Source organism: Sceloporus occidentalis, unplaced genomic scaffold, assembly GCF_023333645.1.
Source record: "Sceloporus occidentalis isolate IW3139 unplaced genomic scaffold, rSceOcc1.0.p SCAF_2, whole genome shotgun sequence".
NCBI classification, from domain to species: Eukaryota; Metazoa; Chordata; class Lepidosauria; order Squamata; family Phrynosomatidae; genus Sceloporus; species Sceloporus occidentalis.
Genome location: NW_028316982.1, coordinates 226,193,339 through 226,337,517, shown reverse-complemented (window position 1 = coordinate 226,337,517; position 144,179 = coordinate 226,193,339). Strand labels below are relative to the sequence as shown.

Below are 144,179 nucleotides of genomic sequence, written 5' to 3'. Positions count from 1 at the left end.
TTTATCACACGGGAGGAATTTCTCTTAATTTCAAATGAAAAGAAAGTGGGGCCAGAATGCATTCATGTGAATTCACTAGTTCAGCGAATTTACGTGAATTTGAATTGCGTTCGAACTGACTTCTCATTGCCCGAAAATAGCTTGCCTTTGCCCAAAGTTACATGTGGTAGTCTATCACGCAATAACGTTAAACCCAATGATTGTGTTTGGATTGCCATTGTATTATACTTCCAATTTCCCTTGTCTGATAAACTCCATACACTCTCATCAGCATGGCTCTTCCGTACAGTCTGTAAATAAAAGAGATTTATTTTATACCTATTATAAACCTATTTTATGCCTATTATAAAAGTACTTTGAATGAATACTTGTACTACTGTCTCTTTCAAAGGAAGCTGGGAATGATTTTTTTCCCCCCAAATGAAACTTACTTGTTTTATAAATGAAGAGGATTATTGAATTTCTTATGCCTGTAGTTACATACCCAGCACAGACAATTCTTGGTAAGATAAATTTTACTTTTGGTCTTTGCAGGACTGCCAAACCATTCTGTGAATTTTCTCTTTCAGATGAACTTGGTATATACCAAATCTGCTTTCTCCAAATTTTATAAGCAGTCCATTGTCTCAGATGTCAGGTGGGACATGTTTCTTTTTACTTTTTCCAGCTGGGTTTCTTAGAGAGAGAAAAATAGTCAACCATTTTGCAGTCTCTGCTACCTGTGTGTAAAGAGTTATTTTTGTCAAATATGTGAACTATGCCAACACAGAATTACTTTCATGCTCAGCAAAGAATCTTATCCTCCAAACACTTTTGGTACATTGCTAAAACAATAGGAGAATCTTAAGATTTGTAGGGATCCACTATGGATCCTCTAAGGATCTAAGAAATACTATGACACTTCTGCTTTTATATTTGATTTCAGTAATAACAACAATGGGGGACTACTTGTGCATTTCTGGATTGTGTTTGTGGTGCCACAGGCTAAAGGTCAAGTCTTTTGTGAAGATTGTGTAGCAGCGATTTTGAAGGACTCAATTCAGACAAGCATCACAAATCGAACTTCAATAGGGAGTCTTCAAGGTCTTGCTGTTGATATGGACTCCATTGTGCTTAGCGGTTGGTATTTCTGCTTAATTTAAAATGTTTCACATCCTACAGGTTGCTTCCCAAAAATAAGCTCCCCTTTCCCCAGAGAACAGTAGCTTCTGGGGAAAAATATATACTTTTGTCACATGGGAATAACAGTTTGCAACAGTGCAATTCCATAGCTAAGGAGAAGATTCTTAAAATGAGTTATAAAAGGCATTATTATGTTCTGCTACTTCTGTATTATTGACCCGGTACAAACGGGTGCTTTGTGGCACTCTGGAGCCAAAATTAGGGCTTGGGAGTGCAGAATATCCACATGCTCCTAAGCCCTAGCATGCAGCTAGGGGGGCTGCCGTGATGATGCAAGTGCAGTGCAGCATCTGCACGTAAGGGCGCTGCGCTTGCCTCACCAATGTGGCCACATGCACCAAGAAGAATCTGCTTTTTTGGTGCAGAGGGAACCTGTGCGGTTTGGTTGCTTTGGGTTCCCTCAGGAACAAAAACGGGTGGCTACAGCCCGCCCTTTCAGGGCAGACTGTCGAGCCCCATTTTTAACCTTTTCTGAATGGCCTTTCAAAATCATTTTGCCTTTACGATGGGCTCAGTTCATTGCAGAGACTTCAGGAAGTCAAGAACTTTTTAAGAAAACACCAGCTCTCATTATCTAAGGGCATGCTTGTGAAATGACACATGGAAACACAGGAAGTTGCTTCTGCTTGCTAAGAATATTTGCACATGATTGTCTGTTTTTACAGGCTGAAACTCATCAGGCCCTTCAGCATATGTCTTTCACATCATCTGCTGGCTGATCTGTGTGGAGTTTGGGCAGAACCTGGAAAAGTTATATCCTTGGACTACAGTTCCCAAAAACCTTCCAGCCAGTTGACTGGAAAATTCTGGTGGTTGTAATAATAATAATAATAATAATAATAATAATAATAATAATAATAATAAACTTTTCCAAGCTCTTTATAAGACTATATGGCATGACTCCCTTCCCTTCTCTGAGGTGTGCTCAAATCTTTTTTTAAAAATCAAATTATGGTGAGTTCATAAATTCACATGAATTGGATTTCATTCTCAGGCTGTGATATAAAAGCTTTAAAACAGTGGAGCATTATTTCATGTACAGCATCTGCTGACCATTTCTTGCAATAGTTGTTTAAACAAGGGGAGAATCATTTGTATCTCTTCTCCAATGCAGTTGGGCTCCGGTCAGATTACTCTTCTACAACAGGAACAGGTAAATTGCTATCTATAATGAATGTTCTGACTGACTCCATTTTTTCCAGGAGGTGTATATTGTCTGACATGCATTGAATTAAATTCTGAGACTGGGTTAAAAATAGTATTTGTCTGATTGGTTAATTGAATAATAATATTTGCAGTGTTGCTTTTGTGTATTTAGAGTACTTTACAAGGTGGTCTCCATGAGAGATGCCAATTTTTAGTAACAACATCACTTATAATTTGCTTCCATTAGAGGAGAGAGCATTAGAGTGTTTGCCAAAAACATTTCATGAGTTAATAGTTTAAATGTGAACAGCACATATTCATGTTTTATCAATGACTTGAGATGAAAAAATTCACTCCTCTTTGTGTAAAGCTTGATTTCCTGCCTTTTCTACAAGTATAATAATCTCAGCAGCACTGGCCTTTAATGCCTGATGTGTGCTATTTTTTTGCAGGTACAAACTGCATATATGACCTGCATGCAGACCGGCTGCATCAGCATTTTCCACTGGACATTTCAGCAAAATCAGGAAGAATGATCTGCTATTTCAAATTGATTGCATTGGTTGGCTACTTAATTCGCCTTTCCATAGCATCCATTCAGCTTGAAGCTGATAACTGCATCACAGATTCATTGACCATTTACGACTCTCTGATGCCAATCAAAAGTAAGATACTATATCGGTAGGTGTGCCTTTTCAGCAATATTTATTTGAAAATGTTACAGCAGAGAAATGTGTTGGGGGAGGGATTTTTTTTGTCACATGTACAATTATTCAGAAATGTAATCCCTTCTCAGTACAATTCTGTAGGTTCATTGAAAAGATTTATTGACTATTTTTAACATTTATCAAAATGTTAAGTGGGAGAGGAATCTAATAATCAAGTTCTGTGACTGCCTTTTAACTAAACAGGTTCAGAGTTAATATACAAGAGGATTGCAGAAACAATAGGAAAGTGTTATTGCTAATATGTCCTGGTTAAACACAACTGACCCTAGAACTATAGAATGAAATCAACACAAAATTTCAAGGTTTGCCTCCACTCCCCCCTCCCTGAAAATTATGCCAATACACAGTACTAAAAGAGCATCTGGAGAATTGGAACACAACCAGACCAAAGTCTGGCATAAGTGTAACCATAAAAAGAGAGAAAAATAATTCTAACCAGTGATGAAAATGTCATTCAGTGCCCAAATTTCTAGCATTGCAGAGAATGAGTCACTGAAAATTGTTCACACATGGAGGTCTTATACACTGTGTTAGCATGCCAATGGAAACTTTGCCTGCCCCTTGTCCTTTGATGCCTAAGCTGTATTTCTACATGCTGAACTGTAGTTTTACATTTCTGCAATGATAGAAATTTGAGGACTGAAGGAAAATTTCACTGGGGCACTATTCTTACTTGGGAGGCAACAACTTCATCCCTCCCCCCCCCCCCCCCCCACACACACACTTTTAGCTACACCCCTGGCCTTGGTTTGGTTAAGGCTAAATATCTAGAATCTAATAAATCAGTCATTAGTAATCCTGTCTTTCCTGCAGTAGGCTCATGGTGGCATACATGGCTCCCCTCTTCCATTATTTTATCTTCACAACAACTCTGTGAGGTAGTTCAGACTGTCATTCTTAAAATGTGTGTTTTTTTTTTTAAATGTATTAGTGCAACTGTTGTTGCTCACACAACTAGAAGCACAATTGCTTAGTTAACTGGCTAACTAAGAAAAGAGCCAAGCCAACTAAGGGGATTATTATATTAATGAACTGTATACTATGTATATATGAAACAAAATCCATTTGTTTCAGAATCTGTGAACCAACCGATTCATTCCTGTCTTTCGTTTCTACTAATAATATGATGTTGATTACACTGAAGTCTGCACAAGTGAGGAAAGTAAAAGAATTTCATGGCTATTTTGAGGTCATAGCACAAGAGAGTAAGTGCTTTTTTTTACACATGAAACTACATGATAAAAAAATCAAGGTGCTGTTAGATTGACCTGCCTTTTCATTTTTTAAAAAATGTAGAAGCTGTAGTCATATTGTATAGCTTCACCCTAATTTAAGTAATGTTCTGCCTTTGAAAATATGACCCATCCTTCCTCAAATAAGGCATGCCAATCTGATTTTTTAACTTTTTCATTACTGTTTTACCATTTGTTCATCTTTTTTATTGTCCTGTTGTCTACCTGTACCTAGTCCTAGGTCTTTCTCTTTCTTGGCTGGTCCAGCTGCACAAGTCATTCCTGCAACTGAAACAATATCCAAGAAGGCCTACATTCTGAGACATATAAAAAAAAGTATCCACTTCTCCTCTTTTATTTGATTTGTTAAGAGTTATAATGCTCTAGTGCATCAATGAAATGCCAGTGTTGCGCTATAGCACTATGAGCCTTATGACACAAGAAAAGAAAGTAGAAACAGAGCTGGAGAGTAGCAGCGTTCTCCATGCCTTACTGCATGGCATCATAGCATTTAAGTAAGTTCTCTTCTCATGGGAGACTGTGTTAAAAGCATGTCTTTTGTCTAATTGGAAAAATCCATTTGACAAAAAATACTCTTTTACAACCGTCTCTCACAGGAAGGAGATTACCACACCCAAGTTGACTGTGGTTAAAACGCCGGTAAAACACTCCAGAAGCTTGAAGGTGTAATAGCTGATCACGCTTATGAAGCATCACTGAAGCATCCCCTCGCCTCTCCCATCCTCAAAGGAGTTCCCCTTATTAAAGAAATGGCTGTTCCACGAAGGCTGTGAGGACAGGAGAGGCGAGGAGATGCCTCAATGACGAATCAGAAGCATGACCAGCTATCACACCTTCATGTTTCAGGAGCATTTTGCCAGCATTTAACCCATGGTAAGCCTCCCGTGTGATAATCCCTGAAGAGAACTGAAGCACTGCAGTGTCATGCAGTTAGGCACAGAAAAAGCTGCTATTTTCTGGCTATATTTCCACTTTCTTTTGTCATGTGATGAAACTCTATAACTCTAAGAATCTTTTTAAAAATATAGGGAGGAGAAAACTGACCCTTCCGGCTATACAACCATTTCAGAAAAACATGCTCCAGATCATTTTTGGAAGAGCCCTAAACAGTTCATTGTGATATAAGGAATTGCTACATGTAATTGCTACAAACAGCCTCACAAAAAGTAGAATGAGTGGATGCAGATGTGATAACAACTGGCAAAAATCCAATGAGCCAGGGTGCAAAAACCCATATTCCTTTAGACCAATCTGGAAGATCGCTGGTAGCATTTTATGGCCATAACTTCTAAAACTCTATACTTTATAAGTATTCAAAGGGATTAGTATTAGTGTCTTGGAATCTTGTAGCACCTTTGAGTTTAACAGTCTCAAAGATCCCTTTGCATATTGGTATTTCAGACCAACATAGTCTGAATTTTATACTCTATTGTACCAGTAGATGGAGTAGTTGTCATACACAGTATAGAAAACACCCACTATATTTTAAAAACTGGATTTTTATTTTCTTCAGCTTTCTAATGGTGATTTCCAGAATCCTGACAAGTTGTTGTTGTCTTTGTTGTTATTGTTAGTTTGGTCTACACCTCATTCATGTATGTGGGAGAGTGTGTAAAACAAACAAACCAACCATCTTTCTGACCTCTGGTCATTTCCTGATAATTGCTATGCATGCTGGTGGGGGATATGGAAAATAATGGAGATAATATATTTGTTTGTTTGTTTGTTTACTTTATTTATACCCCACCCTTCAGCTCTAAAGGCTCTCAGAGTGGCTTACAATTATTATTTTAATTAGATGGTTCCCTGCCCTCAGGCTTACAATCTAAAAAGACATGACACAAAAGGAGAAGGGAATGGTGGTGGGGAAGGTGATCAGGTCCAGCGGTTCTTCTCTCCCTCGGAGGCCTTGACCAAGGCAGATGGACTGCAGGGAGGACTCTTCTTCTTAATCGAGACCGGGCCCGATGGCGTTGGGTCTGTCCTTTCACTCCCTCCCAGGCCAGAAGATGACAGTTATTTTATTTGGGACAATTTTTCCAGATCCTGGTCAGGGTATCTTTTATGGGACTTGCATCTCTAACTCCAACTTTATTCCTTTCCCCAGTATTTCATTTACAAACTGAATTATGGAATAATATATCTGACACAGAATAGTGTATGTGACATTCAGGTTAAAATCTGTTCCAAGGTGGCTCATGTAAATCTCTGAACAGTTCACAGTCTAGTGAAGAGAGGTTTTTCCCCTTCAGGCCTGCCTGTTGAAGTAAACTGAATGTTCAGAAAAATTTAATTGGGCGTGGGAGGTCTGGGGTGGAAAAATTCCCCCTCCACTCCCTGCTTTATGGGAAACACCCCTCTTTGTGGTGGTAGGTTTAGGCAAAATACTGACCAACATAAAGGACAGAGCTTTGTTTTTTTTATCAGCTCCCCCCCATATCATTTTATTTCAGCTTCTCCTTGTAAGCACTGAACTTTATTTTTCCTTCTCCCCTCCCATTACATATACCTTATGTGACATGCCTTAAATTTAGATTGTAAACCTAAAGGCAGAGACTGTCATATTACTTATTAGTTGCTCTGTCAGCTTTTTGGGCTAATGTGCAAAGAATATTTGCTTTAAATATTTGTTTTTCAAAAGCAAGCAAGCAAGCAAAATCTGGAATTCACTCCCTTGGCATATGTGTCTGATGCTTTTACGCATGAGGAAAAGCCTATTTAAGATTTTAAATGGAATTTCCCTTTTCCTTTAAGAATATCTGACAAACATCCCTGCATCATTTCTTTCAAGTTCTCTTGCTCTTGGCATCTTTTTATTGATTTTGTATGGCTTGCTGCTCTTTCATGAGCCAGTTGCTTATTGCAATGTTTTCTTATTTTGCTTGGTTTGTATCAATAAAAATAACTATCTTTTTTGCTTTCTTTTTGAGCGAACTTGAAACCTGTGTAACAAAAGGAGGATATACAGTCAGCCCCACACATTTGCAGATTTAAGGTCCATGGATCTGATTATTCGCAAGTTTGCCACCACTCTTCTGAAGCTTCCGACCCCACAAGCCTGAGACCACCATGAATGTGGAGGGATGATTGTAAATGCTTAAATATATAAATGAATGAGTGAATGAATGAAGTATAGACTGCACTCCTACACACATTTACCTAGGAGTATGTCCCACTGAACTTAGTGAGATTTACTTCTGTTTGATTTGTATCACCTGCAGTATATGAAATGACCAAACAGTTCTTTTTAATGATATAAAATAAAACAAAAACAAAACTCCCGGTGCTTTTTTCCTAGATCGTGTAACAATAAATATTGTTTCTCTCTCTTTCTCTCTCTCTCTCTCTCTTAATCAGAATGTGGACAAGCTATGGTAGCATTAGGAAGTACTGGCTTTGAAGGAAGAATCATGAGTCCATATTACCCAAGCCACTACCCACCAAAATGCATTTGTACTTGGACTTTTCAGGTAATTTTAAACCTCACTGTGCAGGACTTTTGCAATTTCACTTCACTGTATTTGCTGTTGATTAGAAAACAGGGCTTCCAGTCTTCCACTCTCTTTGATGAGATGAAGTTGCAGGATTCTAAGCTCTTTGATCTTAGTACAAAGCCTGAATCTCTCTCTGTCTCTTTTTTTCTTTTTTGGTCAAGTAGCTATAGTGGGAGATGAAAGGTGTCCTTGTGAGAAGGTGGAAAGCTGCACCTGCTCTTTGCCTCTGCCAGCCTGCCCTCTCTATCCAAGGCTCTCATGCTCTGGCTGGCAGTTAAACTGTGGCAACCACTGTCACTTATAATCCAGCATACCGAAATCAAAAACTACAACTGAGTGGAGTACCCGCTTGTCAGTTTTGAACCAGGAGGAAGGAGGAAATTTGTTAAGCAGCTTACAGATCCAGAAGCCCATCTTTTCAGTCACAGCTAGAGTCTGGAAGCGATATGTTACAAGTAATAATGATATTGCCTGTAATATGTTACCAGAGGATCCTACAGATGGATAGCCTTGTTGCTTGTTTGGAAGAGTGATAGCAAGTAATGTTTACTCATTATTCCTAAAACATGGCTATTCATGAGTCACTGAGACGGATTTAGGCCATTTTTGTATTGTGCTTTTAAAAAAATACTAAAGTAATTTAAAAAAATCTTGTTGGTCATGAACAAGATTAGGCCTGGCACAGACTGGTGCTATGCTCCAGCCTGGGGCCAAAAGTAGGGCTCGGGAGAGTGGAGCATCTACATGCTCCCAAGCTCTACCATGCTCCACAGACACCATGTCGTTCGTGACGCTGATGTGCTTCATGCGTCATGTCCAAACTGTGTAGTGCATGAAGGACGTCACAGCGCTGCTCCAGGACGCTTATGGTGTCTCGGCAGCGGCAGAGAAAGAGCCGCATTTCATATCTCCTTTTTCCAGGTGTATCATTGCCGCGCCATTTGGTCGGCATGGCCACAATCCTGGGGAGAAAGGGGCAGCCTCTGTCTGCCCCTTTCTCCTCATCTGTACACCCCCTCCTTAGTTACTTTTTATAATGAGCAACGAGTAAGAGCAACTACCTATCTTCCAAAATCAGCAAGTCATATTATTATTATTACTATTATTATTTAAAAAGAACATTCCAGTTGTGTTGAAACTGAATATGGATACTCTCTGAGGGAGTCAGGGAGTCTGCACAATAGATGAGGGAGAAATTCAGTTTACATTTGAATACAGACTGACCTATTTCACCCTGCCCATGCCTAGGTGTGAACTAAAACAGTCATCTTTCAGTATTCATAATTCTTAAAAACTGAATGAAGTTTACCAGTCCACAAAAAATGCAAACAAAATTCTGCATTTGGGGGAAAAGTACAGACAAATATATCAGCATTTACATAAGTATAAATTATGTATAAAACTATTTTGCTATTTTGTATAAAGCCAGGAAAAATCTGATCTTAGAAAGTTACTTTACAAAAGTAATTCATTATGTAACTCAGTTGAAATTTCCCCAGCATAATTTGTTGGGATATCATGTGTTAATTACTTTTTAACTAATTTTCTATTACTTAAAAAAAATCTCCCAATTTTAATATTGATGGTAATGGCATACAACATGAAAAATTTCACCACAATAGCCCCTTGAAATTCTGCTTAAAATGTCCTTGAAAGGTAACAAGAATCATTAGTCATTACACAAAAAGTATTATTGTTCCCTATGAAGTAATTTTGTTGTGCGACAAGTACATGAATGAATGAATGAATGAAGTTACTCAGGTAAGTTATGCATAATTTCTTCCTTCCAAACACCAGTTTATAGAAAACTGTATACAAAATTGTGTACATTATTAGAAATTGCACAAAAATGCCTCTGAAATGTTGTGTCCTTTAAAACAACATTCAAAAACTTATGTAGAAATGTGACAGAGCAAACGTATGACTGGAAAAACAAGAAACTAAAAAAATGGAGCCTGCCCAAGCCTTGAGATCTGCAGGAGAGGCCCTTCTGTCTGTCCCATAATGGTCTGGCTAGCCTCTCTTCCTCTATTTTGCCCCTTTGTCACAAGTTGTTACCTTCTAGATGTGGAAGTTACTTTAGGAAGTTAAGAATCTCTTGTATTCATGGAAGGTTATCTAATAGATTGTCTCCCTGCTTTTCAAGGATTTAAAATTTCATGGAGATCCTCCTCAGATACAGGAAAGAGGGCAATCATAATGTAATGAGGTGGAGCTAGAATCTAGCAATTTTCCTGTCTATTCAGATGTGTATGTGTATCTGAACTGGTGTATGCATACCTCAACATGGCTTCAGAGAAACCAAAGTTGACAGATTCATCCATCCCTAGTCTGTGTCTATTCGATGTTGCTTTCCTTCCAAAGCAAATTGCAGCTATGTTGGGATGATGGTGGTGTATGTGCAAACATATGTGTACATGGTTTTTGCTAGGACCCTAACAAGAGAGGGAAAAATTAACTACCTACCAGTTTTCCCAACAGCTTTATTTGCACTGGCATCTAAAATTTATTCTAATCGGCTCCCCCAGCCTAGATAAAACCCTGGCATGCATATATACACACATATATGTAAGTCTACACAGATATGACATAATTAAATTTTTCCAGCTGAATTTTCCTCACATAACATTAATGTCAAATGTAATTACTCTTTCTCAAAAACAGATTCCCCAGAAGGACTTTGGTATAGCACTGAAATTTCATAACTATACTATACGTGAAAAAAGCATTAAAGGCTGTGAGCATGGATGGTGGAAAATTAATGAGCATATGTAAGTATATCAATGTAGGCTATTCATCTGTACAGATAACTAGCACTGCTTCTCTCAAGGGAGTAGTACATTAACAAGGAAGCAAATATAGGAACTTTTGGCTGCAATGATAAGGAGACTGATGGTAGATAGGATTAACTGCATTAAAACAAACATGTCAATGTACAAAATGTCCTCAACCAATTCACATATGTCCTTCAGATGTATTTGCATACAACATATGCTGTCTGGACCAGAGCTTGGAAAAGTTGGGAGGTTTTGTAATACAATTCACAAAATTCCCAGCCAGCATAACCAGTGGTCATAATGCCTGGAGCATTCTAGAAGTTGCCAAAGAAGCAACTTGTCCAAGCTTTGCCTGCACAGTGTAATTTCACATGTTTACATTTCTATTCAGCATGGCAACTAAGCACAACGGTGCAGCATAGAACTGGGGAGGTGGTAGATAGAAATGAGAACATTTATAGGAAGGAGAAAGAGAGAGAATCTGATGTAGAATGTATACTAGCATCCTAAAATATGAGCCCTTAGAAACACACTGAACCTTAGCAGTATAGGAAGTTACACTGTACCAGGTCAGCCTTTTCCCATTTAGCTCTGTATTGTTTGACTGACAATGGCCGTCTAGGACATGAGTTAGAAAGCTTGTTCTCATAATTTTTTATATGTGGTTATGCCAGCAATCGAATCTGAGATCTTATGAATGCAAAATATGTGTGCTGTAATTGAGCTATAGTCTACATTTATGTCAAACAAGCACACAGCCTTGTATAAAATCAGGCATTAAGCAAGAATCATGTGGTCTTCCAGCCTTTTTAGACTGCAAGTCCCAAGAGACTTGGCCAAACATAGTACTTGCATTCCAACAATATCTGTAGGGCTGCATAACCCTCATCTCATCTAAGAGTACTAAAATGTGCTCCATACTACAAGTTAACACATATTCATCTTCTAGGTACTGTGGCTATTACATTGACCATCCAACAATATTTCGTGTTGCAAGCTTTGGGGTCAACATTGAATTTCAATGTAGTTCCAAGCTTTCAGAGCAGCCGCTCCTTGTGGAATATGGGCTGTACAACATCAGTCAACGTAAGACTTACTTTAATTTCCTTTGAGTCATATGAAAAACTGTCTGAATGAAAACACACTAGAAATAATCACTGACATATGGGATAATACCATATTTTGTATATGGCAGCAACTGGTTTCTATTCATCAGCTATGAGGGTTGATCCAGATTTTGGTGTATGCACCTGGGATGGTGGAAGAGACTAAGGAGCTTATCACATGGGGCTGCAGGAACGCAGCTAGCATGGAATGAAAGGGAGCATGATGGGAACGGAACGGGGAAAGGATGCATTTTACTGCACGCTGGAATTCCAAAGATGCCACCGGAACTCTGCATTCCGTTCCCCATCCATTCCCCATCCATCCCAGAGGAGGCGATTTTCAAGAACTGTTCAGAACAGTTCTTGAAAATCACCTCCTCTGGGATGGATGGGGAATGGAACGTGGGCTTCCGGTGGCATCGGTGGCATTCTGGCATGCAGTAAAATGCATCCTTTCCCCATTCTGTTCCCATCATGCCCCCTTTCATTCCATGCGTTCCTGCAGCCCCATGCGATAAGCTCCTATATTACATCCTCATTACTACAGTGGCCCCTCTCACCTTCTGAAAATATTTCAGAGGGTTTGGGGGGATGTTGTTGAATGGGGTGAGCCATGGTTTGAGGTGTAGGTGAGCAAGGCTACAACAAGGAATTGTGTCAGGGGTCCAGTTTGTGATTATCAATCTTGCTCACTCACTGGTTGAAGGGAGGAAGAATATCCTCCTCCTGTGTCCTAATCAGACTTCCATATATAGGTGTGGCTATTGCCTGGTAAATTAGGTTAGGAAGGGCAAATGACTGTAACAGCAGTGCCACAGTTGTGAGTGACTATGGCCTGTTACAGACTGCCAAAATAAAGCTGCTTCGGGTTTCTTTGGAGGTATGCTACTTAAATAATGCATGGGTCCTAAGAGTCCGGAGGTTGCGCCAAAGCCACACTCCATTCCTAAGCACCAGAGTGCAGCTTTTGGTGCAGCTTCCGGATTCTTAGGATGCATGCATCATTTAAATAGAATAGCTCCAAAGAGACCCGAAGCAGCTTTATTTTGGCAGTCTGTAACAGGCCTATGTAGTGTTAGTGAATATAGAGCAGTTACAGATCTGTAACTCCAGGTTATCAGTCTGTAACTACGGATTATACCTTCCAGTTACTACCAGAATATTCTCTTGATAAATCAAGGTGGGCAGTTGAAGAGTGGTTGGGGGCCAGTTTTTACTCCTATATACCTAATGGGCTGCACTGTTGCACCCCAAATCTCTGAAATATTTCCAGGGATTTTTTTTCCACCTGAAATGCCCCCAAATGGCTCAGAATCACTTTTGCTGCTCCATAACCCAAGACACTAATCTACATTGAAAACCTACCAGAAGCCAAAGTGGCAGCAAATTGGCCAAAAGAGAAACAGGATGTCAGCGACATCAGGTCTGGTTTCTATTTCAGCCAATTTTCTCTTATTGGGGGGGGGGGGGGGGAGGGAGGGAGGGCAGCTTTGGTTTTTTTTTAAAGGTGTGTGAGAAGGTGGGAGTAGATGGGGGGCAAAACCATTACATTTTTGGGTGGGTTTTTCCGGCTATGTGGCCATGTTCTAGAAGAGTTTATTCCTGACGTTTCACCTGCATCTGTGGCTGGCATCTTCAGATAATACTGGCATGGAAGAGAGTTAGATCAGGAATAAACTCTTCTAGAACACGGCCACATATCCCGAAAAACCCACAAAAAACTATGGATTCTGGCCATGAAAGCCTTCAATTTCACAAAACCATTACAGGATGGATGAATTTGCACCCAGGAATTTTTAATTGAGGAGTCAGGAGACTTGGGGGAGAGGGGGGATCAGGAATTCCCAGAGCCACATGCAACCCACAGGCTGGAGTTTGCCCATCCTTGTGATAAACTGTATGTGTGTATGTGTGTTTTAAAAAAAAATTAAATTCTAAAATAAGAATTTAAAGGGATTTTATTAAAAGGAAGAATCTGCCAGGAAGTTTTCCTACCCTTGGAAATGAGTGATGTCCATTTGGGAATGGGACAACTTATTCTTTTGTAATAGAAATGTTAATATTCAAACCAGAATCTATAATGATAGGTGTTCTCTCTCTTGACTTTAGCCTGTCCATTGGGATCTTTTGAATGCCACACTGGTTTATGTATCCAAAGATATCGGCGTTGTGATGGGATCAATGACTGTTTTGATGAAAGCGATGAACTCTTCTGTGGTAAAGTACCTATAGCATATAATTGAAAATAGAGTGATGGTCCTTTATGGCTGTCCTTTGGCATAGTTTCTCCTTATGATTTTGTGATTTTCTTCTCTTCATTTTAGATACATCCAAACAAAACTGTAGCACCAGCTTCTTAATGCAACACCATTCCATTTTCTGTGATGGAATAAATGACTGTGAAGATGGCCAAGATGAACAACATTGCACTGAAAGTGAGTCTCACCCAGAACTTTGAAGTAAATAGTTATAAATAATTAGTAATGTTTAATTAAATCTTTTTTGTAATAATTAAGACATGCCTAAGTGATATTGTAATTGTATCTTAGCAAGGGATAACATCATTTCTTTTATGGCAAAACTGTAACTTTTAAAAGTTACTTTCATAGTTACAGAGGTATCGCTCTGTATAGTTGCAGAGGTATTCACTCAATGGTGGAAGAAGAATATAAAATGGTTTAAATGCTGGGCCATGCTGCCGCTGCTGCCACTACTGCTGCTGCGTATTCTGTTTTGGATGTTTGCAATGAGAGTAGATTAAATGAAACAACATGATTTACACAACTGTTGATTCAATGTTGCTGTTATGTGCCTTCAAGGCCACTCCAACCTATGGCAACCCTATTCTAGGGTTTTCTTGGCAAGATTTATTCAGAGGAGGTTTGCCATTACCTTCCTACAAAGTTGAAAGAGTGTGATTTTTCCAAGGTCACCTGGCAAGTTTCCATGACTAAGCAGGGATCTGAACCATGATTTCCCAGAGCCAGAGGCCTCATCTGCACTGCAAAAGTGATGCAGTTTGACAATGCTGTGGGATTCTGAGATTTGTAGTGTGTTGTGGCACCAGAGCTCTCTGATGGGTAAGGCTAAATATCTCACAAAACTACAAATTTCAGAATTCCAGAACATTGAACCATGACAGCTAAAGCAGTGACAAACTTCATTATTTCTGCAATGCATATTAGTCCAGCATTTAGACCATTAAATCATGCTGGTTCTCAGATTTTGATTTACCATTCAGCAATTGAGTTAATGGATCTGCTATAGCAGGGACTAATAATTGGATTTAGGACAACATCTTTAATTAACATCTTAAATTTCTTGTCCTGTCTCATAAACATAAACATGGCTAGCTGCAGTGATCCTACTCAATAGAAACCAAGGATATAAAACTTTAAGCTTGAGTGACTTTGCTTTGAATTTTGTCTTAGCCATGAGTTCATTGTATAGTTCAGCAACTCTCTCAGAATCAGTCCCTGTCTGGAAACTGATAAAATAATATTGTTAGAGCATTTATTTTGCATTTGGTTGTTCTCTTTCAGACATTCCATGTACCAACAATACCTATAAATGTAGCAACAATGTTTGCTTCAGGAAACAAAATGCAAGATGTGATGGAATCATAGATTGCCTTGATCGAAGTGATGAAAGGAATTGTAGTAAGTCTGCCTAAAGTTGTACTCCCCAGAAATACAAGAAAGTTAAGCCCATTTATATTCTGTATGTTCAATACATACAAAAGATTATGTAATTTTATCCCACCTTCATCATTTTCCTATAACTAATACAGTGCAATATCCATCAATTACCAATGCATTCATATTTATAATGAGTAAGTGTGTTCATCAACCTAATATGTTTAGGCAAAATATAATGTCCCTCTGAAGACAGTGAACTTTATCACACCATGGGCTCCAGGCAGGGACGGGAACAGAACGGATGGGGCCAGGAATGAGTGTGGAATGAGTGGGGGGGATGCATTTTACTGCAAACAAAGTCCCTCACTCATTCCATTCTATTCCCCAGCAGTTCCCCATCTGTTCCAGAGGGGGTAATTTTTGAGAACTGTTCAAAACAGTTCTCAAAAATCTCCTCCTCTGGGGACAGATTGGGAATGCAAGGACAGGGAACGGAACGAGTGAGGGACTACCTTGTGGGCAGTAAAATGCATCCCCCCACTCGTTCTGTTCCCTTCCAGGCTCCTTTTGTCCCATTTTTGCCCCGTTCTTGTCCCTACCTGGAGCCCTGTGCAATAAAGTTCAGTGTTTGAATCTTGCTTTTCATGACATCCTGCCTAGGTCCCCACACCAATTTAGTCAATGCCCAATTGGAAAATGCGAGCACCACCCATCCATTCTTTATGACTATAACCCACAAGTCATTTGGCTAACTCAATCAGAAGATAAGCTTCTTTTTTTAACCCCACAGCTTTGCCAATATCTCTTCCAAGCCAAATACAGTCGGCCCTTCTTATACACGGATTTTTTATACACGGATTCAAGCATCCACGGTTTGAAAATGTTCAAAAAAAGTATAAATTTCAAATATCAAATCTTGATTTTCCATTTTTTTTATAAGGGACACCATTTTGCTATGTCATTATATTTAATGGGACTTGAGCATCCACGGATTTTGTTATCCACGGGGGATCTTGGAACCAAACCCCAGCGTATAACAAGGGTCCACTGTATAAGGACAGACAGAAGAAAACTAGTTAGAATGCCATGAGTGGGGCTGTTGTAAGAATCACCCAGGTGCCTCCTGGGCAGCTAGATCTCGGGCTGCTTATGAGTCTCTGTATTGGGATGGTTATATTTTGATTACTGAAGATTGGAATAACCTGTCTGTAGCCTTTGGCAAGACCTGAATGTGTATGCTGTAATCACTTCGGTGAAACAAATCACATCTAAGACTGATATCCTGCACCAGGACATATATCACACATTTACAACTATGAACATCTCCCATCCAACCCAATGCAATCCAACTCAACCCACATTTTCTTTGCTACACCTCCCTCAGCATGGCCATCTCCTGGCTGGTGGTGAACAGGAGGAACACAGAGAAGCTTCAAGTTACTGTCCCCATGGCTGGCTGAATAGCAGTAACATTATCCTCAGGAATCCCCATAAGACCTCTGAGATTCCAGAGGATAGCCATTGTCATAATCCAGGTATAGGTAAATACCTGGATGCTCCTTTGCCACTCTCTGCCAAGCATAAAATTAAAGTGTGTGTGTGTGTGGGGGGGTGGGGGGTGGAGGGAGAATGCACCAGAGGAAAAGTAGATGGGGTGTGGGGGTCAATGCATATTTGGTAAATTCTCATCTGCAATGACCTAAAAGTGAGTTATGATAGTGTAAATTGGACTCACAGCATTGTAAAACAGGATTGGACCTGGGGTCCTTCCTTGATAAGTAGTGTGCCCATTATCCTCCTGAGCTGGTCTGTCTGGCTGCGACTGATGGACATTGGAGTCCAATAAAATTTTAAATTGTTTGATTGAATTGGGCATTCTACTTTTATGTACACAGCTCTGAAATTCTCTTTGGATTGAAGGCATTTTTTTTAAAAAAAGAAATTATAAATATTCTGCCTCCATGATAGTGGAAAGGTTAGATATAAATATATTAAGAAAATAAATGATAGATAAAACATTAACTAGATAATTATCCTGCTATTGGTTTAAAGCATTAGTAATTTAAATTTATATTACTTGAAAAAATCTGTATTTTGTTATTGTTGCTAAAAAGTTTGAATCATATTCTTTTAAGGCTGTGGCAGCACTAAATACACCAATGCACATCTCCGGATTGTAGGAGGTTCAGATGCACAGGATGGTGAATGGCCGTGGCAAGTCAGCCTCCAATTTGCTGGAGTTGCTTATTGTGGAGCCTCAGTTATATCCAAAGAATGGCTTCTGTCAGCTGCTCATTGTTTTCAGGGGAACAGGTAAGTAGTTAAAAGTCAGTTCCTTTAGAGTTTTTCCTTTAATAATGCTAAAGTGGCATGCATATAGTATAGGTGAGCACAATGAATTTGTTGTTCTTCCATTAATTTGTAATGGTCAGTCATGGATTTCCAATAACCAGTTAGAAAAATAACCTGAGAACCTTTACATGTGCTAAGGCCCAATAAACAAAGACGTCCTGTTCTTGGCATGCCAAAGATGACCTCTTCCTCATTTACCCAAAGCGCTATCTTCATGGGTCATTTAGCTTGTTCAGAACAAAGTGGAGCTGATATTTTGGATACCCCAGCTCTTCCCACATCCCACACACAGCTGATAACAATGGAGGAAAATGAATTGGACACCACAGTTCCAACATGGAGCTGTCATGTGCATTAGTTCTAAGAAGCTTTTACTTGAGGGTTTTTAAAGAAGCCTATCTTATGGAGGTCCTTGAAGCTGTTAGAGTCACTAACAATTAAAGATGGGGGGTGCTAGCTAGATCTAGTTGTCACTCTATTCTCTCACACATTGTTTGATGGTCACTTTAGTCTTTTCATATACCATGCTAAGCAAAAGATCTGAGAAAAAGTCAGTGAAGAAATTTTAGTCACCATTTGTTACTACATAGACAGGAAATCATGAGTCAAGATAAGTGGAGCAAGGCTGGTGGGAAAGAAGAAAGTTTATCGCACAGACCCTTGGTATGGGCCTGGCACATTACAAAAGGGGGCATGATGGGAATTTAAGGTGGCAGAAGATGCAGTTTGCTGCACAGGAGAACACAGCCGCCACCGGCAGAAGTTCCCATCATGTTCCAAATGCGTCCCAGAGGAGGTGATTTTCAGGAACACTTCTAAAGAGTTCCTGAAAATCGCCTCCTGGGGGACGCATCCGGAATGCAATGGGAACTTCTGGCGTTGTCATCGTCATTCTCCTGTGTGATAAACTGTGTCCTATGCTACCTTCCGTTCCCATCACGGCCCCTTTTGTAGCACGCCAGGCCCATTCCAGGAGCCTGCGCGAAAAAGCCCAAGGATAGTTTGAGCCAGTAGCTGAGGATAGTCACCCACACTCTGGCATCCATTTTCATAAAGTCTGACTCCAGTCTCAGAATTGCATTAGAGACATATTTTGGAGCTTGGAATGCTGATCTTAGAAATTTGGATTGCATAAGTTCTAATGGTGCAGAGTTGAGGAGGGGTCTCAGCTGGGATCCATAAAGCAGTTGTGCAACCAATTTGGCTTCGAAGACTTTGTGTGCCGCTGGGATATTTATTTTATTTTATTTATATACCGCTATTCCAAAGATCATAGCGGTGAACAGCAAGTAAGCTAATTAGCAGTAAGCTAATTTGCCCCCAACCGCCTGGGTACTCATTTTAGTGACCTCGGAAGGATGCATGCCTGAGTCGAGCTTGGGCCCTTTTGCTGGTCTTGAACTCGCAACCTTGTGGTTTTGAGTGAATGGCTGCAGTACAGGCATTTAACCACTGTGCCACCAGTTATAAAAAAATTGAGGATGACTGTTGCGCTCCTCTGCACATTACTTGAAGCATAGTCTCCCTGTGATTTCCTATTACCAGTAGCGTAAAAGATTACCCCCAGATATTTGAAGCAGGAGACCTGTTCGCTCTTGTGACTATCTATAATCCAGTTTCGGTTCTTGGGCCTTTAAGCAAATGCCATGATTTTAGTTTTTTGATAATTAAGTTATGGCTGATCCTGTTTGCAATACAGTACTTTGTTACTGTTCCTAATGCTCTTTTTAGACCAATAGGTGTTCTTGAAATTACTGCTGCATGATCTGCATAAAGCAGAGGAGAGATATGCCTTTCCTCTAGCTTCAGAGGATGAGCATTTGTGCTGTCAAGAGGATCCAACATGTCATTGATGTAAACGTTGAACAGGAGAGGAGCTAGAATGCAGCCTTGCTTGACACATTTCACAGTGGCAACGGCATCAGTGAGATTATCCTGGGAGTTCCAACTTATTTTGAGTGAGGTCTCTTCATGCAGCATACAAATTAGATATAGTAGAGGTTGGTCAATCGAGGAAGCCTCAATTTTTTCCATAGTTTTTGGTTCAAGATACTGAGTCAAAAGCTGTTTTAAAGTCCATAAAGGCAACATAGACAGAGACTGTGTTGAAGTTGGCATACTTTTCGATGAGGTGTTGGAATACGAAGCACTGGTCTATGGTGGATCAGCCTTTCCTCAAACCAGCTTGTTCCTCTAAAAGTATGTTTTCTTGTTCCATCCAATCTTTTAGTTTCCACTACAAGTGCTTTGCATACAGCTTGCTGATAATGTTGAGGAGACTAATTGGTCTATAGTTGCCAAGTTCATTCTTCTTTCCTTTTTCATATATGGGAACAATGATAGCATGCCCCCAGTCCTTAGGTGCTCTACCGTAGTTGTCAGTGCAGGTAAAGAGAGCTTTTGGTGATGGGGAATACAATGGATTGGATGATCCTCACTTTAGTGTTTAGAGTTATGTCTTTACATTTTATTATCTTCTCCAGTTCTTTCATAGCTGCCCTTCCCAATCCTAGCCTTCTTCTGATTTCTTGGTTTGATACCATCATAAACAAATCTATATTGCTCACACACTCGGTTTATTTGTTGGCTATACGACAGTTTATGAAGCAAAGCTTCCCTAGCAATCTTTGAAAGTTCTCAGTGCTTAGGTGGCTGTGAGTTTTGCCAAATGATTAAGTCAACATTCTCACCTACATAGTGTTTAGCTGTCAGAGATCTTTTAAAGCAAATCCAGTGCCTGCCTTGTCTGATAACACAAATAACATTGATAAAATTACTAGAATAATTTACTCTGATCTAGTTGCTGTTGAAATCAATCATGTTTAGATCACATCAGTTGCCCTACTGATTTTAGTAAGTCTTTCTTTAAATAACAGCCTAACTGAGGACAGGAGTAAGGATCATATAGCTTTCTACATCACAAATAGTTAAATACAGTGAGTCCAGGGGCTGCTTTTCTTTTTGCTCTTGAGGCCCCTCAGAGGCCACATGTAATGCCAAAGAAGAAGCAATCCATAAGTGATCAGAAGTTTACTAACGGTTTTGAAAAATAGATTTGTTTTTTTTTGTCTGTGGAGGGAGCTAAATAGTATGGGGCAGTGTGCAAAAACTGTTTAAAAGGTGAATTTCCATTCTTGGAGAGTTCCACATGAGTGAATTGACCTTTTTGCAGGAAGCAGCCAAAGGTCAATCAGGAGTCGAGGATCACAGAAAAGCTTTGGAGGGACACATATGGCCCCAGGATCACCCTTTGTCCACTCCTCCTCTATATGCTGGAGTGCAACTTTCACTGGCCTTACCTAACATAGTCAATATCATGGTACTTTCAATGAAACAACATATGGTGAACCACCTGTTCCCTAGCTGTGATTTATGAATTATTATTACTGCATGATCCTTTATATATTTACTCAGAAGTCAGTCCAACTGTGCTAAATAATGCTTGAGTAAATTAAAGCCTTAAATTACATCCATGATTACAGTAAATTACAGCCTTAAAAGAAGACATTGCTATGAATCCTCTTGGATTGCAGGTAAATTCTTCAGTTGATTAGAAACAACAACAACAACAACAACAACAACTACTACTACTACTAATAATAATAATAGGTTTTATTTATATTGTCCTGCCTCTCCCGACGGATCGAGGCAGGATTACAATAAAATTATACAAACACAATAATACTAATAACAATTATTTAAAATCACAATATAAAACCATATCCCATCTAAAAACAATTAGTACAATATAAAAATTTATCACAGCCTGAGGTAGACTCCTGATCGGGAGGTAGCAAACTTGTTGAGTCTATAAAAGATCAGGAGGGTATGCTTACCAGAAGAGGTATGTTTTCAGCGTCTTTTTGAAGGCGTCAAAGGTGGGAACTGGTTGTTGTTTTTTAAACAGAACCTATCTCTCCATGTTCCAGCAATTCAATCACTATGTTTGTTATTTAAATCATTTTCATTAGGTTATCAGACCCTAGAATCTGGACAGCACATATGGGAATGCGTATCCAAGGAAAAGCCAAATTTGTTTCTACTCTGAGACGAATCATCATCCATGAATACTATAACAGCCAAAATTATGACTATGACATTGCCCTGCTGCAGCTAAGCACACCATGGGCTGACACCATGAGATCTTTAATTCAGCCAATATGTCTACCTCCTGCCACTTTCAGAGTGTACCCTGGGGAAAAATGCTGGGTAACAGGCTGGGGGCAGAAACAAGAAACAGGTAAACACCTCTCCCCTATGCTATATATATATATATTTTTTTTTGGACAAGTGAGCCAGCATGCTGGTTAGAGTGCTGGAATGGGAATTGTGAGATATGAGCTCTAATCCCTGCTTTACCATGGAACTCTGCGACCCTGAAGCTGGCATTTTTTTCTCAGACTGATTACATCATAAGGTTATTGTGAGAATGATGTGCAGACCCACATATGTAGCCAATAATGTGCAGACTGACATATGTAACCAGAGGAAGAGACAGGATGTAAATGCAACTAAAAGCTCCCTTCTGATGGGCTAATAGTTCCATTAAATGTTTCAAGATTTCACACATTGGAACAGTGTAGTAGTCTGAGTGTTGGACGAGGCACCAGGTTCAAATCCTCACTTGGCCATGGAAACTCACTGGGTAACTTTGGGCAAATCACACTCTCTCACTCCCAGTATTCCCTCTCTGAACAAATCTTGCAAAAACAACAACAAAAAACATCTCTGATAGCTTCACCACAGGTCAGAAATGACTTGAAGGATCACAACAACAACAGTGGCTATTTCCCATCCCACACCCAGTCCTGCCCTAAATAAACCACGGTTTCATCAGTTCTTTTTGCCATGTTTGAGCTTAGCTGTGAGGTGAGTAAGGCTTCCCACCCTTCCAACTATCTTCTCCATGAACTCAACACCTCCCCTCATGCTCCCTCCCCCAGTACACATGTTCCCTGTATTGTACATTTATTCCACTCCCCAAAATAGTAATTGAAGTGCTGTACCACTTTAACACTATAACTGTGAAATAAAGGTGGTGGCAGGGGTGGGTGATAGGTTCAGCCTGGTAACTGGAAATGCAATGAGCGAAAGAAATATATAGAGAAAAATCCTGTTAAGCGTAGCACACTCATTCAAGATATATGAACAGCAGGACAACATAGATGAAAGGCAATGATACAGTAGATCCCATCTTTACTGGAAATTTCCAGGAGGGAAAGAAAAGAGCACTGCCTAACTCAAGATTAAAAAGTTTGCAGCAAGTCCTGGAAATTCGCTAGAAATGGAATGTATTAGGAGCAAGGTTATAAGGATATTAAAAAAAAATCTCAGTAAGCACAGGTACAACTCCTGCCAAGGCCCAATGTTTTTGTCCAGTTTCTATGGAACTTAATAAATAAAATAATAAATGTGCACTGCTTTTGGATCATAACTCTGGAGACCAGGGTCTGATTTCCAGCTTGGTCATGAAACCTACTGGGTGATCTTGGGCAAGTCACATGCTGTCAGAATCGATGACAAACTTCCTCTGAACAAATCTTGCCAAGAAAATCCTATGATAGGTTTGCCTTAGGGTTGCCATAAATCAGAAATGACTTGGAGGTAGCCAACAACAATAAACTGAGGCGGGTTACAGACCGCCAAAAAATACGTATGGAATACGTATTAGGGTTAGGAAGGGGCGGTGCTTCCGCACCCCCCTAACCCTAGTACGTATTCCGTACGTACAACATTTTGGAGCTCCTTTTTTGCTCTGCGCGGGAGCCGCGCGGTGTGGCTGCTGCGGCTCCCACACGGAGCAAATGGCGGCGGCGGCAGACCGCCTCAAAGCGGCGGTCTATAACCCACCTGAGTTTTACTTATTTTGCTACAGAGTTTTACACTTTTTAATTCCCAGTTCAGAGACAGGTCCTGTAACATTGATCATATATCATAAAAATTCTTGAAACAGTTAATTGGTCTATCTGCTAAAAGAAAGGTATAGGAAGACTGGTTTAATCCAATTCTGAAAAACCAATCTTAACTGAAGTACCATAAAATAGACGATATTGCTCACTTTAATCAGTATGTGACTGCTGATAAAGAGAGCACAGTTACTTGTTTTTGCTTTCTTCCTTTGGATACTATATGAATGCCAGAATTAGTTTTCTTCTCTCTTTTGTAGCCTGACCAGAACAATTGGTGAATCAGGAAATTCCAGATGTGGCTTTAAGCTAGCTATTCTGTCTCAGCCTCAGCCTCAGCCTCAGCCTCAGCCTCAGCCTCAGCCTCAGCCTCAGCCTCAGCCTCAGCCTCAGCCCCATCTGCTATTATTATTTTGACTTTTCTGGGACATGGATTATTGAGACTGCTTTGATTCATAATCTTTCCGCATTAAGCTTTGTATCTTTTTTTCAGATGATGAAGCACCAGCAGTTCTACAAAAAGCAGAGGTAGAAATTGTGGATCAAACATTGTGCCATTCAACGTATGGGCTTATTACAGCCCGCATGCTATGTGCTGGGATGATGTCAGGCAAAAGGGATAGCTGCAAGGTAAATATATCTTCCCAGCAATCTTTCCATCTCATACACAGACTCACTTACTATTTTGTGCTTGAAGTTCATGTCTGTGCTAAGAAATCTAATAACAATAGTGTCATCAATCCTAACCACAGTTAGCATGATTGATATACACTGATGGGTTACTTTGATTTTGTACACTGGTTTCTGGGGTGGAGGTGGGGAACCTGTTGGTCCTGAATATATGGCAATTTTCTTTTCTCGCTGTTATCTCATACTTTAAGGTTTAAATAGTGTCATTCTTTGGCATCAATTAAAAACACTTGGCATCCATTGAAATGTTTTAAAATATTAAAAGCTTTATCGTTTGAAAACAATATGTTTCAGGGAGATTCTGGAGGACCTCTGTCCTGTCGAAGCAAAGGTGATGGAAAATGGCTTCTCATAGGAATCGTTAGCTGGGGGTATGGCTGCGGAAGACCTAATTTCCCTGGAGTATACACAAGGGTGTCAAATTTTGCTACATGGATACACAAATATGTGCCTTCTGTTTTTTAACTGAAAAGCGATTGTGCTTCATGCATCATCATTTGTTCAATTATGTCCTCATTCAAGTGATAGTACTTGAAACATCTTCATTAAAACCCTGTTTAATAATAAATGATTTGTTGTGTTTTCAATTTATTGTTGTGCACACCCCACTAAATCTTCAAAATGAATGTCATAGCCATGTTCTCATTGTGAAAAGTATATTTAATCCAGGCCTGGTCTTAAACAGTGTTAGATAGGTTTAAATCTCTAGATTAGGTACAGGTAATGCCATAGTTAGGATTAGCCTGCATGGAGAATTAATATCAGAGTGAAATGAAGATATGTTAAAGATCAGGGGGATGCTGTGGATCTAGTACCTCTTGATTTCAGTAATCTATCTACACTGCACAGAAGCCAGGTGTGTGTGAGAAATCTAGGATGTTCCTTAACCACAATTATATGAAAGCACAATACTGCATTCCTTACATGTGTTTAGATTTTAAAACAACAGTAACAGGGAACTGCATAAATACTCATGAAAAATCACTTCCTTTCTGATCTTGGAAGCAAGGCAGAGGAGACCTTGGGGCTTACTGCATGAACTTTAAAAGCATTTCAAGCTTCCTAGGCTGGAGCCGGGACACGGGATGGAGGCGGAGATTATTGCATGCTAAATCATCACCTAATTGCTGCCTGCCATCAGCCCAGGTCCAAGCCAGGTCCCAGCTGTACTCCGCCAGCATTTTTTCGAAGTCAGAAGCTTTCCGGTTTTTAAAAGGGGCTGGCAGAGTGTGACTGGGACCTGGGCTGATGGTGGGTAGCAATTAGGTGTTGATTTAGCATACAATAATCCCTGCCTCCATCTCATATCCTGGCTCCAGCCCGGGAGGCTTGAAACATTTTTAAAGTTCATGTGATAAGCTCTCTTGTTAGTTTTTGAATGGGGAACACCAAGGAATATCATGTGCTTTATGATATATTTTAGAGGCAGGCAATGGCAAACCACCTCTGAAATTCCTTACTTAAGAAAATCACACCATAGGTCAACAAGAGACTTGGAAAAAAGCAAGAGAACACTTATGACTCCCAACCTTTGAACATAATGTCATCAATGAGTTCCTGGGTAAGAAATATGAAAAAGATGGGGAACATATGAGCAGAGAATACAGAGCTATCATTTTATGATTTCTTTTCTTCCCCCTGTTCACTTGGAACAGAAGTCACACAAAGTACACCAGGGCAAGTGTGTGGATCATGGCCACATAGCGTGGCAGAGGTATCAGGATTTTCCAAGGTAAGTACCCAATAGTGTGCTCTTATAGGATTTTACTAGAACAGTGCCTGTGCTTGGGAGAGAAATCTAGGGCAGGGGAAAGCAGAATGAATATTGGATTAGTCTTGAAATATATTACTTCAGCATCCTGAAAATTCTTCATAAAATCAGTATTGATAAGCTAGATCTGACTGTCACAAAACTGGATTGCCCCCTCCTGCTTATTTCCCACTAAGGTTCTCCTCTCCCTTATCTGAAGAACTGAAGAAAAACCATGTCAGTATTTAGCCATAGAAGCCAGAATCTTCTTGGTACTTTACACCGTTGATGTCTTGGTCTGTTACACAGGAGTGATGCACTCTTTGAGGTTTAGCAGCAGTGAGGGAAGAAGCAAAGAAAGTCATTCCTGTATTTCTATTACCAGAGAAAGCTGGGGCAACCAAAATGCACCTTATTCACCTTCATCCGGCAAAGATGTTTAAAATGATGATGCTAGTCATAACCCTGCATATGGTCAAGGTGTTGTGGTTGTTGTCTTCAGTTTGAATGGCATAGAAGGATATTCATGCAGGTGGGCACCTCCTCCTGGCCATGTGGGCACTGGAAGATTCAGTCCAGGAAATAAACTTTACATATCAGTTGCAAGACCAAAAGTTACTGCCTTTGAGATCCAATTTGTCTTGAATCATTTATAAGGCTAGAAGCCCCTTTGTTAGGAGAAAGCTGAACTTCTCAGGAAGCCTCCATGCTTTTGCATCGGGTAAACTTTTAGGTGTTGTTAAGGTGAAACATGTAAATGCAGTCCCAATTTGAAAGAAAAAAATGTTTTGCCTTTGTTCAAGGTAGAACCCTTGAAGAGTAAAATTCCAGTCCATTGACTCTCTCTTTAGGATTCACATAATAATAATAATAATAATAATAATAATAATAATAATGTATTTATAGCCTTCCCAATCACAAGGAATCAGGGCGGGTTACAACAATAAAGAAAGTACAAAGCAAATAAACAATAACAATAAAATAACGAAGCAATTCACAATAGCAATTAATAGCAAAAAATAAATAGCAATTCACAGCAGCAATAAAATTAATAAAGCAAATTACATACCAATAAACTAACAAAACCATTAAAACAGAAAATAATCTCCATTCTCAATCCCTCATCTAACTATAGTATCGGACATAAAATAATATAACCCAGGGTTAAGAAATGTGATTGTCAAGGAGTTGCTGGACTGAAACCCCCAGCGTTCCTTGTCAATAGCTATGCTGGATAGGCTGATGGGAGTAACATTCCAACAGGATCTGGAGGGTATCCCCTTTGAGGAAGCCCAGGGTAAACTCCCCACTTTTTCAGCCAGGAAAGCTGGATGGAAAAGCTGCCATGACATTCTGTTGAACAGCGTATACATTTGAACAGAAATATACATTTCTGACATGTGTGTGTCCATTATAGCTGGTGGGTCCAAACTGTTGGATTTGAATGCATAGCTTTATATTAAAAATAAAAATCGTAACCTAATATTTAATAAATCTCACTTATAAATATAAACTGAAGCATGCATAGAGACATGTTCTGAATGGTTCAGAACACAAAAAATTGACTATATATGCATATCCTGCAACATTTCACAGATGAAAACTGTGACAAGCAACATAAGCCTGTGGTCAAGATGGCAAATGAGGAAGGAGCCACAGGCTAGGAGAGGCTGGAGTAGATTTATTTTACCCCATCCTTCTGGGAAGTGCAAGATCCCACCTGTTCTTCTCCTCCTCTCCCCCCTGCTAACTGAGTGCAAACTACCTTTGTCACTTTGCAATAATCTGAGGACAAAGGGGGAAAGAGAGAGAAACTAGGACATTTTAACAGGTGGGATGACAGAGAATTAATCATGACTATCCCTGCCAAATTGGGATAGTTGGAGGGTATGCATATGAAACACCATACAACATTAGCCACATAGTTTTGATCTAACTCAGGCGGGATACAAACCGCCATATAGTACGTATTGTATACGTACTAGGGTTAGGAAGGGGTGGTGCTTCTGCACCCCCCTAACCCTAGTACGTATACAATACGTACAAGATGGCAGCGCCCCTTCCACATGGGCGCCGCCATCTTTACGTACTGGACGCATAGCGTCCAGACATGTCACGGCGCTAATGACACCACGAATGCGCCCTTAGCGCTTCACAACATCATCAGTGCGCCGCGGAAAGAAGCTCCGAAATGGAGCTTCTTTTTTGCTCTGCGCGGGAGCCGCGCGGTTTGGCTGCTGCAGCTCCCGCGCGGAGCAAATGGCGCCGGCGGGGGAATGCCGCAAAGCGGCGGTTTGTATCCCGCCTCAGTTTATTATGTTTTCATTTTGAAACCGTTCCCAGAAATGGCCTCCCTGGAACACATTGGGAACACATTTGGAACACATTTGGAACGCCTGACGGCGACGGCGGCGTTCCCCTGTGCGGTAAACTAGCGTTCTGGCCCTCATCACTTTCCAGGCTCGCGCCCGTGAGAACGCATTGGGGAACACTTTTACCCTAGTGCGGTAATCTCCTTAGTTATAATTTTTATTAGCATCAGTACAACTCCTTACAATGTACCTTATCACTAAACACATAACTTGTATCCAGCTCAAACATGACAACCATACATAACATATATAACAAAATTACAACAAACAATATTTCTTACTTTTAAAAAAACACAACACACAAATTCATTTCCTTCATAGATTATGTTTTCATTTTTCTGTGAGGATGTCATTGCTAAAGTCAGTTTCGGAAAATCTGTGTTATTTCAGAATCCCAAAATGCCACAAAGGATCTTAAAAATTTCTTTTAAAGGACAAAGCATGTCCAAGGCTTCTCACTTTTAAAATACATTCTGGAGACATAACCTTGATGTAACAAACTCTTTCTGCAACATAAGCATTTTAAAGGGTTATAAAGTTATATTGGCTTTACATTCTCACTGCCTTTTTAATGAACAGTATACCACACGCTATAAAAGCATAACTAAAATTTGACATTTCTAGATTGTTAAACATGCTTAGTGATGAGTTTGTCTCATTCATGCATGTTTAAAGGAGAAGCTGTCCTTTTCTGTCACTACCTGATCTGTCCTGTCCTGTTTGGTAAAGAAAGAGTTACTGTAAGGATGACTTATATTCCTCCCCACCTGCTCCAGGACTGCTGATAGGCAGAAGGCTGTTGAGCTTTATAGTAAAAAGGAATCAAGACAACAATAGGGGGTAGATAGCCTTTGAAGTGATGTTACTAAGAGAGGAATCCAGCTTCCTTTCAGGATTTTGAAATTTTAGAATTTTTCAGAGAAAACCAAGGAGGTGTCGTGATGCGATCGTTTCCCTCCAGGCGTGTCTCTATTATATACAGCATTCCTACACCTAGTGAATCATACTTTCCTTCTCGACTGGTAAGAAAGCACAATTCAGTTTCCCTCTGCACATGTACTTATTTAGAAATTGCTTGTGTATAATACAATAATTATGCTGTCTGCAGAGCCATTGTGTCACTCTGTTTGGCAAATCTGATCCCATCCCTTCTCTTGTTCTTTCACAGGCTCCATCTCTCCTCCACAGCCAGACTTTACAAGGAAACATTAAAAGTCTAAAACATCCTTTTGGCAGAAGAACAAGTGTGCATTTCTGGAAAAGATGCCTTCTAAAAACTTTTCCTACAATTGCCTTGATTGTTACTGTAATTCTTTTGTTTCTGTACTATACATTATGTAAGTGACATTACTCAGAATGACTTTACCTGGATGTTGATGCATATGTAAAGCTATGCATTCATTTCTTTCAGGTGGATTAAATGTAAAGGTTTTTTTAAATGGCTGTGGACACGATTTGAAGTTCTAGGATTCTAATAATGTACAATGTTTCTAGGTAAATATTTATAACAGGGTCCAAAGTTTTGTCTTTGGACAAATGAAGCTCATATCCAAACATCATTACAAATTTCAGTTTAAACTCATCAGATAATGGAAAGCGGTTTCAATCCTGCAAAAAGCTGCTGGACTACTTTCTCTTTTGTGAAAACTCACTGTCTATGGGTGTCGATGTGTGAGAGCAAAGGAGTGGGGATTTCATACAGTCTTAAAATAAGGAAGATCTTACATGAATTCTGTGCGTTGCTTATTAGTTTTTTCCTTAAAAATAAAAAAAAAATAGTTTTCAGAATACATAAAGACAAAATGAAGTAATTTTAAGAAATTAAACCTTTTATATACAGAGGAAACAGTTATATTAACTCCTTCATCGCTAGAGAATATTTACTCTAGTGAGTAGAGAAGCAAACCTGATGAATTCCCTTCATTGGCAACTGTTGAAAGTGAATTTTGAAAAAAGATTAGAACAGTAAATATAGCTACCCATCATAACATGTTTTGAACAGAATCTTATTTTGATCGTGAACATGAGGAATGTCTTTTTTAAAAAAGGAAATATGTATTTGGGTGTTTAGTTATTCTTCTTTTTAAAAAGTAACTGCTTTTCACCACTAATAACATGCTTTTGTTTGCCTACTTGCTAATGTGGGATCTCCCTCTTTCAGCTCCCTCATTTTCTTTCTTCTACATTGGTGGAAGTGTTGAAATTTCTAACCTGTCCTACTCAAGTGACCTATTGCATCCTGAGTCACATACGTTTGTACTACAAGCTGAAGTAATCCAAAATTATGTAAGTTTGCCTATGAAACATATAAAAGAATTTCATTTAATAGTTCCTTTAGCTGGGATATGCTTTTGGGAGGTGTTAGAATGCTGAGAATTTGCTGAAAAATAATTTCTTTTTATTACTTTCAACATTTATTTTCAACATTATTATTCTTGATAATAAACAATCTTTCCAAGAGTGGAATGTTGGCTTGGTGAAAACTGAAAACATCCTTTGGGAGAGTTAAAGGCTAGTTCTCTCATTAGTGACTGAGCCTCCTTCAGCCTGAAAATGATGGTCATAAAATAGGATATTATTTATATTTTAGTGGGCTGACATACGCACTTGATTTCTTCTCTAGAAACCATGTCACAAACACACCATCACCGTAGCCATGTGCATTTATAAAGCAACCATTTTAGGGTAAATTTTCATGCATCTGATGAAGTGGACTCTTCCCCACAAAAGCCTATGCCATATCCTTAATATGACAGAAGACTCGTTGTTATCAATAAATCAGCTACACTCTACAAAAGACTTTGACCTGTATTAAATAAGAACATTGCTTGATTCCATGTACTATTAAAATTGAGAAATTTCTTCTACTTTACATAGTAGAAGGTTTGCACTTCTTTTTGTTTTGTGGTATTTTGGCTAAGCGGTGACATGGTAGCAATGTTTAAATATTTGAATGGATCTCATATTGAGGATGAAATAAGCTTGTTTGCTGTTGATCCAGAGACTAGGACATGGAACAATGGATGCAAACTATAGGAAAAGAGAGTCCACCTAAACATTAGGAAGAACCTCTGACAGTAAGCTGTTTGACAGTGGAACACACTGCCTCAGAAAGAAGTGGAATCTACTTCTTCGGAGGTTTTTAAACAAAGGCTCGGATGGTCATCTGTTGACAGTGTTTGACTGTGGTTTCTAAGTGGCATGGTTGGACTGGCTAGACCTTTTGGTTTCTTCCAACTCTATGATTCTACACTTTTTCTTGTGCAGATTTTTGCATTATCCGTTTATATTTAAATCAAAGTCACTTTTTTTTTATTCCTCCATGTAGTACAACAATGCTTGCTTTCTTGCACTTCTCTCCCAAGTTTACTCTGGTTGTGAGATCAATACACTTTTCTGGGTCTGTGCTAACAGAAGGTTGAAAAAACAAAGCATCCCTCTGTTAGCCTGCATTTCCCACCTGAATTAGTCATGGATCTCAAAGCTGCTTTGTGCATGGATTACATGAGTTGCCTATGACCTGAGAAGAAGCCAGAAATGACAAGAGTGTTAAGTGCCCTAAAATCATATTGATGTGTGGCTTTCAGCAACCTCTTCTTGGTGAAATGTCCATATTTATGTTGCCTTTTAATAAACTTAACAAAGTAAACTGAAACATGAAATTTATGTAACCCTTTATCAATTCCAAAGACTTTCAATGCTATGCATAAAACAATAATAGAACACTTTTGTTCTGGGATAACATTTCAAAACTGATATATTTACTGATGTAATAGATTTTTTTCCTTTATATTCAGCTTTCTAATTGTTTATCAGTTTGCAGAACTCTATGGCTCTTCTGCCTTAGGAAATTATTATTTAAAATCCATTATAACTGCATTTAGGTAAGTCGTTTTCTATTATGTATCATCATTTCATAAATAAATGACTGTCTTATCACTTTTGGAGACTTTTCTATTCACGTTTGAAAGAATAATAATATAAGAAAGCAGAGAAGAGTAGATGAGCCTATCAGAGCTTGGTTTTGTTTCAGTACAGGCTAGATACTAATTGCAACTTGCAATTGTAAATGCATACCTGAATCAAGTGTGTAGCGATGAGAAGGACAAAATGTGTTTGTGCATATATTTTCGATTCTATAGATAGTTAGTCACATTTTAAGATGTTAATGTTGTTTTGTGTGTACTTTATTTTTCCAAAATGGCCTGTAAACCCCATACATGTACAAATTCTTGAGGTAAGGTCTGTTTCTGTTTGCCATGAATCTTGGGAAGTGGGGGGAAAGGCTACTTTTTGAAACTTTCCTATTCCGAACAATTATTTTCATTCATAATCAAAATTTTCAATGTATAATGTAAGATACTTTCCATAATTTAGTGCTGTGACAGAGCATTATGTCTTTTCCAAAATATGAATTAATAATCTGGGGTGATCTGGAGTGAATCATCGTATATGAATACTTAGCATTTTGGTGCACTTAAAACAATTCAGAACAGCCACAATATATTATCTTATTAGTCCTTGCAATGGCTTGTAGGGGAGGATTCATATTAAAAAATATACCCACAGTCAGAATGAGGCTGAGAGACACCGATTCCCAATGAATATAGGACTGAGGCTGTGCCCAAACTGCAGAAATAATTCAGGCTATAACCACTTTAAAAGCCTTGGCTCAATGCTATGGAATTCTGAGAATTGTAGTTTGTTGTGACACCAAAGCTCTCTGACAGAGAAGACTAAATGTCTCACAAAACTACACTTCTCAGAATTCCATAGCACTGAGTCATGGCAGTTAAAGTGGGGTCAACCTGAATTATTTCTGCAGTGCAGATACAGCTTGAGATATACGTGTATGAGGCAGTTCATTACCAGTTAATCAGTACAGTGCACCACACTATGGAGGATCAGATGTATATGATCATACTGTCAGAGGTTGCCTTTCTGCCCATTTTCATTCCTAGGTTAGAATCCACTTTCTAAACATGATGATTAAGAGGAAGTCTTCTCTGCATGAACCAGGTATTGCTCTGGGATAAAAGAATGGAAGCCATCCCTGTGAGAAAGGACCTTGTTTGCAGTGACTGGTTAATGCATATGATCTGAATGAGCAAGCATATTCAAATAAGCCAGTTTGACACCACTTTAAGTGCCATGGCTCAGAGCTATGGGCCTCTGTAATTGTAGTTTGTGGTAGCATCAGAGCTATCTGATAGAGAAGGTTAAATGTCTCACAAAACTATAGTTTCCAGAATTCCATGATATTGAACCATGGCAGTTATAGTGGTGTCAACTTGGATAATTTCTGCAGTGGAGATGCAGCATAAATCACAAAACTCTCTGTATGCTACAATTCTTTTATGACAGTCATTTATACCAGGCCTTCCCATCCTGGAACCCTTCCATTTTTTTCAACTACTGCATTCATCATCCCCAACCAATATGGCCTATGGTCAAGCTGACTGGAGATGATAAGAACTGCTGTCCAACACATCTGGAGGGGGGCAGCTGGGGAAGGTTGACTTGTGTGCACAGGTATACACAGGGATGTAGCCAAGGGGGGTATCTGTGGGGTCCACCCCCTTCCATTAGATACAATGAATGGCGCGTGCTGCCGCACCGCTGTGCCCAAGGCCCCTTATAATGGTGGCACTTAGTCTGGAGCCCCCCCCCCCCTTCCCAAAATCCTGGCTACGTCCCTGTTATACAGATACAGGTGTTTACTGGTATAATTTAATAACAATCCCACCATGCAGATTTACCTAGTCCACATGACCCCCTTGCTACAACAGTTCCACTGGCTAACAGTATGTCTCTGGGCAAAATTCAAAGCGTTGGTGATCAGCTATTAAGTCCTCCATGGTTTAGTTCCAGGCTATCTAGCAGATCATGGACCTTACCACACAGGGGCTCCCCAGAATGGAATGAGAACGGAATGGAAGGGGCTGGGAAGAAGTGGGGGAATGCATTTTACTGCACACAGAAGTCCCTCACTCGTTCTGTTCCCTTTCCTTCAGAACAGTTCTCAAAAATCGTCTCCTCTGGGATGGATTGGGAACAGAAGGGAAGGGAATGGAACAAGGGAGGGACTTCTGTGTGCAGTAAAACACGTCCCCCACTCGTTCTGTGCCCTTACTGGCCCCTTCCATTCCGTTCTCATTCCGTTCTGGGGAGCCTGTGCAGTAAGGTCCCATATCTCCCCATATGAGGCTATCCAGGCCTTAAGATCCTCAGGAGAGACCCTTCTCTCAGTCTCACCATTTCCACAGGCAAATCTTGTGGGGATGTGAGATAGGATATTCTCAGTGGCTGCCCCTAAGATCCCAAATTCCCATCCTAGGGAGGCAATAGCAAGCAATATCAAGTACATTTCTATGCTACTTACCATTGTACTAGGTGGTTTACAAAGTGCAAGCTAATTGCCTCCAACAAACTGGGTACTCATTTTACTGACCTACAGAAGGATGCCAGGCTAAGTCGACCCCTGGCTGACATTGAACTTACAACCTCACAAAATGGTCTCCTTGCTGTTCTTCCACTGGCAGGCAAGCCTTTTTATTCCAATAAGCTTTTGAGAACTGAATGTTTTTAAGAAAATGGCTTTCAATAGGTGCTCTACTATTTTAAACTGCACTGTTTTAAAGTGCTTTTTATTATTTTAAGCATTATGTTTTAAGTTGATTTAATGTCAGTAGTCTAATTCTGTTTTAAAGTGAATGGTCTGTATGTTTTAATTATATAATATTTTGTTTGTTTTAGTTCAGAAGCTGCCCTGGGTCTCAGTTTTAGGAAAAGGAAATAGATGATGATGATGATGATGATGATGATGATGGCAATAGTAATACACTTGAATCTAATCTTGTCATCTTCCTCCAGTGAAGGAAAGAATGGCCTTCGAGCTTATTATTGGAGCACTTTTTGGGTCCCAAAAGATGTTGTCCTCTCTATCAAAAATACATCTTTGGTGAAGCAAAAGCAAATCATTAGTAAAAGGACACCTCCAGCCACTAATACTACTGCTGATACATTTTCTTTAGAAGACGATTTTGATATTGTTACCCTGGAGCTTTTTGGTAATGTGACATTGTATATTCCTCAGAATTTCTTTTAAAATATCTGCATGTATATAGTCCTCATTTTTGACAAACATTAATCATTTTAGTTTCAGACTCTGTGGATTATGATGTGACACAGAAATCAGGTAAGAGTTACTGCCTCTGCCCCTCATTCTCTCATTTGTGCATTATTATACAATTACAAGTATTTGATATTTTAAATCCCACTTAGAAAAAAGGACAGCAAGGAAAGATATGAAGTACATGACACATGCAAAACTATGCATAATGTAGACAAAGTGAATAGAGTTGTCTTTCTTTTTCTCACAACAATAAAGCCCAGAAGCAACTCTCTGTCTTTTCAAGTTGCCTGTTAACTTATGGTAACCCCATGAATTTCATAGGGTTTTATTTTTTAGGTGAGGAATATTCTGTTTAGCCAGTTCTTCCCTCTAAAATATAGCCTGCAAGTCTCCCATCCAAGTAATAACCAGGGCTGACCCTGCTTAGCTTCCAAGATCAGACAGGGTCTGGTGCCTTTACAGCATTTAGGCCACATTAGAAGCAATTACTGAAATGCAATGGTGGGAGACTGGGACCAGATAAAGTGTTTCTTCACGTGCAACATACAGTTAAGCTATGTAGTCTTCTGTCATATAATGCTTAGATGGTTACCTTCCTGTTGTTTCCAATTTATAGTGACCCTAAGGTGGGGGTTTTCTTGCCATGATTTGTTTAGAGGGGATTATCATTGTCTTTCTCTGATGCTGACAGAATGTGAATTGCCCAAGGCCACACAGTGGGTTTCATGGCTGAGGGAGATTAGAACTCTGTTCTCTAGAGCTATACTCCAATGCTCAAACCCTACATCCTACTGGCTCTCACTAGCATCTTACAAGGCTTTGAAAGGGAAATCGGCAGATTCATAATTACTAACCATGAATTATTATGGCTGCTCATTACTAGTGGCGTCACTAGGCTTGGTGTCACCCGGTAAGGTAACGCATGGTGTCACCCCCCCTCCCCAATTGACCTCCTCCCATTTCATATCATACAGAATCCATAGTAATGCTTTTTTGTACTAATATTACTTGCAAATTGTAGTTCTCATATACCACTGAATGTAATGCTAATAGTTTTGACATAAACAACTAGCAGAATTAAAATTATACCTTCAAATGGCAATGTCATACACACAACCTAAATGTATTTACATATACATAGTGAAGATTTGGTGAAAATGAGATGTTTTTAAAGAAAAATTTAAAAGAATATTTTTTTTAAAAAAAAATCAATTTCAATTTTTTTTAAAATTTAATTTTTGAAATTTTAATATTAAAAAGTCCTCTTCTTTCTTCACTCCACTCCCAATATCTCTTAAAGCATTGTAAAGGGGGAGAAGATGAATGCCACATCTCATTTCTGCCCAAAGGTAGGTGTTTGGGGAGCAGTGGTTTCACCCTGCCCTTAGGGTGACACCTGGTGCAGTCCACACTTCCCGCATCCCTCTGGTGATCCCATGCTCATTACCACTGGGATTAGATGCACTGTGAGTCTGAGTATCAGCCATTAGGAAGCACTGATTTGCGGGCTTTCTAAGGCATAAACTGGCCACTATGGAGAACAGAATGCTGGATTTCATAGGCCTTAGGTCTTATCCACTAAAGCTCTTCATAAATTCTTATGTTGATTTACCAAATTTTACTCTGGAACAACCCTGATTCATTTTATTAGAGTGTGCTCTGGAAAATAGAATGAACCAGAGAAAATAAATCATTGAAATGAATATGACTGTACACCTTAGGCAGGTTTACTCTTATCTATTTATTGTTTGTATGTACAGCGCTGTGCAAATCTACAGTGCTAAATAAATAAATAAATAAATAAATAATATGAGGTTCTTAAAATGATCTTTGCACTCATATGCCTTTCTTTTTCATTTCAAAGGTACAGTACAGAGATGCTTTGTACTATATCAGGCTCTAAGAAAATTGCATACTTTGCCAGCTAGTGATGAGCACTGATAAATACTGGCACAAGTTATCTAAGCCTTTTGAATCTATCACTTTCCTAATCTTCTAAATCTGGGGTTATTACCAACACAATATTTTTGGTAGTTAATTCTATATAGTAATATCAAACTTAATTCTGCCGTGTCAGTTCTTATCCAACTGAACCTCTGAACTTAATCAAAATAGTCTAGTGTAGTCTGAGCATTTCCAGTGTGGATAGAAAGCTGATTGGGGGAGGGGATGAGAAATTGTGAGGTGAGTGAAATTAGGTATGGCACAGTAAGAATCGTGCAGTTCTCCAGGTGTTAAATGGCTGTATCTCCCAGCATACTGGATTATGCGGATTAGAGCTGCAATGACTTGTAGTCCAAGAGATCGCTGCATGATCCCCACCCCTGCAATGAAGTGTCCTGCATTACTGGCTGGATTGATCCCTGTACAGGAGAACTTTTTCCTGCAACAACTGTTGAAGTTTCCACATGCCATTTGCTATTGAATCTATCCAAATCAGTGTTATGCTCTGCCAGAATATGAGGTATTTTTATTTCTTCTTAGAAAAAATTACCAATAGCATTGACTCCATTACCCAAAGAAATAGACATGCTGCTCATTACCAAGAAATCTCTAGGTACAGAGTATTGTTTTGCAACTTCTTTTCAGCAATTTATATAATTACTGATTTTGATAGGTTCATTAATGCTTTCGATTTTATCAGTGCAGCTGTTTTGGAGCTAACGAAATGCTTGGTAGCCTGGCTTGCTGATTGTCAGAAGTGGTTGGTAGCGCCCATCTCAATGGAGAGATGAATCCACTCCAGGTTGATAGTTTGTATTTTAAAGGTGTTGTCCAAAATGCTGAATCTTTTCCTATAAAGTTCAGACAAAAATATAGAGTGGATTCACTGCCTCACTGATATGAGAGATTATCACTGCTTTCTCCCATATCCTGAAATGATGAATAGAGCTTACAAACATTTGTACACTGGCTTTGTTTATAGCTTCATGGATGTGGATGTGGATTGTTGAGCCAGCAGACACAATCTGGTTCCCTCTCTGCATGTATCGATATCCCTTCAGATATTATCTGCGTAGATACGGTAGCTTTGTTTTCAGCTCCAACCCTTCATCACAGATAAGAAGAAGAATCTCCTTCTATTTTAGGGAATTACTGCTGTGCCTTGAGGCATGTCGTCAAAAGATTATGGCATGATAACAGCAGGTCTTTTCTGTGAGCTGTTTTGTCCTTTCAAGGTTAAGGAAATAAATGAGATGATATATGAGAAAATTAATTATTTAATGCTACAGACTGAGCACACTATGATCTTGGCCTTTGGGTGAAATAAAAAAAATAGATAGTTTATGATGACATGGTTCAGAAAGTTTTGGCTTGTTGAACTTGGAATTATACTTAGCCTGGCAGACTTAGATATATCAGTCTTGATTCCACGTGGGTATAAAACTCATACTAACTGTTTTGAAACCAAGACTTGGGAACATAAGAAACTGAGTCAGTCCATTTGTTCATGTAGCTCAGTACTGTCAACTCTGATTGAAAGAGGCTCTCTAGGGTTTCAAGGAGAATTCTTTTCTAGTCCCTTGGTATTCCCTGGTTGTCTCCCATCCAAGTACTAACCAGGCCCAGACCTCCTTATCTTCAAAAATGAGAAGCGATCAGACATGTTAAAAGTAGCATGGTGGCAGAGGGATGAATGGAATATAAGAGATTATGAAAAGTTAGAGAGTATCAAAATAGAAATTGTGATGGATCATAAATGAAATAGTTGATTCTGTCAGTTATTGTAAACTAGTATTGCTAAGGCCAGCTGCTCTGAACAACTATGTTGTAAAAAAGATTAATGGCTGCAAACTGCAAGGTATTGTTTACACAATAAACATTGTTTAAACTAATGTCTTTCACTTGCTTTCTTCATTTGCTCAGGCACTTAGAGTGGCTTTGCTTTGCACTTGAATCTGCTGGTGAAAGATGCTGGCTTAAAACACCTAGAAATTCAAGTTTCCTAGCCACAAATCAGGTGTCTGAAGGAGATCCTTTTTCAGAGCCTTTGTGTTTTAACTTTGTCCCAAGGGAGGACAACTTCACATGGTGAGAACACAGCACAGAGCTCTCTCACAACATATCCAGCCCTTCTCCAGTGAGATGGGCAAACCTGCCTTTTGTAGCACAGAGACATCAGCTTTTGGGGATCTGGGTTGATGGGACTGGGATGAATTTCTCTTTTAATTCTTCTCCTTACTACTTTTCAGCCACTGATCTGTTTTGGTTTTATCTAGCAGTGGCCTTTGACCTCTATGCAAAGCCTGGTAATAATAGGACGTTAACACTGATGAATCCTAAGAAATCTTTTTATCAGTGGAGGCTGCGGGTTCCATCAGACTATGTTGTGAGGCTAGTCATTGTTACCTGGCATGGGGTGCCTCCTGGGAGCTGTGCCTCTCACAGGTTGTCTGCGTATGATTTCCTTCTCCCTCTCCAGAACAAGATCATCACAAGGTAAGAGGATAAAGAAATGTTGATTCCTCCAGGTGCAAAAGAAACCCAGATCCTGAAATAGTGGTCCAGGTAGAGATGTAAAGACCTAGAAGTGGAGGAGGGTTGGAATGAAAATAATTTTTTCCCCTGGGGAAAATTGAAAAAAATGAATTCTGGATCTTTTTTTTAAAGAATGGTGAATAAATATTGATGACAAAGGTGTTTACATATTTATTGCCCAAAAATCAGTTCTAAAAGATATGCAAGAAGAAGACTTTGACTGTACAGTATGAGATCATGGTAGTTCCTGGGCTTCCTTTCCTTTTCTGTTTCCTTAAATGGAAATGTGTGTGCTATGTTTGCGTGACACTAATTAGTTGAGACAAAATAATTTTCTGTATTTACTAATTTTGATACTTTTTTCTGTTTTATTGGGTTCCCCCCTCTTCTCCTCAAACTGGCAATACCAAAGAAGTGTCTTGTAGTTCAGGTGCAACTTTGTAGCATCATGTGAAAAATTTTTGTTAAATAAGTTCAATTTATAATTATATTCTGAATAAACGGTCCTTTAATATCTGATAATTTTATGCCAAAGTTGCATATAATGGACTGTATGTTCCTTAAGCAACAAAATGACTTTTCAATTGGTAGGGTGTGTGTGTATGTGTGTTGCATTTTTTCACGGCTTTCAAAATTTCTGTCCCCGCCACCGCCCCCGAAAAACGAAAACAAATCACTTTCCTCCCATGGATTTAACATTTCTGGAAATTTTACATCTCTGTCTAGCTAGCAGAATAGATTTGGCATGCCAAAGTTTACAAGTTGAAATGTCAAATAGGATTTTAGGTAGCAAATTCTAAGAGGTGGAGGACAGTCTTTTGCTTCAGAGCCTGGAGAGTTTGTCAGTCAGCACTAAACTATATCACACCAGCCCTGCTGTTAGGTTGACTACGATGACTACCTCAGGCATCAGAGATTGCATTTCTCAAAAGGAGAGTAATTTGTTTGTTATTTAATTTATTATGACAGGATGTTTATTGTCAAGAAGGGAAGAGGTGCTTGTGAGATTTGCCCCAGAGCATTATGTACCTTGATTTTGAGAAGCAACTTTTGATGCTGTGCCTAAGACAGGAAAAGTCTTAAGCACAGCATAATTTTGGGCCAGCCTTGAATTTGGTGGATTAATGGCATGATTCAGTAAAGGCACAAGTGGCCAGAATCTGGAGCTACTGGTTTTTAAAGATTTCTGACTTCCAAGTGTTTAATAATTGTTATTTTGTGCCTTCAAATCACCTTTGACTTATAGCAACCCAAAAGCTAGCCTATCATGGGGGGGGGGGGGGGGGGGGGGGTTGACAGAATTTGTTCAGAGGGGGTCTGCCCTTGCCTTAGTAGCAAGAAGATAACACTATAAAAATTATAGTGTATAAATTAAGTGAAGTACAGTGCGCCCATGTTATACGTGGGTGCGCCTTACGCAGCTTCCAGCATAAGCCAGAAAAAACCCTCACGTGCCCCAGAAGAAGTAATGGGGCACGTGCCCATGGTGCGTGCACCGCGCCGCAGGTACGAGCCCCATTACTTCTAATGGGACTCAAGTATACACGTTTTTTCCCTTATGCGAGTGTGTCCGGAACAGATCCCCCGCGCAAGGGAAGGGTCCACTGTATTTGTTATTGTTAATTGTCTTCAAGTTAACTTCAACTCATGGCAACCCTGTAGCTGAGACCTCTCGAAGTCCCTCTGTCCTCCACTGCTCTGCACAGGTCCTGCAGGTTCAGGCCTGTGGCCTCTTTGACTGAGCCTAACCATCTGGCATGTGGGCTCCCTCTCTTTCTAATGCCCTCTACCTTTCCTGGCATCACTGTCTCTTTCAATTATTCAATCCTTCTCATGATGTCTCCAAAGTACAATAGCCTCAATTTAGTCATCCTGGCTTCCAGGGAAAGTTTGGACTTGATCTGTTCTAGAACCCTTTTTGTCTTCTTGGTCATCCACGGTATCTTCACCACTCTTCTCCAGCACCACATCTCAAAAGGAAGTATTAGTACCATTGTATTCTGCTTTGGTCAGACCAAACATAGAACATTGTGTCCTGTTCTAGGTTCCACATCTGAAGAAATGTATTGAAAAGCTGAAAGATGTCTGGAGAAGGGAGACCACAATGGAAAGGGTTTAGGAAAAAAGCTATATGAGAAGTGTTTACAGGAACTGGGTATATTTATCTTAGAATACTGGGTCTGCAGTAGCCAACATTCCTTTTCAGTTTTCTTCAGTTAAACTCCTGTACTCCTGTCTGTACCTGGCTCCACCATCAGCATCTGAAGAAGTAGACTAAAGTCTGCAAAAGCTCATGCCGCAAACTTCTTCTTCTTTTCCAGTTAGTCTCAAAGGTGCTACAAAATCTTACACATATTAATTCTACAGACTAACACAGCTGTATCTTTTTAAATCATAGCTAATGTTAAAGGATGATGCGAAGTTGCAGTCTAACACCTGGAGGGGCCACATGTCTGTTCTATCTGAGTCATCATCATTCTATACTTTTGATATTTCCCCACACCCTCTATGGCCTCACAATATATCTCACCATGTGTATATATTCTGGAAACTTGATAATAGAACTGCATTAGGGTTGCCGGGTCAGAACTATACCAGGACTTCAAATTTCAGAGCCAAACCCTGAGACCTAGGAATGATTCCATTGTGACATCACAGGGGGCAGGCCCTGAGGAGTGGGCATTTGGAGAGAGATTGGATGCCCACTTCTTAGGGGTACTTTAGTGGTGGATTTCTGTACTGGTAAGAGGACAAACTAGATGGCCCTAAGGGGTCCTTTCCAAATCCATGAGTCTATGATTCTGTTTTCAAGGTAATATTATAAGGGGAAGCTGCTGCTGATGTCACTAAGCAAGAAACATTGGGCACAAATCACAGGGTCACAGAGTATGTAAATCAAATACAAATATCTGACTCTAACAAATAAGGAAAATGTATACACAAACATTTTTCCAGGTGGACCTCTTACCCTGAGATTCCTTCCCCTTATCCTGAATTGCAGAGAAGAGGGGACAGGTCCTGGATTCTGGAACACTACATTTCATGCATCTAATTAAATGGGTTCTAGTCCTTGAAAGCCGATGGCAGAATATATTTGGACTAGAAATCTACATAGCAATGCAACATGTTACAGTTTCATCATTCTATCAGTTAATGGCAATATGTTACTTTCCGAACAGTAAAATGAGTTACAGGAATTAATTACTTTTTAAAATAATTTCCAAGCTCTAACTGGAATTAATTCACACGCTGTTAATTAACTTGAATATATTTCAGGTGGTGTGGAATATCTGGAGCATGGACTCCCCCAGTTATACGTGTAACTTCATCAAGTAATGTCATGTTGGTCACGTTCTCCCTGGATCGAAGAAAAGAGAGCAATATATTGAGAGCATACTTCCAAGCAGTTCCTAAAATTGGTATGTGGTTACCAAATTCCAAAATAGGTTGGACAAGTACTGGTGATCTGTTTGGAACATTTCTCTGAAATGAAATGGAGACTAAGTCCTAGATAATCTGCAGAGATTAGTTGTGCAATCTAATGTATGCAATCACAGAATTACATCTGGGTGAAGAAGAAAGAGTCAAAATAATGCATGTATAACTTTGTGGCACACCAGAAATAGCCTAAAGAAATATTTATAATTCATTTATTATTGTTCTGGAAACTGAGGGCTTGTCTAGGGAGCAGGGGAAAATGTCAAACTAATGCTGAAGCAGTTCTCACAACGAATGTCAACTTCTGGGAAGATACCACAGTTTTTGGCATGTGAACAGCTGGATCAGGCCTTATTTGGCACAATCCCTTGTCCACATGTCAAGTGCTGTGTCTTCCTTCTTGCCTGCACTGAGCAGCACAGGGGAAGGGGATGGCCTAATTTGAGAGCCACTGCCAGCACTTCCTCCCAGGCATCAGCTCTATGTAAAGCCTGCCCAGCATGCTGTCACTTCTTCTGAGGTCAGAGTAGAGTGCTCCTGGGATCAACAAGGAGGGGATAGAGCAACCTCCTCCTTGTTGATCACCTGGTAGCATGCCCATTCTGACTTCAGTAGAAGCAACAGCATGCCACCTGCCCCAGGCAGTCACTTGGAGGAAGCTGCTTGGCTGGTGAGGCTGCAGCGGCAACAATGTGATGGAACCAAGGAGGATAGGCCAGCAGGGCTAATGCTGCATCGTGTGCAGAATGATGCGACGTCACATCAGTTTCAGTCCAGTGCATGTGAACACCATTGTAGTCGATCCAGGGCTAATCCTGGGCATAATGTTCCAGACTGGCCCCAGGTTAAGTGGCCAGTACAAATGTCACCTAAATCTTATTGTTAGTCCCAACTGGAGCAGACTTATTTATTCAATTGCTGAATGATCAATAAAAAAATGTAAATTCCATTAATTCAATGGTTTTACTAAAGCTGGCACTAGCAACTGGGTCTAGGCCAATGTCTCTACCAAAGTTTAAATGAATTATCATACCTGAGCAACTTTTCCCCAAACAGCTCATTCTTTATATGTAAATGTAATAGTATGCATTATGCAGTTTATATTGTATCCCAAAAATATGCAGAAGAATGGCATTAAAAGGGATGGAATAAGCATTATTCCATGATTTGCAAAACAACAGTTCTGTCTCTTTTTTCCCTATTAGCATGTGGAGGCTGGTACAGTTCTTGGAATGGGACAGTAATTTCTCCTTATTATCCAAGTTACTATCCTCCAAATATTGACTGCCACTGGATAATCAGGGTATGTATTCTCAAGGGAACAGGTGTAAGCTTTTCAAATCATCATCATCATCATCATCATCTGAAAAACAGGCAACTTTCTTCTAAAACAAGAAGATCTGAAGAGAACAAAGCAAAACAAGGACAGGCATATTAGTTTTAGGTGCAATTAAAGATACTTGCTTATACAAACATGATTTGTCATCTGTATGAGCCTAACATAAATTTTGGATTACATTTTATTACATTTTAGTATTCTTCCTTCATCTTACTCAGGGTAGCATATATGGCCATGCTTCTACTAACTTCACAGTCTCAGTCTAGGCTAGGTTAGTGATGGCCCAAATTCACTTTGATCTTCTTCACACTATGCAGTTATAGGACTTTGCTACCTTTTGTTTCACTTTAAATGCCTATAATTTGAATTTTGGTGAGGCACTAGCATTCTATGGCAGAGAATCCTAAATACGTCATGAAACTCTAATCCAATTATTTCATAGGATGGACCTGTCACACTTCCACTGGTATCAAAGTGCTATAACTTTAGTGTGAAACCAACCTTACTTTTACAGCTGAACAACTGTGTGAACAGAGGTTTCACAGGGCAAAGTCCAACTCCTTCTCCACATTGCATCACATTCACATGCTTACTAAATAATTCCCAATTATAGTTGGCCCTTTGTTTTTGCAGGGGATCCGTTTTGGACCCACCCACTCAACCACCCTGTGAAAATGGAGGCTTATGAATATTGAAGCTGCATAGGCTTGAATGGGGCACTTCTATATGTGTGGCCCATGCGTTGTGCGTGCATGCCATTGAAAATAGTGGAGGTCACTCCCCTACGGATATTCAAGGGTGTGGATCTCAGATCTGCCAGTTAGGATGGGTGATTGTATATAGTAAAATGCGAAGTACATAGTGACAGGATTTTAAATGAGATAGGCCCCATCAATGAGTATGAATAATATTGCAAAGGCCCAGATGAGAAAAGGTACTACGATGCCAAGAGTGCTTGCCATCTTTGATTCAGTCCACATGCACATACCAGTAAAGATAAAGCAAAGGGCAAACTATATGGAGCATTACTTCATGCTTAAACTGACTGCTTTTATGGCAGGGAACTGTTATGGAACGCTAATCTCATGCTTGTTCTGGATTGGGGCCCACACCATTGCTTCCTTCAGTGTCTTTGCCAACCAAAGTACTATTTACTGAAAAGAGCATCTTTGGGGTAATTAGTAGAAAAGCAAAGGACAATTTTCAGAAGAAAACCTATATAGCTCCCCAGTTCAAATTCAGACTGCATACTGAACTGGGGCTCATGCTTTTTCTCCAAAATATAAACTGCCACGTTTAACACATTTGTTTAAACATGTAATATCAGCTGATGTTTCAGCTTCACTGAGCAAAATAGGACTGATTTATGAGTAAACATGGATCCTTTCATATTACACAATCATAAAGTTATAGTTCATCCATGGCAATATCTCATGGAATCCTGGGATATTTAGTTTGATGAGGAACTACAGCTCTCTAGTGGAGAATTCAAAATACCCCTCCCTAATCACAGGATGCCAGAGAATGTTGGCACATCAGTTAAAGTGGAACCATAGCTCTATAAAGAGTTCAATGTACAGGACTGTGCTGTACCAATGCACTATATCACAGGGTAGGCAAGACAATAAATGCTCCCCCCCTTTCCTTTTATCTTTTAAAAACCTATTCTTAAAATCTTAGGCACCACTACCAGGATATCGATTGCTATTGAAAATTCTTGTAATACAAGTGCAAGAACAATCTCCAGGATCCAAAAAATGTGACAGGGACTGGCTGGAAATTGATGGACTTAGGTGAGCTGTATACTCATCTGCTACTTATCAAAGTTTTGTTTGCTTAGGTTTTTTTAAAACATGTTTAGCATAATAGTAAATGAAATTAAAAAGAAGGGTGATGAAAGTAAAATGTGAGCATTTGAAAAGAAGATTTTTTTTTGTTGGACTTGTACTTTCTTTTTGAAGAAGAAAGGAGGCTACTGTGAAATAAAGACAGTCATGTTAAAGTCATGTGTCTCTGTGGAATGACAGAAAATCCACTCTTTCACTTTTCCACAGTTAACTGGGAAGAAAGAAAAAGGTTTACTTTTTTTAAAAAATGAATGCTTCTTGCACTGGGAAGTGTGGCCAAGCATCATCTTTTATAGAGGACATTTTTTGATTTGATACTGCCCTGTGTTGGAAGAGCAGCCCATGAGACTTTGGAGTGCTAGTGAGGTTCTTACAGTAGAAGTGGGAATGCAGTCCTCCCTTTCCCAATTTATACTCCCTGAAAAAGGCACTTTTCTTTGACAAATACAAATGCCAGCCCGGGTTAGAATTGTTAGAGTTAGCAACCTTGGCATGCCGATACTTTGTTAGCTTGCATTATGATGACTACTGTTTGCTTGTTTTACCACACCTGCACCTTTCCTGCATCATTCTAAACTCCCTCCATAAATGCAGCAAAGAAAAAAAAAAAAAGAAAAAGAAAAAAGTAGCAATTGGTTAGCTTTGTTGAAATTATATTATGCTATGGCTGTAATGTTTCTTCTGTGTCATCCTTATCAGATATTGCAAGCCTATCATGGAAAGCAACAGGGTCAAGGAATATGGCAATTCAGTTGCAATCAGCTTCCATTCAGATGAACTGGTCACAAACAAGGGTTTTTATATTGAATTCAGAGCATTCAGCCACACAGACTGTAAGTGGACACAGGTATTAAAGGTGTTAGTTTCCCTTCCAATTAGCTTTTGGATATTGAGATTGAAAGCAGTGTGAAATTAAGGCATGCCGAGGCTGCATGAGCATACCTGTACTTTGCAATGATTTGATATTATTATACTTGCTATGCTCCATCCAACCAAGTCTTGGCAGAGTAAGATGTAGCCTCCAGGAACATATTTGGAGCTACAAATAGTTTATGGGGGTATAATTTGGTTGAGAAGTGTGCTGAGGATTCAGAGGACAGCCAAAAAGACAAACAAGTGAGTCCTAGAGCAGATCAAGCAAAAAATCTCCTTGGAAGCCAAGATGACAAAATTGAGACTGTCATACTTCAGACACATCACGAGAAGGCTTGACTCATTGGAAAGAACAATAATGCTATGAAAGATGGAGGGAAGTAGAAATAGAGGAAGGCTGCATGCTAGATGGATGGATCCTATTAGAGAGGTCACAGATATGAGTTTGTAGGAGCTAAGCAGAACAGTGGAGGACAGGGAGTCTTGGAGATGTCTCATCCACAGGGTTGCCATGGGATGAGATTGACTGGAGGGCAGTTAACTAGTTATTTTCTAGAAAAGTGTCTTGTGTTTCCCACTATATAAACTGGAGAACAGCGGGGACTCACTCGCATATAAGAGGTTGTGGCCAATGGGATCCTTTTTATTGTATATTTAACTGAAGTCATACTGAGGGAGGGTAGGACTCTGTTAAAGAGTATATGGGTATGGGCTTGCAGGAATTAAGCAGAGCAATGAAGAATAGGGGGTCTTGGAGATGTCTCATCCATAGGGTCACCATGTATCAAAATTAACTTGTGGGCAGTTAACAACAACAACAACAACAAAGTGCCGATCTGACCCAACAATGTAGGAGGGAGAAGAATTTCCTATTACTTGTTTCAGAAAGAAATGGGAAACACACGTTAGACTGAGTATTTTGCTTTGAGGGGAAGGAGGGTGTTAACAGGCTCCAACTGGGAATCCCATAGGGTTGTGGGCTTCTTCTAGCAATCCAGATTTCAGGAGTAGTGTTGAAATATCCGGAATCTTGAAGAAGGAAAAATGAAAAGTTACTTCAATGTTCTTTCTATCTTCCCTTTTGCAGTTATAACTAAAAGCTATTATTACAGCAGTACTATCTTTGTGTTATGCTTGCTATGAGAAATAGATTTGCTTGCACTGTTATCCAGTATCACCACAACTATACTAATTTGAAATATTGTGCCCTTTAGCTTGTCCTATGCAATTTAAATGTTCAGACAGAACATGCATCCCTTTAAACAGTAAATGTGATGGATGGAAAGACTGCACAGATGGAAGTGATGAGGTAGACTGTGGTAAGTTGATTGTTAAATTAATTCCTTTGATATTTATAATGCACAGTAAGGGACGCGCTGGGAAGGGGATATGTTTTTTAAAATATGACAATAACATTTCAAGTTAATTAGAATCTTAACTAGTCTAGACTCTTTGGGTAACCATTCATTTCTCAAAACTAAAATAATTTATAATGTTTGGTCTTGTCAAATGTTTAATAAATCAATCAAAAATTGATCTTGCCTTCTCATATAAAGAGATTTGGAGAAAAACAAGCAAAACTGTGTTCAATAAAGTAAAAAATTTTGGTCTACCGCAAGCAGTTACTGAGAAGTTAAAAAGCTTGTTTAAACACATGGAACAGTCAGGATACATTTTCACTACATCCATAAACCAGTTTAATAGTAATTCTCACTTCCTAGAGAATCCTGGGCTTTGTACTCCAGTTACTGTCTTGGGCTGTGACTGGAGTTTTCTAACAAAATTCTTAGGATAACACCAAACGACAGTTTGCAGTGCTCCTTAAAGGAAATCATGATAGTAAGAGTAATACAAAATCAATCATGGCTGTACTGTGGATAAACTTTCTGCGATTGTGTATAATGCTACAATCTTGACTATGCAGGTTTTCCCTAGGTGGCAATCATGTTAAGTGTGATAATGGGAAATGTAAAAGCTGATCTGAGCCTTGTGATGAAGATAACAGTTGTGAAAATGAAAGTGGTGAGGAAGAGAAGAAGAAGGGGAGGAGGAAGAATACAGTTGCTGTAAGCTTGCCTAGGAGGGTCGCCGCCACAATAATACCAAGATCCACATATGGAGGAAAGGCCACAACTATATTAAACAAACAGCAAACAAAGTAGGGTTGGCCCAAAGCATGAGGTTTGGATCTGTAACACTGTACAACTCCCCAGTTGTTCGATGAACTGAAATGACTGCTTCCGGCCAGGCTTCAGGACGACATAGGGGCTATGCAAACGCCATCTTGCAGACACGCAACCAGCCAATTACATGTTATCAGTCAAGCCCTTAGTCAGTGGGAGGCGCTGGCATGATGTGGCCCCCACAATGGCCACAACACATGCCCTCAGCACTCCTGGGTCCCAAAGACTCCCAATCCAGTGCTACACAGCTGTGAAAACCACGCCCACCAGATCCATGACCTATGCTGCTGCCCCTGAAGTTGTGACAGGAAAAAACCACAAACCGGAGGGAGGGAGGGTGGGAGAACTGAGCTGAAATGGCGTGGCAGAGGAGCGCTGAAGAGGAGGAAGAGCCGGGAGGGAGGGAGCCCTGCCTCCAGGCCAGCCGACCAATCAGCTGCCTGGAGGACCAGGGCACCAAAGAGAGGGACCTCCCACCTCCTAGAGAGGGCCGATGGGAGGTGGAAGTCGCTCCTCTCTCCCCCCCCCCCCGACAAGCCAATCACGGGCCTGCCCGCCCCAGCAAGGCATGCTGGGTCGCAGCCGGGCCTGCCACAGGACAGTGCACAGTGCAGGCCCCCGGTGGCAACCCGGCCAGTCCGGGTGAGTTGGACGCCACATTTGTGCTAAACTAATTTTAACCTGGAAATGGGATTTGGGCATCTTGAGAGTTCTTGTTTTATTTTCTGGTATGCACTTTCCATATAAACCTTGGTCAGAGCTTGGAAGACTTGATTTTTTTGGATTACAATCTTCCAGCCATTCTTCTGAGAACTGTAGCCCCACCCCCCACCCCAAATAATAATAATAGAATCACAGAATCATAGAGTTTGAGGAGACCACAAGCACCATCCAGTCCAATCCCCTGCCATGCAGGAACACAGAATCAAAGCAGCCCCAACAGATGGCCATCCAGCCTCTGTTTAAAGACCCTCAAAGAAGGAGACTTCACTACACTCCAAGGAAGTGTGTTCCACTGTCAAACAGCTGTTACCATCAGGAAGCTCCTCCTAATGTTGAGGTGGAATCTCTTTTCTGTAGCTTGGATCCATTGTTCCAAGTCCTATTCTCTGGAGCAGCAGGAAACAAGCTTGCTCCATCCTCAATATGACATCCCTTCAAATGCTTAACCAGGGCCATCATATCTCCTCTTAACCATCTCTACTCCAGGCCAATCAGGGCCATCATATCACCTCTTGTTGTTGTTGTATTTATTTATATCCCACCCGTTTCTCAAAACTGGGACTCAAAGCAGCTTACAAGATTAAAACAGTACAATTAAAAACAGATAAAAGTATTACATTAAAACAGAAATAAATTATGTCAATATTAAAACAGATAGCATATAAAAGAGTAAAATATATATTTTAAAAATGGGATTTGACACGAAGAATGTAGGAAGCCACATCTTTTCTAAGCTAAACATAGGCCCTCTCCAGACGGGCCTTTTAGCACATAAGGAATACGTGCTAGGGTTGCCTCGGGGCGTCCTTTATAGACACTCCCTAACCCTAGCACGTACTCTGTACGTCAAAATGGTAGCGCCCTGTACAGATGGGTGCCGCCATTTTGACATGATGGTCGTCCTGCGTCCAAACGGCGCGGTGCAGCCATGATGTGCTCGCACTGCTACAGATCGCATAGGGCACCCTATTTGCGGTGCCGGAAGGAGCTCCTTCCTAGGGAGCGCCTCGTTCCTGCAGCTACAAAATGGCTGTGGTAACGAAGCTGGGGGGAAAGGGTCTGAACAGCCCCTTTCTTTCTTGGCATTGGCTCCCTGGGGCATGAAGCCCCAAGGACACCCCTTTCCAGGCCGGGGGGAAGCAGTGTTTTGCCGCTGCTCCAAGGCCTAGAAACGTGGCGGATTGGGGCCTCCGGGGATGCCGCTGCCAAAGGAGTGGTCTGTATCCTGCCATACTCATCTCCCCAAGTCTATCCTCATAAGACATTTTGGTGTTTTTCAGGACTGGTAGCCCAACTTTGCTCACTTTAAAGGTTTCTTCTTTCCTGTTGATGTTATCTAGGTGTTTGTGGATTTCAATGGCTTCCTTCTACATTCTGATCTGATAGTTGTTGGCCTGGTCCAGAATTTCAGTGTTTTTTAACAGCATTTTATGCCTAGGATGGTTTATAATGTGTTCTGCCACAGCTGATTTTTCTAGCTGACTCAGTCTGCAGTGTCTCTCATGTTCCTTGATTCATGTTTGAACACTGCATTTGGTGGTCCCTATGTAGACTTGTATGCAGCTGCATGGTATATAGTAAACTCCTGTGGCCACAAGAGTGTCTCTCCTGTCTTTTGCTGAGTGAAGCATTTGCTGGATTTTCTCAGTCAGTTTGTAAACCCACAGAAACTATGGATGCCAGCCATGAAAGCCTCCGACTTCACATTGTAAATGATCTCTTTCATACATAATCTTAGTAATATAGTTGCTAATTTCTATAGTATGCAGCTATTCCAGTATCAAAGTGTAGCTTTCAATTTTCTTTGCCTTGTTCAGTCTATTGCCAAGATAACTATGAAATGATGCTATTAAAATGTATTGCAAAATCCCTTGTGTTCATTATGCAGCATGACCAATATGACAGTACCATTCAATACACTAATATCTTCTTATGTCTCATGATGTCCTTTCAGCATATAGAAGTTGTTCACAGCATGCTTATGAATGTCTAAATGGAAAGTGTCCCATTAAGCCAAACCCAGAATGTGATGGCATACGTGACTGTGCCGATGGATCTGATGAAATGAACTGTGGTATGTAATTAATGAGTACATTATTGAGGTGAATCAAACACTGTCTCTGTACTTCAGCAGCCATATCAAGACTGCAAATCAAAATTTTGTACATGGTAGGCCCTGTGTCATGAAAAATAGAAAACTGTTGTTAGTTTATTTTTAGTCAAGATAGGAAAATAGACTTTTCTGTATCATGTAATAAGACATCTCAACCACACTTGGATATGCTATAGCAGGATGTGGTACATGGCCAGGCCATGCTGGTTGGTACATTATGGTTGTAAGGTTTTGGGAGTATTAGTCCAAAATTAACTTTTTGTAGCTTTTCCAACCATGTTGATTTGGGGTGAAGGTGGAAATTCTGATTTATATTAGATTTGTTTAGTCAATTGAACGTATGTATCTAGTAACTTACCAGATTCTCGTTGATTCTGTCAATTTACTCCAGTTGGGACTAAGAACTGGATTTAAGCCAGAATACCACCTTCACTCCACACCGAGACCTTCATTTAGGCTTTCCTTTGCTGCTTGATCTCAGATATTAATATTCTAGGCCTGTCTGGTTTATTGTAACTATGATGTGTGCATGGAAGACATCCCAGAATCCTGACTTCAGTGCTGAACTGACAGGGTTGTATGACATGCACACCCTGATAGGGAGCTGTGCAGGCTCAAGGGAATGTGTATATCTTAATACATGGAATAATCCCAGAGTTTGGAAATATACAATAGCTCCCAGAATGCCCTGGCTGGTTGATTATGAGAGTTGGTCCATAAAAATAATGTTTCTAAGAGTTGGTCCACTAAGGTTGGTGTCACCCAGTGTGGGGTGGTGGTGGCAGTAGTAGTGGACTGCCTTGCATGACCACATGGCTAGACCCAGAAAGACATGAACAACTGGATGGGAAGGTGAGCAAAGCAGAAAACTGCTTAACCCTCCCTTCTTTCCTGCTACTCTGCTTGCCCATGTGGCCAGACTCAGAAAGGTGAGGCAGGGTGAGGGGAGGCGGGGGGGGCAGTGCTTTGCAACATTCCCCCCCCCCCATACAAATGGAACAAAAAAGCAAAAGCAGATGGGAAGAGAAATGGCTTGATCCAGTGATGTGTTGAGGTCTGGTCAGGATGTATGTGTGCCATTTCATTTCCCCCATTCCTAAACTGACTGGGAGAGCCAACAAACATGTGAAATTTTTGAGAACACTGCAAGAGACACATGGGATAGTTTTTTGTGGGTTTTTCGGGCTATGTGGCCATGTTCTAGCAGAGTTTCTTCCTGACGTTTCGCCAGCATCTGTGGCTGGCATCTTCAGAGAATTCTCTGAAGATGCCAGCCACAGATGCTGGCGAAACGTCAGGAAGAAACTCTGCTAGAACATGGCCTCATAGTCCGAAAAACCCACAAAAATCTATGGATGCCGACCATGAAAGCCTTCGACTTTACAGACACACGGGACTTTGCATTATATCTTAGACTCTCCAAAGTGAGAACCTAAACACTTTATATCAAAAGTAGCCAAAATGAGGCTGCATATAGCCCTCAGGCTCCTAATTTGCAGGCCCTAAATCTTCCAAAGCATCCAGACCTAAAAAAAGTTCCATTTTTTTGCATAGAACCTTACCCAAACAGAGTTAAAAAATAGTGTAAAATAGAGCAGTTTTGCCCTTCTCTAATTCCTCAAACCTGACATGGCAAAATTTATTAATGAGCAAGATCAGACAACTAGGAGAGGATGCAGCAGTTTAGTTTCGCCTGAGCCTACCAGGAAGTGCAAGAATCTGCCTCCTCTCCTGCCATACAGTTAACTGAATGGAAACACAATTTTCAGTAGCTGAAGTAAGCAGAGGACAAAGGGGAAACATGAGAGGAGGGAGGAGAAACGGGAACATTTGAAAAGCTGCAGAAAAAGTGGGATGACAGAGAATTAATCAGGACTGTTGCTGCCAAATTGGAACAGTTGGAGAATTGCTCTGCATAACTGGATGTTTTCAGATAAGTAATCTCTCTGCGTATATATATTTTTTGCATTAGCTTGTGGAAGGAGTCACCTAAAAAGGCCCAGAATTGTTGGTGGTGAAGATGCAAGGTCTGGAAAGTGGCCTTGGCAAGTAAGCTTGCAACTGGGTACATATGGCCATATATGTGGTGCGTCTATTATTTCCAATAGGTGGTTGGTATCTGCTGCCCATTGCTTTCAGGACTCTGATTCTATAAGGTATGTGCCATGTGACATAACAAATTAATTGCTAACAACTGACCAGTGCTGGCTGGTAACGTTAGTTTAGAGTTCAGCATATCATATACATATTAATATAGTACTATCAAACTGAAGTATTTGGAGTAAATAGTACTTGGCAAAATAAATAAATGTTCTACTCCCACCTAGTGGAAATTAGTTTTATTGAACACATTGAACTCAGTAGGAATTACCTGTGACTTGAGAGGGGCAGAATTGCTGGGTTAATTGTGTTTTTATCAGATGTCTTAATTGACAGCATATCAAAGATCAAAATTGATCCAGCACCCTTGGTGGGGATGCTGTCTACAATAAACTCCCAGCAGTTGCCTTGTAGAAATGCACTGGGGAGCGGGGGAGGCAATACCTCTGATTCCCATATGTGACACATTGTGTCACCTCAGCCACAGTTTCCCATAATTAGGAAGGAACATTCCCATCACTTTCAGATATTGGAGTGCCCCTTGCAAGATGTAAAACCATATTCCCAAAGGTTCATTCCACCAAAAATCAAATTTGGGACCAAAATATATATTTTGGGGGGCTCCAAGTGGGCCACACTATTAAGTATGTAGGTTATGCAGTGCGTGATGCCCATTCCTTTTACAGTTTAAATTCATGATTTCTTTTATGCTAATTCATAGAACATAATGGCCAGTATTCTATTCCACCTACTTAATTACGTATGCTCATCTGTAACTGTTTTGTTTTCACAATCATTACTTACTCACAATTATGACACCGTTGCCATAATTGTAACTGCCCGCATCTTCTTTACCAGGCATCAACTGACAGGGAGAAGGAGGGCCATTTTGCTAGTAACTGGAGCATGGATGAATGGCATTTCTGTCAGATTTGGGGTTGAGCAGGTGGGCCAGGATAGGTTACTAAGTTAAGTATACTTATAGTTAACTAAGGCTGCATGTGCACTGCAGAATTAATCCAGTTTGACACTGCTATAACTGCCATGGCTCAGTTCTATGGAATTCTATAGTTTGTTGCTGCACCAGAGCTCTCTGACAGAGAAGACTAAATTTCTCATAAAAATACAGTTCCCAGAATTCTATTGCATTGAGCCATGGCAGTTAAAGTGGTGTCAAACTGGATTATTTCTGCAGTGTAGATGCAGGACCCTATCACATGGGGTTAAAACCCCATCTTACCTTTCCCAAATTCAGTGCTAGTTTGGGAGGCAGCCCGGTCCTGTCTCATAGAAATTGTGCTGAATCGCTTCCCTGGTCTGTGTGGGATGCAGCCCAGGTCCTGTAAGTGCTTCCACATTCCCTTTTCAAAAACTGGAGCTTCCGACTTAAAAAATGGCTGCCGAAGTAGCTTCCAGAACCTGGGCTGCATCTGAGATAGACCCGAATAGCAATTTGGCAGTGATTTCTGTGTGATAGGACCATCTGCCTCCTGCATTAGCACTGAATTCAGGAAAGGTAAGACAAGGTTTTATCCCCATGCGATAGGGTTCCTAGTCTAAGTAGCTGTTGTAGAATATTGGTCAATATTTCAATGTGTGACTCAGTTGGTGCTCTTGGACCTCTCAGCGGCCTTCGATACCATCGACCATGGTATCCTGGAATGCCTGAGAGAGTTGGGAATTGGGAGCACTGCACTCCAGTGGTTCAGATCCTATCTCTCAGGTAGATTCCAGATGGTGATGCTTGGAGACAGTTGCTCCTCTAAGAGGGAGCTTAAATCTGGGTGCCATTCTGTCTCCAATGCTATTTAACATTTACATGAAGACGCTGGGTGAGATCATCCGGAGACATGGGGCGGAGTGTTATAAGTATGCTGATGACACCCAGACATATCTCTCCATCTCCCGAACTGCTGCAGTAACTTAGGATGGCATCTCTCATCTGAATGAATGTCTTAGGACGGTAATGGACTGGATGAGGAAAAACAGACTAAAATTGAATCCAGATAAGACGAGGTACTTGCTGCAGGGACCACAAATGGAGATTTGTCAACTGGTCCTGGATGGGGTAACACTTCCCCTAAAAGACTGTGTCCACAGCTTGGGGTACTCCTCGACTTGTCCCTCCAGTTGTCAGCTCAGATAGATGCGACAGCCAGGAGTACTTGTTATTAGCTTTGGCTGATACGCCAGCTGCAGCCCTTCCTGAAACTGGGGGACCAAGAAATGGTAATACATTTATTGGTAACCTCTCAACTTGATTTCTGCAATACGCTCTACCTAGTTCGGAAACTTCAACTGGTTCATAATATGGCAGCCAGATTGGTCACCAGAAAACCTAGAGGCAACCACATAACACCTATATTAAATACAGTTCATTGGCTGCCAATCAGTTTCTGGGCATAATACAAGGTGTTGGTTATAACATTTAAAGCCCTTCATGGCTTGGGTCCAGCTTACTTAAGGGAGCGCCTCCTTCCACACAATCCACCCTGCATACTTAGGCCTTCTGATATGTGTTTACTGCAGCCAAGAAAGACCAGGTTGGCTGCGATTACCCAGAGGACCTTCTTGGCTGCTGCTCCTAAACTATGGAATGACCTGCCAGAGGAGATCCATCATATTACCATTCTTGACACCTTTAAGAAGGCCATCAAGATGGATATCTTCTGGAAGGCCTTCCCTGATTGATCCTCCCCCTCATTGATGCAGATTGTCCTTTGCATCAATTGCCTCAAATACCCCTCCCCCAATGCCTGCCTATTTTTAAATTTCAACTCTGTTTATTTTAATCTTATTTATTTTAGAGGTTTAATTAATTTAAATTATACTTTGATGATTGCATTTTAGTTAAGGGATAAGGGAGGGAATTTTAGTCTGTATGTGCTATGTATTTGTTTGTATAATTTTGTAAACTGCCTTGATCTTTCGCAAAGGCGGTATATAAATATATTATTATTATTATTCAGTCAACTACTGATGTTGTGTATTGCCAGAAAAAAGTGGAATTACTGATCTGAATTTCTCCTGCTTTATTATTCATTTCATGGGATTTATACACTTTGGGAGAAGGACACACCATCCCTGGGATCAACCGTTCCTACAGTTAATGGGATCTGTATAAAAACAGGGTCCAAAAGATTGTTTTCTTTGCCTTTTTCAGATACTCAGTAGCATCTGGCTGGACAGCATATATGGGTATAAGGATCATCAACAAAAACAACGATTATGTAGCAATGAGATCGATCAAAAGGATTATTGTCCATCCACATTATGACCAATATATCTCAGACTATGATATTGCCCTGTTGGAAATGGAGGCACCAGTATTCTTCACTGAGCTGGTACAGCCCATATGTTTACCAAGCACTCCTAGAGTATTTATTTATGGAAGTGTCTGCTATGTAACTGGCTGGGGAGCCATAAAAGAAAATAGTATGTTCATTTCTGGATATGTTTATTGCAAACTGCAAATATCCCTAATATACTGTATCTGTTATATGGACTGTAACGATAAGCTACTGTAAGAGTTTACTTTAAAATCTTTGCTTTAAAAAAGATGTTATAAATGCAATAAACTTTAGAAGAACAAGACAATGAAGATATGGCCTAATCAGATATTAGTTATGACTATTCTAAATACATATATCCTCAGTGATCAATGGTGACTTAAATTTTGATGTGTTCTTAATTTTATAATTTTATAAGCCATTGGGAAAGTAATGTCTCTAAGGTTTATAGAATGTTAAATTATAATTACATTCAATACATTCAATTTAGATAGTCCTGTGAATATCATGTGCACATAATCAAAGCAAAGTGAAAAGGTCTAGAATGGATCAGAACAGTTTTTCATTTTCATTTTCAGTATTTACAATCTGAAGTGTTATCTTTGACGTATTCAGTGTTTCTTCAACCCTTCTGTTGTTCCAGGCCAGCTTGCAAAAACACTACAAGAAGCCAAAGTGAAAATAATTAACCAAAGTGTTTGTAGCAAGGTTTATGATGACCTGATTACTTCTCGAATGCTGTGTGCTGGGAGCCTTAATGGTGGCATTGATGCATGCCAGGTAAAGCTGAAAGTAAAATTCTGAAAAGGAACAATGATTTGCATAACAGTTGTTTCAGATTAAGATTTTGATACCTATTTCCCCCCCAAAAAAGATGTCTAATCACAAATTTTCCAGCAACGTTTGCATAAAAAGGTACTTTGGGGATAGGAGCCCAGGGTAGACTGTCATTGGCATATTACTCTTTATCTACTGTGCTTGTCTTTGACATTCTGTAAAATGCCAAGAACATATAAAACCACAAGGCATTAGTATATGCCATACCCACTCACCTGCTCCTCTCGACCTGGGAGAACAAAGCCCCCTTTTATCCCTTTATAGCAGGAGAGGTCAACATGCAGATATTGCAGTATGCTCTCCTCCAGATCCTCAATGTATCCCCTCTGCCCCCTCAATAATTCTCTTTACTTCCCTATACTCTCTAAGTACCATGGATAAAATTTGCCATTGGAGCAGCTGTTTTAGGTTGTGAAGACTTTTTGGGGGCCTACAACAGGTCATTTTTTATTGTTGTGTGCCTTCAAGTCATTTCTGACATATGGTGACCCTATCATAGGGTTTTCTTGGTAGGTTTCTTCAGAGGGGAATTTCCATTGCCATTCTCAGAGGCTAAGAGATTAACAGACCATACAAGACCCCAAATGTGCCCAATGTGAAGAAATACTGCTATAGGTTAACACGTGGACCTAAATCTTATTATTAGTCCTGACTAGAGTAGAACCATTGAATCAATTGGAATTACCTATGGGCTGACTCACAATTCATCAATCAGTTCAGTGGGCCGACTTTAGTTGGGACTAGCCACCAGGATTCCACCCACAAGGATGTAGTTGTGCCTTTAAAAAAAAAAAACATACATGGCTTTGTAAGTATTTTGTACTTACCCCAAAATGCATTGAAAGCATCAGAAGTATATGAATTTCTGAGGCAATGTGTGCTTTGTCTTGTTGTCAGGCTCAGGAGGTTAGAGATAGATAGTTTCACAATGTAATGCAAAACCACCTCATTTATTTCCCATCTGTAGTTACAATTAGAATCAGTTTATAACAGTGTATTTAACTTCCATCAGTAAATCAACCTTGATTTGGGAGTGAAATGAAATGTAGTCCAGAATCCTATGATTACACTGTATTGGTATCTAAGCATGGAGGCTTAGATATTGGCAACAGAGGCAGGGAAACCAGCAATGGCAAAGGCTATGAAAAAAGAAAGTCATTCGAGAAATAGATTGGCATCCTGTTATTGACATATACAGGTATAAATTGAGCTAAGCATCCAGAGTGGGTTTTTAGACAATGTGCAACTGTCATATCTGAATGCTGGTGGTGTAAGCAGAGGTACGTACATGGAACTATTGTGCATGCAGTAGCACATTGTACTGCACAAAGCAGTGTGTCAATGCACATTACCACTGTGCATTACCTCTGAGCACGGCAGGTTGTCAGCCATGCACAATGACCATTGATCTACTAATTTATAGTCCCCTCCGCCTCCTCGCCGGACACCGCTGCCAGAGCCGCGTTTCTGCCGGGCGGCCTCCTCCCGGGGTGTCGGAGGTGCGCAGCTGCACACCGCCCCGGGAGTGCCGCCCACGGACTGCAGAGGGGACCGCTGCGGGACTCTGTTTTTATCTTCGGCTGGCCTTGGGGTTTTGCGGCAGCCGGGGAAGGGCTCTTTAAGGGACATCTGGGGGGAAGGCAAGGAGGAGGCTCACCAGGTGAGAGCGGTGAGCATAAAGCCGGGCGTCCGGACCTTCCTGCCATGCCCCCTCCGCCTCCTTGCCGGACACCGCTGCCAGAGCCGCGTTTCTGCCGGGCGGCCTCCTCCCAGGGTGTCGGAGGTGCGCAGCTGCGCACCGCCCCGGGAGTGCCGCCCACGGACTGCAGAGGGGACCGCTGCGGGACTCTGCAGTGCTACCACCGCGCAGCTGCGCAGCTGCGTAGTTGCGCAGCTTTTATCGGGCGTAGGGAGGTTGTGGGTTAGCCTTAGAGCAGAGGATGCCTGAGGTGGCTAACCTCTGCTCTCTCAATTGCTCGGGACGGGTGGGGGGAGGTTATGGATGTGGGGGATGCAGGGGCTGGGGAGGAAGGGGATAACATCGTCACGAGTGGAGCTCCTATTGAGGTAGTGTGGGGCAGGGGAAGGTATGGCGGTGGGAGAAGGGACTTGCGTTCCAGAGGAAGGCGAGATCGATGCGTCATATCTATCTCTCCTTCCTGTCCCCCTCCCAACCTAAGGGACCTGAGGGTCACTCCAACCGTGCCACAAACCCTGTCGCTGCTCCTGTGCAATGCCAGATCAATTAACAACAAGTCCCACATCCTCCACGACTTGCTGGAGGACCAAAATTGTGATCTGGCTTGCATTACCGAGACCTGGCTTGGGTCTGAAGGGGATGCTGTGTGGGCTCAGGCCCTGCCTGCTGGGTTCTCGGTGAAGGACCAGCCCAGGTTAGGTGGGCGGGGTGTGTGTGGCCTTGATACATAGGAACACCGTGTCCCTCACCAGGAACCACATCCGACAGACGTCCTACATCGAGTGTATTTACCTGACCCTAAAAGCGAGGGACAGTCTAGGGATTCTGTTGGTGTATCGGCCACCCCGTGCGCTAACGGACTCCCTTAACGAGCTGACACAGCTGGTCGCTGAACTGATGCTGGAGACGCCCAGGCTACTTGTCCTGGGCGACTTCAACATCTCCCTCACGGCCAGCTATGTTCCACCCGGTGCGGCTCGCGAATTCATGGATACCATGGCGGCCATGGGCCTGTCCCAGCTGATTTCGGGTCCTACGCATTGCGCGGGTAATATGCTTGATTTGGTCTTCTGTTCGGATGCGGATAATCCGTGGGCGGAAATAACTAATATTTCCCCCCTGCCATGGACGGATCATTTCCTGGTAGAGGCTACAATCAAGGTCTCTACCCAGATCCCCCCCCGGGGGTGGTGGACCTATTAGGATGGTCCACCCTCGAAGGCTGATGGAACCCAAAAGGTTCCAGGAAGCCCTAGAGGGATACATGGTTGGTAGTGACGGCGACTCTGTTGACGCCCTGACTGGTATCTGGAATACAGGTCTCTCTAGGGCTATACACAGTATCACTCCCAAGCGCCCTCTCAGACCCGCTTCCAAGTGCAAGCCCTGGTATACGGAAGATCTCCGGGCAAGGAAGCGGGAACTGCGACGGCTAGAGTACCGTTGGCGGAAACACCTTCGCTTAGACGACAAGGCTCTCCTAGACCAACTGTTAGAGGACTACGGAGAGGCGATACGAGCAGCAAAGAACTCGTTCTATGGTGCTCATATTGCGTCCGCGGAGTCGCGTCCAGCAGAGTTGTTCAGGGTGGTCAGGGAGCTAACTCAACTCCCTCCTGCCCTGAACCAGATCCTTGAACCTTCTAAGGCCTGCTGTGACCAATTTAATAACTTCTTCACGGATAAAACCTCTCGGATAAGCGAAGGTCTTAACGGCGACATTATAGCAGAACCTAGGGTAGAGGTGTCCAGGGCCTCCGTGGACTCCATTAAACTGGATTGGTTTGAGTTGGTAACTACCGATGATGTGGACAAGATCCTCGGAAGTGTTCGGAAGACAACCTGCTCTCTCGATCCCTGCCCCTCGTGGCTAGCGGCCCAGGGGGGACCGGCAGTAACGTCATTGTTACGCCGGATCATTAACACATCTTTGAGGGAAGGGCAATTTCCATCTGATTTAAAATTGGCCATTGTTAAACCTTTATTAAAAAAGCCCTCCCTCGACCCCCTGGTACATAATAATTATCGGCCAGTCTCGCTGCTGCCATTTTTGGGGAAGTTGATCGAGAGGGCGGTTGCAATCCAGCTTCAGTCGGTCTTGGATGAAACGGATTATCTGGACCCATTTCAAACTGGCTTTCGGGCGGGTTACGGGGTTGAGACGGCCATGGTCGCCTTGGTCGATGATCTCCGTCTGGGCATCGACAGGGGAAGCGTGTCCCTGCTGGTGCTCTTGGACATCTCAGCGGCTTTCGATACCATAGACCATGGTATCCTTCTGGGGCGCCTGGCAGAGGTGAGAATCGGGGGCACTGTGCTCCAGTGGTTCCGGTCCTACCTCTCTGGGAGGTCCCAGATGGTGCAGCTGGGAGACGTGTGCGCCGATGAGCGGGCCCTTAAAACTGGGGTCCCTCAAGGAGCCATTCTGTCTCCCATGCTATTTAACATTTACATGAAACCGCTGGGAGAGATCATCCGGAGACATGGGGCGCGGGGTTATCAGTATGCTGATGACACCCAAATAATCTTCTCTATGTCTCCGACTGATGCAGTGACTGAGGATGGCGTCTCTCCTCTCGTGGCCTGTCTGGAGTCAGTAATGGGCTGGATGAGGGAAAACCGACTCAAGCTGAATCCAGAGAAAACGGAGGTACTTGTGATAGGTTCCCCTGGTCCAGGAATGGCGGTGGTTCCACCTGTCCTGAACAGGGTCATGCTCCCTGTGAAGGACTCCGTGCGCAGTCTGGGGGTGCTTCTTGACTCGTCGCTTCACCTGACTGCTCAGGTGAATGCGACGGTCAAGAACACCTGCTATCAGCTTCGGCTTATTTGCCAGCTGCGCCCATACCTGACCCAGAGGGACCTTGAAACTGTGGTACATGCTCTGGTAACCTCGAGACTGGACTTCTGCAATGTACTCTACATGGGGCAACCCTTATACCAAACCCGGAAGCTACAAATGGTGCAGAATATGGCAGCCAGGCTGGTCACTGGTACTTCCAGGGCCAGCCATATAACACCGGTGTTAAAAGACCTCCATTGGCTGCCCATTCGCTTCCGGGCACAATATAAGGCGTTGGTGATTACCTATAAAGCCCTAAATTGCTTGGGCCCAGGATACCTGAAGGACCGCCTCTCCCCGTATATTCTGTCCCGCACCCTCAGAACATCTGGGCAGCAATTACTTAGGGTACCGGGGGCTAGGCTCACCTCCACTATGAGGAGGACTTTTTCCATCGCCGCCCCGGCCCTTTGGAACACGCTGCCCACAGAGCTCCGCTCGGCCACCTCCCTGGCCCAATTTAGAAAGGATTTGAAAACCTTTCTTTTTCAGTCTGCATTCCCCGAGTAAAGTCCAACCAGACCTCCATTCCTCTTTAAGGGCAAGAGGATTGGCTAACGGGGCTTTTAGCTATTTTTATTTTTATTGTATGTGTTTTTATGCTAGTGTATGTTGTTTATTTGTATTGTTGTTATTTTATTGTGAACCACCCTGATCTTGGGAAGGAGCGGTATAAAAATAAAAATTTTATTTATTTATTATTATATTAATAATAATTAATTAATAATTTGTTTTATTTATATACCGCTATTCCAAAGATCATAGCGGTGAACAGCAAGTAAGCTAATTTGCAAGTAAGCTAATTTGCCCCCAACAGTGTGGGTACTCATTTTAGCGACCTCGGAAGGATGCAAGCCTGAGTCGAGCTTGGGCCCTTTTGCTGGTCTTGAACTTGCAACCTTGTGGTTTTGAGTGAATGGCTGCAGTACAGGCATTTAACCACTGCGCCACCAGGGCTTTATATGTACTAGCTTTATATCCTACTGCTTCTCACTTACATTGTACTACATTCACATTCAGTATAGTGGCTGCATAATGTAACTCTGTGGACTGATTGTAATACTGTGCTGAAATAATTCAGAATCTTGGCCACTGTCTGATTAGAGCCATAAGATCCCTTGCCATCGCTATGCAAAATCTGAATGGGGCTCATCTGGGAATGGGAAACAGGCTTCTAGATGCATGCCTTTCTCCTGCATATACAAAAGTGGGTTGTGTGGAGATAGCTTCTTCTACTGAATTCCCACACTTAGCAACTGTGGATCAGTTGCATAGTTGCCATTGCCTGACTGGAAGGAGGGACATTGTGCTGACCAAATTATCATATTGGCAGCAAAGGAAATCCCAACTTTCCTTTGCCATTACCAGGAAGTTTAAACAAGTGTTTAACATGTCCTGGTAACCTGATATGGATTCTGGTGGACAGATGAATAATCAATCCAGATGTTTGCACATTAGGATTTATAGATTTAAATGATTATGCATAGAATATCACAAATCAGAAAGTGAGACATCATCTCACAATGTGCTGTGAAAATGAGTGGAAATAATGTAGTATCATTATCTTTCTTCTAATAGAGACACTTGTATCCTTCCATTTAGGGTGACTCTGGGGGTCCGTTAGCCTGTTTTGGAAAGGGAAACAGATGGTACCTGACAGGCATTGTCAGCTGGGGTGAAGGATGTGCTCGAAGGAATCGCCCTGGAGTTTATACCAAGATCACAGCACTTTATGATTGGATTCGTCAGTATGCAAACTGACCAATAGGTTGAACCCAAAACCAGAAAAGCATGTACTTTCTTATGGGAGTCCTCACTTATGATGAATAAAATGTGATATGAGTTTATAATTGTACTGTTATATTTTATAATATAATAAAGATAATTAAAGAAGAATATATGTATGTGTTCAGATAGATAATATATAACTTAAGCAGAAAAGTGCCATAAACTTTTTGTACTGATAACAAACAATATGGATTCAATCAAACAAGCATAATTTCCCAATAAGTGAATGTTCCATTATCAGATATATGAAAATGGAGTCACACTTTTTGATCAGCTATTTCAATGCTTCATCTGCTTTGCATCAGTTTTGAACTTGCTTTTGATAATTTTCTATTAAGATGGATTTTTTCCATATCAGATGTATCAATTTTTTGAGATATATGAATCTTTTGGATATTACACATATTTTGAAAATAAAGGATACTTTACTTTTCAGAATAGGAGCTGGATATTGTTTCAAGTTTTATTTATTTGTTTTTCTGTCAGAATATCTATGTGATCAATCTGCCTGACATCTTGCTTTTCTAAAATAGAGTTTTTAATAATCCACCCACCCTCCACAATGTCCTGGTAATATGGGGATGTCAATACAAAATGAACTGTATAGAAACTTAATAACATAAAAGTTTATATACCAAGTTAAACCATAAAGATTGCTCATCAGCTACAGTGAAGGTTATGCCAGGAGCTCCCTGAAATCTCAGTATTACCAGTCTGCTATATTTTGGGAGAAAGGCAAAATATAAGTGCAGTAAATAAAATAAAATTTATTTAAACAAATGGATGAGGGAAAATGGGGCTGGACAGACATAAAAAGAATTTGGACTTTTTTACACGGGAGGCAAGCATCATTAAATCGTGATTAAATCCCGCTAATAGCATGATCGGGGGAAGATTATCACATGTCCATTACTGTTTATGCATGGGACACAAATGGGACAAGCATGCGGGGGTGTGATAATCTTCCCCCGATCACATTATTAGCATGATTTAATCACAATTCAATGATGCTTGCTTTCTCCATTTGAAAAAGTAAAGGAGCTTCTCTGGTAACTGAGATATGCCTGAATATATTTGCAACATTTGCTGCATTCCTCTGGAACTTTCATTTTTCATGTTTGCTTTTGTCCCTTGATTTGCTTTCTCCTTTTGATCAAGATATTACTTAGGTTGTGTGTATGTGTATACAGACAAGTATCATTTTGGATTTTAAATTAAATCTGCTAAGAGACAGCTACCCACTCTTACATATATGCACATATCATGAACTTTGCAAACATTTATAAAAGGATAAAAAAAGAAAATGTTTAAGGAACTCTACATTTTAGATGTAGAAGTTCTGCAAAATATTGGTGGTGGTGGTAGTGGTGGTGGGAATTCTCAAACCAAGAAAGAGTACATTGGTATGCATGAGATATTAGGTAGAAATATGTATTTGTTCATCCCTAATGGAAAGAAAATACCAGACCAGTGACTGGACTGAAGGTTATGTTGGCTGAAAAAAAAATAAACACAAGAAATAGCATTTTGCACTTGGTATCTTAAAGGTTTATTTTGTTTTTACATACCTTGAAGTCATTTCTGGCATATGGTGAGCCTAAATGTTTGTAGGAATGCTTTAGCATAATTTTGTCAGCTAAAGATAATTAATGGGCTCTGATAATCGGCTAATACTGTATATCCAGAAGAATGGAAATCCTATCTATCTATTGGGAATGAAGCCAGTGAAAGAGAAACAGACTGGATTTTTTTCTAACTGGTGAGCTAACCTCAGTAGGAAATTGAAGGTTGGGTTACTGTTTTTTGGGTTACTGAAGTTTTACAATCTAGGATAGTTTACTTCCAGTAACAAAAATAAACAAGACAAGCTGCTTATGAAATTTCCTGTGGTCAGGATGTGGGGAACCCAAAATAATATAGTTTTTTCCTCATCATATTAACAACTTGTTAGCACAGGAGTGAGACAAAACAGCTCTGCAAGAGGAAGGTTTGACTTTTTGAAGAGCTAGATGATTGATCTATGAACTCCATGAAGGTATGCAAAGGAGTAAAGCTGCGAACTTCCCCAGGAATTTAGTTAATAATTCATCTCCAGTTTCAGATTTCTTATCTACAAGTGAGAGATAGGGGTTGAATGCTAACATAACAGAGAAAGGACAATTCAGTTGTACAGTTAGGAGTTTCAGACATGCATTGAAATCATCATCCAGGATTTAAGGCCATTGAATGTCCTTGTTTTATGACAATTTGCCACACTGGCTGGGGATGATGGGAATAGTAGACCAAAACATCTGGAGGACATCAGGTTGGAGAAAACTCAATTAACGGTAAAATATGTATTTTCGATTATTTCTTTACATTTTCCAATGTTACTTTCACCATTGTGATAGTTCTTTAATAGGAAAATAATATTTTGTGTCTCAAGTCAGTTAAATAAGAACACAACACACAATATTTTATTGTGTAAGGGACTCCCTAATACAGGGATGGGTAACTTCCAAATGATTTTAGATGGCAGATCCTATAATGCTGTACCTCACATTCATTATGGTGTTTACAGTGATGGGAGTTGCAATCCACAAACCACTAGAGGGCCATAAATAGTCCACATATGTGGATCACACTATTTTTGATATATGTGTTTCTTTGTGTGGCTTCTTTTTCTGTGCCTGAGAATTTTCTTAGAATAGCATGAGATAAGGCATATCCTGAGACTCTTCTTAGAAGAAAGAACAAGACTTGTACAGGGAGAAGGTTAAGGACGTTCCAAATTTGATAAAGGTCATATACATTAAATGGTATTTGGTTACTAAATATCATTGAAAGGGGATTAATGTTACAATCATGTACACACGTACCAGGGAAGAAGGCCTATGGAATTCAATGAGTCTTCCTTAACAAGCATCCATATTATTGTGCTTTAAATGTCAATTCACATAACGGCTCACAGGTGTTATGATCAATCTTATTTGAAAATGTTCATGATTGGTGCCTAATTTGTGGACAAAAATGACCTATACTGCTTCCAAATGAACAGAATCACTATCATTGATCTTTTCCTTTTCTACACAACTCATGTTTTAGCATCTCTTTCTCTTAAAAATGCCACACAGCCATTATGTGAATTAGGAATCTACAGAAACAAAAACAGTTATCAAAACTTTATCTTTTATTAATACATAAGTCCATATTTGTTCCAAGGACACCTATTATTATTTTACACATTTCCTCCTATGCTCCTAGATCTCTGTAGGACATATTTTTGAAGAGGCCCCATTCTTTCAGAGGATTTGAAATTAAACCAGTTTGAATGAAAACAACCATGAGCTTCCATGGGATATATCTCCTATTATAAATTGCCCTAAGGTCATGTAAATTCCAGATGTCTTTCTTAGTTCCTAGAAAGTATCAGCTGGGATCATGTTGGTAACATATGTCTTGTTTGAAGTCTCTCCCTCCAGCTCCCCACATTCCTACACTTTCTCCAGCTCTCCTAGTTCCCTGTCTCACCATCTAACTCCCCATAGCTCCTCCATTCCCTAACCATTTCTCCCCAACTCCCCTCATTCCCTGTCTTTCTCTCTCCAGCTCCTCTCCTTCCCTGTCTAACCATTTCCCTCCAGCTTCCCTTATTCTCTGTCTATCTCTCTGCAGCTGACCACCTTACCTTTTCTAACCATCTCTCTCCAACTGCCCACATCTATTCTCATCTATCTCTCTCCAGCTTTCCCATTCCCTATTTTACTATCTCCCTCCAGCTCTTTTCAGCCCAATCTGGGCACAGGACAGAATTGGGCTGGAACAGGGGAAATGGATTTTATCATACATTAAATTGCTGCTGTGCTGTGCTGCCTCCTGACCATCACTCACCCCTCAGCAATGCTCTGCCAGCCAATTTTAGTACTACAGAAAGTTCTGGCAACAACAGCTGCACTGATCAACTGGCAGAGAGTGGGAGGGAAAGCAAAATTTAAACTCACATACTTACTCTTGACTAGCCAATTGGTGTTACTATAGCAGGTATAGAGGAACCTGGGCCTGGCAGCTGGAACAGTGAGAAGAGGCATGTATGCAGCCCCTAAACTAGGGGGCTAAACTAAAGCCTATGTAATGAATGTGTTTAATGGAATAACAGCTGGCATCCTGTTAGTGACTTATGCCTGTACTTGTACTATTTTGGACATGGTGTATTGTCTTCATTCAGCTGAAGGTTGTGGAAACAGAGCTGAACATGTGGTGACACTGCACTTGCAGATGTTCATTGTGCTTTCTACATTATACATGCAACCTAGCAGCACAGTCCTGACCAGATACCTTGTGTTACCCAGCTGCAGTTCTGTGGTACTTTAAGATTAATACATTGATTATAGCATGGATTTTAATGTATTGTTCATTCATTCATTTATATCCCACCTCCAAAACAGTTCATAACATAAATTAAAACAAACTACATCTAAAAAATCCATAATTATATATTTTTTAAAAACACAGAAACATCTAGCTAGCTGTGTTTGATTTATATCCTATCTTTCTCTTCAAATGAGATTCAAAGCGATCTTATTAAAACAACTAAATAAATTGTCATGATGGCCCGTTACAAACGATCCTTAAAGTACGCGACGAGCACGTACTAGGGTTAGAAAGGGGCGTCCTTTCCGGATGCCCCTAACCCTAGTACGCGCTCCGCTCGTAGAATATGGTGGCTGCCATTCCACACAGCCGCCGCCATCACTACGCCACGACCGCGCCACCTCCAAATGAGGCGGTGCGGTTGTGACGTATTGGGGCCGCCCCAGGGTGCCTAGTGCGCCCTTTCCAAGGCCCCGGAAGGAGCTCCGTTTCAAAGCTCCTTCCTGGCTTTGCATCGCTGGGCACAGCCTTCAGATGGCTGCATCCAGCAATGCAGAGGAGAAAGGGGCCAAGCGGCCCCTTTCTCCTCCTCCCTGCTGTCGCAGGGAGTCCTTGGGGCTTGGAGCCCCAAGGACACCCCTTTCCAGGTGGCAGGGAAGCGGCGTTTTGCCGCTTCCCCACGGTCCGGAAAGTGGCGGATCGGGGCCTCAGCGGCTGCCGCTCTGGCTGTTGAGGCCCCAATCTGGCGGGGAAATGGGCGGGTGCAGGCCGCCGCTTTTCGGCGGTCTGTAACCTGCCATTAAAACATCAGTACATTGAAGCAGTGTAAAGTAATTTAAAAACATGATTGTCACAATAAAAGTACAGCATACATTTGCCACTGAAAGGAGCTTTTGCATAATCAGTCACCAAATGCCTGTTCAAATAAAAGGGTCTTTATTTGCCAACAAGAGAGTAGAATGTGGGCCATCTGAGATTCTTATGGGAGGCAATTCTATAGTCTGGGAGCAGCTGCCAATAAGGCACTCTCCCATGTTCTAGTTCCAGAGAATTTGGCACAAAAAGTGTTAATCTCAGGATGACATCACTTCATTACTCCTTACATTCTCATTTTTTTTCTCTCCCTGGTAGTATCTCAGGTTTATAGTCCTGTCTCTAAATGGAGTTCCTATTTTTGTCTTCTTTGCTTAATCAAGCATCTTCCTTCAAAGCATATCCAAAAAGTAAATAAAGCAAGAGAAAAATTAAATGCAGAAAGTAATGAAAGTAACTATTGTATTTTTAACACTGGCCATTCACAAAATGGTTGCTGATGAAGTAAACATTCAGGAGGTAGATAAGCCAGTCAATACAGACAGTGTGATAAGAATTCATTATTCCTATTCAAACGTCTGGAACCTTCTACTATAGCACCCATGGCACAGTGCATACTGCCAATAAGCAGTGTACCAGCGCTGATTCTAAGGTTAGGGACTGCGCAGCAACCGCATGGTCCCTAACCCCAGAAAGTACGGGCAGCATAACAATGGCAATACCCTGTGTATATGGGCGCCATCATTGTTACGTACACACCACGTGGCATCCACACATTGCTGCACATCGTTTACGTAACGAGTGCTCCAGTGGCACACTCGTTACACCACCCTGTGGCTTTAAAAGAACTCGTTTTTTTCCGGGTTCTTTTCCCTGCAGAGGGAAGCCATGCAGTTTGGTGACTGTGGCTTCCCCCCGGAGGAAATTAGTCCACCGCCAGCCTGGACATTCTTAAAGGTATGTACCAGGCCTATATTAGACTATGTATTAGACTATATATATTGGACTACATATATATTAGACTATATAGAATTGTAATATAGCAACTGTATCTTTCTGTAATCTGTTTTTGTCATTTCTTTGCTCAACAATGGTTACTTCAAGGACACTTATACATTATAGGCTTTCCATGTAGACATGGTACACTGTAGAACCAACCATCACTTTTCAAAACCTGTCAGAAAATTAATTATCCAAACTTTCTATAGGAATGTCAAAATTTGCTTTCTGTCATTTAGACAAAACCCAGTCCTGAATTTAGCTGTCAGTTTAGCCAGAAGCCATTGCTAAACAACAGATACATGGTTTTCATCTTTATCCTGAGGCCAACATTTCTTATGAGATAGCTTTTTGCCAGAATTCATTGACATTGTCCCTGGTAGAGGTTTCTATTTCAGCCCTACAAAGGAAAGAGCTTTAGTGTATTACTACATGAAGGGCTTGGTTGCCTCAGGTTAAATTACCTGCTGATGTCTATAGAGGGCAGGTTAAGTCAAGTAAGCAAACTGGAAAATCCAGACCAGCCTTGCACAACTTTTAAATGACAATCTTTCCCGATACCAGAGATCTTAGTACATTGTGACTTCATGTACCTAAGAGCACCTGTAAGGGCTGTGTTGTGTTTTACAGCATTTGATTTCAGATATCTATCCATTCTGATTCATGTGGGGAGAGAATAATGAATGGAAACTCTTTTTGAACTGCATCCTATTATCAGCAATACCAACAGAACTGAAAAATGCAAAAGGAAGTTGGTTTTCTCAGTTTGACATGTCCTGTGCTGTAGACCACTGTGTTGATAACCAGGAACAATGAATGGCCACGTTCCTCAACAAGAAGATGCACAAGACATTCCCTTACAACAAGTAGGTGAAGACAGAAGTGGAGATGATGTGCCTGAATCAAATGAGCTTCTTCAGCCTAACATATTTCAGCCTAATAAGGTAAAGTAGTTGAAATATTCATTTTCTGTTCTGTAAAGGTATATTAATTCACTGCCAGGGGTTGATCAGTACTTGACCAGGGGTTATTGAAAATAAAGTAACTTATTTGGATATGTTTAGACATTAAAAGTTTGATTCTAATATAGAAGGGGGGGAACCTAGCATTTTTAAAAAAGAACATTATATACGTATTTAATAAATCCAAAGTCTGTGTCCTGATTAAATATAGGAATTTCAGATATCTATCCAGTTTGTAGTTTATACCAAAGGACATGTGCTTATTTGCCTAGTATCGTGTTGATTTGTTAAAAAAAAAACACCATTCTGAACACTTAAATTTCCCAAAAAATTTTAAAAAATTAAAAAAGCTTCAAAAAGGCATGCCGTGATTCCCACCCTTGCCAGAAACCCTCAACCTCAATCCCCCCATTGGTATTATTGGTAATCATGCTAATTTACCTTATACGGTTTTTATAAGGGTTACAACCAGTGTTGTGCAAATATTTAAGTAGTAATCCAGATTGTGTCTCCCTTATTCAAAAGGATTTTGGATTTTTGGGTTTTTTGGAATACCAGTATTTGCATATGTGCACATAATATTGGATATGGGACATGTCAAAACACAATATTCAGTTATGTTTCATATACACCTTATATACATAGCCTGAAGGCAAGTCTATACAATATGTTAAATAATTCTGTGCATGAAACAAAGTTTGTGTACATTGAACCATCAGAAACCAAAAATGTCACTATCGCAATTACCCATGAAGAAACGTTTTGGTTTTGGAAGTATTTTGGATTCCGGATAAGAGACCCATAACTTTATCACACACCTTTTTCCCCCGTTATGGGAACTGGAAGGGGACTCTTGGGGCTGCGCACAATCTGCAAAAAAATGGATTTTATTGCAAAGCTAATCATCCTCAAAAGGGCCCCGTTCCATCTCCCGGTGCCAAACCATCCCCGTTCAGTGCTGAGGGGCGTTAAATGTTCTGTTCGGAAGTCTTCCGACAGAGGAAAATGGCACCCCTCAGCACTGAACAGGGACAGCTTGGTGCCAGGGATGGAACGGGGCCCTTTTGAAGATGATTCACTGTGTGATAAAATCTGTTTTTTGCAGGTTGCGCGCAGCCCCAAGAGTCCCCTTCCAGTTCCTATAAAGGGGGGGGGGGAAGGTGTGCGATAAAGTTCCCAGCCTGCATTTTAAATTCCTTCCATTCCATATATTTAAAACTCTCTCATTGAAATCTGAGACATTTCATCTAGGTCTTTCTGTTTAAAAAAAGATCAATTTTGAAAACTGAATTTTTAAAGCTCCATGCTGTTTATTCTCAAATCACAATACATACATTTCCAATCCGAAACTCCTATGTCTAAGGGTTTGTTTATACAGTCGTTTCCTGTTCATCTTATTACAAGAAAAGAGACTTCAAAGGTCACCTGAAACTATTTCTAATCTATTGTTATCTATGCTCATGGAAAAAGGGTGTTGGTTTATGGAACTGTGTATGTGACACAGACTACTTCTGTTCAAGCTTATGAAATAGCCATGTTTACCAAAGGTGTAACTGGTAGCTCAACATATTTAGGAACATAGTAATGCTGCTGCTGTTTCTTAAACACCAAACTTCAGTGTGCAATTTTTTCCTTCTCAGTTTTTTGATATTTGTATTTATGCTCTTTCTTTTTCAGTCTTATACCCACAAGTTTCTTTATGTTTTGCCCCTCTTAAATTCTCTATATTGTTTCACAAAATTGTTATTATGGAATGCTGTCTCAGTTCTATGGTGTTTGTTCCATAATTATTTTTCATCATTATAGATAGATTTCTCTCTTTCCTCCCATGACTAGAAGAAAGCCCTCTTGAAGTCATGCTCTGAGATTGTGTTTTGGAAATGCAGACTATGGATGCTTGTCACTTCTATTTTCCTGTTGTTGATAGCTGTGACTATCATAACTTTATCTGTGAGTTCAGGTATGTAATGTTTATGAGATATTAATTTTTCAAATAAGAAATCATGTCAGAAATATTTGTGGGAACTATGGCGGGTTATAGACCGCCTATTTGGGGCGGGCTGTACCCGCCCCTTTCCCCGGTGTATCGGGGCCTCAGTGGCCAGAACGGCAGCCGCTGAGGCCCCGGTCCGCCGCTTTCCAGGCTGTGGGGAAGCGCCAAAACGCCGCTTCCCTGCAGCCTGAAAAGGGGTGTCCTTGGAGCTTCAAGCCCCAAGGACACCCCGCGGCGGCGGGGAGGGGGAGAAAGGGGCCGCTTGGCCTTTTTCTCCCTTGCTTTGCTGGGCGCAGCCATCTGAAGGCTGCGCCCAGTGAAGCAAAGCGGCGCTGCAAACCAGGAAGGAGCTCCGAAACAGAGCTCCTGCCTGGTTTGTGCTAAGGGCGCCTTAGGCGCCCTGGCGCGGAGTGAGGATGTCACGTCTGCGCCGCCCCGTATAGAGGCGGTGCGGCTGTGACGTCTTCATGGCGGCGGCCGTCTGGAACAGCCGCCGTCATTTTTTACGTGTGGAGCGCGTATTAGGGTTAGGGAGGTGCGGAAGCACCGCACCTCCCTAACCCTAGTACGCGCTCTGCGCGTACTTTCATGGCGGTGTGTAACCCGCCTATGTGAGAGATTGTTCCTGACTCCTGATGAAGTTCAAATTACTTGTGACTAGGTCCTCTGACTTTTTAGTCATATTTTAGGACATATTTTAGTCATAACTAGTTTTAGGTTCATCTCCCACATACTTTCATGACATTTTTGCTCACCCTAAAAATATGGTATTCTTATTATAGCTCTTCTTCTTCTTCTTCTTGAAATATTATATTTAGTCATTCAGTCACAAACTCTATCAACAGAGGAAGATGTTTTTCCATCACTTTACTGTGGAGTCTATCTACCTTTCTGTTATGTGCCTTAAAGTCCATTCCAATTTATGGTGACCCTATCAAGATTTATTTGGAGGTTTACCATCACCATCCTCTCAGGTTGAAAGAGTATGACTAGCTCAAGTTTCCATGGCTAAGCAGGATATGAACCCTTATTTCCCAGAGTCCCAGTCCAACATCGAAACACTACACCATACTTCGACTCAACCCATGTAACTCTACTGTCTAGTTAATAGCCTAAATTTGACTTTTATTAACTTTCAAAAACTAGGTGTTTTTTTTAATTCAGTGAAGTTTTTATGCCACTTCACTGTAGCATACATTTACCCTACTGGATAACACCCTAAATTTGGCTTCAACTAATTTTTTAAAAACATAGTACACTGCTTAAATTTAATCTGAAACTTCATAATCAAAATAACTGCTTTTGCTCTAAACCAACTCAGGAGTCATTATCTTTAACCAAACCCATTACCTCTGAACAATGTAATGAAAAGATCTTTGGGTTACAGGTACCCTTTTGCCCACAGAGAGCAGCCATTAAATATGCATTTAAGAAAAGATCAGTGTTGGGTGTCAATGGATGCCTTTTCACTTTTCATTTTCACAATGGCCTTATCTCAGGGACGTAGCCAAGGGGGGGCGGTTCTTGGGGTCCGGACCCCCCCTTCCGTTAGATAAAATGAATGGTGTGTGCTGCTGCGCCACCGCACCCAAGCTCCATTATAATGGTGGCACTTAGTCTGGACCCTCCCCCTTCCCAAAATCCTGGCTACGTCCCTGCTTATCTGCACAGGCCAAAAAGCTTATTCCTACTCCACCCCAATCTGGTGTCATCCTGTTCAGATGATGCACAGCCAAACTGGTTCTGGTGTGGGCAGTCTGGACAATATCTGGCAGGCCTTGCACTAGAACTGGGGAATAACAGGGTTAAAAGCAATTTTAAACATTTACTTGTTGCTCCAGATCTTCCAGAAAGATCCAGAGCCCTTCACTTCTGTGCCATGACAGCTGTGCCACCCAGCATCCTTGCTGCCACTGTGGGTCACTTGTTTTGAGCTGAGAATGAGGCACCCAGCTCCATTGCTGGGTATCTCATTTTGACCTCAGAGGTGAGAAACCTGCAGTAGTAGTGGACATGCCAGGTGCCCAGTAGGACATTGGTGCAGACAGTTGCCATTGTGCAGAAATGGGCAGATGTGGGGTCATGATACTCTGGGCTGTCCTTGGAATATTCTGGCCAGTATAGGCAAGATCCTACTCTCAAATATCAACCTGTCCATTTCTGTGCAACATTCCATCAGATGTTTGGAGGCTTGGGGAGTTACTACAGATAAGAACTTACTTTATTTAAATTTTACTTTTAAATATATATATTTTTTTAATCTTAGCGGTTTACATTGACGAAGATGAATACTGGGATCCTGAATTAATAGCGAGTGGCAATCATCACAACTTCTCAGGGATAGTAAAAATCCATTGTGTGAATCCTGAGCTGCTGCTTTCAGAATCAACATATAATTTACTTTCTGAAAATCTCCACAAGAGGGTAAGTTTGTCTATATAAAGTACATAACTACCTATTTAGAATATGTATATACATCTTTTAACTTTAAAAACATAATCCAAATAATTTCATAATATAAAATTGAAACAAAATGCAATAAAACCAGTCAATAAAATGAAACATCTCATTAAAAAAACTGAGAGAGGAGACAGACACCACATCCCCACTGCGCCTTGATGCTGGCCTTTATCGCCAGTCTGTATAGCCTCTTAGCTAAGTGTTAAGCACCTTTTTTCAAATAGAACAACCTAGTCTTTTATGTTGTGATGGAAAAGCAAGTGTTACCATACCATAATCTATTTAGGTTGTGATTTTGATGCAGATGAAGCCCTTCTCCATTGGTTCCATTACATTCACCACGTGTAATGACCTCCCCACTGAGATTGGGTAGGCTCCTCCAAGGTCTGCATTCAGTAGTGTGATGTGTTAACACAAGGAAACTTGCACGAATTGAAGCAAAGTGCTAAAATTAGCACAAGGAAGGGAACAAATGTGTGTTTTGTTTGTGAAGCACTATGCAAGAGATAATGTGTGCATTACCACTTGCACAGCTATTGACTCCACCACAAGCTAGTGTGACATTTTTCATTCTGATAACTTCAAGTTGGACCTAGGATCTAGTAAGGAATGACACAGTGCCAAAGGTGTATTGAAAAGCTGCAGTGCTGGTGACTATGGTGCCCTTTCCATGGCACAAAAAGGAGCTGCTTTTTGTGGCTCCTTTTTGCACCACAGAAAGACCAGATCAGGGTCATGGCATGTAATTGCCACAGCTCTGATCCGGCAAAAAAGAGGTGGCTGCAGGCTGCTCCTTAGGGGTGGTCTGTTCAACCCATAACTCATCAAGTCATATAAGCATAGATAAAGTACTCTGTCATCAGAATGAAAAACAAGTGTTTTAGAGCTTGCCTCTTTTTAATTAAACTGGTCAACCGCTCCAAAATAAGTTATCTACTTGAAATGGTTACATTGAATATGATCAATTTCCTCCAAATAAAGAAGTAGCAAAGAGTTTACCACCTTTGAAAAGCATGGAGAACTAATTTAAACTTGTGGTCTGATGATGATTGACTCCACCTTTTATTAGGCCCTATAGCTTCATTAGAGATGAAGAAAGTTGTAATCCATTCATATCTGAAGAGCCATATCCCTGGTCCAAGCACTCTGTTATGCCTCTTCTCTCTCATGCAAACACATTTTATGCCAACCTGAACACTAGATAAAGTAGTTAGCTTGGACAAATAGGAGGCAACATTGTAATACTAGTTGTCTAGCTGCTATAACAATCATTGTACCATGTTCCTTGTGCATTTATTCCAAACAGCTCAGGCAGTATGTGTGATCTCTCATTTTTAACACAATAACCCACACAATAACCCTTTGGGATATTTTCTACACATTGGCTGGTCATCACTCTAGCACTTAGCACTTAGCAGTAGACCCAGGGTGAATGTGTTGAACCAAATTTCAACCGTGTCACAGGTATGAAACAGGAACTAAAAAGGCAGGCAGAACAGATAGCTTAACCTAGTGATTTCAGATGCATATAGGCTGCAAACAACTCACAGAGAATATTTGTTTTAAAAAAAGAGGATAATATAAGCAGAAAATATCAATAGTTAAATCTAAACTACTTATAAACATAATAAATATTATGATAATTATTATAAAACTACAAATATAGGCATCTGTTACATTAATCAATATTTTTTTTAAAAAAGTGAATATTTTGTTATGTTTTTGTTCAGTTCATAAATGAGTATGTATTATAGGTGTACCTCTCTAATTCTGTTCCTGTTTGATAAAAGATAGCCATATTGTTTCAAAAGAGTAGCAACTCACATATATAGCACACATATAACATACATATATGGAACATATTATTATATGATCAGGCATTTAGAAGGCATTGTAAGAAACATATATCCATTTTGCAGGTTCGGAACCCAAAACTCGAGATTAATTCCATGGGAAGCCAATGACAGATAATACAAAATATATGCAAAATATATCTGACCTCGTATTTCGTGGAAGACAATTTTATGTGAGATTTGAACTTTCTCTTTTTCCTCTCACACACTCTCCCAAGAAGAAGGAGCCTACTTTCTTTAAATACTATCTACCACAAATAAAGGATTTGGGACATTCTGTATCACATGAATTCAGGACAGGCCTTCTCTTACAAAGCAGGATATATGTGGCAACCCTAATTGAGTTGTTGAGGTTGTGTGCATCTAGAAAATATTTTAGAAACAAGGCAGAGAGGCTTGACAATATATTTTAAAAATGCCTACAATTTAACCACTTGGATTTGACTCCACTATTCCAACACAAGAACAATGAAATTACTAAGTACACAAGATGATTTTTTTTCATGCTATATAATATGTGTCCCTAATTAATGAATTCTTTCTCAAGCTTCTGGATGTGTACAGAGATTCACCTGCTCTTGGGCGATATTTCATCTCTGCTGAAGTCATTTCCATCAGGTAGGAAAGTAGAAGAAGCTCTAGAACTTTCACAGGATAATTCTGAACACCTATATTTGACTCTGAAGTATGGCCTTAAGAAAAGGAGATGAGTTTGGGGAGGCAAGTTGAGGAACACGCTGAGACATCTGGAGAGGTATGGAGGAAGGGAGCATGGCTAGACAGAAATAGGTGGGTTTACGGGCCCATACAAACAGGCCAAAATAAAGCTGCTTCAGGTCACTTTGGAGCTTTGCTGTTCAGATGATGCATTCATCCTAAGAGGCCAGAACTCCAAGCAGTCTTGGATGAAGCTGATTATCTGGACCCATTTCAAACTGGCTTCAGAGCGGGACACGGAGTCGAGACTGCCATGGTTGCCTTAATCGATGATCTCTGTCTGGGCATTGGCAGAGGGAAGCATAACCCTGTTAGTGCTCTTGCACATCTCAGCGGCTTTTGATACCATCTACCATGGTATCCTTCTGGAACACCTGGGAGAGTTGGGTATCGGGGGCACTGCGCTCCAGTGGTTCTGATCCCACCTCTCGGGAAGGTTCCAGATGGTGAGGCTGGGGGACAGCTGCTCTCGGAAAAGAGAGCTTACATCTGGCATTCCTCAAGGCGCCATCCTGTCCCCCATGCTGTTTAACATTTACATGAAGCCGCTGGGAGAGATCATCCGGAGACATGGAGCTCGGTGTTATCAGTACGCTGATGACACTCAGATCTATCTCTCCATGGCTCTGACTGATACAGTGACTAAGGATGGCACCTCCCCTCTGGATGTCTGCCTGAGGTCAGTAATGGGCTGGATGAGGGAAAACAAACTCAAGCTGAATCCAGAGAAAACAGAGGTACTCGTGATAGGTACCCCAAGTCCAGACAGAGAAATTTGCCATCCTATCCTTGACGGGGTCACGCTCCCCCTAAAGGATAAAGTTTGCAGTTTGGGAGTACTCCTGGACTCATCTCTGCAGTTATCATCTCATGTGGATGCGATGGCCAGGAGTGCTTGGTTTCAGCTTCAGCTGATACGCCAACTGCGTCCCTGTCTGGACCGAAAGGACCTTGAAACAGTAGTACATGCACTGGTAACCTTTCGCTTGGACTTCTGTAACACGCTCTACATGGGGCTACCTTTGTACTAGGTTCGGAAGCTTCAACTCGTTCAAAATGCTGCAGCCAGACTGGTCGCGGGAACTTCAAGATCCGACCATATAACACCTGTACTGAAATCTCTCCACTGGCTGCCAATTAGCTTCTGGGCGCAATACAAAGTGTTGGTCATTACCTATAAAGCCCTATATGGCTCAGGCCCAAGTTACTGGAAGGAGCGTCTCTCCCTACATAATCCGCCCCGCACTCTCAGAACAACGGGGAAATACTTACTCGAATACCCCACAGTGAGATTGTCAACAACTCACCAGAGAGTTTTTAATCTGTATGAAATTTTGATATATTGTATTGTATTTTATTGTAATATGTTATAATTTGATACGTAAACCGCTTTGATCTGGAGGAAAGGCGGTATATAAATAAGAGTTTTATTATTATTTATTATTAGAAGCTGTACCAAAGCTGTGGTCCAGTCCTCAGGATTGGAGTGTGGCTTTGGCATAGCTTCTGGCTTCTTAAGATGCATGCATCATTTAAATAGCATACCTCCAAAGTGATCTGAAGCAGCTTTATTTTGGCCTGTCTGTATGGGCCCTATAACTCTTTTCAGTACTGAGCTTGTGCCTAGTGAAAGAAGTAACTACAGTCACCCCTCCTAACTTGTGAATCTGAGATCCACACCCTTGAATATCCATGGAGGGGCAACCTCTGCTATTTTCAATGGCACCCGCATGGGGGTGCACCCCATTCAAGCCTATGGGGCTTGGATATTCATTTTCTCAGGTGGTCCAGAACAGATCCCCGCAAAAACTTAGGGCCAACTGTACATTGGAGACCAGTAATTAGAAGAATGAGACTGACTTATTGCTGTTTCTGGAAATCCATTCAGAGATAAATCAGATTTTTTGTCATTATTTTTAAAAAAATCTTAACATGGTTTACAAAATCTCCCAGGTTGGCTTTCATGAACATGAGTGTGTTTGCAGTGAAGACAGAGGTTTCTTTCATTTTACAGTTATAACACTTTGATACCACTTTAAATGCACTGGCTGCTTCCTATGAAATCCAGGGGTTTGTAGTTTGATGATACACTTGAGATATCTGATTGAGAATTATAAATATTTGTTGTTGTTGTTAACTGTTCTCGAGTCACTCTCGACTCATGTCGACCCTATGGATAAGACATCTCCAAGACACTCTACAGCTCTGCTTAATACCTGCAACCCCATACCTGTGATCTCCTTAATAGAGTCTATCCATCTAGCATGTGGCCTTCCTCTCTTCCTACTTTCCTCCACCTTTCCCAGAATTATTGTCTTTTCCAATAAGTCCTTCCTTCTCATGATATGTCTGAGGAACAACAGCCTCAGTTTTGTCATCTTGGCTTCCAGGGAGATTTCCAACTTGATCTACTCTAAGACCCATTTGTTTGTCCTTTTGGCTGTCTATGGAATCCTCAGCACTCTTCTCCAGCATCACATCTCAGATGAACGGATTTTCTTCCTGTCTTCTTTCTTAACTGTCCAGCTCTCACATCCACACATATTAAAAGAAAATACAATGGCTTGTATGATTCTAACTTTTGTGCTCAGTTGTATATATTTGTATTTTAGAATCTTTTCTAGTTTTTTCATAGCCATCCTCTCAATTCCTAATCTTCTTCTGAAGTCCCCATTTCTATCAATGTGTAATCCCAGGTATGGGGATTCTTTTACTATTTCTAGTTCTTTATTGTCCAGGTTGAACTTGTGAAGGTTTTTGGTGGTCATTATTTTTGTTTTCTTTATGTTCAGCATTACGCCTGCCTCTGCACTTTCTTTTTTTTTTTTTTTTTAATATTTTTTGATCTTCCTTAGTAGGTGTTCCAGCTCTGTGAGGTTTTCTTCTAGTACGATGGTGTCATCTGCATATCTTAGATGGTTGATATTCTTTCCCCTATTTTCACTCCTCCTTCTTCTGTGTCCAAGCCTGCTTTTCTTATAATAGCAGTGGAGAGAGAGGAAAAGAGGAGAATCACACCCACTCACACTACATGATTGCGTGAGAGGTGGAACTACAGTGAAAAGCACTGAAATCCATAATGAAAAAATTGTGATTGGGAGGCATTGATGGGTTTTCCCCAATAATGGAGAAGAGTAATCCAGGAACAGATGGAATGCAAAGCAGCAGTAAGATAGACACACCATCATGTGATAAGTACTGGCCAAGTACACTTTTATCCTTTTCAAATTCCACTTTGATAGCAATGCATGATAAAGTCCTTTGTGTGTAGTGTGAAAGAGACAAGAGGCTGCTGCTTCCCATGAAAAGGAGAACAACTAACTTCTGGAGAACCTTAAGAATCGCTACATCCTACACTAAGCAAAAAAATTACTTTAAAAGCAAGCTAGTGAAGATATCTGGGCTCTGAGTCTCTCTCTCTTTCTGTTTGTCTCCCTCACTGACATTCACACATGTGATTTGAGTAAACATAAATTAGCATGTGGTGGTGATAAATTCCAGCAAGAAGGAAACATGTGTAGCCATTCGAGCTGCCATAGGGTGGGTCAGTGATGCCTCTCTGGATTTTATTCCTGTTCATCCTGCAGCTGCTCTGAGTTGAATGGAAACTCTGCCAATGCTAGCAGTCCTATTCATCACCCTTGTGACAGCAACAGATCCACCAGCCTCTGCTGCCCTCAAAAAACAATGCAGACAGGGAGGCTGGCTGGTTGTCCAATTGAAGGGCTTTCCTCATGAGCAGATTATTGATTTGCATTAGTTGCGTGTAGTTTTTATCATTTTGTTATTGGGTGTATGTCACCATTTCAGAGGAGTCAATACACTTTACATGGCAAACTGTATCCTTACCTCCTATCAGGAATAATGTTTGGGTTTTCAGCCAGCCACACTGTCCTCCAGGGTACCAAGCTGTAAGCTGCTCAAGTAAAGCATTTTATACACACCCATTCCTGTTTTTCATTTTCCCAATAACATACCCTCTATGTTCTGATTTGGAAGGGACAGTCCTAAATAAGTCTCTGTTCTCCCATTTCTTCCAGCTGCTGTTACAATGTCCCAATTTCTCTCTTCTCCTTTCACTTTCCTCTTTTGTCCTCAGCTTAGTTCAACTGCTGCAAATTGAATTCAAAATGCAAAAGGTAGTTTGCACTTAACTCAGCAGGGAGGGGAGGATTGGGTAGAATCTTGCCCTCTCAGGCAAAAAGCAAACTGCTGCAGCCTCTCCAAACTTGTGTATTCTTCCTCACTAATATCTTTTGCCCTCTTGATGACAATCTGATGTTGCCTGGTGACATGTGTCTCAATTTTCATCTGTGAAATGCTGTGAAATAAGCCTTTTGCTCATGTGAGTTTTTAGTTTTTATGCCAAAAAATAGTACCTTGGTAAACCTCAGGGTTTTCCTAAGAATAAGAAAACCTTCTTCCTGTTTCTTAGCAGCTCTGTTTTGGACCCATGCCTATCACCGCCAACCTACATTTGTGATTAAAGGGAACAGTTTCATAACAGGGAAAAGTGGCATATTTTATCCACATAATACATCCATAGTTTATGTGATTGTTTTGTGGAAAGTTGCCATTGTTGCCTACTGTGTTGCAACTGGTGATGTACAGTTCATTCATTTTCTATGATTAATAACATTTAGTTATTAATCATAGAAAATGATTATCTGGACCCATTTCAAACTGGCTTCCGGGCGGGTTACGGGGTTGAGACGGCCATGGTCGCCTTGGTCGATGATCTCCGTCTGGGCATTGACAGGGGAAGCGTGTCCCTGTTGGTGCTCTTGGACATCTCAGCGGCTTTCGATACCATAGACCATGGTATCCTTCTGGGGCGCCTGGCAGAGGTGGGAATTGGGGGCACTGCGCTCCAGTGGTTCCGCTCCTACCTCTCTGGGAGGTCCCAGATGGTGCAGCTGGGAGACGTGTGCTCCGGCGAGAGGCCCCTTAAAACTGGGGTCCCTCAAGGAGCCATTCTGTCTCCCATGCTATTTAACATTTACATGAAACCGCTGGGAGAGGTCATCCGGAGACATGGGGCGCGGGGTTATCAGTACGCTGATGACACCCAAATCATTTTCTCTATGTCTCCGACTGATGCAGTGACCGGGGATGGCGTCTCTCCTCTCGTGGCCTGTCTGGAGTCAGTAATGGGCTGGATGAGGGAAAACCGACTCAAACTGAATCCAGAGAAAACGGAGGTACTAGTGATAGGTTCCCCTGGTCCAGGAATGGCGGTGGTTCCACCTGTCCTGAACGGGGTCACGCTCCCCGTGAAGGACTCCGTGCGCAGTTTGGGAGTGCTCCTTGACTCGTCGCTTCACCTGACTGCTCAGGTGAATGCGACGGTCAAGAGCACCTGTTATCAGCTTCGGCTGATTCGCCAGCTGCGCCCATACCTGGCCCAGGGGGACCTAGAAACTGTAGTACACGCTCTGGTAACTTCGAGATTGGACTTCTGCAATGTACTCTACATGGGGCAACCCTTATACCAAACTCGGAAGCTTCAAATGGTACAGAACATGGCAGCCCGGCTGGTCACTGGTGTCTCCAGGACCAGCCATATAACACCTGTGTTAAAAGATCTTCACTGGCTGCCCATTCGCTTCCGAGCTCAATATAAGGCGTTGGTTATTACCTATAAAGCCCTAAATGGCTTGGGCCCAGGTTACCTGAAGGACCGCCTCTCTCCGTACATTCCGCCTCGCACCCTCAGAACATCTGGGCAGCAACTGCTGAAGGTGCCTGGGGCCAGGTTAGCTTCTACTTCAAGAAGGACCTTTTCCACAGCTGCCCCAGCCCTTTGGAATACGCTGCCCACGGAGCTCCGCTCATCTTCCACCCTGGCCCAATTTAGGAAGGACCTCAAAACCTTCCTATTCAATCAGGCATTCCCCGATTAAATATCCTGTGGGCCTCCCTCCTCTTCCGTGGCCATGAGGCTGGGCTAATGGGGATTTTTATTGTTATTTTAAGATTGCTGTATGTGTTTTTAACTTTGTATTTTGATGCACGTGTTGCATGCTGTAAGCCGCCCTGATCTTTTGGAAGGGCGGGATATAAATAAAAATTTTATTATTATTATTATTATTATTATTATTATTATTATTATTATTTAAATGTCCCTGATGTCCTTTTGAATCTTTTGCAAACATTGATTTGGGGCATTCAAAAGTTGTTTGTGTTCAAACTCTCAGTGAGATTTTTTTTAAAGATGTTTCAGCACACTGCCAAACTGATGCTCCCTTCATAATCTGTTCAACACAGAAAAGTGTTCCACTCTGTTTTAAATATATTGGAAAATAGCAAGGCAACATTTACATATGCATGAAGTATCATTATTTCTTGGTGAAACATTGCCTTCTAGAGGAAGAGTCTAAATAGTGTTTTCTAATTTCCTCATTCTCTATGTGGTTTCAGCCCAATGATACATCTTGAACAATTCTGAAGCTTTGTGAGATTTCTTTCCTTTAGACAAGAGCAAGAAAAGGACCACTATTTTTCTCACTAAGGTCTCTGTAAGTTGTGCAAAATATTTTTGCACAAAACCAGTACCCATGTTCTTTGACAATCACACACATGCAGCTCAGTACACCCCAAGCACAAACTAACTAGAAAAAAGAGAGTTTGAAATGTACAAGTCTATTCGACAAAACAGTAGTCACTGTTGTTTTGCATGGTTCCTCTATGTAATTTAGCTTACTGGTAATTTGCAAAAATAAAAGTTGTTCATATTGTCATACTCTTCAGAGAGCCACAAATACTTCACTCTTACTGGGTGAGGAGAATGTTTTTTCCATTTTGTAAAACTCGATAGATGAGGCGATTTACATTGGTAGCTTGATGACTTTAAAATGGTTGGAATATGGTTAGAGTATTTCTCTTCTTAACAAATAGACAGAAAGACAGACAGATACAATTTGGATCTAGAACTGGGAAAGAGAGAAGAGTAAAGAAAGTGTCAGAGCTTGCATCAAACCTGCTCTTGGCTTGTTTGTTTTTGTGTGTGTGTGTTTTGCTTTTTTTAAAACAAGAAGTTCCTATTTTGTTTTTGTTTAAGGAGACTTTACTCTCCATTTGAGCCTGTCTAAGCCTTATGATCTTTGGGGAGAGCTTTTACATGGTCCCATAACCCTCACAGACCTGTCTGACAAGAATGGAGGAAGAAACTTCTTACACCAGCCTACAGTTCCACCATAAGCACTTTAGTTTAAGAATGGGAGCATACAGGTTTGGCATAATTTCTTATCACACTTTCCCCCATGATAGCACTTTGGTAATCCATGGTTGCATGATCTGTTTTCTGCACTGCCAAGTGCTGCCTTCTATGAGGAAGGAAGAAGGATGAGTGACCCTGGCTGTCAACCGCTTCCCAAAGTCAGCTGTTGTGTGAATGTGCACAGAGCAGCTGCCTTCACAAAGGTGATGGCTGCCACAGCCACTTCTCTACCACCTCCCAAAGTGTGGGACTGCTGTGTGCACATTCACACAGTAGTCCTGCACTTTGAGAGGAGGGGGGGGGGGCAAGTGATTGTTGATGCCAATTGCCTCCTGAAGTCAGCTGCTGTGTGAATGTGCTGTAATCACAGAGAGGGAGAGAGGAGCAGAGTCATGCTCACTCACACCACATGACTGCCTAAGAAGTGAAACTTCAGTTGAAGGGACCTATCATACAAAAGCAATAAAGTAATAGCAGCAGAACTAAGAACCTATTGACAGGTTGTACCTGCCAATGAAAAGGTACACCAGGAGACCTGGTGGTACAGTGGTTAAATACTTGTCCTGCAGCTACTCACTCAAAACCATAAGGTTGCGAGTTGAATTCCAGCAAAAGGGCTCAAGCTCGACTCAGGCTTGCAGCCTTCCGAGGGGGTTGCTAAAATGAGTACCCAGATCGTTGGGGGCAATTAGCTTACAGTTGTAAACTGCTTAGACACTGCTAGTTTGGTATGAGGCGGTATATAAATGAAGCTGTTTTTGTTTTGTAATGAATGGAATGCAAGGCAGCAGCAGGATCAACACAATGTTGTGTGATAGATATTGGCCAAATTCATTTTTATCCTGTTAAAATTCCACATTTATAGCATTGTGAGAGAAAGTCTGCTGTAGCTACTCCTATTCTATAGAAATTCTTTCCATGGGAGGCTAAGCTTTCTTGTCATCAGCAAATCAAGACCATTTCATTTAAACAGTCCTTAAGCTTTTAACTGGTGGTGGCAGAAGGATCTTTCAAGCAATGGTGTGTGTGCGCGTGCTTTTTACAAATCTTTACTATGCTCTGAGTATGCTTTTAATTATGTTCAAAACAATTTTAATTGTATTATATGTTCATTTTTTAAAAAAAACTTTTTTATAAGTATTTGTTTTAATTTATACTGTAAGCTACACTGGGTTCAATATTGAGAGAAAGACAGGATATTCATAGAATCATAGAATCATAGAATCGTAGAGTTAGAAGAGACCACTAGGGCCATCCAGTCCAACCCCCTGCCATGCAGGAAATCCAAATCAAAGCATCCCTGACAGATGGCCATCCAGCCTCTGTTTAAAGACCTCCAAGGAAGGAGACTCTATCACCTTCCGAGGAAGTGCATTCCACTGCCGAACAGCCCTTACTGTCAGGAAGTTCCTCCTAATGTTCAGGTGGAATCTCTTTTCCTGTAGCTTGCATCCATTGTTCCGGGTCCTGTTCTCTGGAGCAGCAGAAAACAAGCTTGCTCCCTCCTCAATATGACATCCTTTCAAATATTTAAACAGGGCTATCATATCACCTCTTAACCTTCTTTTCTCCAGGCTAAACATCCCCAGCTCCCTAAGTCGTTCCTCATAGGGCATGGTTTCCAGACCCTTCACCATTTTTGTCGCCCTCCTTTGGACACGCTCCAGTTTCTCAATGTCCTTTTTGAATTGTGGCGCCCAGAACTGGACACAATATTCTAGGTGGGGCCTGACCAAAGCAGAATACAGTGGCACTATTACTTCTCTTGATCTAGACACTATACTTCTAATGATGCAGCCTAAAATAGCATTGGCCTTTTTAGCTGCCGCATCACACTGTTCACTCATGTTCAACTTGTGGTCTACTTGGACTCCTAGATCCCTTTCACACGTAGTTTCATTCAGCCAGGTGTCACCCATCCTATATCTGTGCATTTTATTTTTCCGCCCTAAGTGCAATACCTTACATTTCTCTGTGTTGAATTTCATTTTGTTAGCTTTGGCCCAGCTTTCTAGTCTATTCAGGTCATTTTGAATCTTGATCCTGTCCTCTGGGGTATTAGCTATTCCTCCTAATTTGGTGTCATCTGCAAATTTGATAAGTATGCTCCCAATTCTGTCATCCAGGTCATTGATAAAGATGTTGAATAGCACTGGGCCCAGGACAGAGCCCTGTGGGACCCCACTGGTCACTTCTCTCCAGGATGAAAAGGAGCCATTGTTGAGCACCCTTTGGGTTCGGCCGGTCAACCAATTACAGATCCATTTAACAGTTCCTTTGTCTAGCCCACATTTTACAAGCTTGTTTGCAAGAATGTCATGGGAAACCTTGTCAAAGGCCTTACTGAAATCAAGATATACTATATCCACAGCATTCCCTTCATCTACCAAGCTGGTAATTTTGTCAAAGAAAGAGATTAGATTTGTCTGGCATGACTTGTTTCTCTGAAACCCATGTTGACTTTTTGTGATTATGGCATTGCCTTCTAGATGTTCACAGACTCTCTGTTTAATGATCTGCTCCAGAATCTTTCCTAGAACTGATGTCAGACTAACTGGACGATAATTGTTGGGATCCTCTTTTTTCCCCTTTTTGAAGATGGGGACAACGTTTGCCCTCCTCCAGTCTGCTGGGATCTCTCCTGTTCTCCAGGAGTTTTCAAATATGATTGCCAATGGCTCCGATATTACTTTTGCCAGTTCTTTTAATACCCTTGGATGGAGTTCATCTGGTCCTGGAGACTTAAATTCATTTAGATTAACAAGGTGTTCCTCTACTATCTCTTTACTTATTCTGTGCTGAAATTCCCCTATTCTGTCCTCTGCTCCATTATCCTCAGGTTGAGCACCCTTTGCCTTTTCTGAGAAGACTGAGGCAAAGAAGGTGTTGAGTAATTCTGCCTTTTCTCTATCTCCTGTTAGCATTTTGCCATCTTCTCCACGCAGTGGCCCTACCGTTTCCTTCTTCTTCCTCTTGCTGCGGACATATCCAAAAAAGCTCTTTTTATTGTTCTTAACCTCTCTAGCAAGCCTGAGTTCATTCTGCGCTTTAGCTTTTCTGACTTTACCCCTACACATGCCTGCTATTTCTTTGAATTCCTTTTTCGTGATTTCCCCCTTTTTCCATTTCTTATACATGTTCCGTTTCAAACTTAGCTCGGTTGAAAGTTCCTTAGTCATCCATCCTGGTTTCTTGAGACACCTCCCGTTTTTCTTTCTCACTGGAACTGTTTGAAATTGTGCCTTCAGTATCTCCCTTTTGAGAAAGTCCCATCCGTCCTGAACTCCTTTATCTTTTAGTATTTCTGACCATGGAATCGCCCTCAGTACTTCTCTAAGTTTACTGAAATCCGCTCTCCTAAAGTCTAGGATGCGTGTCTGACTCTGCCTGGCTTCTCCTCTCCATTGTATAACAAACTCCAGGAGAACATGGTCGCTTCCACCTAAGGATCCCACCACTTGCACCCCATTAACCAAGTCATCCTTGTTGGTTAGGATCAGATCTAAAATAGCTGACCCCCTTGTTGCCTCTTCCACCTTTTGGACCATGAAATTGTCTTCCAGGCAAGTGAGGAATTTGCTAGACCTTGAGGATTTGGCTGAGTTTGACTTCCAGCAAATATCAGGATAGTTGAAGTCGCCCATCACTACTACATCTCTCTTTTCTGACTGTGTGGTCATCTGTTCTAGAAAGATATCATCCAATTCCTCAGTCTGACTTGGGGGTCTATAGTAGACTCCCACCGTAACACCCTTGTTGTTTCCCTCCCCTTTGATTCTTATCCAGATGCTCTCCACCTGGCTTCCATGATTGATGTCCAGGATCTCTTCACTGGTGTAAATATCTCTGACATATAGTGCTATTCCTCCTCCTTTCCTGTTTGGCCTATTTCTCTTAATAAGGTTATACCCCTCTATTTCCACATTCCAATCATGAGACTCATCCCACCAGGTTTCAGTGATGCCTATTATATCATATTTGCTTTGTTGTACTAGGAGTTCGAGTTCATCTTGCTTATTTCCCATGCTCTGTGCATTAGTGTAGAGACATCGCAGACCATGGTTCCCTTTTACTTGCTGCCTGTGCAAGTTTTTTTGCCTCCCACTGCTGGGTCCTTGCACTGTTTGCCTTGTTTCCTCTATGTCAGTTTGACTATTTTCGCCATCTTTTTCGCCTTCCTTAATATTGTCTCCCTTCCCCTCGGAACTCAGTTTAAAGCTCTCCTGATCAAGTTCTTGAGACTGTTGGCAAAAACATTTCTTCCAACTGGCGTGAGATGCAACCCGTCTGTTGCAAGAAGTCCCTCCTCATGGAACCACAGCCCATGATCGAAGAATCCAAATCCTTCTCGGCGGCACCATCTGCGAAGCCAGTTGTTCACATCTGCTATTTTCCTCTCCCTTCCTGGACCATGCCCTTCAACTGGCAGAAGAGACGAGATGACAACCTGTACATCCATTCCTTTCAGCTTCCTACCAAGCGCCTCGTAATCCCTTTTGATGTTCTGAATGCTGTGTCTTGCAGTATCATTAGTTCCCACGTGGACCAAAAGGAAGGGGTATTGGTCAGTAGGCTTGACCAGTCTTGTCAGCCTCTCTGTCACATCACGGATCTTTGCACCTGGAAGACAACACACCTCTCGAGACATCTTGTCAGGCCTACAAATCACTGCTTCTGTACCCCTCAGCAAGGAGTCCCCCACTACGACCACACGCCTCCTCCGAGGCTTAGCAGCGACTGTTCCCTCGGGTGGGACTCTCAGGCTCCTCTGCTCTGTCCCAGAAGTCTGTCCATGCTGCTCTTCTTCATCCTCCTTGATAAGGGAAAGAGCTTCGAATCGATTCTCTAGCTGCAAGCTCCCCGAACAATTCCTTCTTGGCTTACTTCTCTTTGTGACATTCCTCCAGCTGTCTGCCTCCTCTGTTTGGCAAGTGACCTCTTCCACCCTAGCATCTTCCTCTGCGTGGTACTCATCCAAGATGGTTAGTTCTATTGAGTCCAGGAAATCCTCTTGTTCCCTAATATGCTGAAGTGTTGCTACTCTGGACTCCAGCTGCTGCACTTTCTCCTCCAAGAGTGCTACCAACTTGCACTTGGTGCATGTGAAGTTCTCCACTTCTGTAGGCAAGAAGAGAAACATCCCACAAGAGTTGCAGGTGACTGCGGCAGATCCCTCGTTGTCCATACTGCAAAGTCTTTAGTAATAAATATAACAGTCAATCTATTGGGAATACTTCTTTAAAGGTAAGTACTGGCTGCTATCTTACACTTAAAGGGAAGGTTCTGTTTCAATATCTGATTCTAACCTGATGCCACTTGAGCAGAGTTGTTGAGTTAAAGAAAATGAAAACAAACAATTAAACAAACAAACAAACAAACAAACAAACAAATAAATGCCTTCTATTTTTTCTTTTCAGAGCATTTGAACAAAACAGAAGTGTCCATATTCTACTGAACTGTGCATAAAAACACTCTGTTATAGTCTTCTATTTTGAGATATCTTTGGGAACTGGTACAGCATGTCCGTGTTATACGTGGGCGTGCTATACACGGCTTTGAACACATGCACTCAAGCCAAGGGGAGCACGTGGGGTGCAAGGGGAGGTCCACACACGCTGCCATGCCACCACACCACCGCATGCATGAGCGGTGCATAGGCAGAATTCACCTTACACGGGGGGGACAGATCCCCCGCGTAAGGCAAGGGTCCACTGTATATTTACATTTGTCAGATTTGTATAACAGATATTTATGCAGAATCCCACTTCTATAATCTTTTTAAAGTGTGCATTTACAAATCTTATGGGTTCATTTAAGAATGCATGACGTAGTAGGGTAGAGGACTTGCACAGGTATTTTTCCCCAACCATGTCTTATTCCTTCTTTCAGTGATGGAAATAATACGGCAGCCTATCACTTGTGCTTCTCAGTGCCACAAGATGAGACTAGAGAGTTTATGAAGTACAGAATGAACCAAAATTTTGTAATGAATATTTTGAGGCAAAATATTTATGACCAGGAAGAACTGTATGGTCTGGATGTACCTGAATGTATAAATCTGACACTTGATCCAACATCTCTTTCACTAACACGTAAGTGTTTCTTTAATGAAGAACTGCACTCCTAGATAATGTTTTTGCAAACAGTCTCTCAGTTAAAAAATATGTAACTCATATATGTACATTCTACACATTCTCTGATCCATTAGTTTTATATAATTTAAGGAGTGATGCTTTATTTTGATTAATTTTATGGGGAAAGCAGTCTTACATGTACGATTAGAACACTCCAAATGTAGAGTATCCAACCCATCCAAAGCCCTGCTAGGATTGTGATGGTAGGACAGAAATGAGGAAGGGAAAGCATTTTCTGTTGCAAACAATGGGAGGGAATTATTATTTTTAATTATTTATTATTTATTTATTTGTATCCTGCTCTTTCCCCAGAACTGGGATTCAGAGCGGCTTCACAATATTAAAAGAACAATACAATTAAAATGTAGAAAAGAGGTACATTAAAAAGGAAAATATTTATGCCTTGTCCAAGGTATTCCTTTTTTATTGAGGTGTGGAAAGAGGATTATGTGGGGCTCTGGACACTTTTCCTCCATTCATCCTCAAATGCCCCTGATGTAATCTCTTTACCAGGTGTGCTACTATGGGGAGGGAAATAACGGCATTGCCCCCTAAGTAAGAAATCCTGTCCCTAAATTTTCCTACAACCCCCCAATGTTTAGCACTGCAGAAGTGAGACACTGAAAAGTATACCTTTCATTAGCTTATATCTACTGTGTTTGCATTCCCTTGATAACTTTTTACTAAGCCTACCACTTTTTTCTGGATGCCTAAACTGTATTTCTAAATGTTCGGATGAAGTTTTAAGTTACTGCATGCTAGAAAGTTGGGAAGTGAAGGAAAATTTCAAGGGAGGGGCAGAATTCTTAGTGAGGGGAGCAATGCTATCATTCCCTCCTTCTGCTAGCTACACCCATGTCCTTTTCCTGCATGTGATATGAGACAGCTTTCTATGGGAGAAAATGGAGAGATTCAAAGTTGGATCTTCTCATTTGAATCTCTCATTGAGGAGAATGAATTCCAAATTGTCATATGGGATCCTGTACTGGGAGAAAAGTGGGATATAAATTATACAAATAAGTAAATAAGATTACAATAATCACTCATTTAATCCATCCAAATATTGCAATCTAAAAACAGAATAGGTAATAATACCCCTCTGCCTAATCCAGACACAGGCAATGTGTGTAGGTGTGTATGAGGTTTCTGAGGATAGATATAATAAAGATAAAGAAAGAAAGAAAGAGATTTCAATAATTCATACTAGAAATATATTCTCTCTTTTCCTCCTTCCCTTAAAAAAACCCCATAAACCTCCTTTTGTTCTAAAGAAATACAGCCTATTAATACAGAAGGATGAATTGCATAGATGTCTGGATTTCTTGCCTGATCTCGGAAGAACTTTCAGATACGTTCCCTACCATTTCATTTGTTCAACAAACAAAGTTCTGTACAACATATCCACTGTGTTCTTCTCCATTTTACACCAATCAACAATTCCAGGAAAAACGTGAGTGCATCAGCCTTATGGACAAGATGGTGGCTCTATGAATAAGAACTTAAATGCCAATGTTTAGAAATGCACACTCAAGAGAGCAGACTTTTCAAACTGCCCTAAGATTACAACTGACGGAGGGGTGTGTGTGTGTGGGGGGGGGGGAGGGGTATGTGTTTTTAACATTTGACAAAATGCTAAAAGGACAATGCTGGGAAAAAAAAGAGCATTCCGGAAAACAGATACATAAAAAGTCCCATTCAGCCTTGAGCTGGCTCTTGGTAGCATGAGTTCAAAGTTGGCAAATGCCATTCTTTTTTACTTTGGTTCTTCAGTACAAGGGTGTTTCCAGTATTTTCACTATGCTGCTAAACTGTGCGTAGTAAAAGAGAAGCAAATATGCATTTCTTGGACAATAACAGTCTGCAGAAAGGCCTTCAGTGTCAAGTTTCAACCTGCTTCTTTGTGCCTGCTGCAGCTTTACCTTCCTTTTTGCGGTTGGAGAAATGTGATGACAGCATAGTAGCTATTTACATTTACTTCTCAGCAGCTCACTCCTCCTCTGCCATAACAATCAGTTTGAACACACATTGAGAATCCATCTGTTTAGTGAATGCATGAGCCATCCTGTGTTGATCTTATGAGTTACAGATTTTTTGGCCAATTGTTAAACATCTGTCTTGCTTTTGATTGGATGGATCTCAAGGAAACTATTGGCAAAGTAAAATGCAGAAGGGTATCCTCTTCCATGTAACCTTGGTAAGGGCAAGAACCAGTTAAACAATATCAGCAAATTGACAGGAGGAAAATAAACTCATTTGAAATAGGATGCAGGAGTAGAGTTGTACAGATACCATGGGTTGCTAGAAATACAATTGAATGGGTCTTACACCTAATCAAACCTGAACTATCACAAGAAATGAAGACTAAACTGAAACTGTTGTATTTGGATTATATAACGAGACAACGTGAAAAGACAATAAAGGTCAAGTGAAAGGCTGTAGGAAGAGAAGGAGATTACATTACCGGTGGACTGAATCAATAAAGGAAGCCACGACTCTGAGTTTGCAAAACCTGAGCAGGGCAGTCAATGACTTGAAATCTTGGAGGCTTCCTATTCATTACCCATTCATACGGTTTCCATAAGTCAAAATTGACCTATAACAAACCAGTTGTACAAAATGTACAATTATTTTTCTGAAGCCAAAGACCTATGTATAAATGCCTTTGCTGACTGTTGAAAGATCATCAGAGATTGGCAAGAAGTAATTTGGGAACCTAAGAGCAACTACCAAGGACACTCTCTCAAATGGCCATCAAATGTGCTGCATATAAGGTATGGTTTGTTGCACCATATAGTGGTAAGGAGGCAATATTGTTTTGTTCGAAAAGTTAAAACTGAGCATGTTCAGATCTGTGACTTTTCCAGCTAAACAAGTTCCCTAAGAACTGAGTAAAAAGAAACCAAGAAATAAATCCTGTATTTTTTTTTTACCTTACTAGAGTCGTATATTTCATATGTTGTTGAAACAGAAAAAAAGGCCCCTCTCAATAATCTTAAAATTTGGACAGGTTTCTGTAGGAGAATGTAGTCTTTCAGATAATGTAATTATCTGAGAATGTAGAACTCCATAGGTCATAAGCAGCCTCAGTGGAGCTATGAGTGAGCTTTAGGTTGTGAAATTTAAAGAGTTATCTAAGGTGTTGAAGCCCACTCCTCCAAACAAGTTTAGCACCTTGCATAGCTGTTTTAAAGTTTGGACTAAAACTTGGAGTGGATTTACTCCCTACTGACATGTAGACCACTAGCCTCCACTGGTGAACTAGTAGCCAGTGAAACTGTTGTAACATGGAATCACATGCTCTCGATGACTGTCCCTGTTCAGATGTCTGATTCAGCTGAAATTCTGGACACTCCAAAGACACCCATGTGCAGACTGCATTACACTGGCTCAAACAGGGTTTAAATAAGGCATGTTAACAACATTGTCAATGATCACAGGGAGGGAAGCACCCAAATTCTGTGTATAAATGTGATTTAAACTCAGGTAAATCCCATAAGAGTGGGATTGTTTTCAGACGACATTGCTTGAATTAATCATTAACGCGAGATTAACCCATGCAAAAAGTGGCAAAATCACCCCATTTATGCACAGGATTTGGGTGCTTTGCCTCCTGTGTGATAAACTCCATACTCATATTTACAGGAACAGGGATTTATGGCACACTGACTTTAGCAGTGAACAAATATACTTGGACACAGTAGAAACATGAGCACTCAGAGTCAAGTCTGAATTGAACGTTATAATCAAATTGCAAAACTGAGTTTATCGCACTGGCTTTTCCTGTCCTTTCCTCCCGAGTTAGGTGCGAGATGAAAACTTTTAAACATGAATTATTTTGCATGCCTCAATGCCCAGGCAGGAGGCATCCTGTACCCAATCATGGCATCACATACCCAATCCAGACTTCTCCTGCATTTTTTGAAAGAACAGGGTTTTTCCATTCTTTGCAAGGTGCAGGAGGAGTCCGAATTGGATATGGGGATGGGGTGGGGGAGGGTCACCCCCTTCTGGGTATTACCTGGTGCCACCCCCCCCACCCCCCCGGGTTAATACTGAAAATAAGTATAGGTATACTTGGTGGGAGCTAGTATTCTGCCAAGATAATATAGGATCACATCCATAGAGGCCTATATAAACTTTAAAATGCAATACTACAGTCCCTGAGAGGGCATCCTAAGGAGCATAGAACAGACTCCTTATCTGCTGAGACCAGAGAAGTTAGCATAACAGAGGGGGGAAATTTGACCATGACTGCTCTTTTCCAGTCTAGTACTGGTGGAAACCTACAAGGAGCAAAAAGGCTGATAGCATCCAATAGAAGAGATGTAGAGAAGAGACAAAGCTGAATACCACACTACACTGTTATAGTGGTATTATTCCTTTTTAACAGTTATGGCTGCCTCCTGGGATTTGCAGTTTAGGGAGGGGAACTTAGAATTCTTAGCCAAAGAGCTCTGAGGCATCACTAAAGTACAAACCTCTGAATTCTATGGGAGGCAAACATAGCAGTTAAAGCGGAATATATTGCTATAACAGTCTTGTCTGATGTAAGGACCACTACAATAAGATTATTTTTGGAAAATGCTATGCAATTGTGGTTGCTTTGTTTTCTATCATACCTAAAACATTTTTGGGATTATAGCACTAAAAGCCTCTTTATTTATTTAGGTATTTATATCCTGCCCTTCAGCCCTAATGGCTCTCAGGGCGGCTTACAATTATTATTTTTAATCAGACAGTTCCCTGCCCTCAGGCTTACAATCTAAAAGACACGACACAAAAGGAGAAGGGAATGATGGAGGGAAAGGGGATGAGGTCCAGTGGTTCTTCTCTCCCTCTGAGGCCTGGACCAAGGCAGATGGATTGGAGGGAGGGCTCTTCCTAATTCCAGGCTAGTCCTGATGGAGCTGGACCTGCCTGATGAACTCCCTCTCAGGCCGGCTTGTCACACACTGCCAAGACATTACCTCTGCCACTTTTGGCACACAGGAACACACATGTGTACAGATTATCTCCCTTCCCCAAATATAGATGAAATATAAATGAAAACAGTCTTACATTTAAAAATACAATTTTTGTCCTTTGGGGATGGTTTTCTGATCAGTTAGACCAGACTAAGTGCTAGCAAATGAAAGCAAGCAGGAAGCAGCTATCTATCTGATCTACCTGCATTAATGAAAAGAAATTATTTCCAAATAGTCTGCCTTTGAGAGAACAATGAAGAGGACTAACATCATGTGATAATCCCCAGCTAAAGGAGTGATTATCCTGCATCAGTTATGATTTGCTGCCTTGTGTGATAAAGTCCTTTCTCTAAGGGTGTTAAAAAGATGATTTTATTCTTGCCATTAGCACAAGGCATTTTGGCTAGTAACATTTAATGGCCTTGTTCAGGGGTTGATAAAACATAGAAGAAAGAAAAGGGACAATACATAAACACAAAAAATGGTAACAGGAGAAAAGTTACCATGTATAATATCAGTTTTGTGTACATATATCTTGCATCAAGATGTATGTGAAATATCTCAGTTTTAAAAATTGAGACCATGGAGAAACCCTACTACTGATGAATGTGTTTTGAGAGGATTTTCCAGTAAAGGGAACTTCCTTCAAGTCCAAACACTCAGCTTCAAATAAAGGTTTTTCCTAAGAGGAAAACTGTGGGAAATGGGGAGACAGTTTGATTTCCCCTTCTTTACCCACTGCATTCCCCAAAACTGTCAGTTATTACTCTCAAAACTCATTTGAACCGTTCTTCCATTTTTAATATGATGAAGAAGTTTCTATTACAAGCCTTTCCTTGTCACACATCTTTTGTTTCTGTCTGCTGAGTCTGTTTTTATTTTATGTTGTACTTTATGGATTTTTTTAAATAAAAAAAAATATGTACACATGAGACTGTGTTATTGTAACAGCTGTAAACTGTACTGAGCAATATATATTCCTTCAAAAGGACAGGGGAATACATTTCCACAGAAATAAATGAAACCAATCTAACATTTCCTCATTCTTTGCATTATATGAGGGTTTCCCAGTTAAGTTTCACACAGAATTCATGAGTCATCCTTATGAAAGTGGCAAACTCATTCTTGTGAAAACCCTGAACTTTTTAACCATACACATAACATTCTAAGCATGAACAAAATAGGATGAGAGGGGTCAAAATACAAATAAATAATTAAATGATCCTTTGTCTATGATCTCAATTTATACTTATACAATTATCCATTCTGGTTTATCAATGGGATCATATGAATTAGAAATAGCTGTATTCAAGCCAACAGAATTTATGGGGCTCGGCAGACAGGCGGTTCAACGCCACCCCTTTGAGCCCCGGATGGAGGCTGCGGCAACCAGATGCCGCGGCCTCCGGAAGGACCAAAAAGAACCTACTTCCTGGCTGAGCATCATTTGCATGCAGTGCCACGCGTGCATCATCATGCCCCCCCGTGTGGATGGGCGCATGCCATAATGGTGCACAGGCAGTGGAACAAGAGCTTGGAACATGTGAATGCTCAGCCCTACCACAGCCCTAGTATGTGGTCAGGCCAGCCCAATGTGAGGCCAGCCCAAAGAGCCCTCCCTCCATGGCAACTGTTATCTTCTGGCCTGGGAGGGAGTGAAAAGGCTGGCCCATTTCCATCAGGGCTAGCTCAATAAGAAGAGTGTATTTTTATTTTTATGTATTTTATATTTACGTATTTTTATTGCTGTAACCTGCCCAGATTCCTTGTGATTGGGTGGGCTATAAATAAATCATTTATTATTACATTTATTTATTTATTTATTTATTACATTGCCGGTCTGGACTGCCCCTATATTTTTAGAGATGTTGACAGAAATTCTAGATCAGCTATTTCATTATGTAACTAGTTCTTTAGCTACGCAGAGTTTCCTGGTCCAACCTCCCCGCAATCCTGATTTACCAGGCAGTAGTTTCTTCAAGGGATAGGGGTCTGTTCTCCTATTTAGCAAGATGCAGCAGACTGGTGTTTCCACCCCCCTCTTGTGAGTGATCTCCAGTATGATACTCAGAAATAAGATCCTTGTCAGAATTTTTCCTTGCACAACAAAGTGTGTGTGTGTGTGTGTGTGTGTGTGTGTGTGTGTGTGTGAAAACATCAATTTGCTGAGTTCTGATTGACAGGAAAACAAACAGCTGCGGCTTGCAGTGGCTGCTAACCAGTAAGTCAAGATAGTGGGACTATGATTCCTTATGTATTCCCAACACGGTGGAATATAAACCAGTCAGGTTTGCATAACTCTAAATTACTACACACACTGGGGGGGGGGGCACACACATATTGTATATACTCATATATAAGTCTAAAAATGTTAGTCAAAAAACTGATCCCCAAAAACTGAGCCGATGTATTCATGGGTCAATGTAAATATTGTTCTTTATTTTTAAAAAGGAACTGGCGAAAGGCAAGAGTGTATTCTGTCCTAGACGCACCAATCCTATTCTATCCTCTCATTCATCCAATCTTTAGTGTGAGCACAAACAATTATGCCTGCTGAAAGTTTGTAAGCTCTTTGGCATTTTTTGCTTTGTTTTGTCCTTTATGTCCCTTGTTACATGACCCTAAGTTTTACCCTTGACGTATCCATGGGTCATATCAAAATCCATAATTTTGGCCTCCAAACCTTCCCTTGACTTATACCTGAGGTCAACTTATAAGTGAGTATATACAGTAAATGCATAACCATACATTCTGAAAACAGAGGCTAAAAAGATGTATTTGTATTCAAGGTTAATCTTTCATAAAGCATTAAAATATAGCAGTATATCTTGATTTCAGTAAGGCCTTTGACAAGGTTTCCCATGACATTCTTGCAAACAAGCTTGTAAAATGTGGGCTAGACAAAGGAACTGTTACATGGATTTGTAATTGGTTGACTGGCCGAACCCAAAGGGTGCTCAACAATGGCTCTTTTTCAGCCTGGAGAGAAGTGACCAGTGGAATCCCACAGGGCTCTGTCCTGGACCCAGTGTTATTCAACATCTTTATCAATGACCTGGATGACAGAATTGGGAGCATACTTTTCAAATTTGCAGATGACACCAAATTGGGAGGAATAGCTAATACCCCAGAGGACAGGATCAACATTCAAAATGATCTGAATAGACTAGAAAGCTGGGCCAAAGCTAAAAAAATGAAATTCAACACAGAGAAATGTAAGGTACTGCACTTAGGGCAGAAAAATGAAATACACAGACATAGGATGGGGGACACCTGGCTGAATGAAACTACATGTGAAAGGGATCTGGGAGTCCAAGTAGACCACAAGTTGAACATGAGTCAACAGTGCGATGCGGCAGCTAAAAAGGCCAATGCAATTTTAGGCTGCATCAATAAAAGTATAGTGTGTAGATCAAGAGAAGTAATAGTGCCATTGTATTCAGCTCTGGTCAGGCCCCACCTGGAATATTGTGTCCAGTTCTGGGTACCACAATTCAAAAAGGACATTGAGAAACTGGAGCGTGTCCAAAGGAGGGCGACTAAAATGGTGAAAGGTCTGGAAACCTTGCCCTATGAGGAACGATTCAGGGAGCTGGGGATGTTTAGCCTGGAGAAGAAAAGGTTAAGAGGTGATATGATAGCCCTGTTTAAATATTTGAAGGAATGTCATATTGAGGAGGGAGCAAGCTTGTTTTCTGCTGCTCCAGAGAACAGGACCCGGAACAATGGATGCAAGCTATAGGAAAAGAGATTCCACCTCAACATTAGGAAGAACTTCCTGTTCGACAGTGGAACACACTCCTTCCTCGGAGTGTAGTGGAGTCTCCTTCCTTGGAGGTCTTTAAGCAGAGGCTAGATGGCCATCTATTGAGGATGCTTTGATTGGATTTCCTGCATGGCAGGGGGTTGGACTGGATGGCCCGTGCAGTCTCTTCCAACTCTATGATTCTATGATTAAAATATAAAATGATAAATCATATCTCTCTCTGTGTGTATTAATTTCTTGATTTATGACATGTGCATGAAACACAGATCCAGCATCCGATAACCAAATATCCAAAGCATTCACCACTTCCCAGACTCCTGGACCAAAGCAAGAATCAGTTATAGCAGATAGCACCCAAGAAGCCACTTGAGTGCACAACCATTGTGTGATTCTTTGTTATCTGAGAATCAAGCATGTCCACCTGAAGTGAGAATGAGAGGGGTGCTACTTGAAAAGCGTCTGCCTTCACAGCCCCATAACAGGACTCTCTGACTGATGGATGATGGACTACAAGGCCCAATCCTTGGCACCTGTATCTAGCTGCCTGAGAAGCATCTTCCACACATGGGCTGACTTTCCCCTAGAGTTTAAAGATTAGTGAACTGACTTTTCTTAATGGTTTGACATTACCACTTTAACACTAATGCTAACTTTATCGAACACTAAAACTTCCAAGCACTCCGGTAAAGTTTGGAGTAAAAACTAAAATGGATTCACTAATGTGGGAGCCATCAGCTTCAACTGACAAGAAACTGTATTTGCAAGGAACACTGTTGCTTCCTAAATCAGTTCATAAATGTGACGTTTTCAAGAAGAAGTCAGAAACCTTGGGCTTGTAGTTTACTTAAAGTGGGAAGTCCCACCTTTAAAAAAAATGAGGTAGAAACATGACCTAAAAGAGAAACTCCACTCCAATACAAAGCTGAACATACTTTTTTTTTTGTACCTTGTTTCCCATCTCTTCTGTAACAGTCACTTGTATTTTTAACTTCTGTTTTCTTCCTTCTTTTTATGTGCATCAGACTCCATCTGCCAGGAACATTCTGAAAGTAAAACATTATCAGCTGGTTTAATAATTATTTGATCAAAGCCAAAAAGAGTATAGTAAAACTGCCTTGTGAGGACATTCCCTTTTTACATCACAAAAAAAGATGTCACTAAAAAAGAAGAAGAAAAGAAATAAGTCACATCATTTCTTGAAATGGGGTTTACAAGAACAGTCGAGTATTGGACATACAAACCTGGGGGGTGAAAAGCAGCTGATATGTTTTGGACTTTTTGTGAAGTAATAATAATAATAATAATTTGCTTTATCCTGCCTCTCCCTTTATAGGATTCATTTCTAATGTGAATCATGTTATTCCTAGATAAATATTCAGCTCTTGTGAGAACTCGTGCCAAAAAAAAAAAAAAAAAAAAAATGTATTGAGTAACATAATAACAAAACATGCCATACAGTCTGGTATTTTTTTTTTAATTTGGGAAATATTCAGTTGAATCAAAACCAACTAAAACGTCTTGTAAAAAAATCTAAAATGACCATCTTCCCAGAACTTAGTGACTTTGGGAATCATATAAAAGGAAACTGAAGCCTTGCTCTTTCTTGTACATCCTGAGAGGAAACTTTGGCAAGAAACTGCCCCCCCCTTTTTTTTTTGATAGCCCATGTTGTAAACTCACAACATTTGGTTTCAAAGAAAACTTTTGTAGCTAGAAATAAGGTGAACATGTTTGATTCTGAATGCTTGTCTTATACATGGAGCATCACCAAACCTGACTGTGAGTTTATTAAAATCTCAGAGGCTAAACAGACCTGCTAAAAAGGCCAGCAGTGGAGTGGAGTGGGGGCATGGGAGCATAATAAACTCACAGTCAGGTTTGGTGATGTTGGTAACAAAGAAATATCTAGACTGAACATCAGCTTAAAGAGGACTATAAAAAGTGAATGAAACTCCCATCTTCCACCTGCATCCTGGCCATGACTTTAAAGCAGTTCAGCTTTCTCCCATTCAAGCCAGGGTACTATATAACTGATGAAAGAAATAATAACTTCAATATGGAAAAGGTTCTCCTGCCTACTAAAGTCTATCAATATAAAAATATCAAGGGCTGATTTGTAACAGAAAATGGACTTTATTAAGCTAAACAAACTGCTGAAATGTTTGCAATGCTGTTTAGCTAGTGGCAGGGCCTCCATTTGTGGTTTTTAAATACTCATAGCATCTGTGTTACTTCCTCAAAAGTACTGGGTTCTTTATGCTCAGTGATTCTGTTACAGTGCAACCATATGCCACCTAATCAATACTAGATATAAACCCTGTAACCTTTGGTTTATAATTATATATATATATATATATATATATATATATATATATATAGAGAGAGAGAGAGAGAGAGAGAGAGAGAGAGAGAGAGAGAGAGAGAGAGGGGGGCTGTCTATTCTCAAGATTAAGAAAAACACCATAGCTATTGCAAACATAATGTAAATAGATTTAGATGAACCTGCACTTGAAACCAAAACCCCCTAGGAATACCACATGTCAATTATGAAGAAGTACTTGGGTTTTTTTTTCTCCCAAGTTCTCGAAAATGACACAGTACCTTCACAAAGCTATATGTCAACAGCCAAAAGTAAACTTGATCAGTGGTTAACACCCAAAGAGACAAGATGATCTTGGCATCTTTTTTCATCTGCATCTTCTGGCCTGATGTGACAGGTGAGTAATCCACTTGCTCAACAGTGAATTACCTGCATTATATTTTAGCTTTATTGACAAAGCCACCACAAAGATAACACCAAAAATTTGATTCTAGTTGTGGGGCAATTCTATGGCACCAGTTTATATCAAAGCTGCATTTTCCTTCCTTGATGCAATTATGTTAAATGCAGTGTACTGAACAATTCAGGCAGTAATATTGGTAGTAGTATAGCAGTATTCAATTCTCACAGAACTGGATTTACCCAGTGATAAAATGATGTGCCACTGCTGAAATGCAGTATGAAGACAACTGAAACAATTGCTGTGAATTAGAAAGTGGGGCTTAATTTGTATCATAGCTCACAAGAATATATCCCTGGACTTAGGAATTGTGGAAGAAATTAGCTCAGTTTACATTTTCATGTAAAATTGCTAAATTTTGCACTTTTGAACTGATAGATCAGGAGAAAGTATAAAACAAAAATGTATACATTATGGTAAATAATATTACATTATTATTATTATTATTATTATTATTACATTGCAGTGCGTTACAGTGTGGGAATATTGTATTACATTACAGTGCATTACAGTGTAGGAATATTGCTAATGTGTGCATAGAAAACAAAATGGGAAAATGTGTATAGTAGACAAAATTGCATACCAAAATGAGCGTAACTAGGAGAACATCACATTGAAATGTAAAAACATTTTCCTGTTGTCTTTTTATTTCTTTTAATAATCAAATAATGAATCAAACATAAGAATGGAAAACTGTTCAAATCTTGTAAGGAACAGATGTTAAGATGGGAAAACTGAAAAACTTAAAATAACAGATCTAGCAGATATTTTCAATGCAAGAATCATACCTGGGATATATCAAGTAAGTATTCTAAGCAGGACTAAGGTGGTTCTCGCATCTAACTTCCTAAGGAGTCCTGGTGGCATGGTAGTTAAATGCCAGTACTGCACTCACTCACTCACAGTCACAAGGTTGTGAGTTCAATACCAGCCAGGGGCTCCAGGGTCAACTCAGCCTAGCATCCTTCTGAGGTCACTAAAATGAGTACCCAGCTGCTTGGGAGCAATTAACTTACACATTGTAAACTGCTTAGGGAGTGCTTAAGTGCACTGATAAGCAGTATAAAAATGTGCTTGCTATTGCTAAGAATCTCCATAATTAGTGATAGAGAGGTGAATGTTTCTAAATCAACTGCTATTTCAAGGCAGACTTGAACCAGATGATCTCTCCCTTTTTTTCATCTAGAGCAGTAGTTCTCAAACTTTGGACCTCCAGAAATTTTGTATTTCAGCTCTTGGAATTCCTGACTACTGGCCAAGCTGGCTATGGCTAGGGCTTCTGGCAGTTGAAGTCCAAAATACATGGAGGACCACAGTTTGGGAACCACTGATGTAGAAAATAGTTATGTGAGTAGTTGCAGACTACTATTACAGCTGATGAAATAATGGCTGAAATTGTGTTGGATGTTCCTAATAGAACAGAATCATTGAATCAACAGTTGAATTGCAAGTCAATACATAGGCAAATCCAGTTGATTCAAAGGTTCTAGTCTAGTCAGAACTAACAGCAGAATTTCTTTCTTTTATAATAAAGAGTTCATCGGCATGCACACACACACAGAGACACACATAGGGGCTAAACAGACCAGCACAAAATGCCGGCATCAGAATGGAATGGGAGCATGGCTACCGCATGCCATGACGAGGCCTGCCCATCACAGGGCCTGCAGGCAGCATCACGCCATTTCTTTGGTGCAGCATTTAGATGCATTTTGCCAAAAAAAACCCCCAGCCATCATAGTGGCAAGGGTGGCTTTTTGCCACTCTAAAAAGTGTGCGGCATGTGGGTGCTGTGGGTCCAATCCAGTGCTAAAAGGGGCAGCATCAAGTCCCTTCTTCAGGAACATCTGTTTTGAGACATAGATGCCAAGAATTCAGTATCTTGAGTTTCTTTTACAGGTGCAACACAGGTGATTCACAAGTCTGTACAAACAGCCACAGCTGGAGACAATGTGACCTTGCACTGCCAGTTAACTGGAAAACATGACATTGTTCAGATCACCTGGCAGAAGGAGCATGGAAAAAACAAGACCAACATAGCTACATTCAGTGAAAGTCATGGCTCTAGGGTGCTGGGAAAATATCGAAGTAATGTGCAACTTTTCCAGAGTGGGATGGCCATTTCTGCTATCACCTTGCACACTGTTGCCTTGAAAGATGAAGGCTGTTATGACTGCATATTCAACACATTTCCCTTGGGATCCATCTCAAGCAAGACGTGCCTCAGTGTTTATGGTAAGTTATATGCTCTTAGGGGAAGCCTGTAATCTTCAAGCAGTTCTAGCCATTCTAAGTCATCTGTGGAAAAATGAATGTCATTGCTCAAAACAGGTCATTATCAAAGCAATTACTGGAGTGTGATGGAACAATTATACATTATGGTCAATGGATTTTCAGCATTCTCTCTTGTGTGTATGGTGAAAAGAAAGTGCCATTCACGTAGGCTTTAATATATGTTTTGAGTCCCATGACATTAAATTATAATTCTCACTCATATGCACACTCAACCCCTGCCCCCTTTCTCTTAAGATATGTAACCACTTCCAACTGACCTCAACTTTACTCTGAACTTCCAAAGATTGCTGTTGAGCTATCTCAAGATTTTCTGTTTGGATAGACTACCTGAGAGTGTCTCAGTGGAAAAAAATGTGTTTATAAAATGTATTTCTCTCTTATTCTCAGAAATGTCTCTGATAGCTAGCTGTCCATATGCTTCTGATTAAAACCATGTTTCTTTAGGTGCGGTTGTAATAAATAGAGAGTATCAAGTGGAATAATGAAAGAACTCTGTAAGGCACCGGACAGAAGCTTTTGTTTGTTTGTTTTTCACACACACAGACACACACACACATCGCCTTTGTGAGATAATATAAGGCTTCCTTCCACCCTTCCTGATGCTGTTTCCATGATTACAGAACAGGAATCTCATGGAAATTCCTGCTGAAATTCCCATATAAGTTGTTATCAAAAGAAGAAATGATATGATGGTGTAGGGAGATACTAAGGATACTTAATATCACTGCCCATCTTTTTTTAACTGCACAGAAATCACCTGTCATGGGAAGTACAGTGCTTGAAAATTTTATTTTAATTTTTTTAGTTACAAAAAAAATGGTTACAAGTCTCCCCACCAGCAATTAGTTTTCATTACACTTGCAATATTAAAAAGTAAAAATGAAAAATTGCTCTTGAAAAATTTTAGGAGTTCCATGGTATTGAGAGCGAGGGAGGAAGGGAGGGAGGATGGGGTGGGGAGATGCAGACAAAAAGAATTCTAATAAAGAGTCATTGGTCTGAAACCTTTTATTAGTTTCTACTAGACCCACTGAATCCATGGAATTTACCTCTGTGTTGTCATAGCATTTGGATCACCTGATTTCTGGCAGCCAAATAAAGTAGTACAATTCTAGACTGTAATAAGAAGGTGTAGATCAAGGGAAGTAACAGTACCAATCTATTCAGCTTTGGTCCAATCTCACCTGGAATACAGTTTCCAATGCTAGACACCACAGTTCAGGACAGATATAGATGAGCTAGAATGTGTCCAAAAGATAGTGACCTAGATGGTCAAAGGACTGGAATCCAAGCCCTATGAAGATCAATTTAGGGAGCTGGAAATGTTTAGCTTGGAGAAGAGAAGATGCAAAGACAATATGATTTTGTTGTTGTGTACCTTCAAGTCTTTTTTGGTTTATGGGAAGCCCAAGGTGAACCTATCACAGGGGTTTCTTGGCAAGATGTGTTCATAGTGGGTTTGAATTTTGCCTTCCTCTGAGGCTGAGAGAATGTAATTTGCCCAAGGTCACACAATGGGTTTCCATGGCCAAGTGGAGACTCAAACTCTGGTTTCCCAGAGTCCTAGACTAACCTGCAGATCACTACATTACATTGACTAACTGGCTTTGAATATCTGAAGGCATATCATGTGGAAGATGGAGAAAGCTTTATTTCTCCTGCCCCAGAGACTATGGGCCCAAATAGACAGGCCAAAATAAAGCTGCTTTGGGTCTTAAGAGGCCAGAAGCTGTGCCAAAGCTGTACAGTAGTAAACACAGGTTTAGTACTTTCACCAGGGAAAATTAGGTTTAAATACAGTGGGCCCTTGATATCCACTGGGGTTTGGCTCCAGGAACCCCTGTGGATACCAAAATCTGTGGATGCTCAAGTACCATTAAATACAATGGATAATAAAATCATGCCCTTTATATAAAATGGCAAAATCAAGCTTTGCTTTTTGGAATTCATATAATTTTGAAATATTTCCAAACTGTGCGTGCTTGAATCCATAGAGAAAAAAATCTGTGGATAAGGAAGGACAACTGTACTTGATCACCCGTAACTGAACCAGTGATCAAAGAGCTACCATATCTCCTGTCTACCTACCAACAACATACAGGTGTGAAGACTGAATGGGATAAACTGATGTACCTTGCCACAAGTTGGAAACAATGAATATACTGTTGGTTTGAGTAGTATTTCTTTATTCATTGGGTTGACAAAGGGGTGATTTTGGTCCATGATGGGGTTTACCAGGACCCAGAATAAATTGTAACCATATTAAGTGGGACCCAAAGGTCATTTGAGATAGGCACTTGTGCCAAACATATATTCATTCATTTGCAGTTCTCTGCAGCTATGAATTCAACTTGTATTCTTTTCAGATTATATTGTGTCCAGAATGAGAGATTAGACACCACAGTGCAGCCTGAAAAAGTTAGGTGCCATATAATGGTCTAGCTAGTAAGCAGCAGGAAGCAATAATAATAATAACTCTAAATGTTACTCTAATCTTTTTGTTTTTCCAAAGCTCTGACAGAACCAAAAGTGACTGTGAAGCATATTATTGATCCAGAAAAAGCTGGAAAGGGAGTGCTTGAAATCAGCTGCTCAGCAACAGGGAAGCCAGAGCCAGTGATCACCTGGAAGTTTCCTAGACATCTTCTTATCCAGCCAAAGCAATATGCCATTCAGCAGCTGAATGAGACAGTGACTGTGGTCAGCAATTTCACTCATATATTCTCCCAAACGGTCTGGGAGAATCCAATAATCTGTGTTATTCATCATCCATCTTTAAATCACACACAAGAGTTGACTGTACCTGTGACTGTGATAGAAGAAAGTAAGTTTGAACCTGGATGCTTTGATATCTGCGGTTTGTCTAATCTCTATCCCTTTTGTTTCACAGCCACATTTCCTGTATATGCTTGCTATTTTCTTGTGGCATATTGTGGCCAGTATTGGAGGGAAGGGATGAACAAAATATTGCCAGCCCCAGCTTTGATCAAATCTGTTGCCTTACAGTATTGCTTTTATTCTCCAGTACTTTTTCTGCATGTCATAAGAAAGATCTGCCATCCCCAGGAAATGAAACAAAACATGGTGTAATGGGTCCTTTCCCCAGGCTGGCCTGCAGTTCCAAAACCTCTCACTCATTTTGCCCCTTTCTCCTTCATAATTCCTCCCTGGATTGGGTACTAGGGCCTCAAGAGTATGCCTACATAGACCAGTGGATGTTTTATTCAGTGGGTAGTAAGTGTGTGGTAAACATGACCATATTCTGTGTCAAAATTTAACACATGGCTTTTAGGAAAGGTGTCACAGGTTATATTGCATCTTTGGAGTAGTTCGGAGTAGGCTACTGAGTGGAGACCATGAGCCAACTTCCCCCCTATAGAATGTGCCTGCCAAAAGTGCTCCCAAATATCTATGTCTTCATCAGAGTCATTCCCAAACTGATGACTTGAAGTGCTATTGCATCACTTCCTGTCACCATTTTGAGAAGAACCTTGACAATCATTGAGTCATTAGGATTTTCTGGGTTGATTTATGTATGGAACTGAGAGTATTTTTGGATATCAGGGGGCTTTCCATGTGGTTTTGGGGTAAAAACACATGATAAGCTTGAGGGAAACTGTTGGAGAGCTTTAGAGGATGAATAGGTGGCAAGCAGGGGTCACATGCAGCTAGGGTTGCCATAATGGAGGACCTCGAAACCGGGACAAATGTAGGACAAGGTTTGAAAATGTAGGACATTTTTTTTTTAAATTTCCTGGCTAGGAAATTAAAAAAAAAAGTCCTAGATTTTTAAACCTTGTCCTCCTCCTCCTCCCGGCCTGGGAGGGAGCCTAGGCTGGCTCCCAGGCCGAGAAGGGCGGGGGGAAGCCTGGCATCGCGGCGATCGCCACGGTGCCAGGCTTCCTCCTCCTCCTCCCGGCCTGGGAGGGAGCCTAGGCTGGCTCCCAGGCCGAGAAGGGCGGGGGGAAGCCTGGCATCGCGGCGATCGCCACGGTGCCAGGCTTCCTCCTCCTCCTCCTGGCCTGGGAGGGAGCCTAGGCTGGCTCCCAGGCCGGGAAAGAGGTGGAGGCTGCTCCTCATCGCGGCGATCGCCGCGGTGGGAAGCGGCCTGCTCCTCCTCCCAGCCTGGGAAGAAGCCTCGGCCGGCTCCCAGGCCGGGAAGGAGGCGGGGGCCGCCCCTCATCGCGGCGATCGCCGCGGTGGGAAGCGGCCTCCTCCTCCTCCCTGGCCTCGTGGAGGCCTTGAGGACCCCGCGGCCGGAGCTCCGACCGCGGAGTTGCCTCCAAGGCCTCGCTGGGGCCCGGGAGGGAGCGTCTCCGCGGCTGGAGCTCCAACCGCGGAGAGCCTTCCCAGGCCTCAGCAAGGCCTTGGAGCCGCCGTGGGGCCTGAGGTGGCCGCGGTGGGTGGGGCTGTCCCGGTTTGGGCCCCAAACCGGGCTGGGACCGGGACAGCACCGCCCAAACCGGGATTGTCCCGCCCCCCGGCAGGATATGGCAACCCTACATGCAGCACATAGGTCATACTTTGCCCAATCATGCACTAGCTGAATGAAATAACTGGCCAGAAGAAACTCATTGGTACACTATGTTGATCTTACTGAGCCAGTATAAGTGTTGGTGATAGTGGGAAGCAAAAAGGGCCCACAGGCACAGCAGTTGTAAGGAAAGTGAGGCATTGGAGAAATAGATTGATTAGATGAAGTAGATTTGGTTTGACTTTCTTCACCATCATGGCAGAATCCTGAATAAAACTAGTATATTCCAGCCACTCTTTCCAGGTTAATTAGGAGAAATCACAAATCATTAGCTGATATATAATAAATGATATAAAATAAAAGCAAATCATCTTTATGACCATTGCCATCTAGACATTGTTTGTGTGTTATTCATATCATTAGACAGAGGTAGACAATGTTAGGTTTATGACAGATGTTCTCTGCTAGTGAGTAGTAGTCTATTCCCATGCACTACAGCACAAGTCCTTTCTAGGCAAGAATTCTAAATCCATCATCAAATAAGAAATCCCAGAATTCTGTGGGATTCAGAACCAGTGACAATACCAATCCATAGATTTTAACTGTTCCAGATATCCTATTAGATGCTTCTAAAGCCATTTTAAAAACATTCTCTGTACACCTTTTTTCAACACCTTCACCAAACTGCTTTTGCAGCCATTCTGATTTGTTTATCATTTCTTGTTCCAGCACCAAACCAAAATCCAGGAACTGACATCACACTTCCTATATGCATTTTGGTTACCCTGATTCTCATATCCCTGTTAATCTACTACTTGTGGTGGAGGCTACTTCCAGCAGAGAAAAAACAAGGCCTGCCATTATGTTGTGTAAGTCTTCCAAGAAACAAACTATGTTGCTTTAAATTGATTAATTAAAATTGCAAACCATCCCAATGAAGATCAAGAAATGGGTGTCTCTGGTACCACTTAAGCCCTTCCAGGCTGTGAATAATGGGGAAATGGGAAATTCTCAACTTTTTGTCTTTTCTTTGGATACTAGGGGGCTGTACAGACTGGCCAAAAGGGCTGGCATCAGGGTGTAGTGGGGATGTGGTTACTGCATGCCACAACTCCACCCCCAAAGTGGCATCATGCCACCCACCCGCCCAGATAGTGGGCAGCATCATGACATTTTTTTGACACAGCATTTAAACATGCTGTGCCAAAGTAACGGGGGAGAGCCATGTGGTGGCAGCAAGGGTGCCTTTTTTCTCAGCCAAGAAGTAGGATTTTGCCTCTTCTTTTTGGTCTGGAAAAATGCTGGGTTGGGGCTGTGGCACGAAGTTGCTGCTGCCCCAATCTGGTGCTCAATGAGGCAGTGGCAAGCCACTACTTCGGGGCAGTCTGTTTCACTCCTTTATCATTCCTCTTTTACATGTTTACTTCCACAGTTACAATGAGAGAGAAAATACCTACATCATATTGTTTTTCTTCATTTTGGGGCTATTTTTGTATTTATTAATTTAATATCCCACCTTTTCCCCAACATTGAACACAAAGCTGCTTACATCATAGGCTAAAAACAAAGCGCAGCTTAAAAAGATGATAAAAAGCTTGTCAGAAAAATAGGAAGGATGCTTACTTATTTCAAGCATTCATATCCCACCCTTTCACCAAAAATGTTTTTCAGAGAAGTTAATTTGACATTCCTTGTCCTCAGGCTTATGGGTTAAATAAGGCATAACAAACAAGGAAAAGGGGATAGCATATTTTCCAGTTGTCCCATTTTGCCAGGGATGACCTCATGTAATCCTCTACTATCCCACTTTCTCAGCTGTTTCTAAAATGTCCTGCTGTACCTCTCCTCCTCCCATTTGCCCTTTTTGTCTTCAGCTTAGTCCCATTTCTGCAAACTGAGTTTAAAATACAAAGGTAGTTTGCACTCAGTTGACTCAGTAAGAGGAGGAGTACAGGAAGGGCAGAGTCTTGCCCTTCCCAGCAGGCTAAGATAAAAACACACTGGTACTAAAAATAGTAGTTTTGTGTGTTCCTCCTCACTAATCATCTTTGTCCTCTTGTTGCCTGGCCATGTTCTTTTGACCACACTGTGATGTGGCTTGGCCACATGTATCCTGTTTTAATTTGTGAAATATTGGAGGGTATAGAGTAGGGAGGGAAATTAGCCAGGGGAATTAAACAGAACAGCTGTTTAATCCCAGTATAAGGGAGATGGACCTCACCATTCTCCCCTGTGGCAAGACAAGGGACAGTTGGGCTCTAGAACATCGACTAAGGCCCAGGAATGATGGAAGTGAGTCATGCTGCATATTTTCTCCTTCTGTGGCCACAGCAGTGCTAGTTGGTTGCTCAAGGGAGAGGGTCTCATCAGTATCTTCGGCTAGATCTGCTTGGTTTCCCCCCTTCTCTGTGGCAAGAACAGTGGCAATTGGAACCTGGGAGGAAGGACTCTTAGCAACAGGTGGGGACCAGGTTTCTGACTCCTTACTCCTTACAGATATAGCCTTTTCACCCTCTCCCATAACTGACACAGTGATTATGGAGGAGAGACGACAAGACAGCTTGCATTCCTTCATTGAAAATATTTCTCCAATGGTGCGTTTGCCTCTTCTCCCATGACATCTCTTTGGATTGACAGAAAAGAAAACCCATTACATCCTATGCAGTTTTAGCTACATTTGCTGAGGACTTAAGATTGTTCCCTAAATATTATTTTGAAATTATCTTCAAGAGTTAACATTTTAGGTTTTCAGAAAGCAACTCCTGAAATACTGAATTTTCAAAGTCAGATTTGCAAATGATTAAACTTAAGAAGCTGAATTTGAATATTGAAAGTTTGCTGAATTCTGAATTGTTTTCAGAATGTTTTCTTCAATTTAGCTTATAGATTTAGGGCCATTAATGAATATCTTCCTATATGTCGGATGGGGAATCTAAGCAATTGCAACCTCTTCTGTGACCTAAATCAGGCAGAGAAAATTGTCAGGTCTGGGACCAATTTTCTGTCCTTGGAATATTCCAACAGTTACATGGACTGCCAAAAATTCCTTCCAAAGAGGAAGAGATGAATCAAAACTGGAAGTTGCTGGAAGTCGAAGTTTTGAAAACAAGTAGTTTTGTGTGTTGGACAGTGGACCATGTAATTTATGTAAATAAAGGTGAACTGCTACTCCTGGGGACACCCAGAAGAGACAGTTCATCCCCTTTTGACCCTCCCCAAAGCAGTTGATGTTAGAAGTAGCCAATAACCTTTAGAGCTCTCTCTTACAAACACACAAACAAACAAACAAGCTTCATTTATATACCGCTTCATACTGCCTAAGCAGTGTCTTCATTATGGCAAGGAATGGACAACGTGTGATAATGGAGCTGCATGCAGCCTTTCAAGGCTGTTTGTATAGCCCTTCCCTAAACCGTTGAGGAATGTGACAGACAGTAGTGTATCACAGGTAAAGTAATTAGAGTTCACAAGCTGAATGTGAGCTGCAACTAGTTTCACACCAACACAATATACCTTATACACAAAGTCTGCCAGAGTAATAAAGCAGATGTGGCTGCTACCACACTGCAGAATTCATGCAGTTTGATATGCTTTGACTGTCATGATTCCATCCTATGGAATCCGGTATTATTGTAGCACCAAATTTCTTTGACAAAAAAGGCCAAATATCTCTCAAAACTACAAATCCCAAGATTCCATAGTACTGAATTATCACAGTTAAAATGGTGTCAGGCTGCATTAATTCTGCAATGTACATACAGCCTTGTCTTTCTAAAAATATATAAAGCAGTTTTACTTACAAACATTAAAGATTTCGTAACATGTGCAGAGGCTCTGTATCATAGGAACTTATTGCACTGCTTTACAAAGTGACTTACCACTCGCAAATTGAATTCTAATTCGGGCTGCATCCTGGTCCTATCACATGGCTTTTGTCTCCAAATCAGCTATCTGAGTACATCCCATCTGCAACCGGGGTCCCTTAACATGCTTTGGTGGCCATTTTTCAAAGTCGGAAAGCTCCCAAGTGTGAAAAATGGCCACCAAAACACATTAAGTGACCTGGGTTGCAGCAGGGATGTACACGGATGGCTGATTTGGAGACAAAAGCCATGTGATAGGACACGTTGTCCATTCTTTGCCATAATGAAGTAATGGATTCTTTTGCCCTAAAAAACATAGTTTCTGAGGTAACCATCTTGTAACCTTTGTAATAGTGCACTATTCTGCCAAAAAATCAGAGGAAAAAGTCAGGCTATACAGGATTGATGCATTTAGCCTGTAGAAGTCAACTTGCTTGATATGGATCTGAAGCGATATATAATGAAGATGAGCAAACATTTCTTGGCTATAATTGTTGTAGAAAACAATTTATATGCAACAGTCAGCTCTTTGCAATAGCCCCTTTCCTCTGTAATTTAAGTACTAATTTCCTGTTACTCTTTTCTTTTTGGCCAGGTTCTCCCTGTATGTCTTGTAACAGTAACAAATGGAAAATATGCTTACACTCTGCAAGAAGTTTCAGTGAAATCTCTTCCTGAAGGAAAACTTCCAGACAGATGAAAAAGCTTTGGCCAAAACCCATCTTTTAGTAGTTGTTGTTTTTAAAATGAGCTCTTTAACTATATATCTATATAGTTATATATAATTCTATATATAATAATCTATATATAAATAGTACCTCCTGTATATAAACAATGAATTTATCTGCTGCATTCTATGTATATTTGATTGATAATCAGTAACATATTTAAACTGTACAGTAATACTGAGTAACATTTATTTATTTGAAAATGTGTGTATCGCTCATAGGAAAAAGAATAATGTCATTATTAGACAAAGTTTCTCTGAGCATCTAGGCATAAAAAAAAAAAAAAACACTTTAAGATTTCCTCCGGGCAGGTGGACAAATAATGACTGGCTAGGAGAAGTTGTGATGCCATTTGATATACATGTTTGAAATATAAATATGATGTGGAATGGGTGGTGTCAAAGAGAATAGATCCCTCAAAATCTTGCATTGGCCATTTTGCCAGATCTAGTGCATTCAAGATATGGTTCCCATTTAAAAACAATTATGGCCAATGATGATTATTCCATACCAAGACAATTAATTAATTTTCATTTCACTGTTCTTGCATTTTTGGGAGCTGCCCTAACAAAATTTCAAGATCATCTGCTGCCATCTAGTGTTTCTATTACTGCAATACACATTTAAATCATTGCCTGCCTTGTGTGTATATATCAGTGGTTCTCATACTTTTTACCCTTGTGCCCCACTTTACATCTGCATGTAGACCTGCCCCCTGCTCAGCATATTATATGACTAAAAATATTTGGTTTAGTGTGTATACTTTCGTTTCTACATTCCTGTATATTCATATTTTAACATTTTATAAGGAAAAAAACATTGTTCAAAATAGAATTGTTTTATTTAAACCAATTTAGTATTTAATATGTGTATAATTTACACATACTGAGTCACACACAGCTACACTCACATAAGCCAATGCTCACAGATATGTACACACTCAGTCATGCTGTTTTATTCTTCCTTTCTTTCACTCACATACATACTCATTTATTGTCTCTCACACACAGTCACACAAAAACATTCATTCTCTTGTGTATATGTGACTATACACAAGTGCATATGGAAGAATGTAAAAAAAGAAATTTATGCTCAGTTTTTTGTCAAATGCTTTTAAAATTTCTATATAAAATTGTACAAACAATACAACTTCAGTACAGATGAAAACAGAAAAACAATTTATCCTTGGCTAATCTTGGAACGGAAGATTTCCAATGAGCTCTGATGCTGGCGTCAAATAAACTCAACTCTTTGCTTGAAAAATTGTAAGTTATATTCATCATGTCAGTTTGGTTGCTGTTGTTTGCTTATCTGGTCCTAAACAAGACTAATGCCTTTGAAACTCTATCAATAAAGGGATTTTTAAAAATATCAAAAACACATAAAAACTGTTACCATTTCCTTTTTGGAGAAACAGCACTTCCATTTGAAAATTTAGTTCTAATATTAGAAATACTTAGATCAAATGCTTAATATTACTGGTCTATGACTGTGATAAAGATTCTAATCTATTACTGCTTAATATTAACAATGGCAATTCACAAGTGCTTTTTCCAGTGGTGGTGTTCAAAATAATTAACAACTTGTTCCCATCCCAGCCCCCTCCCCCACATGTAACACATCTACTTCTATCTATAGAAGTATCTATTGATACTCTTCTAGGATGTCTCATGTTCCTAGGTACCAGCATGTCACTCAAGTTCTGTCCGTGTTTAAAAGCAACCATGAGCACTTGTCTACATCTGAGAATATAAGTTCACTAAACTACAAATCCCAGGATTCTATAGAATGTTGTCATGACACTTGAGAAGAAGTATGTAGAACTGTAATTGTATAGCATGTCACCCAGTGCAGAGAGTTCCAGAAGTGGATAGTAACTGTAGTGTCAGTGGGATGATGAATCCACTTATATAAAGTTGTATATATTGGGCCACCCATACTGGGCTCCCAGAAGCCTAAACCATCTTAACGAATGGACTGGGATTCTGTAAACTGAAGTTCAAAACATGTGGAAGACCAGAATTTGGGAATCACTGTCCCAAGATCTCAGCAACGCTAGACTGCCACCCACACTTTGCAAGGAAAAGGAACACATTTACAGAAGGGACCCCCCCTAATGTATGCTGGTTCCCCTGAAACTCAGTGTAATCAGTGGTACCCTATGGTGGGAGTTGATATTGGAAAAACTACTCTTTTCTACAGATGTGATCCCAAATTTATGCTTGATCAGAGAACAAATCCAATGGCAACAATGGTAGCTAGTGGCTCCCATGTCAGGGGACTCTACTCTGGCTTTTAGTCCAGAATTTAAAGGAGATATGCAAGGAACTGAACTCTATCCTGAAGCAGGTTCAGCACCTAACATTCAAGCTGAAATCTGCTGATGGGGAGCCACCAGCTTTCACTGGGTGGAGTTGTTATTATTATTGGTGATGATGGTGATGATTTGTATCTTACTTTCTTCCAAAAAGTGGCTCACAATGTAAAAGAACAATGCAATTTTTAAAAATTCAAAAAAGTGGACATTGAGGTTGAATTAAACTATCTACTTCAGTAAAACAATTTGTTGTGCTCACACTATATTTTTCTCTCTTTCCATGTAATTATAAACACATGGATGATAATGACCAAACAGGACTCATGCATGCATTTGACCTATGATTCCTCAGATGACCAAGAAGCTGCTGTTCAACAGTGGAACACACTCCCTCAGAGCGTAGTGGCGTCTCCTTCTTTGGAGTTTTTTTTAAAAACAGAGACTGGATGGCCGTCTGTCAGGGGTGCTTTGATTCTGTGTTCCTGCATGACAGAGGGTTTGACTTGATGGTCCTTGTAATCTCCTCCAGCTCTATGATTCTGTGATTCTAAGGATCATGATCCAGAGCAATGCTCAAATATCCAATTATTTAAAGCTTTAAAACTCTACTTGAGTATTTAGAATGTTTAGAAACTTCTGCAGACTTTTGCTGTTCTTAGAAGCAATTCATCCACTTATGATTCCAGTTGCTAATGTAAAGCTGCCATGGTATTGTAGTTAAAAAGTGTGACATAGGAGATTATCAGACAGGAAATCTGTGCTGGGATAGATGCAGGTTGTGACCTTCTGGAATGGTTCTTATTGCATGGTCAGGGAGCCCAGGCAGTAGGCGGCCCATATCCAACCCAAGCTTCTCTAGCAGCTTTTAATTAATAGGATTTTTCCATTCTTGACAGGTTGCTGGAGAAGCCCAGGTTAGATATGGGCTGCCTACTGCCTGGGCTCCAGCTGTGCGATAAGATATGTTCCAGATGGTTACAACCCATATCTATACTGGTGCGGATTTCCTGTGCAATAATCTCCATAATGAATCTCTCTGGTTCACATCACATCTTATCCATGAACAATCTGGGTAGCTCTATCTCCCCTATCCTGCTGAAAATATAGAATGATTAATACTGGGCTACTTTAACAGTCAGTTGCAATGATTGATGAGGCACTATATGTTAATGGTCTGCACACTTAGCAAACACTAAATAAAATGTGTACCAAATTCTAAATAATGCAGAGGGTGTAATTTACCCAGAGGTGAGTCCCAGTGAGTTAATCTTAGGTTCAAAACACCCTGCAGAAATAATCCAATTTGAGACCACTTTAACTGCCCTGGCTCAATGCTAGGGAATTCTGGAAACTGTAGTTTTGTGAGACATTTGGCCTTCTCTGTTAGAGAACTCTGGTGCCAGAACAAACTACAATTCCCAGAATTCCCTAGAACTGAGCCAGGGCAGTTAAAACAGTCTCAAACTGGATTATTTCTGCAGGGTGTTTTGAATCTTAATTTCAGAATAAATGTGATTATGATAAGCAGAATTCTTATTTTGTCTCCCATTTATCTCTGGAACTGTTCCTCCAGGCAACAATTTGTTACTCTTTTTTTCAAAAAGGGAGGAGAGTCAAGGGATGTAAGGGGGAAAGCATAACTAAGGATGAAATATGGTCTGCAAGTCACATTTTCCCCACCCCTGTTCTGAGCAGTGGAGGTTCAAGAATGTTGTACGGTAGCTCTAATATCCCTGATCTTCTGTTCTTCAGAAATAGCTCAGCTCCATAGAAAGTACTGCTTACTCTGTTTATAATATCCTCTGGCGTTTGTTCAAAATTATACCAGTTTTAATAGCACAGAGCAACAGAAGGGCAACACTGGTATTTTATTTTATTGGATGTATTTATCCTTGTACACATGCAATCTTATTTGGTGCCCAAATGATAATATGCATTGTTTTGTTTTTATATAGGTACCCTTTCTTTTCTTAACAGCCTTACATCCCTTTGGACAGAATGCAAGATTTAAATGTGACATTGGGAACACGACAAAAGAGGAGGGGATACATCAAATCACTGCTTCAGATTCCACAGGCTTTTTTAGTTACTGCTTCGTAATGTTTGTTTGGCCTTAATGGCATGTATATAAAATAATGCATCTGTTCTTATGTTCTGTTTTGCATAGTTTGATCTCTCTTTGTGCATAAAACTGGAGGATTGATTTATACTTCACTTGCCTAAATCTGTACTATTCCTGTACCAGGAATCACAATTCAATGGGAGGAGCTCTACAAGACTGTAGGAAGGGCAGATGTTGACTGTTATTTCTCTGTCCAACCTATGGCTTCTTCTAAGCTTTTAGGTGGAAGCAGCAGCTGTACTCAGATGCACTCTTCCTTCCACACTATAGTAACATGCATCCCAAGGTAAGATGTATTTTGTTGTGTAATACAATATTGGGGCACAAGACTGGCCTTGGTTTGGTGGATATGGAGAAGGGAAAATCAGAATCTGCTTTGGTGAAATGAATAGGCAAATGTGCAATTCTTTCACATGAAGCTTTAGTTGACCCCCCCCCCCCCCCCCCGAATTAGTCTGTAATGGGAACATGAGACTTTTACAGTCTCCGTTGAATATCCCTTCTGCATTCAAATAGTTCAAGAGAGGGGAAAGATTTTAAAAAAAAATATTATATGTGAAAAACAATCCAAAGAAGCAATGTTTGAACTGGGGAAGACATTCTGTTAAGTACTCTCAGTGCAATTGAGTTTAAGTAAATGGGTGTAGGATTACAACTTCTGTGACAGTAAATGTCAGTGCCTGACACAAAGCAAGACAGTAGAAAGCTTTCCAAGGAATCTATAGATGATGCATTTCAGATATGAGCTAAGGAATGGAGTGGGTAAAAAAAATGATAGGTTCTTTAATGATTGCTGAGATTTGATTCCTTCATTCTTAAATATTTGGGTTTGAATCCCATGCATTCAATTGTATTTGCAGGGTTAAATTAATGTTGCCACATTCTCGCTTAACAGAATTCTCCTTTTTAACAGCTGTGACAGATGGGTAAAACATGGTTGTTTCCATCCTGAGAACAGTTTGTATATTTTGAATTTGGCCTGTGTTGATGTATGAAAATCTTGTTTCAGTATGATTTTGATAAAAACTCTCCAAAATTTGCACATTCGTGTACACATCTGGGAGGGGAAAATGTAAGACTCAGAAAACTGGAATGTAGGAGAAAACAAAGGTGATAAAGCTGAGCTTTACAAGCAAATGGGCATAAGAAGTGAAAAAAATGGAGTTATATGTGGAAACAGCCATGAAGCCTAATCCCATGCATGTTAAGTGAGAAGGAAATAATATTGTTTTCAGTGGGGCCTCTTCTTAGATAAAATACATAAAATGAAAGCCTTAGAATATTTTTGGACCATTCCGGTAGCTCTTGTGTGAATGTATGCACATTGGATTTTAAAATATAATATACCTTGTGGAAGATTTGAGGCACAATCTTGTTGTTAGTCCCAGCTAGGGCCAAATCATTGAATGAATGGAATTTAAATATGTGTTGAGTCACCATTCAAGAAATGATTCAGTAGGACTACTTTAACTACTGAAACTAACAAATGGATTTGTGTCAATTAATATTGATGTATTTAAAGAAGAACTGAGAGTCAGTGTGTTATAGTGGTTTGAGAATTGGACTACAGTTCTGGAGACCAGGGTTCAAATCTCTGTTCAGCCATGGAAACCCACTGGGTGACATTGGGCAAATCACTCTCAGTCTCAGAGAGATGCAAAGGCAACCCCCCTCTGAATGGAATGATCTTGTTTCCAATAAGCATGGTTACAAATATGGTATGAATCCTACTGAATTCTATTAGTCTTAGGTAGTAAATGCTTACATATAAATCTTATTGGGATTAGTGATGATTACAACCACATTTAATTGGTCATGTCATTGAAATCAAGAAAACATGGTTCCTATGTTCATTTTATTCAAAGTTGGCAATGTAGACAATTGAGAAGAGTGAGAGGAGGCTTTGATTTGGAAACCAAAGGAAAGAGTATAGCTGGGTGCCAGAACAATATGCCTTGAATGCCTTTTAATCCCTGTGCAAGACCAGAGGTATTATACAAACACAAATCCCACTCAAAGAAATGGATTTAAAATTTATAGGGTTAAAGTATATGTCTTCTCTTTGAAGCTCTGTATGTGGGGATTAACCTGTGGTGGATCACTCATGCATTTACTACCTGCAAGAAAGTTCAAGAACTTCATGTTCAAGGGTTTCAGCATCTAATATCTAAATAGAGCTAGATGTAGAGAAAATGTATACTATTTACCTTACTATTTATTTATTTATGGTATTTATACCCCGCCCTTCAGCCCTAAAGGCTATCGGAGCGGCTTACAATTATTATTTTTAATCAGACGGTTCCCTGCCCTCAGGCTTACAATCCAAAAGACACGACACAAAAGGAGAAGGGAATGGTGGTGGGAAAGGGGATGAGGTCCAGTGGTTACTCTCTCCTTCTGAGGCCTGGACCAAGGCAGATGGCCTGGAGGGAGGGCTCTTCTTCTTCAGGCTAGCCCTGGTGGAGCTGGGCCTGCCTGTTCACTCCCTCACAGGCCGAAGGATGACAGTTATCATGGAGGGAGGGCTCTCTTTCTTGTTCATTCTTGGCCTCTTCAGAGTACCTCTAAAGTGGTATTTTTAAGTATCCTTCCAGGCAGAAACTAATCATATCCCATTTTATTTTTCTTTGCAAATTATTTTGTTCCCTCCTTGTTATTTTTTCTCCAGATGCTTCCTTCTCTCATCCTGTTGCTAAAATCCCCTCCTTAGTCTCATGTTCCTTCAAGACCTTTTCTAAACAATGGACTCATTTCCCTTTCATAATAACTCTGTTTCTTAAACATTTGTAAGTGTTCAATCATTTTCAAGGATTAGTGTAGTGGCACTGTGCCATGAAGTAGGCAGTGCCCATTTCAGATCCTGGTTCTGCTATGAACTCATGGCTTATTCTTATTTTCTCTCAGCTTGATTTCCACTCATCTTCAATAATAAAATAAACCATTCATTTATTTATTGAATTTATTTCCAAATTTAACAACATAACATAACATATTTAGGTGCTTGAACAGAGACGATGTTCATGCTACAAGCTTCTTTCTTTCAGTCTCAAAGGGGCTACACAATCCCTTTGCACACAGTGTTAATAAAGTAATTGTTACTATCTCTGCTTTCTGCATTCAATTTGTCTCTGGCCTCATGGTCTACAGTCCTGCTCCCTGCCATATCTACTGCATATACACCTAACATCTGGGATAACACATCATGCATCATATGAAGCGGGTAATCATTCACAAAAGTTCATGCTTTAATAAATGTACTTGTCTTCAAGGTGCAAAAGGTAATTTTTGACATTTGAATGGTCCTAAGGCAAATAATTTGTCATATGTATATTCTAAGATATGACAAATTATTTGCCTTAGGACCACTCAAATCTGATACTTGTAAGTTCTAAGACAGGGATGTGGTGACTCAAGTAGTTAAGACACTGAATCTGTTGATTGCAAGATCGGCAGGTTGGCAGTTTGAGGCTTGGGTGCTGCATGATGGAATGAGCTCCTATCACTAGTCCCAGCTTCTGCCAACCTAGCAGTTTGAAAGCATGCAAATGCAAGTAGATAAATAGATAGCACTTCAGTGGGAAGGTAAACAGAATTCTGTGCAATCATGCTGGCCAGAAGATCACAGCATAGTCCCTGACAATGCTGGCTCTTCATCTTAGTAACGGAGATGAGCGTCCCCTTATGGGTAGACACGACTTGATAGCCTTGTCGATGGGGAATACCTTTACATTTACTTTAAATTCTAAGATAGGCATCTAACTGTTGTTGTTTTTTCTTTGGGGGAATTCTATAATACAGTTGGGTCTCCTTATCCACAGATGTTTTATCCAAGAACTCAAGCATCCACAGCTTGAAAATATTCCAAAAAAGTGTAAATTCCAAATAGCAATCCTTGATTTTTCCATTTTATATAATGGACACCATTTTACTAGGCCATTGTATTTAATGGGACTTGAGCATCTACAGATTTTGTTATCCACGAGGGATCCTTGAACCAAACCCCAGCAGATAACAAGGGCCCACTGCACTTCATCCTTATTCTTACATATGTGGGATTTATATAAAACCATAAAATATGATTGCTATGAAAGCAAATAGTATCTATGTGATTCTACAACAAGAGTTCTTTTTTCTCTCCTTTTCCAAGGTGAATGAAGGTAATTGTTCCTTTTGGACTTTCCAGAACTTGACTATATGTATCATACTTATAGAGCTCTGTAGGGTACAAGGTAAGTCTAATATGATTTGACTATTCTGTTTTAATATCAGAAAAGTTTTTATTGTGTAGGAACTACTGTCACAAATGCAGTATAATATTTTATGTATCACATGGTTCCCTTTCCTTTCTTGTGTGAAGTGAAACAGATGGGTAAGCATGTGCCTGTTCAGCAGCCTCACTCTCTTTTTGAGCATATTTCATTCAGAAGACATATCTATTTCCAGTCTTTTGGCACATTTTGGGACATGAAAACTCACCCCAGGGTCAGGTGAAGACATGTCAGTACATGGTATGACAGCACCCCATTCTATTTTTAGGTACAAAAGCCAGTTGGACTGGCAGTTACCATTTTCTTCAAACTTAGTGACAGAAGGCAGACCAGCTTAAGAGACTCAAGGCAGCCCACTAAGTGGAGAACTCTCTCTGCCAACATTTTGTTGCTGATTCACAATATCAGATGATCAATTTCTTTACCTAACGAAAAGCACCTACCAAGCACAGTATAGCAGAATGAGTTAATCAGGGCTTAGTTGTCAGGAAGTTGATATTTGAAAGCAGTTAGGGGAAATCAGAAGGTTTTCAGCTGCTTGAAATTAAGAAAATGAATTCTAGCTCATTTGGGGGGGGGGGGGGAATCAATGTAGCACCCATAAATAGGCATAGGATAGCCTTGCAAAGCATGAACAGTCTCTGCAGCACACTTTCTGAGTCAAGACGTGACTTGGTGAGAAGAGATAACTGAAAAGAGGGCAAACTGATGGCAAAATCTTGATTGATGTGAGCCCAAAGTGTAATTTAGCATTTCTCTTCTCTCTGTACTGAAGCCACAGAGTTCAAGAGATCAGCATCTGTGGACTCAGTTGCAGAGAAGTTTTCAAATACCCCCCCCCCCCACACACACACACCAATGTTAGAGGTGAAACAAACCATCTTCTTGTTTTGAGGATGGACTATGTTAACAAACCATTTTTGTTGTTATGTATCTTCAAGTGAACTCCAGCTTATGGTGGCTCTATCTTGTTGTTTCCCTGGCAAGATTTATTTAGTGGAAGGCTACTATTATTTCCTCTGAAATAGTGTGACCTGCCCTGTGCATTTCCATGACAGAGAAGGGAGTTGAAAGTTGACCCCCAGAGGCCCGATAAAGCACTCAAACCACTAAACCATGCTAGTGCTCCTCAAATTAAAGTTAAATTTCATTCCAGTTTGACAGTTTCAGATAATATGGGAACTTGTATTTAATCAAACCTGGAAATGAAAGTTTCAAAACCCCTTGTTAGCCTAGGAAAGGAGGGAACATGGGGAAACAGATGAACCCACCTTTGCTCAATTATTTTACTCTAAGGACATTATCATACCAGACTTGTGTCTCATGGCAATTGTGTTTTGAAAGAAAGTGGGAACTTGCCAGTTTGAAAATATTTCTTATCACATCTTTCTTCTTTCACGCAACTGCACTGCTTTTAAGTCTCCCCTCCTTGTGATACATATCTTTGCTGCAGTTCCAGCATTATAGCAGTCAGTGCCATGAGGGGGTCTGATTCTCTGCTTTTCCCCCTCTATCACCCTTCCATTTTCTATTTCAAAACAGACTAACTGTGCTGTTGGTTTATTTATTTTTTAAATTTTGCTGTGTTTGTGTAATTTTTAGACCTAAATGACAATGACCAATAATGATATTTCTATGTCTGTTGCCACAGGTGAAATAATTACAAAAAACAAAGATGTGGAAGTTGGTGGCAGAGTTACTTTGAGATGTACATTATCAAAGCTGTATGACACTATTCAAGTTACATGGCAGAAAGAAATGAATGGAAGTGTTGTAAATATGGCAACATATCAAAATGGAAAAGGTCCAAATATCCTCCCACCATACAATCATCAAATCAATTTCACAGTTTTAGGAGTCAATGATACTGCGATCACCTTTTGGAATGCTAGTATCCAAGATGATGGGTGCTACCGATGCATATTTAATACATTTCCTTTAGGATCTGTCACAGGAAAGCCCTGTCTTTCTGTTTACAGTAAGTCAGAAGAGAGTATTTTTGTGAATGTGGCACTTCTCCTACATTAGCTACAATTACATTGTGCTTATGATCTCATGTTAGACTTCCTTCTACTCTGCTGATGCAAAAAATATATATTACAGGTCTTAGCTAAGCATGATCAGTTTGGATTTATGTTAGGGGAGGTATTTCAGCAAAAAGTTCATCCTCAAGGAAAGGATGAGAACATAAAAAAATCATACTTTTGATTTGACTCATAGAAAGCTGCAGAGCTGGAATTTTAGAAAGGATTAGTATTTTAAAAATAAATGAAGAAAAGAAGCTAATAAATTTAGGCCAAAAATGTTGTGGTTGTTTTTTAAAAATTATAAGAAAAAGTAATTAACTTAATAAAACAATAACCCACAATAAAATCTGACAAAAGCCCAGTTTCATGCATCCTCATTCATATTTTTTCTGTGAATTTTTCAAAAGTATGTATTTTCTTTTTTAAAAATACATGTCTTGTGGCATTTTTTTTTTACAAAAGTGCATTTTTGTATATCTTTTAAAAGTGCACATTATTTCCCCCAACTGTACATATTTATGTCCGCATGCACCACTGACTAAATTTTGCATGTTGTTTTCCTCATACATTTTAAATATGTGTTTGACATGCTGTCAAACACATTTTTCTCTTTAGCATTGCAAGATCAAAAATCTATAGATTTCCAACCACAAATTGCATTTAAACCCATCACACAGTCTAAGATTCTTATCCAGGAACTGGATAAATCCAGTTATATAATTGGGATGAATTTCTCATTCATTTGTAATACATATTATCCCTGAGAAATTCCTTAGAAAACTTCAGTTTTTGCAGCAAAAAGGTATAGACCGCACACACACACACACACACACACACACGAAGTCTCCCTTATCTGGAATTGCAAAATATTCCCAAAACCAAATCTTTTTTTCATGGTTGTCTGAGATAGCAACACCTTTGCTTTCTGATGGTTCAGTGTACACACATTTTGTTTCATGCAGAAAATTATTTTAAAAATACTATATAAAATTACCTTCCGTCTATGTGTATAATGTGTATATGAAACATAAATGAATTTTGTGTTTAAACTTAGGCCCATTTCCAAGACATCTAATTCTGTACTTATAAATAAATAGGTATTCCAAAATCCAAAATGAAATAAAATAAAATAAAAATAAATGTGAAATCCGAAATACTTGTAGTGCAAAGCATTTTGGAAAAGAGAGACCCAACCTACACACACACACCATATATTCTCGACTATAAGTCAATGTCATATATAAGTTGTGGGCAGATTTTGGGGCCAAAACTATAGATTTTGGTATGACCTGTGGATAAGTTGAGGGTCAAACTTTGGAGCTCCTCAGATCCATAGTAGCTTTTTGCTGCAGTGGGCAAACACCAAAGTGACCCCGGTGGATCGATTTTACCTGGGGATGGGGTGGAAAAACATGGCCACCCTTTGCCTCTTCAAGCCCACCTAGAAACCTATGTTTACAGTAGGCTTTCCCCTGATGGACTCTTCACCACTCACCCATCCTTAGTTGCTTGCAACCAGCCCACTTGTCTTCTTACGGAAGATGGTGAGAACATTCTTCCTGAGAGATAGTATGTGTATATGTGTGATTGATGTTTCTTTTACTCTTAAAGAAGCAGCAGTCACCCCCCCCCATATGTAAATCGATCCAGGATTTGGGGGTTCAAATTTTAGGCACACATTTTTCAACTTATAGATGCACGCATATGGTGTGTGTACGTGGGTGCAGCCATTATTTCAGTTTCTTTGAAATATGTGTCTGAGTTTTATCCAGATGTTGCTGTTTAGGATGCTGGACTATTCCACATCTATAAAATGTGCATCTTTCTCTGTTTGGCTGTTATGTTATACAAATCTATATGCTTGATCACTGAATGATCAGACCTGATGTGTTATTTAATGGAACCCAAACAAAAACTATAGTCAAGTTTTGGATGCATCTTTTCAACTACTGTATTTTCTGGCGTATAAGACTACTTTTTAACCCAGGAAAATCTTCTCAAAAGTTGGGGGTCGTCATATACGCCGGGTGTCATCTTATAGGGCAGGTGCTGAAACTTCTGAGCCGGACTGGAGAATCTGCGGTCACCGCATATGGTCAAGGGAGCTCAAAAATGGCTGCAGCCACATCCCCACTGTATGTGACGATCGTATGAAAGCAGCTACCGCTCTAATAGTCTTGGAGACAGGGAGGGCTGGGCAGGCAGGGAGAGCTGACCAATCCAAGCAGGCTTTGTATACAACAAGGTTTCCTGCTAAGTACCTGCATGTCATTTGAATTAAAATTACCATATTGAAATCAAATCTGATTTTTATTTTTTTTTATTTGGTGTGTGTTGGAAGAGGGGTAGTCTTATACGATGAGTATATCCCAAACTCTATATTTTAACTGGAAAAGTTGGGGGTCGTCTTATATGCCCAGTCGTCTTATACGCCGGAAAATACAGTACTTCAGATACTTCTGGAGCAAACACTTTAAATTTCTGCATCACTTGCTCTACAATGCATAACTGAATTGATTTTTCCCAGGCTTGATATTTAGACTTAGGCTGACATCTCAACATTCTGTGAAAATTCATATTCACAAATTTTAGCTTTCTCCCCACCCCCCACCCCCTTTGGAAAGTTTCTGGCTTTGCATGGAACATGGTATAAAACTAATTACATACAAGGACTGGTTTTGTTTCATTCATATCATAAGCTAACTCATTGAAGTCAACTGGAATAAAGCCAGGGATGTTTCTTAGTAATGTATAAAGAACAGCACACCACAGCACTTAAGAGATTATCACATAGGAGAGAAAAGTGTCCTTCTCCTATGCTTAAATAGCATTAATTGCACAATCGGGGGGGGGGGGGAGATTATCACACCCCTGTGCACTTGTCCTGTTCTTCTACCATCTGTAAACAGTAATGGACCTTCATTGAGTATTAACGGGAACTCCCATTAATATCCAACGACAGGTCCATTACTGTTTACAGACAGGAGAAGAAAGGGATAAGAGCATGGGTGTGTGATAATCTTCCACCTGATTGTGCAATTAATGTGATTTAAGCATGGGGGAAGGACACTTTCCTCTCCCATGTGATAATCTCCATAGTGTTGAAGGATGTTTACCCTACAGTTACATGTTTTCTATTTCTGTAGTTTGACTTATCATCTGGGTACATTCAAGAGCTTGTGGCCCCCTGTGTGATAGGAAAGTGTTTCAGTTATTTCATTGCCAACCTGAGATCTTCATGCTAAAGAGCTTTGTTGTTGTTTGTGTTATACAGCCCACCTCAGCATCTTTATATACTACAAAACTTCTGATAGACATACAAATGCTACCTGCTTTGCATCCGGCTTCCCACGCCCTTCTATCTCATGGCTTCCACCAGGACACAAAACGAATGAAAACCTGATCACAAATCCCAATGGCACTGTATCTGTTATGCGCAGCATCTTTGCAAATACCTCAGGAAACCATGCTGGACAAGAGCTGATCTGCAGAGTTAAACACAGAAGAAAAGAGGTGGACCTCAAACTGGCATTATTAGGCAGAGGCAAGTGGGCAAAACACAAAATCCTGGTGCTTATAATTTCACAGAAGGCCACAGAATATTTCTCATTTAGCTATTTTGTTGTGAATAAGGAATACATATGGTTGTATTATGCAACATGATGGCCCTGTTTAAACAGTTTTCTGCTGCTCCAGAGACTAGGACACGACACAATGGATTCAAGCTACAGGAATATAAACATTAGGACACCTAAACATTAGGAAGAACTTCTTGATTGTAAGAGTTTATCAACAGGAATCTGCTGCCTTCGGGTATAGTGGGGTCTCCTTCTTTGGAGGTTTTTAAACAGAGTCTGGATGGCCATATGTCAGGAGTGCCTTGATTATGTATTCCTGCACAGCAGGGGTTTGGACTGGATGGCCATGGTATCCTTCTGAGTCACCTCTCTGGGGTGGGGCTTGGTGGCACTGTTCTATAGTGGCTCTGTTCTTTCCTGGAGGAGCATTCACAGAAGATGGTGCTGAGGGATTCTTGTTCAGCTGCTTAGCCATTAGGCTGTGAGGTGTCAGGGCTCACTGTTGTCCTCTATGCTCTTTAACATCTAAACAGCTGCCTTGTGTTGGAACAGAACATGTGCTTCTAATATTACTGCCCTAATGCCTATGGGCTCCTGAACTTGCAGGAAATGTGGAGCAAACAGGAACTTATTTTACACAATTGTAAGAGAGATATACCCTGGGTTTTGTGTTGAATGGGCCAGATGTTGTTTGGGCTGTTCATGTTAGGGATTGTTACTTACTGAATTTAATGGCACTTATATATGGGTACATGTGGATACAACTGTAGCTTTAGTGTGGACACAAAAGGAAACATATTAGTGCAATCCGTTATGGAGCAGCCTTGGTGAGCTGTAAGGGTAAGCTGCTTTGTGAAGGAGCAGATACTGTTAGGTACATAATACTGCCTATTCAAGCTTGCTTGCTTGCTTGTTGTGTTCCTTCAAGATGCTTCCAATTTATGATGACCGTAAAGATGATCCTATCAGAGGGATTTCATGGTGAGATTTGTTCAGAGGGGGTTCACCTTTGCCTTCCTCTGAGGCTGAGAAATTGTGACTGGCCCAAGGTCACCCAGTAGGTTTCTATGGCTATGGTCTCCAGAGTTTTAATCTAATGTCCAAACAACTGAAATAGAACAGTACAGTGATCCTTGTTCATACTGTCACCTGAAATATCCCTTTCTTTCCTTTTTGTAGGCCACAATCATCAGGATTATTTGGTTCTAATTCTACTGGCCCTAATGCCTATGATCATTCTTATGAATTAGGTACATTATTGATGCAAGACAGGAAATAAACATAGTGGTAAGTTATTTAAATAAGTTAATTAAATCATTAGCTGATTCACAAGGGGAGTAGTGGATAGTCATTCAACTGCAGGACTCTCGTTCAGTCATTTCTTGTAAGTGGGAAGAATGTAAATTCATCCAAACAATAATCAGCTTTACTAACAATAATTCGAAAGGAGTGAGAGGAGTCTGGATCTCAGGGGCATTGGTTCAGTATGTACTGTCACAATTTGAGCTCTAGAATCTTCATACTCCTGAGAGATGTCCCCTTGTGTAGCTATTGGGTGGATGGGTGCATGGGTGGAGGGTGCAAAATGAGGATGTTGTAAACAAATAAACATTCTGCCCTGCAATGACATTTTCCTTCAATCTCCACATTTCTAGCATTCTAAAGGGTGAGACACTGAAAACCATTCACAATTAACTAGCTAGACATTGCTTAAATAACCCATCTTACCTCATCCAAATTCAAGTCTAAATCAGGAGGCAGCCGGGTCCTACCGCAAGGATTTTGCCACTGAAGCCACCGGGTGAGTACAGCCTGGTAGCAGCCTGGGTCCCAGGTGAGCTCCAGCGGCCATTTTTCTTAAGTCAGAAAGCTCTCAGCTTCGAAAGGAGGCCGCTGGAGCTTGCCTGTGACTGGGGCTGCAGCTAGGTTGTACTTGCCCAGCAGCTTCAGTGGCAAAATCCTTGAGGTAGGACCTGGCTGCCTTCTGATTTATGCTTGAATTCAGATGGATGGTAATATCTGATGTCAGATGGACAAAATCATCTCTGATTTTGTATCAACAATTGTATTTTACTTATTATTTTATCCATTTCACTTATTTTACTTATTTAGTTCACTTATTCTAATCTCATTATTTTACTCTATTTATTTATTTTATTTTATACTGGTCAATGACCGAAATACAGATCGATGATGATGATGATGGTGGTGGTGCTGTCCTCCCATACCACATCATACAGAATTCTTACCCTTTGTTGTACTAATGTTACTCCTAACCCATAATCCCCATATATCATTAAGTGTAATGGCAATAGTTCTGACAAAAACAACAAGCAAAATTTAAATGTATACCTTTAAATTACAATACGATATGCACAACATAAATGGATTTATATATACATCATTTCATATGGTTAAAGTGAAAATTTGGTAAGGTGTGATGTTTTGAAAGAAAATTTTAAAATAATAATTTTAAAAAAATGTCAAAAATATTTTTTTAAATTAAAAATTAAAGTTTAATTTTTTTAAAGCCTAGATCCTCTCCTTTTTCTTTACATTGTCCTTGTCCCACTCATATAATCTCCTCAGCGATTTAAAGGGATGCAGGCAAATGCTACAGTTCGTTTCTGCCAAAAGACAGGTTTTTGGGGATCAGTGGTCTCACCTTCCCTTCAGCTGTTACTTGGTGCGGTCTGAACACCCTGCACCATATTAGTGATGACGTTGTACATAAGGTATATGAGATAAACCAGAGAGAACAGCTCTGTTGAAAAATGGTTCTAATTTATTGACTCTTTGAACAAGGGTGGACTTCGGACATCCTGTTACATTGCTAGAGATTTTGGAAGGATTCATTCATTCAATCATATTCCCCTCCCAGATATATCAACCTATTGATGCCCCTGGGAACAATAAATATAACTTTTTATCTTACCATGTGCATCTAGAGTTATAATTCCTGTTTTTACCATAAGTTCATTATATTAGTTTATTGCACTCTTCTAGTATAAATACCCAACATTTGTATATATAATAAAAGTACTACTTGTACCAGAACCTTGGTTTATCTAGCCCATGTTATCTGCTTTTATTGATGGTAGTTCTCTAACGTTTCTTCTGTTGGACAGATACAAGAAACTCTCTGTTGGATCTTCTTCATGCAGAGTATATTCTCTGCTGTGCAGCTTTTCCTGTTAGATATTATATCATCAAGATTACTGTTAAAAATTAAAGTTAAAAGTTAAACTTCATTGAAAGCAAACTAAAAACATCCCAATGGTCTTCAGAATTGGATAAAAATCTCTTTCTACTAAATACTTTTTAACAATATTTTTTCTAAAAGTAAGCACTTTTTAAATACATACACACAGATGAAATGATAATTTCTTTAACAAGTTATAGCTGAATTGAAGGGTCGTAAAAATACAAAGATTGACTCTAAAAAGTATTGAGGAGAAACAATATTTTCATCCATCCATTCCTCAATTTGGGTCAGGCTTTCTTCTCACCATTGAGAGTCTTTTATCAGCTAGTAGCATAATGTTTTCTGTGGAGGCACATCCTGCTTGAAACCAGGAGGTCAGAGTAAATTAAGACAAATGAGTTCAGTTAATGGGCAGACAGGGGTGCTTTCCTGTGAATTCATATCTTGAAGCCAAATGCCAAAAGAAAAGATAATAATGAAAGCTTCTGTTCTCAAATACAGGAAATAGATACATAGTGAATTCTGATTCTGTAATATTTAGATATGTTTTCAAGGGCTGCCTGTTAAGATTTTGAGGAAGAAACAGCCCTGAAATCATATGAACAAGATTACAAAAGAATACATTTCTACAACACTGTAGTGTTATGAAAAAACAGACCAAACCTTGCCTTCAGAGCATCATAAACTCACAGTTTCACTTCCCTTCCTTACAAAAACACTGAACAAATAAGATTTTCACTGAAGTCCATGTATGAATGCATGTTATCTTTAGTGCAAACAAAACATAGCTTGAAGTATGTTCTGGAACATAACTTCCAGCTAAGACCATTTCTGTGCTATCATATTGCTTCATTCACTGAAGCAATCTACAAAATAAGCTGCATTATCTAGCCCGTTTTCCCCCCACTGCTCTCTCAATCTTTTTTTGTTCACCAGAAAAAACAACCAAAATTTTTAATTAAAAAATAATAAAAAGACAGAATAACTGCCCAATACCTATTGAGTGTTAGTGATACAGCCCCCCGCCATTCTCAAAGCTTTTTAGATGGTGTACTTACTTCTTATATATTAAGAACATAGAGATTTGCTTTAACGCCCTTTCACAGTACATAATTGTGACACTACAAATCTATTTTAACTGCCATGTCAACATACTATGGAATCCTGTGTTTAGGGAGGGTTACTTAGGAATCATATTCCCAGGATTTCAGTAGGATTCAGCTATGACAATTAAAGTAGAATCATGGTACTGTAATTCTGTAGTGACAAAGGGTCATTATATTGAGTCAGACTACTGGTCCATCTTTCCTAGGAACATCCACTCTACCTGGCAGCATCTAGTTTTAGGCTGAATTTCTAACTCTAACTAGAGATTTCTGTTATTTCCTGATGGTCTCCTATCCAGGTACTTCTCAGTCCAAACCCTGCTAAGCTTCTAATACTGGTTGTTTTTCAGGATAGTATGGTGCTACAGTGGGCCCTTGATATCTGTTGGTGTTTGGTTCCAGGACCCATCATGGATACTAAAATCAGTGGATGTGCAAGTCCAATTAAATACAATAACATAGTAAAATGTTGTTGTTGTTAACTGCCCTCATGTCAACCAAGCCTCATGGTGATCCTGTGAATGATACATCTCAAAGCCCACATATCCTCCACTGCTTTGCTTAGGTCCTGCAAGTTGATACTCATGACATCCCTAACTAAGGTGCAGTACAGACCACTGAAAAATGGTGCCTTGCTGGTGCCTGTTTTTCCTCCAGAGGGAAGCCGTAGCCGCCAAACTGCACAGCTTCCCTCAGGCAGAAAAAGGACCCATGAAAAGTGGGTTCTTTTAAAGCCACAGGGGCAGTGTAACAAGTGCACCACTGGCGCACTCGTTATGTAAGCACTGCACATCAATGTGTGGACACCGCGCGGTGCTTACATAACAATGGCATCACGCATGTATTCAGGGCACTGCCACTATTACACCGCTGCCACGTACTAGGGTTGTGGGGCGTGCAGTCGCTCCACCCCTACGCAATCCTAGTACATGGCCAGGCCAGAGCAAAGCATTGGTCTGGACTGTGCCTAAGTTTATCCATCTAGCATACAGTTTTCCTCATTCTGCTTCCCTCCACCTTTCCTAGCATTATTTTATTTTGCAGTGAGTTGCGCCTTCTCCTGATGTGGCTAAAATATGACAGTCTCAGTTTAATTACCTTTTCTTCCAGGGAGAGTTCAGGCTTGTAAAAGGGTGTCCTTTATATAAATTGGCAAAATCAAGGTTTGTTTTTTAAAATTTATATATTTTTAAAATATTTTCAAACTGTGGTTGGTTGAATCCATGGATAAAGAATCCATGAATATGGAGGACCAACCAGACATAAGTCCAAGTTCAGGGCAGAAGGGTTCACTCCTAAGCTCATGTGCAGTATAATTATGATTATGGTGATAAAAACTAACTTTCATAAAATCAATTTCCAACAAAAAAATGGAATTATTTCAAGAATGGCAGAATATAAATTTCAAAGTATGAATTGAAATGGTGAGTGAATATGAGTGAGAAATTCTCCTTTTGGTTAATGATACATGTCATATTTATATCTTTCCCAGCGCTGTTGTTTCTAGATTTTAGTTTAGTTATGTTTCTCTCCATTCTTCCCAAATAAAGAGTGGTTCATCTTAAATGTCGCAAAATGGGCTCATATGCTATCTTGTTTTGTGATGGCCACAGTACATACTTATCAACAGACATTCAAGGTGAGCTGTATAGATGCAGATCACAGCTAATAGAAGTCTTGGGATTGCTGGGTTTTCCCCTTTAAAAATATACCTAATAAAAAAGTATGAAAGAAGCAGATTTAGGCCTCATTGCTATGCATGTCTACACCAAAATCAACTCAGAATGCTTACTCATTTAATTCAATGGAATTTAATTCTGAGTACATGTGGAAATAACTGTAGCTTTAATGTGGACACAGAGGAAATGTATTAGTGCAACGTGATATGGAGCAACCTTGGAGGGTAAGCTTCTTCTTCAAGGAGCAGATGCTATTAGGAAAATAGCATTGGCCATGCTTGCTTGCTTGTTGTGTGCCTTCATGTTGTTTCTGACTTAATGTAACCCTAACGCAGGGACGTAGCTAGGATTTTAAGAAGGGGAGGGCCAGACTAAGTGCCACCATTATAATGGGGCTTGGGTGCAGCAGCGCAGCAGCACACACCATTCATTTTTCTAATGGAAGGGGGGCGGACCCCAAGAACCCCCCCCCTTGGCTACGTCCTTGCCTAACGTGAACCTCTCATGGGGATTTTTTTTGTAATATTTGTTCAAAGAGGATTTGCCTTTGCCTTCCTCTGAGGCTGAGAGAATGTGACTTGTCCAAGGTTATCCAGAGATCTTGTATGGCAGAAGAAGGATTTGAAGTGTGGTCTCCAGAATCCTAGTCCAATGCTCAAACCACTACACTATGCTGGCTTTCCATCTGCTTAGGTTGTATATTTCTAAACAGACTATTTTAAAGCCACTAGAAGTATCTAGCACTTTCTCTTCTCTTTCCTGTACTGGAAATCACAGTTCGCTAGTTTTATTGTTTAAACTGTGGCCTCCACACTCCCCCTTCAGCTTTCAAAACCAGTTTCCTGTACACAATGGAAATGGGATCTTTTCCAGACAGTAGCAGTATCTCCCAACCAGGATGTGTTGCTAGTAGGAGAACTTTGATCTTGCCCTTCAGTTTTCTATTACTGTTGTTTATCTTGCAGCTGCTACAGATTTGGTTCTGAAAGGATTTTGGTTATTTTTACCACACAGCTCTCTGCAATGAGATGTGGTGCTAAAGAGACAATTTTCGGAAAATACATTTCTCAAAAGAAATAAGTATTTAGCAATTCTCCAGTGACACGTCTATGTGAGCTCTTTCTTATGAAATATCACATATGCCTGTGCCCAGTTGTTTGTCTCACCAGTTGCTGCTGTGCATTTTAATCATTGGTGAAATGCACCTTTCCATTGATGAAAAAAACCCGACAATGGCCCCAGTATTGCTACTTTTCCATTACTGACTCTGATGCAATAGGCCCCTTCTGCTGCAGTTCCAATATTTCAAAAGTCACATAGGATGAGTGAGTGTGATTCTCTTCCTCTTCTCTTCCCTGCCACTCCCTCTCTCACCATTCTCAAGCAGGCTGAAATTGCTTATACTTCATTTCCCTTTCCTTATCTATCTCTATTATTTTATTTTTTTATTTCATTTTTCATTTTGCCGTAAATTGTGCAATTGCAGCAAAAAGAAGACATACATGCAGGCATACACAAGGAAGAAGGTGGAGTTAGTGAGATGGTGCAGAAGAGCAAGAACAAGACATGAATTGCCAAAGCAGCATAATAGCATGTTTGCAGAGATGTGTGATAGTGATTGTTTTCAAACTTGTATGTTCACATTTGCTTCAACAATGCAATTGCTGTAAGACAATCAGGTGGAATCATAAAGTCCTTAGTTTGCCAAGACGACTGATTATATACCTCTTTTCTTCTAGGTTTCAAAGGGATTCTTCAGTCAACCCCCAACACTTAATTCCATAGAAATGAAAGACAAAAGCCTCAGTAGATCTTGCCAAACTAGACAACAGAGTGGTGTTGCAACTGCACTTTAAGACTGCAAAATAATAATCCACCAATAAATTTGGTAACAGAGGGGAAGGTGACACAGAAAACACTGGACTGAAATGATCTGGCAATGATATTACCTTGATCCTCTGTAAAAGCTGAGCAAATGAAACACATCCATTTCAGATATTCATGGCAAAGGCAGAAATAGGTCATGGAGATAGACGTTTTACTGAATCTTACATTTTCTGTGAGAATTAATTCCTGGAATTATTTTATTGCTGTGATAAACAGCTATTCCTTGTGCCTCCATTCAGTGGTTTTTATTCCCCTGCCTTTTCAGATGATAAACCATATTACTTAACCTACTTTAAAATGAGGTAGATCATCCCTACTAAGGGGCCATTAATGCTTACTTTTTTGAACGAAGAGATTTGCATCTCTGCACTGATTCAGAACTAATTCAGAATCGGTTCAGTGTTCCTATTACATTTACTGTGCTCAAACCTCTCTGTGCCATTTTAACCCTGTTGTCATTCACATTTGCCACTGTATCAATTTAAAATGGAGATGCCTCCATCTCCAGGAGCAATGCAGCATGACCTGAATTGATTCAGTAGCGAGTTCACACTACCAAAGCAAATCATAGTGGCTCTTAAAAACAAACTGCTAAGGGATCTGATGCCAAATGCACGGCTTAAGTGGGCTTTTTGCTCCCCCCTCCCCCCCGCAAACTGCACCGACTGCACTTATTTCACAGAAATAAACTGATTCCACACCGATATATTTCCATACGGTGAATGGCCCCTGTTTCAGGGTCTTCCTGTAAATGCTGCTGTGGGGCCTCTTTGGCTTTCTGTTTCAAGCCCTATCCTCAAGATATCCTTGCCTTCATTATAACCTCCTTTGTGGCTGCTTCTGCTATAAAAGAAAAAACACAGCAATCCTTGTACTGAGTATGGAAACACTTGCTGCATTTTATTTAAAGGAAACCAGCTAATTGCTGTAGCTGGCTTCATTTTCTGAGTTTTTTAAAATGGTTTTTGTATTATATTATGTTTGCTTCCCTTCTCTTTCACTTATAAACCATATTAAACTTTTCTAGAGATGTCAAATACACAGTAAATGCATATGTATATAAATTAGAGATAGTTTGCTAAGAAATCTATATGAAGGAACTGAAGAAATGCTTTGCCCCTTTCTAGAACTTTAATTATTTCAAAATCCTTTGGAAGACTGCTCATTTAATCAGACAAAGGAGTAAAGAAGGGAAATGCTTTCTCAAGTGCAGCAGCATTAGTATGCAAACTTGTGCCCATGGCTAAAATCCTGCTGGTTAGTTCCAGTTTAGGTAGATCCAATAAGTAAATTGTTGAACAGTGGAATGACTCTAGTTAGGGCTAAACTGGGATTTAGACCAACAAAATTGTATCAGCTACTTTAGCTATGATAAAAACAACAACAACATGACAAAGAAGAAAGCTGAGAACACTGCTGAAGTTCAATTTCCCTCAGTTTGATCTGGAGAGGAGCATTTTGAAAGTTATGTTTCTCAAATAATCATTAATTTGGCAGGAAGCCTATCACACAGCATTGCTTTTCAAAATACTAACCTTCTAGGAATTTTCTACATTGACCCAAGCAGGACCCAGAAGGATTCAGCTAAGAATTGTCTTACCAAACCTTCTTAGTTGCTTTGCCATTCTGTCTCAACTCTACATTGCACTGGAACATACTCATTTCCGTGACTCAACCACAGCAGAACTTCACTACTAAGCAGTGGTAGCTTAGCTGCCATTATGTTTTTTATGTACCCTCCCTTACTCATTTTACAGTCAAGAAGAAGAAGGCAGATACCAACTGCTGGCTTAAATCTAATTAGAACTTGGTAAAAAAAGGCAATGACCATTTTAATCAGGCAGGCTTCGGGCAACTGACTGAGAAAAATGCTTTTAACAGATGGGTCCTGTATTTTTAAAAACATTGCTCTGTTCTAAAATTGCTTAAGAATTCAAAATGTTATATAATTAAGATACAGTTGAATCAACTCTGTGTGTGTGTGTGTGTGTGTGTGTATTCTGTCTGTCTTTGCTGATAATCTTATTGAAAGCTGCTCTGAGTCTTGGTTTGGGGGTGGGATAATACAGTCATTCTCAAACTGTGGAATGGGACCCCAAGGGGTGAGAGTTGCTCAAGAAGGTGTGTGAGACTTGGAGGCTCTAATCCTTCCTTTCCTCCTCCTCCTCCTCCTCCTCCTCCTCCTGAGCCTTTTCTGTCCTGGTGGGGAAAAGAAAGGAGAGAAGGACTTGGAATGTCCACCTCTGCCTGAGCAGGGAGGATGAGAAGGAGAAGAGTGCAGAAGATCACTGGATCATGGGCTCTGGCGGGGCCCACCTGAGCCACTGCTTCTTCTTCCTTCACCTGTCTTGTCACTGCTCCAGTTATTTGGATGAGATGCTGCCGCTGCCTCAGCCAGCAGCCCACACAGTCCAGTGTGCCCTAGGTCCACAGGAGAGCCAACAAACATAATAGCCCCTGGTGGCAGTCGTGACCTGCAGCACCTCTGGTTTGGGGCTACTGCCATCACCTGGTTATAGATAGGCCCCTTCAGAGGCAGAGGAGAAGTGGCCTCTGTGGCTCCCCTTCTGAGCAACTGGCACATCGGACTGGCCAGCTGAGGAGGAACTGTGCAAGTACATCACTTCCTGTGAGCCACTGGAGCAGAGCATGTGGCCTGGGTTCATGTGTGCCTGTACCATGTGCCTGCAGTCTCCTGGCTGGTCAGCTGGAGACTTCCACTCACAGTTGGAGGCACATATGAAGCTGTTCCTCGGGACTGGTAAGACAGGCAGGTATGCAACGCAGGGGCTGGAAAAGTCCCAAAGAGTGAAAGAATGAACAAAGAGGACTTTGGGCAGTCATTGAAGGCATTGAGGATGGTAGACAATCAGAACCCGCTTCCAAGAGGCCCTGTTTCTATGCCCCCCCCCCCCAACATGTACATTTGTTCTCTCTCACATTCAATCACACTGTTTCTCTCACTCTTGTTCTTTCATATGGTTACTCTTGCAGGGATTCATTCACATTAATTTTCAAGGTGTTGACCCTCTGAGAGGAATTTCTTTCAGTCTCAAATTCCTTTTTCTCCATAGACAAAAAAGCACTAGATTTTCCAGAACAAATTGGTTATCAGGGAAGTGGTCCTTCCTTTTCATGCGTGCTTCAAGCAATGACAGTTAGAGCAATTACCTCCCGCCCCTCCAGAGGCTGCAACAGCAGCAGAGATATCCAGCTGGCTAACTGCTAGTCAGCTGGCTTCTGCTACCTCACCATCACCACCCCATTTGCTTAATTTGGCAGGGAATTACAAGCCATGCCATCCAGGTGCATGACTAAAAGTGTCTGGCAGATGTGAGGGCCTGCCCACCCAACCACAAGGTGTAAGATGAATGTGTGAGTTCTGACTAAAACCCAGAGCTGAAGAACCACAGAAGAACCAAAAAAGATGGTTCCATGCAAAGCATTGATGTGACAAAGATATTTGGCAACCGAGGCGAGGAAAGTCTGAGGAACTTGGAAGCTGAAGTAGGGTGCCGTCCAGTTGTGACAAACCATGACTGGGAAGGTGCTTATCTCCTGAGTCGCCATGAAGAGGAACTGACAGGACAATGGAGTTCTCTGAACAGAACGAGAGACTTTGAACAGAACAAGTTGCTTGGAACAGCCTGTCTTACTTCCCAAAAGAGGAAATTGAGTAATGGGCTGCAATAGTGCAAGAGAGCCAGAGAGAAGAAAAAGTATAAAGACCCTGGACTTTCATGTCCAGTTTGTTGGCATCATCCGTGGCAATGGTGTCATCCCCAACCTTTGAGAACAACTGATCAATGTTCAGCGGAAGGAAAGTGTGTGTGAGTATTGTATGAATGTGCAAATGAAAGAGCTCTTGATAATCAATGTTTGTGTTACTTTTGTGATTTAATAAATGTTACATGCATGGTGTTTAAAACCAAATTTGGTGTCTCAATGTCTTTGTCAGCCCTGCTGTGAATAAGTCCACGGAGGGAGAGGTTTTCATTACACGCTCTCAGGATAAACAGGTTGCCCTTAACAAACTTGGGCATAACAAAGGGCCCAAGGTGCATTCAGGTCCAGTGGGAAGCTTCAGATTTGGTGTTTTCTTCCAGGGCCACTGGTGTGTTCAGTAGGGCTCAGGGAGGAAGGGGCCCTTAGTGACCTCACATTCCTGGAATTTTTTCTCATTGTGGTAGCCATCCACATTTGAGGCAAGAATTTTGCAAACAAGGCATTTTGCTTCTGGTATGACAACAAGGCAGTGGTCAGAATTATCAACTGCCTGAGCTTCAGGTCAGAGAGGGTCATGATGCTGGTCCATCATTTTGTGCTCCATTGTCTCCACACAAGCATCACTTTCAGGGCCCAGCCTTCAAAATAACATTGCAGAGTCTCTCATTTTCAGGAGGCCAGGTTTCGCTAGCTGATGCCCAGAGCAGACCCCTAGCCCACTCCCTTCTCAGAGGATCTGTAGGAGGTTGGAAATCTGCTTGATACAGGGCATCACTCACTCCAGCCACTCACAGCCTACAAGAGGGCAATCTTCAAACTGTCTGAATTTTTTGGTGCCTTGGGCCTCCAGGCCCTCTGGCCTTTATAGTCTTACACAGTTCTTCAATTCATGGTTCGGCTAAAGGGGGTGGGGACGGCATGACGGACCATGTCTGTCCACTTTGCTGGTATATCCTTCTCCAAGGTTTGGAGGGTTTGCTCATGCTGGAGGGCTGGAGGAGGATGCATATAGGTAGGAAAAATGGCAGGAGGCCTATTTGCATCAAGATCCTGTCACAGCTCTCTGAACAGCTGGAACAGGTTTGCAACTCCAGGGCTGAGGCCAGCTTGTTTAGAGCTGCCCTCATAATGGCCTTTTTGGGGTCATTCAGGGTGGGTGAGCTTGTGCCCTCTTCCAAGTCTGATGGTTCCAAAAGATCACTGCAGAGGGAGGATGTTTCTTTTGTGGGCAATACTGTTTGTTTAGCTCTCCGCAGGTTGAAATATGACCAATATGGGAAAGGAAAATCTGTTGTGCTGAGAAGGCTTCATGGTTCCCACCTGTGCTCAAAGAACGTTGTGGAGATACATGGCACCCCGCACCCAGACCTCAGGTCTTCTATTTACTCATGCTGATGGATCCCCACTGACGCGGTTCCAAGTGGTGTCAGTGCTTTGCCTGACTCTGCGGCATGCAGGACTGCCACCAATGGACTTTGGGAACACTCATTCTGCATTAGAGTCTTTACATCCACTGCGGGATGCAGCTTTCTGGTGGACTCCATAAAGAGACTGGGCAGGTAGAGATCCAGGGTCTACATGGGCTATATCTGCTCAGATATTGACTTTTGTTTGGGACTCTCTTGAGGTGGGTTTGCAGCTGTGTAGTGTTGGCAGAAGGTGCCCTAGGGAGGGGGGGGGGCTGCCATCAGTGGCAGTAGCATAGGCCTTGGATCTGCGGGATGTGGTTTCCAGGGCTGTGTAGCTCTGGATCAGGAGTCCAACAGGGACCCAGGACTGCTGGGAGTGTCCCAGTGTTGCCATAGTGGGGGCAGCACTGTGTCCCCCAGTGGCTAGGAGTGGTGATGCAATTAAGTGATCAACCGTTTACCAAAGGTATGCATGGACGATTAACCAGTCACCCCTTTGTCATCCTGAAACTTGGCCATGACCAAGCAAATGGGTTCATCAGTCAATCAGGGATTGGTTGATGGCAGATCCAGACCTCATGCTTTGGGTAGACCAACCCTACTTTATAGTTGTTATCAATAAAGTTGTGGCATTTTCCTTCCAACTGGTGTGTGCTGTTCCCTTTTTGTGGCGACACCCTTCCATGGCAAAAGAGATTCAACCTAAACATTAGGAGAAACTTCCTGACAGTGTGAGCTGTTCAACAGTGGAACACACTCTCCTTCCTTGGGGTTTTTAAAACAGAGGTTGGCCATCAGTTGGGGGTGCTTTGATTTTGAGTTCCTGCATGGCAGGGGGGTTGGACTGGATGGCCCTTGTGGTCTCTTCTTATGATTCTAAGGCTCCATAGCTGGCATACCTTATAGATTCAGGAGTCAGACTGAAGTAGTTTCATGAACCATACATAACCCTTTGCCCCATCACACTCCAGGATTGTATAAAGTGGTTGAATACCAGGTTGATAACTGTGAAGAGAAAGTTTTTATTAACATGAAAAGCAGATTTGTGTAATTTTCTTAATGTGAGAGAAGGAGAGGGGGAAAAGGAAAAAATGGGGTCTTCTGTCTCTTGTTATATAGCTGCAAGAAGTGAGATGCAGGAAGAAGTGGAATTAATGCTATGAAATAAAGAAGCTGAGGCTGCATCTCCATTGAAGAATTCATGCAGTTTGATACCACTTTAACTTGCCATGGTTCAATGTTATGGATCTGGAATTTGTAGTTTTGTGAGATATTTAGCCGCCTCTCACGAAAAGTTCTGGTGCCTCAAGAAACTACAAATCCCAGGATTCTATAGATGGAGCCATGACACTTAAAGCAGCGTAAAACTGCATTACTTTTGCAGTGTGGCAGTGGCCTCAGTAGG

The 144,179-nt window shown here is 40.7% G+C and overlaps 4 protein-coding genes and 1 pseudogene across 6 annotated transcripts; all 5 read left to right on the top strand.

Moving 5' to 3' along the window:
- Positions 1–557: 557 nt before the first annotated feature.
- On the top strand, positions 558–24,737 carry TMPRSS7 (transmembrane serine protease 7). Its single transcript, XM_089508154.1, has 15 exons — positions 558–637; positions 926–1,119; positions 2,297–2,335; positions 2,781–3,009; positions 4,131–4,261; positions 7,667–7,779; positions 10,468–10,574; positions 11,530–11,666; positions 13,796–13,903; positions 14,011–14,121; positions 15,229–15,345; positions 17,460–17,637; positions 21,648–21,916; positions 24,076–24,212; positions 24,567–24,737. The coding sequence occupies exons 1-15, from the start codon at positions 570–572 to the stop codon at positions 24,735–24,737; spliced, it is 2,109 nt and encodes a 702-aa protein (XP_089364280.1). The 5' UTR covers positions 558–569.
- Positions 24,738–35,220: 10,483 nt separating this feature from the next.
- LOC149319750 (suppressor of tumorigenicity 14 protein homolog) lies at positions 35,221–65,053 on the top strand (annotated as a pseudogene). The gene is made up of 14 exons (XR_016279922.1): positions 35,221–35,464; positions 35,554–35,592; positions 39,753–39,969; positions 43,285–43,427; positions 44,652–44,749; positions 46,466–46,578; positions 47,332–47,465; positions 48,720–48,824; positions 49,441–49,549; positions 52,361–52,485; positions 54,497–54,680; positions 57,788–58,059; positions 58,558–58,694; positions 64,895–65,053. The product of XR_016279922.1 is annotated as a suppressor of tumorigenicity 14 protein homolog (transcript).
- Positions 65,054–71,901: 6,848 nt separating this feature from the next.
- Positions 71,902–93,939, top strand: CUNH3orf52 (chromosome unknown C3orf52 homolog). Its single transcript, XM_089512302.1, has 6 exons — positions 71,902–72,186; positions 74,041–74,164; positions 76,464–76,621; positions 79,058–79,128; positions 92,336–92,538; positions 93,852–93,939. Exons 1-6 carry the CDS (start codon positions 72,055–72,057, stop codon positions 93,878–93,880), a joined length of 717 nt encoding a protein of 238 aa, XP_089368428.1. The 5' UTR covers positions 71,902–72,054; the 3' UTR covers positions 93,881–93,939.
- Positions 93,877–116,750, top strand: LOC149319748 (OX-2 membrane glycoprotein-like). Of its 2 annotated transcripts, none has more exons than XM_089512300.1 (5): positions 93,877–94,030; positions 105,990–106,325; positions 108,898–109,209; positions 111,589–111,728; positions 115,318–116,750. In XM_089512300.1, the coding sequence occupies exons 1-5, from the start codon at positions 93,877–93,879 to the stop codon at positions 115,420–115,422; spliced, it is 1,047 nt and encodes a 348-aa protein (XP_089368426.1). In that variant the 3' UTR covers positions 115,423–116,750. The 2 variants fall into 2 exon arrangements, with proteins under 2 accessions (XP_089368426.1, XP_089368427.1); XM_089512301.1 differs by lacking the exon at positions 93,877–94,030 and adding an exon at positions 103,828–104,027.
- Positions 116,751–120,086: 3,336 nt separating this feature from the next.
- CD200 (CD200 molecule) lies at positions 120,087–138,738 on the top strand. The gene is made up of 6 exons (XM_089508153.1): positions 120,087–120,175; positions 124,037–124,118; positions 125,809–126,135; positions 129,459–129,728; positions 130,942–131,049; positions 137,492–138,738. Exons 1-5 carry the CDS (start codon positions 120,164–120,166, stop codon positions 131,010–131,012), a joined length of 762 nt encoding a protein of 253 aa, XP_089364279.1. The 5' UTR covers positions 120,087–120,163; the 3' UTR covers positions 131,013–131,049; positions 137,492–138,738.
- Positions 138,739–144,179: the final 5,441 nt, after the last annotated feature.

Bases quoted from the DNA above. Each gene is read 5' to 3' on its own strand.
- TMPRSS7 (XM_089508154.1), top strand. From the start codon at position 570: ATGAACTTGGTATATACCAAATCTGCTTTCTCCAAATTTTATAAGCAG. The intron at 1,120-2,296 runs GTTGGTATTTCT...TCTCCAATGCAG, and splicing joins GGACTCCATTGTGCTTAGCG to TTGGGCTCCGGTCAGATTAC. The intron at 21,917-24,075 runs GTAAACACCTCT...TCTTTTTTTCAG, and splicing joins GGGGCAGAAACAAGAAACAG to ATGATGAAGCACCAGCAGTT.
- CUNH3orf52 (XM_089512302.1), top strand. From the start codon at position 72,055: ATGAATGGCCACGTTCCTCAACAAGAAGATGCACAAGACATTCCCTTA. The intron at 74,165-76,463 runs GTATGTAATGTT...TTTTAATCTTAG, and splicing joins AACTTTATCTGTGAGTTCAG to CGGTTTACATTGACGAAGAT. The intron at 92,539-93,851 runs GTAAGTGTTTCT...TTTGTTCTAAAG, and splicing joins AACATCTCTTTCACTAACAC to AAATACAGCCTATTAATACA.
- LOC149319748 (XM_089512300.1), top strand. From the start codon at position 93,877: ATGAATTGCATAGATGTCTGGATTTCTTGCCTGATCTCGGAAGAACTT. The intron at 106,326-108,897 runs GTAAGTTATATG...GTTTTTCCAAAG, and splicing joins GACGTGCCTCAGTGTTTATG to CTCTGACAGAACCAAAAGTG. The intron at 109,210-111,588 runs GTAAGTTTGAAC...TTCTTGTTCCAG, and splicing joins TGTGACTGTGATAGAAGAAA to CACCAAACCAAAATCCAGGA.
- CD200 (XM_089508153.1), top strand. The intron at 124,119-125,808 runs GTAAGTCTAATA...CTGTTGCCACAG, and splicing joins AGAGCTCTGTAGGGTACAAG to GTGAAATAATTACAAAAAAC. The intron at 129,729-130,941 runs GCAAGTGGGCAA...TCCTTTTTGTAG, and splicing joins ACTGGCATTATTAGGCAGAG to GCCACAATCATCAGGATTAT.